Genomic DNA, 130042 nt, shown 5'->3' on the forward strand with positions numbered 1-130042 from the left:
TGACGTCACACCAGGGACGCTCGTACAGGAAGTGACGTCACACCAGGGACGCTCGTACAGGAAGTGACGTCACACCAGGGACGCTCGTACAGGAAGTGACGTCACACCTGGGACACTCATTCCAGTCAAAGTTTATGCAGAATTTACACAAAAAAACAACTTTGACAAAATAAAGTAGCTCTCATATTTTAACTTATCTAATGTCACTATTATTTTATTTGACAAGTTTTGGCCCAGTGTTTGCTGGGTAATTTCCTTTATAATGTTTTTGCAAAATTCTAAATATATTTATATTCACTGCGTTTTGGTTCAGTGAGTGGTGCGACCTGTAGGGGGCGCTTTAGAGGTCATAAGTGTACCTTGATCTCGATGCAGAGCGGCGGTGTGAGCGTGGGCGGGGCGTAAACGGGTGTGGTCAGGTTGGGCAGACACAGAGCGCAGCCGCTGTAGATGTCCATGACTTTGTTGCACCTCCAGGCTGCAAACGGTGAGAGAAGATGATGAAGAGCAGAACAGTGACCCTCACACGCCTCAGAGTCATGCTCTGCATCCTCCTGGTGTAAACTTCTAACTCACTTCAATAAAGTTAGAACCCAGAACCGCCCTGAACCTCCAGAACGCCCTGAACCTCCAGAACGCCCTGAACTTCATGAACGCCCTGAACTTCATGAACCCCCTGAACTTCATGAACCCCCTGAACTTCATGAACCCCCTGAACTTCATGAACCCCCTGAACCTCGTGAACTTCCTGAACTTCCTGAACGTGGGCCGTACCTGGTCTCTGCTGCTGCACTTTGATTGACAGCTGCCGCACAAACTCCAGAGGTAACTTCACCACCTCCTGAAGAGAGAGAGAGACAGATTAAAGAGTCAACTCAAGGACCAGACCAAACTGACCATCTCAAACGTTTGGACACAGTTTCACCCTGACCCATGGTAACTCCAGACTGACCCTCGCTGACCCGCAACAGCGCCCTCTACAGCCTGTGTGGGGACCAAGGCTGTTCAGACGGGTAAACTCCAGATGGCGCTGCAGCGACGGTCGGCTGCGAGCTAAACTTAGACCATGTGACACTGACGCATGCTGCAGCTGTTCCATTTGGAAAGTGACATCTTCAGATGTTTCTCTTCTTTATTCAATACTTAAGAGAAATGTGTCTTCAGTGTTTATGGAACAGGTTTCACATCAGCTCATGAAAAGTGTCGGGGTCAGTGTTTGGACGCGTCGGGGTCAGTGTCGGGGTCAGTGTCGGGGTCAGTGTCGGGGTCAGTGTCGGGGTCAGTGTCGGGGTCAGTGTCGGGGTCAGTGTCGGGGTCAGTGTCGGGGTCAGTGTCGGGGTCAGTGTCGGGGTCAGTGTCGGGGTCAGTGTCGGGGTCAGTGTCGGGGTAGAAGTGACTCACTCCGCTGTGGATGTACTGCTCTCCAATGAAGCTGCTCATGACGTTTGAGGTGAAGTCCACGATGTTCTGGATCTGTCTGTACGCCTGTTCCGCCGTCTGAGCAGAGATTTACCACAACACAATTCAGACCCTCCGGACCCTCCGGACCCTCCAGACCCACGGGGCTTTACCTGTTGAGGGTTTTCCGAGTCGGCCGCTGGATACTTGAGCAGACGCAGCACTCTGGGAATCTGCAGCAGAAAAGACAGCGTTAAAACCAAAAACAGCTCCGTCTGTGAAGAAGAACCAGAGGAACGAAAGGAACCAGAAGAACGAAAAGGAACCAGAAGAACCAGAATGACACCGTAATGAGTTGTGAAAAGAGTCGGTAATGTTAATTGTTCAGACTGCGGCGCTCCTCGTGAAGCGGCAGGAGATAAATCCGTGCGACTCTGATAAACCCGAGTCACACGTCATGTTCCACCTCCTGCTCGCCTGGACTCGTCTGTCACACCGTCTGACGCACTGAGCATGTGTCACTCATTCACAAGAACACACGGACCCGCCCATCGCTCCTCCTCCTCCGTCTGACAGGCTCCTCCTCCTCCGTCTGACAGGCTCCTCCTCCTCCGTCTGACAGGCTCCTCCTCCTCCGTCTGACAGGCTCCTCCTCCACAGAAACCATCATGTCAAACAGTAAATTCCACAGTGATAATTATAATCGTGGAGGTCGTGCAGTCGTCCTGGACATTTAGAGATCTGCAGAAGACTTTTGACCCAACGAGGTGTTTGATGGTTCTGAAGGTCTTTGATGGTTCTGAAGGTTCTGAAGGTCTTTGATGGTTCTGAAGGTGTTTGATGGTTCTGAAGGTCTTTGATGGTTCTGAAGGTTCTGAAGGTCTTTGATGGTTCTGAAGGTTCTGAAGGTCTTTGATGGTTCTGAAGGTTCTGAAGGTTCTGAAGGTCTTTGATGGTTCTGAAGGTTCTGAAGGTCTTTGATGGTTCTGAAGGTTCTGAAGGTCTTTGATGGTTCTGAAGGTTCTGAAGGTTCTGAAGGTCTTTGATGGTTCTGAAGGTCTTTGATGGTTCTGAAGGTCTTTGATGGTTCTGAAGGTCTTTGATGGTTCTGAAGGTCTTTGATGGTTCTGAAGGTTCTGAAGGTCTTTGATGGTTCTGAAGGTGTTTGATGGTTCTGAAGGTCTTTGATGGTTCTGAAGGTTCTGAAGGTCTTTGATGGTTCTGAAGGTCTTTGATGGTTCTGAAGGTTCTGAAGGTCTTTGATGGTTCTGAAGGTTCTGAAGGTCTTTGATGGTTCTGAAGGTTCTGAAGGTCTTTGATGGCTCTGAAGGTTCTGAAGGTCTTTGATGGTTCTGAAGGTTCTGAAGGTCTTTGATGGTTCTGAAGGTTCTGAAGGTCTTTGATGGCTCTGATGGTGTTTGATGGTTCTGAAGGTTCTGATGGTGTTTGATGGTTCTGAAGGTTCTGAAGGTGTTTGATGGTTCTGAAGGTGTTTGATGGTTCTGAAGGTGTTTGATGGTTCTGAAGGTGTTTGATGGTTCTGAAGGTTCTGGACTGAACCAGAGCTAGTGCGAGTGTCAGGAGAGAGAACATGGGACTAAACAATGAGCTCAGAAGACAAAGGTTTAAGTCTCTGGAGAAGACTCAAACGTAAAGGTTTGGTTAAAAAAGGTTCATCAGATCCACACGCTTCATGGTTCCTGTGTTTGGAGTTTAGATCAAACGTGCTCATCTTATTCATCAAGTCAAATGTGAGACTGAACAAACACTTTAGACGAGTTCTTCTGCTCAAAGTCAATAAACTAGAGTCAATAACAGACGTTTAAACACTGACGCCTCCAGAGGAAAGAGAGGAGGAGGAGGAGAGGAGGAGAGGGAGGAGGAGAGGGAGAAGGAGAGGGAGAAGGAGAGGGAGAAGGAGAGGGAGGAGGAGGAGAGGGAGGAGGAGGAGGAGAGGAGGAGAGGGAGGAGGAGGAGAGGGAGAAGGAGAGGGAGAAGGAGAGGGAGAAGGAGAGGGAGAAGGAGAGGGAGAAGGAGAGGGAGAAGGAGAGGGAGGAGAAGAGGGAGGAGAAGAGGGAGGAGGAGGAGAGGGAGGAGGAGAGGGAGGAGGAGAGGGAGAAGGAGAGGGAGGAGGAGAGGGAGAAGGAGAGGGAGAAGGAGAGGGAGGAGAAGAGGGAGGAGGAGGAGAGGGAGGAGGAGAGGGAGGAGGAGAGGGAGAAGGAGAGGGAGAAGGAGAGGGAGAAGGAGAGGGAGAAGGAGAGGGAGGAGAAGAGGGAGGAGAAGAGGGAGGAGGAGGAGAGGGAGGAGGAGGAGAGGGAGGAGGAGAGGGAGGAGGAAGAGGAGAGGGAGGAGGAAGAGGAGAGGAGAGGAGAGGAGAGGAGGAGGAGGAGGAGAGGAGAGGAGAGGAGAGGAGGAGGAGGAGGAGGAGGAGGAGGAGGAGGAGGAGGAGGAGAGGGAGGAGGAGAGGGAGGAGGAGCGGGAGGAGGAGCGGGAGGAGGAGCGGGAGGAGGAGGAGCGGGAGGAGGAGGAGCGGGAGGAGGAGGAGCGGGAGGAGGAGGAGCGGGAGGAGGAGGAGAGGGAGGAGGAGAGGGAGGAGGAGAGGGAGGAGAAGGAGCGGGAGGAGGAGCGGGAGGAGGAGCGGGAGGAGGAGCGGGAGGAGGAGCGGGAGGAGGAGGAGAGGGAGGAGGAGGAGAGGGAGGAGGAGGAGAGGGAGAAGGAGGAGAGGGAGAAGGAGAAGGAGAGGGAGGAGAAGAGGGAGGAGGAGGAGAGGGAGGAGGAGGAGAGGGAGGAGGAGAGGGAGAAGGAGAAGGAGAGGGAGGAGAAGAGGGAGGAGGAGAGGGAGGAGGAGAGGGAGAAGGAGAGGGAGGAGAAGAGGGAGGAGGAGGAGAGGGAGGAGGAGAAGGAGAGGGAGGAGAAGAGGGAGGAGGAGGAGAGGGAGGAGGAGGAGAGGGAGGAGGAGAGGGAGGAGGAGGAGAGGGAGGAGGAGGAGAGGGAGGAGGAGAGACTCAGGACAAGCCCTGAACTGCACCTAGAACCCTAGAACCTAGAACCCTGATCTTACCCTGAAATGAACCAAACAAAGTCATAATCGCAGTGAGCATGTGGAGACTGACTTCAGACGACATTATTCTCACAAAATACCTGTTATTATTCGTTTATGAAACACTTGAGAAACGTATGCTAAACTTTGTAAAGTATTTTCTTCGTGACAACGTCATCAAACAGTGAAATCGTCAGAGTTGTTGTAGTTTTTATCCCGTTTAAAGTTCAGAACGTGAGAAATGAGCTCTTTAACTTTAGCTTCAGAGGCGGCTAACGGTCTTAGCCCCGGAGCTAACGCCCACAGCCGCCTTCAGAGCGGCCAAACCCGGCTTAGAGGTGATGACAGGCCGGCAAACCCACGGGAAACTGCTCGATAAAGTGTTGTATTCATCCAGGAGGAGTTTCAGCGGGTTTTGGCCATGTTCAAGTCGAGAAAAGCGCGCAGACGCCGGGCTCACCTGAATGTGCGACACCACCAGGCTCTTGTTCCCTTCTCCGTGGTATCTCCAGTCGTTTTCGTCCAGTTTGTCCGGGTCCATCGCTCTGTAGCCCGGGCACGAGGCGAGGTCCCGGTGGAAGGCGGCGGAAGAGAGGCGGGTGTCTGCGCGGAGCTCAGCCGGGTACAGAGCGCGTGAAGGCGGCAGAAGGACACGGACACCGCCGCGGCTGCTGCTGCTGGAGCTCCGGAGACTCAACTTCTGCTTCTGCCCCGCTTCTTCTGCTCCGAGTGCGGGCACAGCGACACGACAGCGCTTCCTTCTCAGCCTGGCAGAAGCACGCAACTACACCCACTTCGTAGTATTAGTATTAGTGGTATTAATAGTAGTAGTAGTATTAGTATTAGTGGTAGTATTAGTAATAGTAGTAGTAGTATTAGTATTAGTATTAGTATTAGTATTAGTATTAGTAGTAGTAGTAGTAGTAGTAGTAGTAGTAGTAGTAATGATAGTAGTAGTAGTAGTAGTAGTAGTAGTAGTTTTAGTTGTAGTATTAGTATTAGTAATAGTAGTAGTAGTAGTAGTAGTATTAGTAGTAATAGTAGTAGTAGTAGTATTAGTGGTAGTATTAGTAATAGTAGTATTAGTAGTAGTAGTAGTATTAGTAGTAGTAGTAGTAGTAGTAGTAGTAGTAGTAGTAGTAGTAGTAGTAGTAGTAGTATTAGTAGTAATAGTAGCGCTAACGCTACCTTCACACACGACCGTGTTTTGTTGTTGTTGTTGTTGTTGTTTTATGGCGGTTGGCATCCAAGTGTTGCATTACCGCCAGACTTTATTCCTCAGACTTTGTCGTAGTTTTGATCGCGATTGCCCCGACACAGCGTTCTCTTCGACTTTATTCTTTAGACTTTATTCTTTGGACTTTATTTTTTAGACTTTATTCTTTAGACCCCCTCCTCCCTGTACCTCCGTCACCTAGCAACAGAGACCCGCCGCTAATGCTGATGCTAACGCTGATGCCAAGACCACGGCACGAGAAGAAATGTCCCATCAAAATAAAAGAGGAAGAGGAAGTGAAGGCATTCATTGCGCCCCTGCTGGCCAACTGTGAAAATACACAATATTTGTGATGCACTTTTTTCATGGCGTCTTGAGGAGAATATAAACCACGAGTTTCAAACAAATCAGACAATGTTGAGTTTTTCACACAATGTGTAGGGGGCGCTATAGAGTACATTTGTTACATGGAATTAATTATTTCCAATCAGACCAAAGGCGTGACTTGTCATTAAGCCTTTTTTGAGGCCGTGTTACGCGGAGACCGTAAAGAATATCAACATTTTTAAGAATATTTATCAAATTTCAATGTCCTTAGATGCAGAAAGTGTTGTTTTGAGCTCGATCGGACAAAAAACCCCAGGACAAGTACAAGTTTGGAAAAAGAAAGTCAAGCGTGGCGGTGCCACTTTGATTCAACATGGCTCCTGTTTATCATAGAGCGATGCTCCAGGTGTGTTTTACTCATCAAAGGTCAGAGGTCAAAGGTAGCTCTATCACTGTCCAAAGTTACATGTGCCTAGGCCAAAGATTAAGCGTTTCATGTTTTTTCTTTTTTGAACTAGTCGACACTGTTTTCTACGGGCGTTCTACAACCTCCATTTTATTTGAGTTCGGGTCGAGCCGATCACGTCTATGATCCCATGTGTGACCTATGACCCCATGTGTGACCTATGACCCCATATGTGACCTATGTCCCCATGTGTGACCTATGACCCCATGTGTGAACTATGTCCCCATGTGTGACCTATGACCCCATGTGTGAACTATGACCCCATGTGTGACCTATGACCCCATGTGTGAACTATGACCCCATATGTGACCTATGTCCCCATGTGTGACCTATGACCCCATGTGTGACCTATGACCCCATGTGTGACCTATGACCCCATATGTGACCTATGTCCCCATGTGTGACCTATGACCCCATGTGTGACTGACCTATGTCCCCATGTGTGACCTATGACCCCATGTGTGACCTATGACCCCATGTGTGACCTATGTCCCATGTGTGACCTATGATCCCATGTGTGACCTATGACCCCTTGTGTGACCTATGACCCCATGTGTGACCTATGTCCCCATGTGTGACCTATGTCCCATGTGTGACCTATGTCCCATGTGTGACTGACCTATGTCCCCATGTGTGACCTATGACCCCATGTGTGACCTATGACCCCATGTGTGACCTATGTCCCATGTGTGACCTATGTCCCATGTGTGACCTATGATCCCATGTGTGACCTATGACCCCATGTGTGACCTATGTCCCCATGTGTGACCTATGACCCCATGTGTGACCTATGACCCCTTGTGTGACCTATGATCCCATGTGTGACATTCATCAATGTTCAGGGTCAAAATTGCCCGTTGTAGTAGTAGTAGTAGCAGTAGTAATAGTAGTAGTAGTAGTAGTAGTAGTAGTAGTAGTAGTAGTAGTAGTATTAGTAGTAGTAGTAGTAGTAGTAGCAGTAGTAGTAGTAGTAGTAGTAGTAGTAGTAGTAGTAGCAGTAGCAGTAGCAGTGGCAGTAGTAATAGTAGTAGAAGTAGTAGTAGCAGTAGCAGTAGCAGTAGCAGTAGTAGTAGTAGTAGTAGTAGTAGTATCAGTAGTATCAGTAGTAGTAGTAGTATCAGTAGTAGTAGTAGTAGTAGTAGTAGTAGTAGTAGTAGTAGTAGTAGTAGTATCAGTAGTAGTAGTAGTAGTAGTAGTAGTAGTAGTAGCAGTAGTAATAGTAGTAGTAGTAGTAATAGTAATAGTAGTAGTAGTAGTAGTAGTAGTAGTAGTAGCAGTAGTAGTAGTAGTAGTAGCAGTAGCAGTAGCAGTAGCAGTAGTAATAGTAATAGTAATAGTAATAGTAATAGTAGTAGTAGTAGTAGTAGTAGTAGTAGTATCAGTTGTAGCAGTAGTAGTAGTAGTAGTAGTAGTAGTAGTAGTAGCAGTAGCAGTAGCAGTAGCAGTAGCAGTAGCAGTAGTAATAGTAATAGTAATAGTAATAGTAATAGTAGTAGTAGTAGTAGTAGTAGTAGTAGTAGTATCAGTTGTAGTAGTAGTAGTAGTAGTAGTAGTAGTAGTAGTAGTAGTAGTAGTAGCAGTAGTAGTAGTAGTAGTAGTAGTAGTAGTAGTAGTAGTAGTAGTATCAGTAGTAGTAGTAGTAGTAGTAGTAGTAGTAGTAGTAGCAGTAGCAGTAGCAGTAGCAGTAGTAATAGTAATAGTAATAGTAGTAGTAGTAGTAGTAGTAGTAGTAGTATCAGTAGTAGTAGTAGTAGTAGTAGTAGTAGTAGTAGTAGTAGCAGTAGTAGTAGTAGTAGTAGTAGTAGTAGTAGTAGTAGTAGTAGTAGTAGTAGTAGTAGCAGTAGTAGTAGTAGTAGTAGTAGTAGTAGTAGTAGTAGTAGTAGTAGTAGTAGTAGTAGTAGTAGTAGTAGTAGTATCAGTAGTAGTAGTAGTAGTAGTAGTAGTAGTAGTAGTAGTAGCAATAGCAGCAGCAGCAGCAGCAGCAGCAGCAGCAGCAGCAGCAGTAGTAGTAGTAGTAGTAGTAGCAGTACTATCAGTATTATGTCTGGACTCAATAATAGATCATAAAGAAGAACTTTGCCGTCACTATTAGAACTTTTACACTTTTCAGCACATTTCACGTCGTATTTTTGCACCGATTTGACCGTTTTGCCTTTTTTTTTAGAATAATTTCTTACATGGTGTGACTCTTGACATTACTTTTGGTACTTGTAATATTTGAAGTATTTGTACTTCAAGTTGTACTTCCGTTAAATTGAATGAGACTTGTTGGCGTACTTTTTGCATTTTTTTGCATCTGTTTGGATCTTGTGCAACTGCGTCGTTTGTACTCTTGCTTCTTGTACTTGTATCTCTTGTGCTCTTTTCATAGCATTCTTGTACTTTTACTGCAGTAACGCCGCTGTGAGACCAAACATGGTGTTTTATGGCCGTTCTAGAATCTTGGCCTTTAAGACGATCAACTTGACGTCATGGTTACGGTTGTTATGCAAGAATAAATGAGATTACTACATGAGTTGAATATTTTGTACTCTTGCTTCTTTACTTGTATCTCTTGTACTTTTTGCAGTATTGCAGTACTTTTGTTCCCATTCACTTTAATAGAAAACTGCTTTTACAGGTTTATGTTTTAAATTACGTTATATGGTTGTACTTTTGTTATATTTGTTGTGGTACTGTGACTCCTCGCATTAGTGCCGGTACTTAAACCTCTTGTAGTATGTGCAGTATGTGCAGTATGTGCAGTATTTGTAAAATGTACTACCCATTAATTTCATTACCAAACCTTTTACAATGTCAGTCCTTTTCAACAGTTTGAAACGGTTCAATACTTTGGTCAGTTTTTAAATATCGCAGTAATTGAAATATTTTGTGTACCAATAGTACTACCTTCACAATAAAAGCATATTAAGCAAATGCTGCAATTTAATACAGACACAGTGCTACTACAGATTACTGCAGTAATGAAGTACACCGAGTACTACCTTCACAATAGAAGCACTGTAAAACAACTTTTTGGGTTTTTTCTTTTTACTTTGTTTCTTTTTACGAATATATTGAACATAAAAATAACACAAAGACATAAAACAGGACCAGAGGGAACAGAGGACAGAAGTCAAAGCGAGCAGACTTTCAAAGAGAAAAGAAAAAGAATATTAAGGCACAAATAAACGCAGACAAACATCCAATACATTAATGTCTTGTTTATAATAAGTCTTTATTTGTAAAAAACAATAAAAGTCCTGTTTCTCTTTCCACATCTTAGAGCTTTTCATGTGATTCTCTTTTACATCTGGTGAAAAACCTTTAGACCTTTTGTCCTCCAGACCTTGAGTCTCAGGTCAGTTCTATTTGGTACAAAACCTTTGGTCATAAAACTTTACCAGTTTAAGATTGTAACATGTGTGTTTAGTTTGTATGTTCTGATCAGCTCCTTCCATGTTGTAAGAACAGATTTGATCCAGGGATTCTTAACTTCCTCCATCAGACTCAAGCGTCTGTCATCTGCAGTAAGACCTGTACAGGAACCCCCGGCACCACATGACTCTCAGTATAAGACCTGTACAGGAACCTCAGGCACCACATGACTCTCAGTATAAGACCTGTACAGGAACCCCCGGCACCACATGACTCTCAGTATAAGACCTGTACAGGAACCTCAGGCACCACATGACTCTCAGTATGAGACCTGTACAGGAACCTCAGGCACCACATGACTCTCAGTATGAGACCTGTGCAGGAACCCCCGGCACCACATGACTCTCAGTATAAGACTATTGAGCACACATTCTAGATCACACCAGCAACGCTCTCATTTCACTTGAAATAAAGTCATTTTACACACAAGCTAAACCCCACCTACTTTTTCTTTTGATAATTGTTGAGTTTTAAATCAGATTTGAGGTTTATTTCCATATAAATCTAGAGATAGTTTTATTCCATCATCAAACAAAGTCTGGAACAGAGAGATAAATCTGGATAAAACATTAATTTGTATAGTTTCATCCTTTGACTTAGACTTCATTCTGCATCAGAGTCACTTTTTAAGATAAAATGAGGGGTATAATTGTTCTCCAAAGGAAAAAAATAAAAGTGCAAAGAGTAAAAAAAAAGGGGTCATGTTTGCAGGAGCAGCAAGAAAGGTTCCGGTAGCGCAGAAGAGCCCAGCAGCCATCCTAAATGTCAAATTCAGAAGATACATTGATAATGAAGAAAGAGAACTTCCTGCTGCTCAGGATGTTTTTTGTTAGAACATTTGAAGGGATTAAGTCCACCTTCAGTTTGTTCCCGATATCTGAGCCTGCTGCTGTTCCTGAGTGTCATGGAGCCTTGGCTAGAGCCCTCAGTGAAGTGTCCCACAGACTGCCCACATTCTAAACTACTTGAAGAAGTCTTTAAGAAGCCTCACTTTCCTCTTTTAAACCTGCTGTTGTCCAGCCCCTTTTTAGGATCCTAATGTTCTGACAAACTAAAGGCCAATATCTAAACTACTCTTTCATTCTCAAGTTTTGGAAAAGGTTGTCTATCGCCAACTGCAGTCACACCTGCCTGTAATGGCACTTATTTACTGTTAAACACTGAAGTAGTTTAAAACTACTGTGTTTAACTCCAATCCCACAGATCCAGCAGATCCAGCAGATCCCGCAGATCCAACAGATCCCACAGATCCCACAGATCCAGCAGATCCAACAGATCCAGCAGATCCAGCAGATCCAACAGATCCAACAGATCCCACAGATCCCACAGATCCCACAGATCCCACAGATCCCACAGATCCAACAGATCCAGCAGATCCCACAGATCCCACAGATCCCACAGATCCAGCAGATCCCACAGATCCCACAGATCCAGCAGATCCCACAGATCCCACAGATCCAACAGATCCCACAGATCCAACAGATCCAGCAGATCCCACAGATCCCACAGATCCCACAGATCCCACAGATCCAGCAGATCCCACAGATCCCACAGATCCCACAGATCCAGCAGATCCCACAGATCCCACAGATCCAACAGATCCCACAGATCCCGCAGATGCCGACATGTTTGTTTGTCTTTGTAAATCTGCTTCAGTGTTTGTTCAGGATGCCAGCCCGGAGGGAGAGAGCGATGCCAGCCCGGAGGGAGAGAGCGATGCCAGCCCGGAGGGAGAGAGCGATGCCAGCCCGAGGGAGAGAGCGATGCCAGCCCGAGGGAGAGAGCGATGCCAGCCCGAGGGAGAGAGCGATGCCAGCCCGAGGGAGAGAGCGATGCCAGCCCGAGGGAGAGAGCGATGCCAGCCCGAGGGAGGTACTAAAGGTGCAGTTAGTAGTATTAATATGATACTGCACGCTACAAGAATATTTTTGGATATGGATATTACTGGACATGGATATTACTGGATCTGGATATTACTGCATAAGGATATTTTAAGATAAGATAAGATATTCCTTTATTACTGGATCTGAATATTACTGCATATGGATATTACTGGATCTGAATATTACTGCATATGGATATTACTGGAGCTGGATATTACTGCATATGGATATTACTGGATCTGGATATTACTGCATAAGGATATTTTAAGATAAGATAAGATATTCCTTTATTACTGGATCTAGATATGACTACATATGGTTATTATGGAGGATTTAGATTGTATTCTGCAGGAGGGACTGGCTCTGGGACGTGGCTGAAGGGGAACTAACTTTTCACTTGACTGTAAATAAAGCTCAAAGGTAATGCGCATGTGCACATCTGCCACCCGCCAAAAAGAAGAAGAAGAAGAGATTTCCGTTCAGGCGGTTCCGGGGCCGCTGAGTTTGGGTCCTGACAGAAGCAGCGGCGCGACTCTGCTAACAGCTAGCCCTCTGCTAACACGGAGTTTCTATGTGATTCGTGCGGTTTCTGGACACATTTTGACCCGCGCCGGCTTCACCATGAACCTGGAGCTGCTCGGTCAGTTCACAATCTGAGTCTTTTATTCACAAACACGGGGAAAAAGAGATGCAGATGCTGTGGTTTGAATCGCTCGTTAGCTTCAGATGCTAAAAGCTAACAACACTAAACACAAACATTAACCTCGAAAGGAGCGTTGGTATTATGAGTTAAAATTAAACAAAGAGCTTCTTTCTGAGCAGTTTGAGATGTAAAAGGTTTTATTTAGAGATTAACTTCAATGTGAAGCTGTCGGTTTAGTTTATACTGTGTTTGTTATGATTGAATAACGTTCCGTACATATAATACTAACGTTACAGTTCATTATTAACGGGTGTTCTTCATTTTAAAAGTGTAACGTTTGTTAACTCGCTAATTTAGTTTATTACATGACTTTAAATGATCCTGAACAAGGTTGATTTGTTTGTGTAGATTTTAAATGTTGGTCTTGTGTTTGTTGCAGAGTCGTTTGGGCAGAACTATCCAGAGGTCAGGAAACTAACACTCTTAAAAGACACAAATGTCCTTTTTACAAACACAAAGTTGGTTGTGAAAGTGTGTTTTTGTGATGCTGTGTCAGTCAGAGCAGATGTTTTTACTCAGCTTTACACTTATAACTTCATCAGAGTCAAAAGACGAGTACGCGACTGTAAAGACGAGTACGCGACTGTAAAGACGAGTACGCGACTGTAAAGACGAGTACGCGACTGTAAAGACGATTACGCGACTGTAAAGACGAGTACGCGACTGTTAAGACGAGTACGCGACTGTAAAGACGAGTACGCGACTGTAAAGACGAGTACGCGACTGATAAGACGAGTACGCGACTGATAAGACGAGTACGCGACTGATAAGACGAGTACGCGACTGATAAGACGAGTACGCGACTGATAAGACGAGTACGCGACTGTAAAGACGAGTACGCGACTGTAAAGACGAGTACGCGACTGATAAGACGAGTACGCGACTGATAAGACGAGTACGCGACTGATAAGACGATTACGCGACTGTAAAGACGAGTACGCGACTGATAAGACGAGTACGCGACTGATAAGACGAGTACGCGACTGTAAAGACGAGTACGCGACTGTAAAGACGAGTACGCGACTGTAAAGACGAGTACGCGACTGTAAAGACGAGTACGCGACTGTAAAGACGAGTACGCGACAGTAAAGACGAGTACGCGACTGTAAAGACGAGTACGCGACTGATAAGACGAGTACGCGACTGATAAGACGAGTACGCGACTGATAAGACGAGTACGCGACTGTAAAGACGAGTACGCGACTGTAAAGACGAGTACGCGACTGTAAAGACGAGTACGCGACTGTAAAGACGATTACGCGACTGTAAAGACGAGTACGCGACTGATAAGACGAGTACGCGACTGATAAGACGAGTACGCGACTGATAAGACGAGTACGCGACTGTAAAGACGAGTACGCGACTGTAAAGACGAGTACGCGACTGATAAGACGAGTACGCGACTGTGAAGACGAGTACGCGACTGTGAAGACGAGTACGCGACTGTGAAGACGAGTACGCGACTGATAAGACGAGTACGCGACTGTGAAGACGAGTACGCGACTGTAAAGACGAGTACGCGACTGTAAAGACGAGTACGCGACTGTAAAGACGAGTACGCGACTGTAAAGACGAGTACGCGACTGTAAAGACGAGTACGCGACTGTAAAGACGAGTACGCGACTGTAAAGACGAGTACGCGACTGATAAGACGAGTACGCGACTGTGAAGACGAGTACGCGACTGTGAAGACGAGTACGCGACTGTGAAGACGAGTACGCGACTGTGAAGACGAGTACGCGACTGTGAAGACGAGTACGCGACTGATAAGACGAGTACGCGACTGTGAAGACGAGTACGCGACTGTGAAGACGAGTACGCGACTGTAAAGACGAGTACGCGACTGTAAAGACGAGTACGCGACTGATAAGACGAGTACGCGACTGTAAAGACGACTACGCGACTGTAAAGACGACTACGCGACTGTAAAGACGAGTACGCGACTGTAAAGACGAGTACGCGACTGTAAAGACGAGTACGCGACTGTAAAGACGAGTACGCGACTGTAAAGACGAGTACGCGACTGTAAAGACGAGTACGCGACTGTAAAGACGAGTACGCAAGACGAATGCATTTCTGTGCAACTAGTGCTGACAAGTGTGAGTTTGTACAAGACACTTTTACTCCTGAGCGTGTGTGAACGGTCGGAGCCTGAGCGCTCAGGAAGCTCTGAGCATGCAGTAAACACAAAGTGAGGATGTGACTGTCCCAGCTGTCCTTCCTTTAATGCCACACTGTGGGACATCAGACATTATTTCCATGCTGTTCTGGTCGTGCAGGAGGCCGATGGCACCCTGGACTGCATCAGCATGGCCCTCACCTGCACCTTTAACCGCTGGGGGACCCTGCTGGCCGTGGGCTGCAACGACGGGCGAATCGTCATCTGGGACTTTCTCACTCGAGGCATCGCCAAAATCATCAGCGCTCACATCCACCCCGTCTGCTCCCTGTGGTACGCCCGCTGTCCTCCTGTCCTCCTGTCCTCCTGCCCTGCCCTCCTGCCCTCCTGTCTTCCTGTCCTCCTGTCCTCCTGTCCTCCTGTCTTCTTGTCCTGTCCTCCTGTCCTTCTGCCCTCCTGTCCTCCTGTCCTCCTGTCTTCCTGTCTTCCTGTCCTCCTGTCCTCCTGTCCTCCTGTCTTCTTGTCCTGTCCTCCTGTCCTCCTGTCTTCTTGTCCTGTCCTCCTGTCCTTCTGTCCTCCTGTCCTCCTGTCCTCCTGTCTTCCTGTCCTCCTGTCTTCCTGTCCTCCTGTCCTCCTGCCCTCCTGCCCTCCTGTCCTCCTGTCCTCCTGCCCTCCTGCCCTCCTGTCCTCCTGTCCTCCTGCCCTCCTGTCCTCCTGTCCTCCTGTCCTCCTGCCCTCCTGTCCTCCTGTCTTCCTGTCCTCCTGCCCTCCTGTCCTCCTGTCCTCTTGCCCTGGGTAGCTCTGCGGGGCCCTGGGTAGCTCTGCGGGGCTATGCGGGGCCCTGGGTAGCTCTGCGGGGCTCTGCGGGGCCCTGGGTAGCTCTGCGGGGCTATGCGGGGCTCTGCGGGGCTCTGCGGGGCCCTGGGTAGCTCTGCGGGGCTCTGCGGGGCTATGCGGGGCCCTGGGTAGCTCTGCGGGGCCCTGGGTAGCTCTGCGGGGCCCTGGGTAGCTCTGCGGGGCCCTGGGTAGCTCTGCGGGGCCCTGGGTAGCTCTGCGGGGCCCTGGGTAGCTCTGCGGGGCCCTGGGTAGCCAAGCGGGGCTCTGCGGGGCCCTGGGTAGCTCTGCGGGGCTATGCGGGGCTATGCGGGGCTATGCGGGGCTCTGCGGGGCTATGCGGGGCTCTGCGGGGCCCTGGGTAGCTCTGCGGGGCCCTGCGGGGCCCTGCGGGGTCCTGCAGCGCTTCTAACACGTTTTCTGTGGCTGTGGTTCCAGTTGGAGCAGAGACGGACACAAACTGGTCAGCGCGTCCACAGACAACATCGTGTCTCAGTGGGACGTCCTGACCGGAGACTGTGACCAGAGGTTTCGTTTCCCGTCCCCCATCCTCAAACTGCAGTGTCACCCACGAGATATGTGAGTACTACTACTACTACTACTACTACAAACGTGTACTGCAGTAAAAGTGCAGTTACATGGCTAAAATGTACAAGGAAAAAGTACACAGCAGATAGTACTGTACAGACAGTACATGCTAAAATCATTTGCAGATACTAAACACTACAATAATTAGAGCATTTGTAGTGAGTCACTTTCCCCCCTGACTAGTCCCAACACTAGTCCCTATACTTGTCCCAACACTAGTCCCTATACTAGTCCCAACACTAGTCCCTATACTAGTCCCAACACTAGTCCCTATACTAGTCCCAACACTAGTCCCTATACTAGTCCCAACACTAGTCCCTATACTAGTCCCAACACTAGTCCCAACACTAGTCCCAACACTAGTCCCTATACTAGTCCCAACACTAGTCCCTATACTAGTCCCAACACTAGTCCCAACACTAGTCCCTATACTAGTCCCAACACTAGTCCCTATACTAGTCCCAACACTAGTCCCAACACTAGTCCCAACACTAGTCCCAACACTAGTCCCTATACTTGTCCCAACACTAGTCCCTATACTAGTCCCAACACTAGTCCCAACACTAGTCCCAACACTAGTCCCAACACTAGTCCCTATACTTGTCCCAACACTAGTCCCAACACTAGTCCCTATACTAGTCCCTATACTAGTCCCAACACTAGTCCCTATACTAGTCCCTATACTAGTCCCTACACTAGTCCCAACACTAGTCCCAACACTAGTCCCAACACTAGTCCCAATACTAGTAACACTAGTCCCAATACTAGTAACACTAGTCCCTATACTAGTAACACTAGTCCCTATACTAGTAACACTAGTCCCAACACTAGTCCCTATACTAGTCCCAACACTAGTCCCAATACTAGTTCCAACACTAGTCCCTATACTAGTCCCTATACTAGTCCCAACACTAGTCCCTATACTAGTCCCAATACTAGTCCCTATACTAGTCCCAATACTAGTCCCTATACTAGTCCCTATACTAGTCCCAATACTAGTCCGAATACTAGTCCCTATACTAGTCCCAATACTAGTCCCTATACTAGTCCCAATACTAGTCCCTATACTAGTCCCAATACTAGTCCCTATACTAGTCCCTATACTAGTCCCAATACTAGTCCGAATACTAGTCCCTATACTAGTCCCAATACTAGTCCCTATACTAGTCCCAATACTAGTCCCTATACTAGTCCCAATACTAGTCTGAATACTAGTCTCAATACTAGTCCGAATACTAGTCCCAATACTAGTCTGAATACTAGTCCCAATACTAGTCCCAACACTAGTCCCTATACTAGTCCGAATATTAGTCCTTATGCTAGCCCAAATACTAGTCCCTATGCTAGCCCAAATACTAGTCCCTATACTAGTCCCAACACTAGTCCCAACACTAGTCCCAACGCTAGTCCCAACACTAGTCCCAACGCTAGTCCCAATGCTAGTCCCTATACTAGTCTGAATACTAGTCCCTATACAAGTCTGAATACTAGTCCCTATACTAGTCCCAATACTAGTCCCAATACTAGTCTGAATACTAGTCCCTATACTAGTCTGAATACTAGTCCCTATACTAGTCCCAATACTAGTCTGAATACTAGGCTCAATGCTAGTCTGAATACTAGTCCCTATACTAGTCCCAATGATAGTCCGAATACTAGTCCCAATGCTAGTCCCTATACTAGTCTGAATACTAGTCCCTATGCTAGCCCAAATACTAGTCTGAATACTAGTCCCTATACTAGTCCAACACTAGTCCCTATAAGTCCCAACACTAGTCCCTACGCTAGTCCCTATACTAGTCTGAATACTAGTCCCTATGCTAGCCCAAATACTAGCCCAAATACTAGTCCAAATACTAGTCCCTATACTAGTCCCTATACTAGTCCATATACTAGTCCCTATACTAGTCCGAATACTAGTCCCTGTTCTAGTCTTGTGTGTCACAGTTTGACTCCTTCATGTGTTTAAAGTGTCTTGCACATTGTGTCTCAGGGACAAAGTCCTGGTGTGTCCCATGAAGTCCGCTCCCGTCCTCCTCACGCTGTCCGACTCCAAACACGTGGTTCTGCCTGTGGACGACGACTCGGACCTCAACGTGGTGGCAGCGTTTGACCGCCGAGGGGAATATATATACACCGGGAACGCCAAAGGAAAGGTACAGGAGGAGGAGGAGGAGTGTAGGAGGAGGAGTGTAGGAGGAGGAGTGTAGGAGGAGGAGCGTAGGAGGAGCGGAGGGAGGAGGAGGGAGGAACGGAGGGGAATATATATACACCGGGAACGCCAAAGGAAAGGTACAGGAGGAGGAGCAGAGGAGGGAGGAGCAGAGGAGGGAGGAGCAGAGGAGGGAGGAGCAGAGGAGGGAGGAGCAGAGGCAAATATATATACACCGGGAACGCCAAAAGGAAAGGTACAGGAGGAGGAGCAGAGGTGGGAGGAGCAGAGGTGGGAGGAGCAGAGGTGGGAGGAGCAGAGGAGGGAGGAGCAGAGGCGAATATATATATACACCGGGAACGCCAAAAGGAAAGGTACAGGAGGAGGAGCAGAGGAGGGAGGAGCAGAGGAGGGAGGAGCAGAGGCAAATATATATACACCGGGAACGCCAAAAGGAAAGGTACAGGAGGAGGAGCAGAGGATGGAGGAGCAGAGGATGGAGGAGCAGAGGATGGAGGAGCAGAGGTGGGAGGAGCAGAGGTGGGAGGAGCAGAGGTGGGAGGAGCAGAGGTGGGAGGAGCAGAGGAGGGAGGAGCAGAGGCGAATATATATACAACGGGAACGCCAAAAGGAAAGGTACAGGAGGAGGAGCAGAGGTGGGAGGAGCAGAGGTGGGAGGAGCAGAGGTGGGAGGAGCAGCGGTGGGAGGAGCAGAGGTGGGAGGAGCAGCGGTGGGAGGAGCAGAGGTGGGAGGAGCAGAGGTGGGAGGAGCAGCGGTGGGAGGAGCAGTGGTGGGAGGAGCAGCGGTGGGAGGAGCAGAGGTGGGAGGAGCAGCGGTGGGAGGAGCAGCGGTGGGAGGAGCAGCGGTGGGAGGAGCAGCGGTGGGAGGAGCAGAGGTGGGAGGAGCAGAGGTGGGAGGAGCAGCGGTGGGAGGAGCAGAGGTGGGAGGAGCAGAGATTGTTGTTTGGGAAAAATAGTTTCCCAAACAACTCGATCAGGACGAACCTTGTCCAACATCTTCATCACGTCTCAGAGACGTTCAGCTCTTCATGCGACCATGTGACCATGAGACCATGAACATGTGACCATGAACATGAGACCATGAGACCATGAACATGAGACCATGAGCATGCGACCATGTGACCATGAGACCATGAACATGAGACCATGAACATGAGACCATGTGACCATGAGACCATGTGACCATGAACATGAGACCATGAACATGCGACCATGTGACCATGTGACCATGAACATGAGACCATGAACATGCGACCATGTGACCATGAGACCATGTGACCATGAACATGAGACCATGAACATGAGACCATGATCATGCGACCATGTGACCATGAGACCATGAACATGCGACCATGAACATGAGACCATGAACATGCGACATGAGACCATGAACATGCGACATGAGACCATGAACATGAGACCATGAACATGCGACCATGAGACCATGAACATGCGTCCATGTAACCATGAGACCATGAGACCATGAACATGCGACCATGAACATGAGACCATGTGACCATGAGACCATGTGACCATGAACATGAGACCATGAACATGAGACCATGAGCATGCGACCATGTGACCATGAGACCATGAACATGAGACCATGTGACCATGAGACCATGTGACCATGAACATGAGACCATGAACATGTGACCATGAGACCATGTGACCATGAACATGAGACCATGAACATGTGACCATGAACATGAGACCATGAGACCATGAACATGTGACCATGAACATGAGACCATGAGACCATGAACATGCGACCATGTGACCATGAGACCATGTGACCATGTGACCATGAGACCATGAACATGTGACCATGAACATGAGACCATGAGACCATGAACATGAGACCATGAGCATGCGACCATGTGACCATGAGACCATGAACATGAGACCATGTGACCATGTGACCATGAACATGAGACCATGAACATGCGACCATGTGACCATGAGACCATGTGACCATGAACATGAGACCATGAACATGCGACCATGAGACCATGTGACCATGAACATGAGACCATGAACATGAGACCACGATCATGCGACCATGTGACCATGAGACCATGAACATGCGACCATGAACATGAGACCATGAACATGCGACATGAGACCATGAACATGCGACATGAGACCATGAACATGAGACCATGAACATGAGACCATGAACATGCGACCATGAGACCATGAACATGCGACCATGTAACCATGAGACCATGAGACCATGAACATGCGACCATGAACGTGAGACCATGAACATGCGACATGAGACCATGAACATGAGACCATGAACATGAGACCATGAACATGCGACCATGAGACCATGAACATGCGACCATGTAACCATGAGACCATGAGACCATGAACATGAGACCATGAGCATGCGACCATGTGACCATGAGACCATGAACATGAGACCATGTGACCATGAACATGAGACCATGAACATGCGACCATGAGACCATGTGACCATGAACATGAGACCATGAACATGAGACCATGATCATGCGACCATGTGACCATGAGACCATGAACATGCGACCATGAACATGAGACCATGAACATGCGACATGAGACCATGAACATGCGACATGAGACCATGAACATGAGACCATGAACATGAGACCATGAACATGCGACCATGAGACCATGAACATGCGACCATGTAACCATGAGACCATGAACATGCGACCATGAACATGCGACCACGTGACCATGAGACCATGAACATGTGACCATGAGACCATGAACATGCGACCACGTGACCATGAACATGCGACCACTTGACCATGAGACCATGAACATGCGACCATGAACATGAGACCACGTGACCATGAGACCATGAACATGCGACCATGAGACTATGAACATGTGACCATGAGACCATGAACATGCGACCATGAGACATGAACATGTGACCATGAACATGAGACCATGAGACATGAACATGTGACCATGAACATGAGACCATGAACATGCGACATGAGACCATGAACATGCGACATGAGACCATGAACATGATACCATGAACATGAGACCATGAACATGCGACATGAGACCATGAACATGCGACATGAGACCATGAACATGAGACCATGAACATAAGACCATGAGACCATGAACATGCGACCATGTAACCATGAGACCATGAACATGCGACCATGAACATGCGACCACGTGACCATGAGACCATGAACATGTGACCATGAGACCATGAACATGCGACCACGTGACCATGAACATGCGACCACGTGACCATGAGACCATGAACATGCGACCATGAACATGAGACCACGTGACCATGAGACCATGAACATGCGACCATGAGACTATGAACATGCGACCATGTGACCATGAGACCATGAACATGCGACCATGAGACATGAACATGTGACCATGAATATGCAACCATGTGACCATGAGACCATAAACATGTGACCATGAGACCATGAACATGTGACCATGAGACCATGAACATGTGACCATGTGAGCATGAGACCATGAACATGCGACCATGTGACCATGAACTTGTGACCATGAACTTGTGACCATGAGACCATGAACATGCGACCATGAACATGTGACCATGAGAATGTGACCATGAGACCATGAACATGTGACCATGATACAATGAACATGCGACAATGTGACCATGTTCACACATGGAGCTTGCACAGTCTTAGATGTTCCTGTTTCCTTTAGATCCTGGTTCTGAAGACAAACTCTCAGGAGCTGGTGGCGTCCTTCAGAGTTACCACGGGAACCAGCAACACCACGGCCATCAAGTCCATCGAGTTCGCACGCAAAGGAAGGTGTGTACGGGCCCTGACCCTCCGCACGCGCGGCCCCTGACCCTCCGCACGCGCGGCCCCTGACCCTCCGCACGCGCGGCCCCTGACCCTCCGCACACGCGGCCCCTGACCCTCCGCACACGCGGCCCCTGACCCTCTGAGTGACCACTTGCTTTTTTCAGTTGTTTCCTGATAAACACGGCCGACAGAATCATCCGCGTTTACGACGGCAGAGAGATCCTGACCTGTGGGCGGGACGGGGAGCCGGAGCCCATGCAGAAGCTCCAGGACCTGGTCAACAGGTGAGGCCCTCGTCCAGTCTCTGTCCAGTCTCTGTCCAGTCTCTGTCCAGTCTCTGTCCGTGCGGTCAGAGGTAAACGTGTCTCTGGCGTTTCAGAACTCCCTGGAAGCGCTGCTGCTTCTCCGGTGACGGCGAGTACATCGTGGCAGGTTCGGCCCGGCAGCACGCGCTCTACATCTGGGAGAAGAGCATCGGGAACCTGGTCAAGATCCTCCACGGGACCCGAGGGGAGCTGCTTCTGGACGTGGCGGTGAGGGGCCCCTTCATTTAACACCACGGACCCTTTCACTGCCGCTTAAACAATCCCCAGATTCTACTCTTGAAACATAAGAAGAAGACCAATAACTTATTGTCTTATTGTCCCCGTTTGTCTCGTCTCAGTGGCACCCGGTGCGTCCGATCATCGCCTCCATCTCCAGCGGCGTCGTGTCCATCTGGGCCCAGAACCAAGTGGTCAGTCAAACACTCTTTGACTCAGTTTCACCTGAAACACTCGACTCTTTAACTCAGTTTCACCTGAAACACTCGACTCTTTGACTCAGTTTCACCTGAAACACTCGACTCTTTAACTCAGTTTCACCTGAAACACTCGACTCTTTAACTCAGTTTCACCTGAAACACTCGACTCTTTGACTCAGTTTCTCCTGAAACACTCGACTCTTTGACTCAGTTTCACCTGAAACACTCGACTCTTTGACTCAGTTTCACCTGAAACACTCGACTCTTTGACTCAGTTTCACCTGAAACACTCGACTCTTTGACTCAGTTTCACCTGAAACACTCGACTCTTTGACTCAGTTTCACCTGAAACACTCGACTCTTTGACTCAGTTTCACCTGAAACACTCGACTCTTGCAGGAGAACTGGAGTGCGTTTGCTCCGGACTTCAAAGAGCTGGATGAGAACGTGGAGTACGAGGAGCGAGAGAGCGAGTTCGACATCGAGGACGAGGACAAGAGCGAGCCGGAGCAAACGGGTACGGGACGGGGGACAGACAAAAACAAACGACATAATTTTGTTTTAAAGAAAGTCTCAAATGTTTGGACATGTTTGACCAGAGTGTGATGTTATGTGTTTCAGGAGGAGACGCTGCAGAGGACGAGGAGGTGGACGTGACCTCTGTGGACCCCATCGTGGCCTTCTGCAGCAGGTCACAACCTACACCTGCAAAGACAGACATTATTTCATTTCATTTTATTTTATGGGATCATGTACGGGATCGTTTACGGGATCATGTACGGGATCGTGTACGGGATCGTTTACGGGATCATGTACGGGATCGTTTACGGGATCATGTACTGGATCGTTTACGGGATCGTTTACGGGATCGTTTACGGGATCATTTACGGGATCGTTTACGGGATCATGTACGGGATCGTTTACGGGATCATGTATTGGATCGTTTACGGGATCATGTACTGGATCGTTTACGGGATCGTTTACGGGATCATGTATGGGATTGTCTACGGGATCGTTTACGGGATCGTGTACGGGATCGTTTACGGGATCGTGTACGGGATCATGTACGGGATCATGTACTGGATCGTTTACGGAATCATGTATGGGATCGTTTACGGGATCGTTTACGGGATCATGTACGGGATCGTTTACGGGATCATGTATTGGATCGTTTACGGGATCGTTTACGGGATCATGTACGGGATCGTTTACGGGATCATGTATGGGATCATTTACGGAATCATGTATGGGATCGTTTATGATATCGTTTACGGGATCATGTACGGGATCATGTATGGGATCATTTACGGAATCATGTATGGGATCGTTTACGGGATCATGTACGGGATCGTTTATGGGATCGTGTATGGGATCGTTTACGGGATCGTTTACGGGATCATGTATGGGATCGTTTACGGGATCGTTTACGGGATCATGTATGGGATCATTTATGGGATTGTTTACGGGATCATGTATGGGATCGTTTATGGTATCGTTTACGGGATCATGTACGGGATCGTGTATGGGATCGTTTACTGGATCGTTTACGGGATCGTTTACGGGATCATGTATGGGATCGTTTACGGGATCATGTATGGGATCGTTTATGGGATCGTTTACGGGATCATGTATGGGATCGTTTACGGGATCATGTATGGGATCATTTACGGAATCATGTATGGGATCCTTTACGGGATCATGTACGGGATCATTTATGGGATCGTGTATGGGATCGTTTACGGGATCATGTATGGGATCATTTATGGGATTGTTTACGGGATCATGTATGGGATCATGTACTGGATCGTTTACGGGATCGTGTATGGGATCGTTTACTGGATCGTTTACGGGATCATGTATGGGATCGTTTACGGGATCATGTATGGGATCGTTTACGGGATCATGTATGGGATCGTTTATGGGATCATGTATGGGATCGTTTACGGGATCATGTATGGGATCGTTTACGGGATCATGTACGGGATCATTTACGGGATCATGTACAGGGTCGTTTACGGGATCATGTATGGGATCGTTTACTGGATCATTTACGGGATCGTTTACGGGATCATGTATGGGATCGTTTACGGGATCATGTATGGGATCATTTACGGGATCGTTTACGGTATCATGTATGGGATCGTTTATGATATCGTTAACGGGATCATGTACGGGATCGTTTACGGGATCATGTACGGGATCGTTTACGGGATCATGTATGGGATCATTTACGGAATCATGTATGGGATCGTTTATGATATCGTTTACGGGATCATTTACGGGATCATGTACGGGATCGTTTACGGGATCATGTATGGGATCATTTACGGAATCATGTATGGGATCGTTTACGGGATCATGTACGGGATCATTTATGGGATCGTGTATGGGATCATTTATGGGATCGTGTATGGGATCGTGTATGGGATCGTTTATGGGATCATTTATGGGATCGTTTACGGGATCATGTACGGGATCGTTTACGGGGTCATGTACGGGGTCTTTTACGGGATCGTTTACGGGATCATGTATGGGATCGTTTACGGGATCATGTATGGGATCGTTTATGGGATCGTTTACGGGATCATGTATGGGATCATGTACGGGATCGTTTACGGGATCATGTACGGGGTCGTTTATGGGATCGTTTACGGGATCATGTATGGGATCATGTACGGGATCGTTTACGGGATCATGTACGGGGTCGTTTATGGGATCGTTTACGGGATCATGTATGGGATCATGTACGGGATCGTTTACGGGATCATGTACGGGGTCGTTTACGGGATCATGTATGGGATCGTTTACGGGATCGTTTACGGGATCATGTATGGGATCGTTTACGGGTTCATGTATGGGATCGTTTACGGGATCATGTATGGGATCGTTTACGGGATCATGTACTGGATCGTTTATGGGATCATGCGATATCGATACAGCCGCCCGCGATATATCGATACTGTCTCGCCAAATTTCACTTGATGTCCAAAGCAAAGCTAACCCTGCGTGTGGTGCTCTTGCAGCGACGAGGAGCTGGAGGACTCGCGGGCGCTCCTGTACCTGCCCATCGCTCCCGAGGTGGAGGATCCCGAGGAGAACCCGTACGGCCCGCCCCCCGACGCTCAGACCGGAGCCGCCGACGAGACCGCCGCCCCCGGAGACAAGAAGCAGAAACAGAGCGGCGCCGAGCCTCCGGCCAAAAAGAAGGCGCGCACTACCACCATCGAGCTGCAGGGGGTGCCCAGCGACGGTAAGACACTACCTTCTGTTTATGACCACGCACATTGGCCGTGGCAGAGGTCAAACGGTTCAAAGGTCGATCGTAGGAGCTTTAGCCACGTTTAATTTGGCCCCGGCCCACCAGACTGGTTTGTCATAGAAAACTTTGGAACGGTTCTTTTGAAGGCGGAGTCTCCATGTTCGAGACCTTGTGACATCACAAACTGAACTCATGTCTTCTTCATAAATCTGAGCTCGATCTGAGCGTTTAGTCATTCCAGTGTGTGTGTGAGGGGCGTGGCTAAAGCTAGTGTGTGTGAGGGGCGTGGCTAAAGCTAGTGTGTGTGAGGGGCGTGGCTAAAGCTAGTGTGTGTGAGGGGCGTGGCTAAAGCTAGTGTGTGTGAGGGGCGTGGCTAAAGCTAGTGTGTGTGAGGGGCGTGGCTAAAGCTAGTGTGTGTGAGGGGCGTGGCTAAAGCTAGTGTGTGTGAGGGGCGTGGCTAAAGCTAGTGTGTGTGAGGGGCGTGGCTAAGGGGCCACGTGAGGGGCCTGTGCGTGTGTAACGCCCTGACCTGTGCGTGTGTAACGTCCTGACCTGTGCGTGTGTAACGTCCTGACCTGTGCGTGTGTAACGCCCTGACCTGTGCGTGTGTAACGTCCTGACCTGTGCGTGTGTAACGCCCTGACCTGTGCGTGTGTAACGTCCTGACCTGTGCGTGTGTAACGCCCTGACCTGTGCGTGTGTAACGTCCTGACCTGTGCGTGTGTAACGCCCTGACCTGTGCGTGTGTAACGTCCTGACCTGTGCGTGTGTAACGTCCTGACCTGTGCGTGTGTAACGCCCTGACCTGTGCGTGTGTCGCGTCCTGACCTGTGCGTGTGTCGCGTCCTGACCTGTGCGTGTGTAACGCCCTGACCTGTGCGTGTGTAACGTCCTGACCTGTGCGTGTGTAACGCCCTGACCTGTGCGTGTGTAACGCCCTGACCTGTGCGTGTGTAACGCCCTGACCTGTGCGTGTGTAACGCCCTGACCTGTGCGTGTGTAACGCCCTGACCTGTGCGTGTGTAACGCCCTGACCTGTGCGTGTGTAACGCCCTGACCTGTGCGTGTGTAACGCCCTGACCTGTGCGTGTGTCGCGTCCTGACCTGTGCGTGTGTAACGCCCTGACCTGTGCGTGTGTAACGTCCTGACCTGTGCGTGTGTAACGTCCTGACCTGTGCGTGTGTAACGCCCTGACCTGTGCGTGTGTAACGCCCTGACCTGTGCGTGTGTAACGTCCTGACCTGTGCGTGTGTAACGCCCTGACCTGTGCGTGTGTAACGCCCTGACCTGTGCGTGTGTAACGCCCTGACCTGTGCGTGTGTAACGTCCTGACCTGTGCGTGTGTAACGTCCTGACCTGTGCGTGTGTAACGCCCTGACCTGTGCGTGTGTAACGCCCTGACCTGTGCGTGTGTAACGTCCTGACCTGTGCGTGTGTAACGTCCTGACCTGTGCGTGTGTAACGCCCTGACCTGTGCGTGTGTAACGCCCTGACCTGTGCGTGTGTAACGCCCTGACCTGTGCGTGTGTAACGCCCTGACCTGTGCGTGTGTAACGCCCTGACCTGTGCGTGTGTAACGCCCTGACCTGTGCGTTTGCGTCCTCAGAAGTGCACCCCCTGCTGGGCGTCAAAGGCGACAGTAAATCCAAGAAGAAGACGGCGGGGAGGCCCAAAGGCTCCAAAGGTAAAGACAGAGAGTTTGTGCGGTCGAAGGCGTTCAGGGACAGAGCCGCGTTCCCTCTGGAGCCTGTGGGGGGCGCCGCTGCGGGGCCCCACGTCAGCGCGGGGCTCAAGGGCAGGGCAGAGGCTCCAGGTAAGACCCCCACAGAGGGACGAGTGTGACCCCCGCTGCTGCTGCTGCTGCTGACGAGAGTGGGATAAACCGGGCCGCGGCTCATTTCTCTGAACCCCGCCTCTTCCTGCTGTAACGCCGGCCCACAGCGCTGAGGGGGCGGAGCCTGTGGAGCTGTTAGAGCGAGTCAAGGCCCAGTGAGAAAATGGCAGAACTTGTAAAAGGATAAACTATATTATTATTATTGACCTAATGAAATGAAAAAGGAGGTGGAGTCTGAGAAATGGGATGTGGCCGGTCCCCGGTCCCTGTCCTGCTGCTTGTGCTCTCCTCGGTCTGGACTCACTTTAAACCCTTTAGAACGATCATGATGGTTTATGACACTAATGTTTTGGGTCATTTACATGGGCGTGTCTCCAGATGGACTGAGAGCCGCTGCCTCTGCCCTGTGCCCGCCCTGTGCCCGCCCTGCTGCCGATCATGTGACCCGTCTTTACCCTACATGGTGGTGTGGCTCCTCCCCCTGTGCTGCGGTGTCGTTTGTCTGAAAACTCAGGCTCTACTTTTACTGTTGAGTGTTGAGTGTTCAGTGTTCAGTGTTCAGTGTTCGGGGCTCAGTGTTCGGGGCTCAGTGTTCGGGGCTCAGTGTTCGGGGCTCAGTGTTCGGGGCTCAGTGTTCGGGGCTCAGTGTTCGGGGTTCAGGGTTCAGCTGTATAAATGTAATGAAAATACAAGTGTCTAAATAAATAAAGTAAGAATAATGTGAAGAGTTTAATTCAGATTTAAAGTGTTTTATTGTTGCAGCTCGAGTTTATTTCATTCTGATTCTTCTCTTGTGTCTCAGGTCTGTCCCAGTCCTACAAACAGCACGAGCTCGGAGGCCTGGACTGAACCCGGTCTGGACCCGGCCTGGACCCGGCCTGGACCCGGCCTGGACCCGGCCTGGACCCGGCCTGGACCCGGTCTGGACCCGGCCTGGACCCGGTCTGGACCCGGTCTGGACCCGGCCTGGACCCGGTCTGGACCCGGCCTGGACCCGGCCTGGACCCGGCCTGGACCCGGCCTGGACCCGGTCTGGACCCGGCCTGGACCCGGTCTGGACCCGGCCTGGACCCGGCCTGGACCCGGCCTGGACCCGGCCTGGACCCGGCCTGGACCCGGCCTGGACAGAGGATTATCTGTGATGGACTGATCTGTGATTCGGAGGAAAAGTGTAAAATACTTGTGTTTGTCCCTGTGATGTGTTTTTTCTAATTAAACTCTTGTGTTTCTAAATAAAAGCTTCATTTTCCTGAAGTCCTCCAGGGGGCGTGTCCTCAGGGGGCGTGTCCTCGGGGGGCGTGTCAAAACCCTTTTATTTGCAGAAATATTACACTAACAATAATTCTACTTGAACAGTCATTTCCACCATTAAGTCACTTGTGCGCTGGACGTCGTGTACAGTTCAGACACTGACCTTTGACCCTGGCACAGTCGTGCAGAAGAAAGTTGATAAGGACCTGATCCTGCTCTGCCCTTTCACAATAAAATATACTGTAGGTTTCAACATCACATTTTAATGACCAATAAGACTAAGTTTAAGCTCTAAGTTATTTTAATAGGAGCATTAGCTTCAGAGTTTTTGTGTATATATATATACTGTATATGTACATATATATATTTTAATTCTATACAAATTAATATACATCAATTAGCATCATAAAAGATACAGACAAGGAAACAAACAAAAAAACGAGGTTAAATTAGAGGTAAAAAAACTTATATTCTTAAAAAGTTTGGGGAAAATAATAGTAACAAAAGTAACTCTTATTTACAGTAGATATATGGACGGAAAATATTGCACCAATGTGACTGACATGTCAGAGTATTGCACATGGGTATATCAGTATTGCACATGGGTTTGTCTGTATTGCACATGGGTATATCAGTATTGCACATGGGTTTGTCAGTATTGCACATGGGTATGACAGTATTGCACATGGGTATGACAGTATTGCACATGGGTATGACAGTATTGCACATGGGTTTGTCAGTATTGCACATGGGTATGACAGTATTGCACATGGGTATGACATATTGCACATGGGTATATCAGTATTGCACATGGGTTTGTCAGTATTGCACATGGGTATGACAGTATTGCACATGGGTTTGTCAGTATTGCACATGGGTATGACAGTATTGCACATGGGTATGACATATTGCACATGGGTATAACAGTATTGCACATGGGTATAACAGTATTGCACATGGGTTTGTCAGTATTGCACATGGGTATATCAGTATTGCACATGGGTATATCAGTATTGCACATGGGTATAACAGTATTGCACATGGGTATGACAGTATTGCACATGGGTATGACAGTATTGCACATGGGTATGACAGTATTGCACATGGGTATGTCAGTATTGCACATGGGTATATCAGTATTGCACATGGGTATGTCAGTATTGCACATGGGTATATCAGTATTGCACATGGGTATGACAGTATTGCCCATGGGTATGACAGTATTGCACATGGGTATGACAGATTTGCACATGGGTATAACAGTATTGCACATGGGTATGACAGTATTGCACATGGGTATGACAGTATTGCACATGGGTATGACAGTATTGCACATGGGTATGTCAGTATTGCACATGGGTATATCAGTATTGCACATGGGTATGACAGTATTGCACATGGGTGTGTCAGTATTGCACATGGGTATGACAGTATTGCACATGGGTATGACAGTATTGCACATGGGTGTGTCAGTATTGCACATGGGTATATCAGTATTGCACATGGGTTTATCAGTATTGCACATGGGTATATCAGTATTGCACATGGGTATGTCAGTATTGCACATGGGTGTGTCAGTATTGCACATGGGTATAACAGTATTGCACATGGGTATGACAGTATTGCACATGGGTATGTCAGTATTGCACATGGGTATGACATTATTGCACATGGGTATATCAGTTTAGCCAGGACCCTTCTGTCCCCCACCTCCTCCACCTCCTCCACCTCTTGCACCTCCTCCATCTCCTGCACCTCCTCCAACTCTTGCACCTCCTGCACCTCCTCCTGCACCTCCTCCTGCACCTCCTGCACCTCTTGCACCTCCTCCACCTCCCTCACCTGCTGCACCTCCTGCACCTCCTCCACCTCCTCCACCTCCTCCACCTCCTGCACCTCCTCCACCTCCTGCACCTCCTGCACCTCCTCCACCTCCTGCACCTCCTCCACCTCCTGCACCTCTTGCACCTCCTCCACCTCCTGCACCTCCTCCACCTCCTCCACCTCCTGCACCTCTTGCACCTCCTCCACCTCCTGCACCTCTTGCACCTCCTCCACTTCCTGCACCTCCTCCACCTCCTGCACCTCTTGCACCTCCTCCACCTCCTCCACCTCCTGCACCTCTTGCACCTCCTCCACCTCCTGCACCTCTTGCACCTCCTCCACCCTCCTCCACCTCCTGCACCTCCTCCACCTCCTACACCTCCTGCACCTCTTGCACCTCCTCCACCTCTTGCACCTCCTCCACCTCCTGCACCTCCTCCACCTCCTGCTCCTCTTGCACCTCCTCCACCTCCTCCACCTCCTGCACCTCCTCCACCTCCTGCACCTCCTCCACCTCCTGTACCTCCTCCACCTCCTCCACCTCCTGCACCTCTTGCACCTCCTCCACCTCCTCCACCTCCTGCACCTCTTGCACCTCCTCCACCTCCTGCACCTCCTCCACCTCCTCCACCTCCTGCACCTCCTCCACCTCCTCCACCTCCTGCACCTCTTGCACCTCCTCCACCTCCTGCACCTCTTGCACCTCCTCCACCTCCTCCACCTCCTGCACCTCTTGCACCTCCTCCACCTCCTACACCTCCTACACCTCCTCCACCTCCTGCACCTCTTGCACCTCCTCCACCTCCTGCACCTCTTGTACCTCCTCCACCTCCTGCACCTCCGCACCTCTTGCACCTCCTCCACCTCATGCACCTCATGCACCTCCTCCACCTCCTGCACCTCTTGCACCTCCTCCACCTCATGCACCTCATGCACCTCCTCCACCTCCTGCACCTCTTGCACCTCCTCCACCTCATGCACCTCATGCACCTCCTCCACCTCCTGCACCTCCTCCACCTCTTGCACCTCCTGCACCTCCTCCACTCATGCACCTCCTCACCTCCTGCACCTCCTCCACCTCCTGCACCTCCTCCACCTCCTGCACCTCCTCCACCTCCTGCACCTCCTCCACCTCTTGCACCTCCTCCACCTCCTCCACCTCCTGCACCTCTTGCACCTCCTCCACCTCCTGCACCTCTTGCACCTCCTCCACCTCATGCACCTCATGCACCTCCTCCACCTCCTGCACCTCTTGCACCTCCTCCACCTCATGCACCTCATGCACCTCCTCCACCTCCTGCACCTCTTGCACCTCCTCCACCTCATGCACCTCATGCACCTCCTCCACCCCCTGCACCTCCTCCACCTCCTCCACCTCCTCCACCTCCTGCACCTCTTGCACCTCCTCCACCTCCTACACCTCCTCCACCTCCTGCACCTCTGCACCTCCTCCACCTCCTGCACCTCTTGCACCTCCTCCACTTCCTGCACCTCCTCCACCTCCTGCACCTCTTGCACCTCCTCCACCTCCTCCACCTCCTGCACCTCTTGCACCTCCTCCACCTCCTGCACCTCTTGCACCTCCTCCACCTCCTCCACCTCCTGCACCTCCTCCACCTCCTGCACCTCTTGCACCTCCTCCACCTCCTGCACCTCTTGCACCTCCTCCACCTCCTACACCTCCTGCACCTCTTGCACCTCCTCCACCTCCTACACCTCCTCCACCTCCTGCACCTCTTGCACCTCCTCCACCTCTTGCACCTCCTCCACCTCCTGCACCTCCTCCACCTCCTGCTCCTCTTGCACCTCCTCCACCTCCTCCACCTCCTGCACCTCCTCCACCTCCTGCACCTCCTCCACCTCCTGTACCTCCTCCACCTCCTCCACCTCCTGCACCTCTTGCACCTCCTCCACCTCCTCCACCTCTTGCACCTCCTCCACCTCCTGCACCTCCTCCACCTCCTCCACCTCCTGCACCTCCTCCACCTCCTCCACCTCCTGCACCTCTTGCACCTCCTCCACCTCCTGCACCTCTTGCACCTCCTCCACCTCCTACACCTCCTCCACCTCCTGCACCTCTTGCACCTCCTCCACCTCCTACACCTCCTCCACCTCCTGCACCTCTTGCACCTCCTCCACCTCCTGCACCTCTTGCACCCCCTCCACCTCCTGCACCTCCGCCACCTCCTGCACCTCTTGCACCTCCTCCACCTCATGCACCTCTTGCACCTCCTCCACCTCATGCACCTCATGCACCTCCTCCACCTCCTGCACCTCTTGCACCTCCTCCACCTCATGCACCTCATGCACCTCCTCCACCTCCTGCACCTCTTGCACCTCCTCCACCTCATGCACCTCATGCACCTCCTCCACCTCCTGCACCTCCTCCACCTCTTGCACCTCCTGCACCTCCTCCACCTCATGCACCTCCTCCACCTCATGCACCTCCTCCACCTCCTGCACCTCCTCCACCTCCTGCACCTCCTCCACCTCTTGCACCTCCTCCACCTCCTCCACCTCCTGCACCTCTTGCACCTCCTCCAACTCCTGCACCTCTTGCACCTCCTCCACCTCCTGCACCTCTTGCACCTCCTCCACCTCTTGCACCTCCTCCACCTCCTGCACCTCTTGCACCTCCTCCACCTCCTGCACCTCTTGCACCTCCTCCACCTCTTGCACCTCCTCCACCTCCTGCACCTCTTTTACCTCCTCCACCTCCTGCACCTCCTGCACCTCCTCCACCTCCTGCACCTCTTGCACCTCCTCCACCTCCTGCACCTCTTGCACCTCCTCCACCTCCTACACCTCCTCCACCTCCTGCACCTCTTGCACCTCCTCCACCTCCTACACCTCCTCCACCTCCTGCACCTCTTGCACCTCCTCCACCTCCTGCACCTCTTGCACCTCCTCCACCTCCTGCACCTCCGCCACCTCCTGCACCTCTTGCACCTCCTCCACCTCATGCACCTCTTGCACCTCCTCCACCTCCTGCACCTCCTCCACCTCCTCCACCTCCTGCACCTCTTGCACCTCCTCCAACTCCTGCACCTCTTGCACCTCCTCCACCTCCTCCACCTCCTGCACCTCCTCCACCTCCTGCACCTCTTGCACCTCCTCCACCTCCTGCACCTCCTCCACCTCCTGCACCTCCTCCACCTCCTGCACCTCTTGCACCTCCTCCACCTCCTGCACCTCTTTTACCTCCTGCACCTCCTCCACCTCCTGCACCTCCTCCACCTCCTCCACCTCCTGCACCTCTTGCACCTCCTCCACCTCCTCCACCTCCTGCACCTCTTGCACCTCCTCCAACTCCTGCACCTCTTGCACCTCCTCCACCTCCTCCACCTCCTGCACCTCCTCCACCTCCTGCACCTCTTGCACCTCCTCCACCTCCTGCACCTCCTCCACCTCCTGCACCTCCTCCACCTCCTGCACCTCTTGCACCTCCTCCACCTCCTGCACCTCCTCCACCTCCTGCACCTCCTCCACCTCCTGCACCTCTTGCACCTCCTCCACCTCCTGCATCTCTTTTACCTCCTCCACCTCCTGCACCTCCTCCACCTCCTGCACTGCATTTTCACTTTTCTCTCAAACGTTCAGTGGTTTTATTGTGAAATGTTTGCGCGGCGCGTTGGGCTCGTGCGCTGCGTGAACTTGACGCACCGGAGGCGCCACGTCGGCACAAAGTGACGCTGGACGTGGCCGCGCGTGGACCCCTGAGGCGCGTGCGTGAGCGCGTGAGTGTGTGCGCCACGGACACGTCTCCACAAGTGAGAGGCAAAGATCAGGAAAGACACGCAACGATGGTGAAGGTAAGAACACGCAAAGAACACGCAAAGAACACGCAAAGAACACGCAAAGAACACGCAAAGAACACGCGGTTCCACGTCTGCGCCAAATGTGAAGCCTCACTTTTCTCAGAGGGAAAAGTTCTGTTTGTGCCTCAACAAGGTCTAAACCAGGTCTAAACCAGGTCTAAACCAGGACTAAACCAGGACTAAACCAGGACTAAACCAGGTCTAAACCAGGACTTAACCAGGACTTAACCAGGTCTAAACCAGGTCTAAACCAGGTCTAAACCAGGACTAAACCAGGACTAAACCAGGACTAAACCAGGTCTTGTCTCTTGCAGGATGTGAACAGTTTTGTGTCGGAGCCTCAGCCGTCCACGAGTCTGAGTCCGGAGGACGAGAACCTGGTCCAGTCGAGTCCAGAGCCGAGTCTTGGTGAGTCTTCAGAACCTGAACACCAAAAACACAGATATTTAATTTTCTCTCTTTTAGATCAAATCAAACTTTCTGAATGACAAAAAACGCAAACATTTTCACAATTATTATCTTTTAGCCAGGGCCGCTGTTCACCATGTGGGGGCCCGAAGCAGATGTGCTCAGTGGAGCCCCCAGGCCCCCGACCCACTCTGAGCGAGTACAAAATTCTGAGGGTTTTGATGTATTACAACCTTCAGGTGAATATTTCTGATGTTATTTAGGCCCGAGCGCCACAAGCTGTGAGAGGCCTGTTCGTCCTGTACGGCCGTGCGAAGTCGCTCGATTGTGCACGAAATCTAGTGCAAAGCGCTCGCCCACTTCCAAACACTCACTCACACTCTCCTCCTCATGCCCCGTGCAGACTAATTAGTAGTAGCACTTTACCCATCTCCATATAAAGCACTCATTTGCCCTAAGTAGCTCACGAATACGTTCCCCATCTCTTGCATGTTCCGTGCATATAAACATTTAATGCAAAAATGTAACATTATTACTGTTTAGAGGGTCAAAAACACAAAGTGGGCGGAGCCCACTCAAAATTAACGAAAGTACCCGTCAGTGACCAGGGACCCACACCATGAGGTAAAATGTATAGTTTATGATATTTGAAAAATGGGAAACATTGTTTTCGCATCGGAATATTATTCTTTCTTTCTTCTCGGGACACGCCCCCTATTTCTCACCCAGTGAACATTGACGGAAAGTCACAAAAATGTTCACACATCTAAAAATCGTGCCTCTACATTCTGGCTATTTCCCTTTTCTATCATTTTAAAAATGTGCGCGTCAGCGCCCCCAAATGTACCAAAAATGCATTGAGAGATAAGAAATGGCGCAAAAAAAATCTGACCGTAGAATCATGAAATTTGGCGCAGAATGCAAAATGTCGGCCATATTGGTTCAAAAATGGCTAAACATGACTCGGGAGTTTTTCCAAACATCGTACTTTTACGAACTCCTCCCCCTCAGGGCGTTGGCCCTAAAAAGCTGAAATTCGGTGAAAATGGTGCTGAGAAGTGGGACAAAAGTTCTCCAAATGACTTTGACCCTGTCACGGTCTGTGCGGCGGAGCCACAAACTTTAGCTAGAATTTCAGAAATTTCCCAAATTTAAAATTTTCTGCCAATTGCGCAGACAAAGGCCGAATTGTGTCAAATTAGAATCAGTTGTTAAACTCTTTACCCTAAACCTACTTTAAGTGAAATATATTAATTTGGCGCAATAGCGCCTCCTACAGGATAAAAATAAATATTATATGGAGGGTAAAATATTTAGTTTTTCGAAATGTTACAAAATTTTGCATAAAATTCCATTTTGGCATCCCGATCAAAAAAGTCAAGGAGACCCATGTCATATTTGTTATGGCGTAGCCGTAGCGATGACATGTCTGAAATGTGAACATGACACAGGAGGTGTAATAAAAGTAACATTTACAGGTCTGGAGTGTTAGTCTGGTTATGATCCCGGTCTCTCTTCTCCTCACAGGTCTGTTAGTCTGGTTATGATCCCGGTCTCTCTTCTCCTCACAGGTCTGTTAGTCTGGTTATGATCCCGGTCTCTCTGCTCCTCACAGGTCTGTTAGTCTGGTTATGATCCCGGTCTCTCTTCTCCTCACAGGTCTGTTAGTCTGGTTATGATCCCGGTCTCTCTGCTCCTCACAGGTCTGTTAGTCTGGTTATGATCCTGGTCTCTGCTCCTCACAGGTCTGTTAGTCTGGTTATGATCCCGGTCTCTCTGCTCCTCACAGGTCTGTTAGTCTGGTTATGATCCCGGTCTCTCTTCTCCTCACAGGTCTGTTAGTCTGGTTATGATCCCGGTCTCTCTGCTCCTCACAGGTCTGTTAGTCTGGTTATGATCCCGGTCTCTCTTCTCCTCACAGGTCTGTTAGTCTGGTTATGATCCCGGTCTCTCTGCTCCTCACAGGTCTGTTAGTCTGGTTATGATCCCGGTCTCTCTGCTCCTCACAGGTCTGTTAGTCTGGTTATGATCCCGGTCTCTCTGCTCCTCACAGGTCTGTTAGTCTGGTTATGATCCCGGTCTCTGCTCCTCACAGGTCTGTTAGTCTGGTTATGATCCCGGTCTCTCTGCTCCTCACAGGTCTGTTAGTCTGGTTATGATCCCGGTCTCTCTGCTCCTCACAGGTCTGTTAGTCTGGTTATGATCCCGGTCTCTCTGCTCCTCACAGGTCTGTTAGTCTGGTTATGATCCCGGTCTCTCTGCTCCTCACAGGTCTGTTAGTCTGGTTATGATCCCGGTCTCTCTGCTCCTCACAGGTCTGTTAGTCTGGTTATGATCCCGGTCTCTCTGCTCCTCACAGGTCTGTTAGTCTGGTTATGATCCCGGTCTCTCTGCTCCTCACAGATCCGGGTAAAGACCACGTGGTCCAGAGTCCAGGTCTGGTCTGGAGAGTGACTGGAGGACTCTTCAGCGCCACCAAGACTGCGATGGGCGCCGCTGCAGGGGGCGTGGCCTGGGTCGGAGGGAAGAGCCTGGAGATCACCAAGGCGACTGTCTCCACGGTGCCGGCGGTGGGGGCGGGGCTGGTGAAAGGGGGCGTGTCTGCTGTGGCAGGAGGTGTGGCTTCAATCGGATCTTCAGTCACATCGAAAGTCACAGGAAAACGCAAAGACAAGGCCGAGTGAGACGGGCCCGGACCGGGTCTGGGTCTGGGTCGGGACCGGGTCTGGGTCGGGACCGGGTCGGGCCCGGGTCTGGAGCAGGTCTACATCGGGCCCACATGAACTCTGTTGGACCAAAGATCAGTCCAGACTGTACCAAGACTAAAATGACCAAACCAGGACTAAAACTGGGCATAATTCAGCCTGGTCAGTTTACAAGGACTCTGTGGGACTGGACCGGACTGGACTGGACTGGACTGGACCGGTGCGTTTCCATAAATGTAAAGATTTATTTGATCAGAAATACTCCACATGAACTGGACTCATCATTTTAGTCCAAAACCCGGACTGAACCCGGACTGAACCCGGACTGAACCCGGACTGAACCCGGACTGAACCCGGACTGAATGAACACTTAACTTTGAAGTGAACACATGTTTTATTTGAAGCTGGAGGACAAAATGCTGGATTAAAAAACGTTTTAAAAAACTACAAAGATGGCCGACCTTCCATAGAAACTACAACTGTGTGTTAGTTAAAGTGTGTGTGTGTGTTTAAGTGTGTGTGTGTGTGTTTAAGTGTGTGTGTGTGTGTTTAAGTGTGTGTGTGTGTTTAAGTGTGTGTGTGTGTTTAAGTGTGTGTGTGTGTTTAAGTGTGTGTGTGTGTTTAAGTGTGTGTGTGTGTTTAAGTGTGTGTTTGTGTTTAAGTGTGTGTTCTACGCAAACAGCGCGACTCAATGCAACGTCTGACGTGTCATATTTTCATCTGTGAATATTTTTGTCATTAAAAGTAATTAAAGTGTCACAAAATCTACAAACTGCCTTTTTTCAATTCAAACGTGAACATACCCTCTGTGAGTGACCTTTGACCTTTGTATATCGTCCCTGAGAAGACTAATTTACTTTATTGTCATCGAACTGACCAAGTAAACACATCTTTACATTAGATAATAAATAAACGTTTCAGTGTGAGGCGCCCTCTGGTGGTGAACTCTGATCTGCGTTTTTATTTCTTTCTTTCTTTCTTGGCCGTGGCTGCAGAGCCGTGGCGCGGTCAAATAGCGCAGCAGTTTCAGGAGCCGTGGCACAAAATAACATGGCAGTTTCGGCCGCGCCGCGGCTCTGCAGCCACTCCCTTCTGTCTTTACGCTTTTAGCTTCACTTTTCTCACATTTGAACCGGCATCTGTCAAAATAAAGTCCAAATGTCAAAACCGGCAATAGTTGTATTATTTTGAAGCCTTTTTCCGAGCCGGAAGTGACGCACCCGGAAAAACAGTGGCGTCCGCGCGCGTGGTTCCGGTTTGTCACATGTCGCGTGTTTTCGCCGCCGATTCTGGAGTTTTAACGGTTTTTTCAGCGTTCGAGCGGCAGAAGGTAAGAAACGTGAACATTTGTCTATTTGTGTGACTCTTTCCGGTCTGTTCCGGTCCGTTTCGTGACAGTTTGTGACGTTTAAGCTTCTCACGGAGACTTTTCGAGTTGTTTTAGTCTGAAGAATGTTCCGTGTTCAGGTGAAACATGAACGAAGCGGAGGCGCGCGAGCTTTTAACGTTCCTCAAACCGGAATCTAGAGCTGACGTGAAAGAGGGAGCGGCCGCGTGTGTGCTGGGCGTGTCCGGACACAGGTAACACAACACTACACTACACACACACAACACAACACACACACTACAGAGCTGCTGGGCGTGTCCGGACACAGGTAACACAACACTACACTACACACACACAACACAACACACACACTACAGAGCTGCTGGGCGTGTCCGGACACAGGTAACACAACACAACACTACACACACACAACACAACACACACACTACAGAGCTGCTGGGCGTGTCCGGACACAGGTAACACAACACAACACTACACACACACAACACAACACACACACTACAGAGCTGCTGGGCGTGTCCGGACACAGGTAACACAACACTACACTACACACACTACACAACACACACAACACACACACTACAGAGCTGCTGGGCGTGTCCGGACACAGGTAACACAACACAACACTACACACACACAACACAACACACACACTACAGAGCTGCTGGGCGTGTCCGGACACAGGTAACGCAACACTACACTACACACACACAACACAACACACACACTACAGAGCTGCTGGGCGTGTCCGGACACAGGTAACACAACACTACACTACACACACACAACACAACACACACACTACAGAGCTGCTGGGCGTGTCCGGACACAGGTAACACAACACAACACTACACACACACAACACAACACACACACTACAGAGCTGCTGGGCGTGTCCGGACACAGGTAACACAACACTACACTACACACACTACACAACACACACAACACACACACTACAGAGCTGCTGAGTGTGTCTGGACACAGGTAACACAACACTACACTATACAACACACACTACACAACACTACACAACACACACTACACAACACACACATTACAGAGCTGCTGAGTGTGTCTGGACACAGGTAACACTACACTACACAACACACACTACACACACACATACACACACACACACATCTTCAGACTCAGTTTGTGGGAGGGCATCTGTGGTAGATATTTACAGTTTTATTTCCGTGTAGTTGCAGTTTGTGAATAAATATTGAAAAGTAAGAGTTTAAAACAACAGGAAGTAGAGCTGTGACGTCATCAGTGTGACGTCATCAGTGTGATGTCATCAGTGTCATGTCATCAGTGTCACGTCATCATCAGTGTGATGTCATCAGTGTGACGTCATCAGTGTGATGTCATCAGTGTCACGTCATCAGTGTGACGTCATCAGTGTGACGTCATCAGTGTGACGTCATCAGTGTCACGTCATCAGTGTCACGTCATCATCAGTGTCATGTCATCAGACGTCATCAGTGTCGTGTCATCAGTGTGGTGTCATCAGTGTGACGTCATCAGTGTGGTGTCATCAGTGTGACGTCATCAGTGTGGTGTCATCAGTGTGATGTCATCAGTGTGGTGTCATCAGTGTCATGTCATCATCAGTGTCATGTCATCAGACGTCATCAGTGTGACGTCATCATCAGTGTGATGTCATCAGACGTCATCAGTGTGGTGTCATCAGTGTGGTGTCATCAGTGTGGTGTCATCAGTGTGGTGTCATCAGTGTGGTGTCATCAGTGTCACGTCATCATCAGTGTGATGTCATCAGACGTCATCAGTGTGGTGTCATCAGTGTGACGTCATCAGTGTGATGTCATCAGTGTGATGTCATCAGACGTCATCAGTGTGGTGTCATCAGTGTGATGTCATCAGTGTGATGTCATCAGTGTGCGACACATGGTTGGACTAAGTAAAGGTGTTTTATGGTCTTATTGTGTCAGATCAGAACTGTTGTGTCATTTATGTGGAGTTTGTCTTGTTTACAGTCTGGTTGCTATGGTAACAGCTGTGGAATCACCTCTACATGTGTCATATTGTCATGTGTGTGGTGTGACCTTTAACCTCAGTCAAAAACATCAGATTATTTCTTCTGTTTCTTGTTTCATGTCAGAGACGGAGCTTTGTTCCTGGGATCAAAACCAGACGTGCTGCGAGCTCTGCTCACGCTGACCTCTGACCCCTCCATCACGCTGACCTCTGACCCCTCCATCACGCTGACCTCTGACCCCTCCATCACGCTGACGTCTGACCCCTCCAAGGTCATCAAAGACGTTTATTACACCTTTATAAATCTGTCTGCAGAGGAGCCGCTGCACCAGGTATGAACCAGGTCTAATCCGGGTCCAAACCGGGTCCAAACCGGGACTAAACCAGGACTAAACCAGGACTAAACCAAAGACAGACTTGTGATTATTGCCGTTATTACAGACTCAGTTCTAGAGTAAATGCTGTGTTTGCTTCAGGTTCTTCTGTCGGAGCTGGAGCTTCTGCCGCTGCTCTGCAAAAACCTGCTCGACCCGACGTTCCCTTTTTCAGACCAAATTTGCAGCGTTCTGTGCAACCTGAGCCGCAGCGAGCGCAGCTGCCCCCTAGTGTTCAAGGTGAGCAACAACACGACAAACAGCAGCTGCCCCCTAGTGTTCAAGGTGAGCAACAACACGACAAACAGCAGCTGCCCCCTAGTGTTCAAGGTGAGCAACAACACGACAAACAGCAGCTGCCCCCTAGTGTTCAAGGTGAGCAACAACACTATACAAACAGCAGCTGCCCCCTAGTGTTCAAGGTGAGCAACAACACTATACAAACAGCAGCTGCCCCCTAGTGTTCAAGGTGAGCAACAACACGACAAACAGCAGCTGCCCCCTAGTGTTCAAGGTGAGCAACAACACTACAAACAGCAGCTGCCCCCTAGTGTTCAAGGTGAGCAACAACACTATACAAACAGCAGCTGCCCCCTAGTGTTCAAGGTGAGCAACAACACTACAAACAGCAGCTGCCCCCTAGTGTTCAAGGTGAGCAACAACACTACAAACAGCAGCTGCCCCCTAGTGTTCAAGGTGAGCAACAACACTATACAAACAGCAGCTGCCCCCTAGTGTTCAAGGTGAGCAACAACACTACAAACAGCAGCTGCCCCCTAGTGTTCAAGGTGAGCAACAACACTACAAACAGCAGCTGCCCCCTAGTGTTCAAGGTGAGCAACAACACTATACAAACAGCAGCTGCCCCCTAGTGTTCAAGGTGAGCAACAACACGACAAACAGCAGCTGCCCCCTAGTGTTCAAGGTGAGCAACAACACTACAAACAGCAGCTGCCCCCTAGTGTTCAAGGTGAGCAACAACACTACAAACAGCAGCCGCCCCCTAGTGTTCAAGGTGAGCAACAACACTACAAACAGCAGCCGCCCCCTAGTGTTCAAGGTGAGCAACAACACTACAAACAGCAGCTGCCCCCTAGTGTTCAAGGTGAGCAACAACACTACAAACAGCAGCTGCCCCCTAGTGTTCAAGGTGAGCAACAACACTACAAACAGCAGCCGCCCCCTAGTGTTCAAGGTGAGCAACAACACTACAAACAGCAGCTGCCCCCTAGTGTTCAAGGTGAGCAACAACACTACAAACAGCAGCTGCCCCCTAGTGTTCAAGGTGAGCAACAACACGACAAACAGCAGCTGCCCCCTAGTGTTCAAGGTGAGCAACAACACTACAAACAGCAGCTGCCCCCTAGTGTTCAAGGTGAGCAACAACACTACAAACAGCAGCTGCCCCCTAGTGTTCAAGGTGAGCAACAACATGACAAACAGCAGCTGCCCCCTAGTGTTCAAGGTGAGCAACAACACTATACAAACAGCAGCTGCCCCCTAGTGTTCAAGGTGAGCAACAACACGACAAACAGCAGCTGCCCCCTAGTGTTCAAGGTGAGCAACAACATGACAAACAGCAGCTGCCCCCTAGTGTTCAAGGTGAGCAACAACACTACAAACAGCAGCTGCCCCCTAGTGTTCAAGGTGAGCAACAACACGACAAACAGCAGCTGCCCCCTAGTGTTCAAGGTGAGCAACAACACTACAAACAGCAGCTGCCCCCTAGTGTTCAAGGTGAGCAACAACACGACAAACAGCAGCTGCCCCCTAGTGTTCAAGGTGAGCAACAACACTACAAACAGCAGCTGCCCCCTAGTGTTCAAGGTGAGCAACAACACTACAAACAGCAGCTGCCCCCTAGTGTTCAAGGTGAGCAACAACACGACAAACAGCAGCTGCCCCCTAGTGTTCAAGGTGAGCAACAACACTACAAACAGCAGCTGCCCCCTAGTGTTCAAGGTGAGCAACAACACTACAAACAGCAGCTGCCCCCTAGTGTTCAAGGTGAGCAACAACACTACAAACAGCAGCTGCCCCCTAGTGTTCAAGGTGAGCAACAACACTACAAACAGCAGCTGCCCCCTAGTGTTCAAGGTGAGCAACAACACGACAAACAGCAGCTGCCCCCTAGTGTTCAAGGTGAGCAACAACACTACAAACAGCAGCTGCCCCCTAGTGTTCAAGGTGAGCAACAACACTATACAAACAGCAGCTGCCCCCTAGTGTTCAAGGTGAGCAACAACACTACAAACAGCAGCTGCCCCCTAGTGTTCAAGGTGAGCAACAACACTACAAACAGCAGCTGCCCCCTAGTGTTCAAGGTGAGCAACAACACGACAAACAGCAGCTGCCCCCTAGTGTTCAAGGTGAGCAACAACACTACAAACAGCAGCTGCCCCCTAGTGTTCAAGGTGAGCAACAACACGACAAACAGCAGCTGCCCCCTAGTGTTCAAGGTGAGCAACAACACGACAAACAGCAGCTGCCCCCTAGTGTTCAAGGTGAGCAACAACACTATACAAACAGCAGCTGCCCCCTAGTGTTCAAGGTGAGCAACAACACTATACAAACAGCAGCTGCCCCCTAGTGTTCAAGGTGAGCAACAACACGACAAACAGCAGCTGCCCCCTAGTGTTCAAGGTGAGCAACAACACTACAAACAGCAGCTGCCCCCTAGTGTTCAAGGTGAGCAACAACACTATACAAACAGCAGCTGCCCCCTAGTGTTCAAGGTGAGCAACAACACTACAAACAGCAGCTGCCCCCTAGTGTTCAAGGTGAGCAACAACACTACAAACAGCAGCTGCCCCCTAGTGTTCAAGGTGAGCAACAACACGACAAACAGCAGCTGCCCCCTAGTGTTCAAGGTGAGCAACAACACTACAAACAGCAGCTGCCCCCTAGTGTTCAAGGTGAGCAACAACACTACAAACAGCAGCCGCCCCCTAGTGTTCAAGGTGAGCAACAACACTACAAACAGCAGCTGCCCCCTAGTGTTCAAGGTGAGCAACAACACTACAAACAGCAGCTGCCCCCTAGTGTTCAAGGTGAGCAACAACACTATACAAACAGCAGCTGCCCCCTAGTGTTCAAGGTGAGCAACAACACGACAAACAGCAGCTGCCCCCTAGTGTTCAAGGTGAGCAACAACACTACAAACAGCAGCTGCCCCCTAGTGTTCAAGGTGAGCAACAACACTACAAACAGCAGCTGCCCCCTAGTGTTCAAGGTGAGCAACAACACTACAAACAGCAGCTGCCCCCTAGTGTTCAAGGTGAGCAACAACACTACAAACAGCAGCTGCCCCCTAGTGTTCAAGGTGAGCAACAACATGACAAACAGCAGCTGCCCCCTAGTGTTCAAGGTGAGCAACAACATGACAAACAGCAGCTGCCCCCTAGTGTTCAAGGTGAGCAACAACACGACAAACAGCAGCTGCCCCCTAGTGTTCAAGGTGAGCAACAACACGACAAACAGCAGCCGCCCCCTAGTGTTCAAGGTGAGCAACAACACGACAAACAGCAGCTGCCCCCTAGTGTTCAAGGTGAGCAACAACATGACAAACAGCAGCTGCCCCCTAGTGTTCAAGGTGAGCAACAACACTATACAAACAGCAGCTGCCCCCTAGTGTTCAAGGTGAGCAACAACACTATACAAACAGCAGCTGCCCCCTAGTGTTCAAGGTGAGCAACAACACGACAAACAGCAGCTGCCCCCTAGTGTTCAAGGTGAGCAACAACACTACAAACAGCAGCTGCCCCCTAGTGTTCAAGGTGAGCAACAACACTATACAAACAGCAGCTGCCCCCTAGTGTTCAAGGTGAGCAACAACACTACAAACAGCAGCTGCCCCCTAGTGTTCAAGGTGAGCAACAACACTACAAACAGCAGCTGCCCCCTAGTGTTCAAGGTGAGCAACAACACGACAAACAGCAGCTGCCCCCTAGTGTTCAAGGTGAGCAACAACACTACAAACAGCAGCTGCCCCCTAGTGTTCAAGGTGAGCAACAACACTACAAACAGCAGCCGCCCCCTAGTGTTCAAGGTGAGCAACAACACTACAAACAGCAGCTGCCCCCTAGTGTTCAAGGTGAGCAACAACACTACAAACAGCAGCTGCCCCCTAGTGTTCAAGGTGAGCAACAACACTATACAAACAGCAGCTGCCCCCTAGTGTTCAAGGTGAGCAACAACACGACAAACAGCAGCTGCCCCCTAGTGTTCAAGGTGAGCAACAACACTACAAACAGCAGCTGCCCCCTAGTGTTCAAGGTGAGCAACAACACTACAAACAGCAGCTGCCCCCTAGTGTTCAAGGTGAGCAACAACACTACAAACAGCAGCTGCCCCCTAGTGTTCAAGGTGAGCAACAACACTACAAACAGCAGCTGCCCCCTAGTGTTCAAGGTGAGCAACAACATGACAAACAGCAGCTGCCCCCTAGTGTTCAAGGTGAGCAACAACATGACAAACAGCAGCTGCCCCCTAGTGTTCAAGGTGAGCAACAACACGACAAACAGCAGCTGCCCCCTAGTGTTCAAGGTGAGCAACAACACGACAAACAGCAGCCGCCCCCTAGTGTTCAAGGTGAGCAACAACACGACAAACAGCAGCTGCCCCCTAGTGTTCAAGGTGAGCAACAACACGACAAACAGCAGCTGCCCCCTAGTGTTCAAGGTGAGCAACAACATGACAAACAGCAGCTGCCCCCTGTGTTCAAGGTGAGCAACAACACTACAAACAGCAGCCGCCCCCTAGTGTTCAAGGTGAGCAACAACACTACAAACAGCAGCTGCCCCCTAGTGTTCAAGGTGAGCAACAACACTATACAAACAGCAGCTGCCCCCTAGTGTTCAAGGTGAGCAACAACACTATACAAACAGCAGCTGCCCCCTAGTGTTCAAGGTGAGCAACAACACTATACAAACAGCAGCTGCCCCCTAGTGTTCAAGGTGAGCAACAACACTACAAACAGCAGCTGCCCCCTAGTGTTCAAGGTGAGCAACAACACTACAAACAGCAGCTGCCCCCTAGTGTTCAAGGTGAGCAACAACACTATACAAACAGCAGCTGCCCCCTAGTGTTCAAGGTGAGCAACAACACTATACAAACAGCAGCTGCCCCCTAGTGTTCAAGGTGAGCAACAACACGACAAACAGCAGCTGCCCCCTAGTGTTCAAGGTGAGCAACAACACTACAAACAGCAGCTGCCCCCTAGTGTTCAAGGTGAGCAACAACACTATACAAACAGCAGCTGCCCCCTAGTGTTCAAGGTGAGCAACAACACGACAAACAGCAGCTGCCCCCTAGTGTTCAAGGTGAGCAACAACACTACAAACAGCAGCTGCCCCCTAGTGTTCAAGGTGAGCAACAACACTACAAACAGCAGCCGCCCCCTAGTGTTCAAGGTGAGCAACAACACTACAAACAGCAGCTGCCCCCTAGTGTTCAAGGTGAGCAACAACACTACAAACAGCAGCTGCCCCCTAGTGTTCAAGGTGAGCAACAACACTATACAAACAGCAGCTGCCCCCTAGTGTTCAAGGTGAGCAACAACACTACAAACAGCAGCTGCCCCCTAGTGTTCAAGGTGAGCAACAACACTACAAACAGCAGCTGCCCCCTAGTGTTCAAGGTGAGCAACAACACGACAAACAGCAGCTGCCCCCTAGTGTTCAAGGTGAGCAACAACACGACAAACAGCAGCTGCCCCCTAGTGTTCAAGGTGAGCAACAACACTACAAACAGCAGCTGCCCCCTAGTGTTCAAGGTGAGCAACAACACTACAAACAGCAGCTGCCCCCTAGTGTTCAAGGTGAGCAACAACACTACAAACAGCAGCTGCCCCCTAGTGTTCAAGGTGAGCAACAACACTACAAACAGCAGCTGCCCCCTAGTGTTCAAGGTGAGCAACAACACTACAAACAGCAGCTGCCCCCTAGTGTTCAAGGTGAGCAACAACACTACAAACAGCAGCCGCCCCCTAGTGTTCAAGGTGAGCAACAACACGACAAACAGCAGCTGCCCCCTAGTGTTCAAGGTGAGCAACAACACTACAAACAGCAGCTGCCCCCTAGTGTTCAAGGTGAGCAACAACACTACAAACAGCAGCTGCCCCCTAGTGTTCAAGGTGAGCAACAACACTACAAACAGCAGCTGCCCCCTAGTGTTCAAGGTGAGCAACAACACTACAAACAGCAGCTGCCCCCTAGTGTTCAAGGTGAGCAACAACATGACAAACAGCAGCTGCCCCCTAGTGTTCAAGGTGAGCAACAACATGACAAACAGCAGCTGCCCCCTAGTGTTCAAGGTGAGCAACAACACGACAAACAGCAGCTGCCCCCTAGTGTTCAAGGTGAGCAACAACACTATACAAACAGCAGCTGCCCCCTAGTGTTCAAGGTGAGCAACAACACTATACAAACAGCAGCTGCCCCCTGTGTTCAGTCTGTGTTCAGTCTGTGTTCAGTCTGTGTTCAGGTTGTTCTGAGCTTTGTTCAGTGTTCACTGGTTTCAGGTGCTGCAGGACAAAGTGGGCGTGTCCAAGCTGGTGGAGATCTTCTGTTGTGAGACGTTTAACTCTAAAGCGACGCTTCACTACATCGGGCCCCTGCTGTCCAACCTGAGCCAGCTGCAGGAGGCACGGGACCAGCTCCTGGACCCAGAGCGGTACTGGACCAGGACCAGGACCCAGACCAGGACCAGGACCAGGACCCAGACCAGGACCCGGACCAAGACCAGGACCGAGACCCGGACCGAGACCAGGACCCGGACCGGGACCAAGACCAGGACCCGGACCAGGACCGGGACCGAGACCAGGACCAGGACCACATGATCATTCTGTACATTTGAATTTGAAATGTGTTTATTATTTTTTCATTTAAATTTCAGTTATATTTTGTTATATTTATATTTTATATAAATGTAACATTTATATATAAAATATAAAATTTGTTATATTTTATATTTAACTATTTCATGTTTCAGGTGCGTTCTGCAGAGGCTCCTCCCCTTTACTCAGTATGAGGCGTCGACAGTGCGAAGGGGCGGAGTCATTGGGACTCTGAGGAACTGCTGCTTTAACCACAGTAAGTATCATTATAATGTTTAAATTACACTCTTAACGAGCCTCAAACACATTTAACACATTTATAACACATTTATTACACATTTATAACACGTTTATTACACATTTATAACATATTTATTACACATTTATAACACATTTATTACACTTATTACACATTTACAACACATTAATTACACATTTACAACACATTAATTACACATCTATAACACATTTATTACACATTTATAACACATTTACAACACATTTACACATTATAACACTTATTACACATTTATAACATATTTATTACACATTTATTACACATTCATAACACTTATTACACATTTATTACACATTTACAAAACATTTATTACACATTTATAACATGTAATGACGGTGTTTATAACGAGCATAATACAGCACAAAGTCAGATTAAATCTATATTAAAATAAGTAAATATTAAAATGTGTTTATGAACAAAAGTCTGACAAAGTTTAAGATTAAAACTGTTGTGTTCGTGCAGATCGTCACGAGTGGTTGCTAAGCAACCACGTGGACATCCTGCCCTTTCTCCTGCTGCCGTTAGCTGGACCTGAGGAACTGAGCGAGGAGGAGAACCAAGGTACGAACGAGAACTGAGAGAGGAGGAGAACCAAGGTACGAACGAGAACTAAGAGAGGAGGAGAACCAAGGTACGAACGAGAACTGAGAGAGGAGGAGAACCAAGGTACGAACGAGAACTAAGAGAGGAGGAGAACCAAGGTACGAACGAGAACTGAGAGAGGAGGAGAACCAAGGTACGAACGAGAACTGAGAGAGGAGGAGAACCAAGCTACGAACGAGAACTGAGAGAGGAGGAGAACCAAGGTACGAACGAGAACTGAGAGAGAAGGAGAACCAAGCTACGAACGAGAACTGAGAGAGGAGGAGAACCAAGGTACGAACGAGAACTGAGAGAGGAGGAGAACCAAGGTACGAACGAGAACTGAGAGAGGAGAACCAAGGTACGAACGAGAACTGAGAGAGGAGGAGAACCAAGGTACGAACGAGAACTGAGAGAGGAGAACCAAGGTACGAACGAGAACTGAGAGAGGAGGAGAACCAAGGTACGAACGAGAACTGAGAGAGGAGGAGAACCAAGGTACGAACGAGAACTGAGAGAGGAGAACCAAGGTACGAACGAGAACTGAGAGAGGAGGAGAACCAAGGTACGAACGAGAACTGAGAGAGGAGGAGAACCAAGGTACGAACGAGAACTGAGAGAGGAGGAGAACCAAGCTACGAACGAGAACTGAGCGAGGAGAACCAAGGTACGAACGAGAACTGAGCGAGGAGAACCAAGGTACGAACGAGAACTGAGAGAGGAGGAGAACCAAGGTACGAACGAGAACTGAGAGAGGAGGAGAACCAAGGTACGAACGAGAACTAAGAGAGGAGGAGAACCAAGGTACGAACGAGAACTGAGAGAGGAGGAGAACCAAGGTACGAACGAGAACTGAGAGAGGAGGAGAACCAAGCTACGAACGAGAACTGAGAGAGGAGGAGAACCAAGCTACGAACGAGAACTGAGAGAGGAGGAGAACCAAGCTACGAACGAGAACTGAGAGAGGAGGAGAACCAAGGTACGAACGAGAACTGAGAGAGGAGGAGAACCAAGGTACGAACGAGAACTGAGAGAGGAGAACCAAGGTACGAACGAGAACTGAGAGAGGAGGAGAACCAAGGTACGAACGAGAACTGAGAGAGGAGGAGAACCAAGGTACGAACGAGAACTGAGAGAGGAGAACCAAGGTACGAACGAGAACTGAGAGAGGAGAACCAAGGTACGAACGAGAACAGAGAGAGGAGGATAACCAAGGTACGAACAAGAACTGAGAGAGGAGGCGAACCAAGGTACGAACGAGAACCGAGAGAGGAGAACCAAGGTACGAACGAGAACTGAGAGAGGAGAACCAAGGTACGAACGAGAACTGAGAGAGGAGAACCAAGGTACGAAAAGAAACTGAGAGGAGAACCAAGGTACGAACGAGAACTGAGAGAGGAGGAGAACCAAGGTACGAACGAGAACTGAGAGAGGAGGAGAACCAAGGTACGAACGAGAACTCAGCGAGGAGGAGAACCAAGGTAAGAGCGAGAACTGAGAGAGGAGGAGAACCAAGGTACGAACGAGAACTGAGCGAGGAGGAGAACCAAGGTACGAATGAGAACTGAGAGAGGAGGAGAACCAAGGTACGAACGAGAACTGAGGGAACTGAGAGAGGAGGAGAACCAAGGTACGAACAAGAACTGAGCGAGGAGGAGAACCAAGGTACGAGCGAGAACTGAGCGAGGAGGAGAACCAAGGTACGAACGAGAACTGAGCGAGGAGGAGAACCAAGGTACGAACGAGAACTGAGAGAGGAGGAGAACCAAGGTACGAACGAGAACTGAGAGAGGAGGCGAACCAAGGTACGAACGAGAACCGAGAGAGGAGAACCAAGGTACGAACGAGAACTGAGAGAGGAGAACCAAGGTACGAACGAGAACTGAGAGAGGAGGAGAACCAAGGTACGAACGAGAACTGAGTGAGGAGGAGAACCAAGGTACGAACGAGAACTGAGCGAGGAGGAGAACCAAGGTACGAGCGAGAACTGAGAGAGGAGGAGAACCAAGGTACGAGCGAGAACTGAGCGAGGAGGAGAACCAAGGTACGAACGAGAACTGAGTGAGGAGGAGAACCAAGGTACGAACGAGAACTGAGCGAGGAGGAGAACCAAGGTACGAACGAGAACTGAGCGAGGAGGAGAACCAAGGTACGAACGAGAACTGAGCGAGGAGGAGAACCAAGGTACGAACGAGAACTGAGAGAGGAGGAGAACCAAGGTACGAGCAGGAACTGAGAGTGTGTGTGGCTCAGTGTGTGGTTCTGTGGTTCCAGGTCTCAGTGTATAGTTCTGTGGTTCTGTGGTTCCAGGCCTCAGTGTGTGGTTCTGTGGTTCCAGGTCTCCCGGTGGACCTTCAGTTCCTTCCTGAGGACAAACAAAGAGAACCAGACCCAGACCTGAGGAAGATGCTGCTGGAGACGCTGCTGCTGCTGTGTGCCACCTCCAGGGGGCGCTCTGTGCTCAAGGACCGCCATGTTTATCCTCTCATGAGAGAGTTCCACACCTGGGAGACCAATCCTGAGGTCCAGAGCGCCGTGGAGAAGCTCATCCAGGTGAGAAGCCCCTCCTCCTCCAGGTGAGAAGCTCCTCCTCCTCCAGGTGAGAATCCCCTCCCCCTCCAGGTGAGAAGCCCCTCCTCCTCCAGGTGAGAAGCCCCTCCTCCTCCAGGTGAGAAGCCCCTCCTCCTCCAGGTGAGAAGCCCCTCCTCCTCCAGGTGAGAAGCCCCTCCTCCTCCAGGTGAGAAGCTCCTCCTCCAGGTGAGAAGCCCCTCCTCCTCCAGGTGAGAAGCCCCTCCTCCTCCAGGTGAGAAGCCCCTCCCCCTCCAGGTGAGAAGCCCCTCCCCCTCCAGGTGAGAAGCCCCTCCCCCTCCAGGTGAGAAGCCCCTCCCCCTCCAGGTGAGAAGCGCCTCTTCCCGGTGAGAAGCTCCTCCCTCCTCCTCCAGGTGAGAAGCTCCTCCCTCCACCTCCAAGTGAGAAGCTCCTCCTCCAGGTGAGAAGCCCCTCCAGGAAGCTCCTCCTCCTCCAGGTGAGAAGCTCCTCCTCCAGGTGGAAGCTCCTCCTCCAGGTGAGAAGCCCCTCCTCCAGGTGGAAGCTCCTCCTCCAGGTAAGAAGCCCCTCCTCCAGGTGAGAAGCCCCTTCTCCAGGAAGCTCCTCCTCCTCCAGGTGAGAAGCTCCTCCTCCAGGTGGAAGCTCCTCCTCCAGGTGAGAAGCCCCTCCTCCAGGTGGAAGCTCCTCCTCCAGGTAAGAAGCCCCTCCTCCAGGTGAGAAGCCCCTTCTCCAGGTGGAAGCTCCTCCTCCAGGTGAGAAGCTCCTCCTCCAGTCAATGTACCATGAAACAGCGTTTTTATATTTAAGCTTTAAGGTTCCACAGAGAGCAGCTTTAAGGTTCCACAGAGAGCAGCTTTAAGGTTCCACAGAGAGCAGCTTTAAGGTTCCACAGAGAGCAGCTTTAAGGTTCCACAGAGAGCAGCTTAAGGTTCCACAGAGAGCAGCTTAAGGTTCCACAGAGAGCAGCTTAAGGTTCCACAGAGAGCAGCTTTAAGGTTCCACAGAGAGCAGCTTAAGGTTCCACAGAGAGCAGCTTAAGGTTCCACAGAGAGCAGCTTTAAGGTTCCACAGAGCAGCTTTAAGGTTCCACAGAGCAGCTTTAAGGTTCCACAGAGAGCAGCTTAAGGTTCCACAGAGAGCAGCTTTAAGGTTCCACAGAGAGCAGCTTTAAGGTTCCACAGAGAGCAGCTTTAAGGTTCCACAGAGAGCAGCTTAAGGTTCCACAGAGAGCAGCTTAAGGTTCCACAGAGAGCAGCTTAAGGTTCCACAGAGAGCAGCTTAAGGTTCCACAGAGAGCAGCTTTAAGGTTCCACAGAGAGCAGCTTTAAGGTTCCACAGAGAGCAGCTTAAGGTTCCACAGAGAGCAGCTTAAGGTTCCACAGAGAGCAGCTTAAGGTTCCACAGAGAGCAGCTTTAAGGTTCCACAGAGAGCAGCTTTACGGTTCCACAGAGAGCAGCTTTAAGGTTCCACAGAGAGCAGCTTTAAGGTTCCACAGAGAGCAGCTTTAAGGTTCCACAGAGAGCAGCTTTAAGGTTCCACAGAGAGCAGATTTAAGGTTCCACAGAGAGCAGCTTTAAGGTTCCACAGAGAGCAGCTTTAAGGTTCCACAGAGAGCAGCTTTAAGGTTCCCCAGAGAGAAGCTTTAAGGTTCCCCAGAGAGAAGCTTTAAGGTTCCCCAGAGAGCAGCTTTAAGGTTCCACAGAGAGCAGCTTTAAGGTTCCACAGAGAGCAGCTTTAAGGTTCCACAGAGAGCAGCTTTAAGGTTCCCCAGATCAGCTTTAAGGTTCCCCAGAGAGAAGCTTTAAGGTTCCCCAGAGAGAAGCTTTAAGGTTCCCCAGAGAGAAGCTTTAAGGTTCCCCAGAGAGAAGCTTTAAGGTTCCACAGAGAGCAGTTTTAAGGTTCCACTGAGCAGCTTTAAGGTTCCACAGGTTCCACAGAGCAGCTTTAAGGTTCCACAGAGAGCAGCTTTAAGGTTCCACAGAGCAGCTGTAAGGTTCCACAGAGCAGCTGTAAGGTTCCACAGAGCAGCTTTAAGGTTCCACAGAGAGCAGATTTAAGGTTCCACAGAGAGCAGCTTTAAGGTTCCACAGAGAGCAGCTTTAAGGTTCCACAGAGCAGCTTTAAGGTTCCACAGAGCAGCTTTAAGGTTCCACAGAGCAGCTTAAAGGTTCCACAGAGCAGCTTAAAGGTTCCACAGAGCAGCTTAAAGGTTCCACAGAGCAGCTTTAAGGTTCCACAGAGCAGCTTTAAGGTTCCACAGAGCAGCTTTAAGGTTCCACAGAGAGCAGCTTTAAGGTTCCACAGAGAGCAGCTTTAAGGTTCCACAGAGAGCAGCTTTAAGGTTCCACAGAGAGCAGCTTTAAGGTTCCACAGAGAGCAGCTTTAAGGTTCCACAGAGAGCAGCTTTAAGGTTCCACAGAGAGCAGCTTTAAGGTTCCACAGAGAGCAGCTTTAAGGTTCCACAGAGAGCAGCTTTAAGGTTCCACAGAGAGCAGCTTTAAGGTTCCACAGAGAGCAGCTTTAAGGTTCCACAGAGAGCAGCTTTAAGGTTCCACAGAGAGCAGCTTAAGGTTCCACAGAGAGCAGCTTAAGGTTCCACAGAGAGCAGCTTAAGGTTCCACAGAGAGCAGCTTAAGGTTCCACAGAGAGCAGCTTAAGGTCCCACAGAGAGCAGCTTTAAGGTTCCACAGAGAGCAGCTTTAAGGTTCCACAGAGAGCAGCTTTACGGTTCCACAGAGAGCAGCTTTACGGTTCCACAGAGAGCAGCTTTACGGTTCCACAGAGAGCAGCTTTACGGTTCCACAGAGAGCAGCTTTAAGGTTCCACAGAGAGCAGCTTTAAGGTTCCACAGAGAAGCTTTAAGGTTCCACAGAGAGCAGATTTAAGGTTCCACAGAGAGGAGCTTTAAGGTTCCACAGAGAGCAGCTTTAAGGTTCCACAGAGAGCAGCTTTAAGGTTCCCCAGATCAGCTTTAAGGTTCCCCAGAGAGAAGCTTTAAGGTTCCCCAGAGAGAAGCTTTAAGGTTCCCCAGAGAGCAGCTTTAAGGTTCCCCAGAGAGCAGCTTTAAGGTTCCACAGAGAGCAGCTTTAAGGTTCCACAGAGAGCAGCTTTAAGGTTCCACAGAGAGCAGCTTTAAGGTTCCCCAGATCAGCTTTAAGGTTCCCCAGAGAGAAGCTTTAAGGTTCCCCAGAGAGAAGCTTTAAGGTTCCCCAGAGAGAAGCTTTAAGGTTCCCCAGAGAGAAGCTTTAAGGTTCCACAGAGAGCAGCTTTAAGGTTCCACTGAGCAGCTTTAAGGTTCCACAGGTTCCACAGAGCAGCTTTAAGGTTCCACAGAGAGCAGCTTTAAGGTTCCACAGAGCAGCTGTAAGGTTCCACAGAGCAGCTGTAAGGTTCCACAGAGCAGCTTTAAGGTTCCACAGAGAGCAGATTTAAGGTTCCACAGAGAGCAGCTTTAAGGTTCCACAGAGAGCAGCTTTAAGGTTCCACAGAGCAGCTTTAAGGTTCCACAGAGCAGCTTTAAGGTTCCACAGAGCAGCTTAAAGGTTCCACAGAGCAGCTTTAAGGTTCCACAGAGCAGCTTTAAGGTTCCACAGAGAGCAGCTTTAAGGTTCCACAGAGAGCAGCTTTAAGGTTCCACAGAGCAGCTTTAAGGTTCCACAGAGAGCAGCTTTAAGGTTCCACAGAGCAGCTTTAAGGTTCCACAGAGAGCAGCTTTAAGGTTCCACAGAGAGCAGCTTTAAGGTTCCACAGAGAGCAGCTTTAAGGTTCCACAGAGAGCAGCTTTAAGGTTCCACAGAGAGCAGCTTTAAGGTTCCACAGAGAGCAGCTTTAAGGTTCCACAGAGAGCAGCTTAAGGTTCCACAGAGAGCAGCTTAAGGTTCCACAGAGAGCAGCTTAAGGTTCCACAGAGCAGCTTAAGGTTCCACAGAGCAGCTTTAAGGTTCCACAGAGAGCAGCTTTAAGGTTCCACAGAGAGCAGCTTAAGGTTCCACAGAGAGCAGCTTAAGGTTCCACAGAGCAGCTTTAAGGTTCCACAGAGCAGCTTTAAGGTTCCACAGAGCAGCTTAAAGGTTCCACAGAGAGCAGCTTAAAGGTTCCACAGAGAGCAGCTTTAAGGTTCCACAGAGAGCAGCTTTAAGGTTCCACAGAGAGCAGCTTTAAGGTTCCACAGAGAGCAGCTTTAAGGTTCCACAGAGAGCAGCTTTAAGGTTCCACAGAGAGCAGCTTTAAGGTTCCACAGAGAGCAGCTTTAAGGTTCCACAGAGAGCAGCTTTAAGGTTCCACAGAGAGCAGCTTTAAGGTTCCACAGAGCAATTTTAAGGTTCCACAGAGCAGCTTTAAGGTTCCACAGAGCAGCTTTAAGGTTCCACAGAGAGCAGCTTTAAGGTTCCACAGAGAGCAGCTTTAAGGTTCCACAGAGAGCAGCTTAAAGGTTCCACAGAGCAGCTTAAAGGTTCCACAGAGCAGCTTTAAGCTTCCACAGAGCAGCTTTAAGGTTCCACAGAGCAGCTTAAAGGTTCCACAGAGCAGCTTTAAGGTTCCACAGAGCAGCTTTAAGGTTCCACAGAGCAGCTTTAAGGTTCCACAGAGCAGCTTTAAGGTTCCACAGAGAGCAGCTTTAAGGTTCCACAGAGAGCAGCTTTAAGGTTCCACAGAGAGCAGCTTTAAGGTTCCACAGAGAGCAGCTTTAAGGTTCCACAGAGAGCAGCTTTAAGGTTCCACAGAGCAGCTTTAAGGTTCCACAGAGCAGCTTTAAGGTTCCACAGAGAGCAGCTTTAAGGTTCCACAGAGAGCAGCTTTAAGGTTCCACAGAGAGCAGCTTTAAGGTTCCACAGAGAGCAGCTTTAAGGTTCCACAGAGCAGCTTTAAGGTTCCACAGAGAGCAGCTTTAAGGTTCCACAAAGAGCAGCTTTAAGGTTCCACAGAGCAGCTTTAAGGTTCCACAGAGCAGCTTTAAGGTTCCACAGAGAGCAGCTTTAAGGTTCCACAGAGCAGCTTTAAGGTTCCACAGAGCAGCTTTAAGGTTCCACAGAGCAGCTTTAAGGTTCCACAGAGCAGCTTTAAGGTTCCACAGAGAGCAGCTTTAAGGTTCCACAGAGCAGCTTTAAGGTTCCACAGATCAGCTTTAAGGTTCCCCAGAGAGCAGCTTTAAGGTTCCACAGAGAGCAGCTTTAAGGTTCCACAGAGAGCAGCTTTAAGGTTCCACAGAGAGCAGCTTTACGGTTCCACAGAGAGCAGCTTTACGGTTCCACAGAGAGCAGCTTTAAGGTTCCACAGAGAGCAGCTTTAAGGTTCCACAGAGAGCAGCTTTAAGGTTCCACAGAGAAGCTTTAAGGTTCCACAGAGAGCAGATTTAAGGTTCCACAGAGAGCAGCTTTAAGGTTCCACAGAGAGCAGCTTTAAGGTTCCACAGAGAGCAGCTTTAAGGTTCCCCAGATCAGCTTTAAGGTTCCCCAGAGAGAAGCTTTAAGGTTCCCCAGAGAGCAGCTTTAAGGTTCCACAGAGAGCAGCTTTAAGGTTCCACAGAGAGCAGCTTTAAGGTTCCACAGAGAGCAGCTTTAAGGTTCCACAGAGAGCAGCTTTAAGGTTCCACAGAGAGCAGCTTTAAGGTTCCACAGAGAGCAGCTTTAAGGTTCCACAGAGAGCAGCTTTAAGGTTCCACAGAGAGCAGCTTTAAGGTTCCACAGAGAGCAGCTTTAAGGTTCCACAGAGAGCAGCTTTAAGGTTCCCCAGATCAGCTTTAAGGTTCCCCAGAGAGAAGCTTTAAGGTTCCCCAGAGAGAAGCTTTAAGGTTCCCCAGAGAGAAGCTTTAAGGTTCCCCAGAGAGAAGCTTTAAGGTTCCACAGAGAGCAGCTTTAAGGTTCCACTGAGCAGCTTTAAGGTTCCACAGGTTCCACAGAGCAGCTTTAAGGTTCCACAGAGAGCAGCTTTAAGGTTCCACAGAGCAGCTGTAAGGTTCCACAGAGCAGCTTTAAGGTTCCACAGAGCAGCTTTAAGGTTCCACAGAGAGCAGCTTTAAGGTTCCACAGAGAGCAGCTTTAAGGTTCCACAGAGAGCAGCTTTAAGGTTCCACAGAGAGCAGCTTTAAGGTTCCACAGAGAGCAGCTTTAAGGTTCCACAGAGAGCAGCTTTAAGGTTCCACAGAGAGCAGCTTTAAGGTTCCACAGAGAGCAGCTTTAAGGTTCCACAGAGAGCAGCTTTAAGGTTCCACAGAGAGCAGCTTTAAGGTTCCACAGAGAGCAGCTTTAAGGTTCCACAGAGAGCAGCTTAAGGTTCCACAGAGAGCAGCTTAAGGTTCCACAGAGAGCAGCTTAAGGTTCCACAGAGAGCAGCTTAAGGTTCCACAGAGAGCAGCTTAAGGTTCCACAGAGAGCAGCTTAAGGTTCCACAGAGAGCAGCTTAAGGTTCCACAGAGAGCAGCTTAAGGTTCCACAGAGAGCAGCTTTAAGGTTCCACAGAGCAGCTTTAAGGTTCCACAGAGAGCAGCTTTAAGGTTCCACAGAGAGCAGCTTAAGGTTCCACAGAGAGCAGCTTAAGGTTCCACAGAGAGCAGCTTAAGGTTCCACAGAGAGCAGCTTTAAGGTTCCACAGAGAGCAGCTTTAAGGTTCCACAGAGAGCAGCTTTAAGGTTCCACAGAGAGCAGCTTTAAGGTTCCACAGAGAGCAGCTTTAAGGTTCCACAGAGAGCAGCTTTAAGGTTCCACAGAGAGCAGCTTTAAGGTTCCACAGAGAGCAGCTTTAAGGTTCCACAGAGAGCAGCTTAAGGTTCCACAGAGAGCAGCTTAAGGTTCCACAGAGAGCAGCTTAAGGTTCCACAGAGAGCAGCTTAAGGTTCCACAGAGAGCAGCTTAAGGTTCCACAGAGAGCAGCTTAAGGTTCCACAGAGAGCAGCTTAAGGTTCCACAGAGAGCAGCTTTAAGGTTCCACAGAGCAGCTTTAAGGTTCCACAGAGAGCAGCTTTAAGGTTCCACAGAGAGCAGCTTAAGGTTCCACAGAGAGCAGCTTAAGGTTCCACAGAGAGCAGCTTAAGGTTCCACAGAGAGCAGCTTAAGGTTCCACAGAGAGCAGCTTAAGGTCCCACAGAGAGCAGCTTTAAGGTTCCACAGAGAGCAGCTTTAAGGTTCCACAGAGAGCAGCTTTACGGTTCCACAGAGAGCAGCTTTACGGTTCCACAGAGAGCAGCTTTACGGTTCCACAGAGAGCAGCTTTACGGTTCCACAGAGAGCAGCTTTAAGGTTCCACAGAGAGCAGCTTTAAGGTTCCACAGAGAAGCTTTAAGGTTCCACAGAGAGCAGATTTAAGGTTCCACAGAGAGGAGCTTTAAGGTTCCACAGAGAGCAGCTTTAAGGTTCCACAGAGAGCAGCTTTAAGGTTCCCCAGATCAGCTTTAAGGTTCCCCAGAGAGAAGCTTTAAGGTTCCCCAGAGAGAAGCTTTAAGGTTCCCCAGAGAGCAGCTTTAAGGTTCCCCAGAGAGCAGCTTTAAGGTTCCACAGAGAGCAGCTTTAAGGTTCCACAGAGAGCAGCTTTAAGGTTCCACAGAGAGCAGCTTTAAGGTTCCCCAGATCAGCTTTAAGGTTCCCCAGAGAGAAGCTTTAAGGTTCCCCAGAGAGAAGCTTTAAGGTTCCCCAGAGAGAAGCTTTAAGGTTCCCCAGAGAGAAGCTTTAAGGTTCCACAGAGAGCAGCTTTAAGGTTCCACTGAGCAGCTTTAAGGTTCCACAGGTTCCACAGAGCAGCTTTAAGGTTCCACAGAGAGCAGCTTTAAGGTTCCACAGAGCAGCTGTAAGGTTCCACAGAGCAGCTGTAAGGTTCCACAGAGCAGCTTTAAGGTTCCACAGAGAGCAGATTTAAGGTTCCACAGAGAGCAGCTTTAAGGTTCCACAGAGAGCAGCTTTAAGGTTCCACAGAGCAGCTTTAAGGTTCCACAGAGCAGCTTTAAGGTTCCACAGAGCAGCTTAAAGGTTCCACAGAGCAGCTTTAAGGTTCCACAGAGCAGCTTTAAGGTTCCACAGAGAGCAGCTTTAAGGTTCCACAGAGAGCAGCTTTAAGGTTCCACAGAGCAGCTTTAAGGTTCCACAGAGAGCAGCTTTAAGGTTCCACAGAGCAGCTTTAAGGTTCCACAGAGAGCAGCTTTAAGGTTCCACAGAGAGCAGCTTTAAGGTTCCACAGAGAGCAGCTTTAAGGTTCCACAGAGAGCAGCTTTAAGGTTCCACAGAGAGCAGCTTTAAGGTTCCACAGAGAGCAGCTTTAAGGTTCCACAGAGAGCAGCTTAAGGTTCCACAGAGAGCAGCTTAAGGTTCCACAGAGAGCAGCTTAAGGTTCCACAGAGCAGCTTAAGGTTCCACAGAGCAGCTTTAAGGTTCCACAGAGAGCAGCTTTAAGGTTCCACAGAGAGCAGCTTAAGGTTCCACAGAGAGCAGCTTAAGGTTCCACAGAGCAGCTTTAAGGTTCCACAGAGCAGCTTTAAGGTTCCACAGAGCAGCTTAAAGGTTCCACAGAGAGCAGCTTTAAGGTTCCACAGAGAGCAGCTTTAAGGTTCCACAGAGAGCAGCTTTAAGGTTCCACAGAGAGCAGCTTTAAGGTTCCACAGAGAGCAGCTTTAAGGTTCCACAGAGAGCAGCTTTAAGGTTCCACAGAGAGCAGCTTTAAGGTTCCACAGAGAGCAGCTTTAAGGTTCCACAGAGAGCAGCTTTAAGGTTCCACAGAGCAATTTTAAGGTTCCACAGAGCAGCTTTAAGGTTCCACAGAGCAGCTTTAAGGTTCCACAGAGAGCAGCTTTAAGGTTCCACAGAGAGCAGCTTTAAGGTTCCACAGAGAGCAGCTTAAAGGTTCCACAGAGCAGCTTAAAGGTTCCACAGAGCAGCTTTAAGCTTCCACAGAGCAGCTTTAAGGTTCCACAGAGCAGCTTAAAGGTTCCACAGAGCAGCTTTAAGGTTCCACAGAGCAGCTTTAAGGTTCCACAGAGCAGCTTTAAGGTTCCACAGAGCAGCTTTAAGGTTCCACAGAGAGCAGCTTTAAGGTTCCACAGAGAGCAGCTTTAAGGTTCCACAGAGAGCAGCTTTAAGGTTCCACAGAGAGCAGCTTTAAGGTTCCACAGAGAGCAGCTTTAAGGTTCCACAGAGCAGCTTTAAGGTTCCACAGAGCAGCTTTAAGGTTCCACAGAGAGCAGCTTTAAGGTTCCACAGAGAGCAGCTTTAAGGTTCCACAGAGAGCAGCTTTAAGGTTCCACAGAGAGCAGCTTTAAGGTTCCACAGAGCAGCTTTAAGGTTCCACAGAGAGCAGCTTTAAGGTTCCACAAAGAGCAGCTTTAAGGTTCCACAGAGCAGCTTTAAGGTTCCACAGAGCAGCTTTAAGGTTCCACAGAGAGCAGCTTTAAGGTTCCACAGAGCAGCTTTAAGGTTCCACAGAGCAGCTTTAAGGTTCCACAGAGCAGCTTTAAGGTTCCACAGAGCAGCTTTAAGGTTCCACAGAGAGCAGCTTTAAGGTTCCACAGAGCAGCTTTAAGGTTCCACAGATCAGCTTTAAGGTTCCACAGAGAGCAGCTTTAAGGTTCCACAGAGAGCAGCTTTAAGGTTCCACAGAGAGCAGCTTTAAGGTTCCACAGAGAGCAGCTTTACGGTTCCACAGAGAGCAGCTTTACGGTTCCACAGAGAGCAGCTTTAAGGTTCCACAGAGAGCAGCTTTAAGGTTCCACAGAGAGCAGCTTTAAGGTTCCACAGAGAAGCTTTAAGGTTCCACAGAGAGCAGATTTAAGGTTCCACAGAGAGCAGCTTTAAGGTTCCACAGAGAGCAGCTTTAAGGTTCCCCAGATCAGCTTTAAGGTTCCCCAGAGAGAAGCTTTAAGGTTCCCCAGAGAGCAGCTTTAAGGTTCCACAGAGAGCAGCTTTAAGGTTCCACAGAGAGCAGCTTTAAGGTTCCACAGAGAGCAGCTTTAAGGTTCCACAGAGAGCAGCTTTAAGGTTCCACAGAGAGCAGCTTTAAGGTTCCACAGAGAGCAGCTTTAAGGTTCCACAGAGAGCAGCTTTAAGGTTCCACAGAGAGCAGCTTTAAGGTTCCACAGAGAGCAGCTTTAAGGTTCCACAGAGAGCAGCTTTAAGGTTCCCCAGATCAGCTTTAAGGTTCCCCAGAGAGAAGCTTTAAGGTTCCCCAGAGAGAAGCTTTAAGGTTCCCCAGAGAGAAGCTTTAAGGTTCCCCAGAGAGAAGCTTTAAGGTTCCACAGAGAGCAGCTTTAAGGTTCCACTGAGCAGCTTTAAGGTTCCACAGGTTCCACAGAGCAGCTTTAAGGTTCCACAGAGAGCAGCTTTAAGGTTCCACAGAGCAGCTGTAAGGTTCCACAGAGCAGCTGTAAGGTTCCACAGAGCAGCTTTAAGGTTCCACAGAGAGCAGATTTAAGGTTCCACAGAGAGCAGCTTTAAGGTTCCACAGAGAGCAGCTTTAAGGTTCCACAGAGCAGCTTTAAGGTTCCACAGAGCAGCTTTAAGGTTCCACAGAGCAGCTTAAAGGTTCCACAGAGCAGCTTAAAGGTTCCACAGAGCAGCTTAAAGGTTCCACAGAGCAGCTTTAAGGTTCCACAGAGCAGCTTTAAGGTTCCACAGAGCAGCTTTAAGGTTCCACAGAGAGCAGCTTTAAGGTTCCACAGAGAGCAGCTTTAAGGTTCCACAGAGAGCAGCTTTAAGGTTCCACAGAGAGCAGCTTTAAGGTTCCACAGAGAGCAGCTTTAAGGTTCCACAGAGAGCAGCTTTAAGGTTCCACAGAGAGCAGCTTTAAGGTTCCACAGAGAGCAGCTTTAAGGTTCCACAGAGAGCAGCTTTAAGGTTCCACAGAGAGCAGCTTTAAGGTTCCACAGAGAGCAGCTTTAAGGTTCCACAGAGAGCAGCTTTAAGGTTCCACAGAGAGCAGCTTTAAGGTTCCACAGAGAGCAGCTTAAGGTTCCACAGAGAGCAGCTTAAGGTTCCACAGAGAGCAGCTTAAGGTTCCACAGAGAGCAGCTTAAGGTTCCACAGAGAGCAGCTTAAGGTTCCACAGAGCAGCTTTAAGGTTCCACAGAGAGCAGCTTTAAGGTTCCACAGAGAGCAGCTTAAGGTTCCACAGAGAGCAGCTTAAGGTTCCACAGAGAGCAGCTTAAGGTTCCACAGAGAGCAGCTTAAGGTTCCACAGAGAGCAGCTTAAGGTCCCACAGAGAGCAGCTTTAAGGTTCCACAGAGAGCAGCTTTAAGGTTCCACAGAGAGCAGCTTTAAGGTTCCACAGAGAGCAGCTTTAAGGTTCCACAGAGAGCAGCTTTACGGTTCCACAGAGAGCAGCTTTACGGTTCCACAGAGAGCAGCTTTACGGTTCCACAGAGAGCAGCTTTACGGTTCCACAGAGAGCAGCTTTAAGGTTCCACAGAGAGCAGCTTTAAGGTTCCACAGAGAAGCTTTAAGGTTCCACAGAGAGCAGATTTAAGGTTCCACAGAGAGGAGCTTTAAGGTTCCACAGAGAGCAGCTTTAAGGTTCCACAGAGAGCAGCTTTAAGGTTCCCCAGATCAGCTTTAAGGTTCCCCAGAGAGAAGCTTTAAGGTTCCCCAGAGAGAAGCTTTAAGGTTCCCCAGAGAGCAGCTTTAAGGTTCCCCAGAGAGCAGCTTTAAGGTTCCCCAGAGAGCAGCTTTAAGGTTCCACAGAGAGCAGCTTTAAGGTTCCACAGAGAGCAGCTTTAAGGTTCCACAGAGAGCAGCTTTAAGGTTCCCCAGATCAGCTTTAAGGTTCCCCAGAGAGAAGCTTTAAGGTTCCCCAGAGAGAAGCTTTAAGGTTCCCCAGAGAGAAGCTTTAAGGTTCCCCAGGTTCCACAGAGCAGCTTTAAGGTTCCACAGAGAGCAGCTTTAAGGTTCCACAGAGCAGCTGTAAGGTTCCACAGAGCAGCTGTAAGGTTCCACAGAGCAGCTTTAAGGTTCCACAGAGAGCAGATTTAAGGTTCCACAGAGAGCAGCTTTAAGGTTCCACAGAGAGCAGCTTTAAGGTTCCACAGAGCAGCTTTAAGGTTCCACAGAGCAGCTTTAAGGTTCCACAGAGCAGCTTTAAGGTTCCACAGAGCAGCTTAAAGGTTCCACAGAGCAGCTTTAAGGTTCCACAGAGCAGCTTTAAGGTTCCACAGAGAGCAGCTTTAAGGTTCCACAGAGAGCAGCTTTAAGGTTCCACAGAGCAGCTTTAAGGTTCCACAGAGAGCAGCTTTAAGGTTCCACAGAGCAGCTTTAAGGTTCCACAGAGAGCAGCTTTAAGGTTCCACAGAGAGCAGCTTTAAGGTTCCACAGAGAGCAGCTTTAAGGTTCCACAGAGAGCAGCTTTAAGGTTCCACAGAGAGCAGCTTTAAGGTTCCACAGAGAGCAGCTTTAAGGTTCCACAGAGAGCAGCTTAAGGTTCCACAGAGAGCAGCTTAAGGTTCCACAGAGAGCAGCTTAAGGTTCCACAGAGAGCAGCTTAAGGTTCCACAGAGCAGCTTAAGGTTCCACAGAGCAGCTTTAAGGTTCCACAGAGAGCAGCTTTAAGGTTCCACAGAGAGCAGCTTAAGGTTCCACAGAGAGCAGCTTAAGGTTCCACAGAGCAGCTTTAAGGTTCCACAGAGCAGCTTTAAGGTTCCACAGAGCAGCTTAAAGGTTCCACAGAGAGCAGCTTTAAGGTTCCACAGAGAGCAGCTTTAAGGTTCCACAGAGAGCAGCTTTAAGGTTCCACAGAGAGCAGCTTTAAGGTTCCACAGAGAGCAGCTTTAAGGTTCCACAGAGAGCAGCTTTAAGGTTCCACAGAGAGCAGCTTTAAGGTTCCACAGAGAGCAGCTTTAAGGTTCCACAGAGCAATTTTAAGGTTCCACAGAGCAGCTTTAAGGTTCCACAGAGAGCAGCTTTAAGGTTCCACAGAGAGCAGCTTTAAGGTTCCACAGAGAGCAGCTTAAAGGTTCCACAGAGCAGCTTAAAGGTTCCACAGAGCAGCTTTAAGCTTCCACAGAGCAGCTTTAAGGTTCCACAGAGCAGCTTAAAGGTTCCACAGAGCAGCTTTAAGGTTCCACAGAGCAGCTTTAAGGTTCCACAGAGCAGCTTTAAGGTTCCACAGAGAGCAGCTTTAAGGTTCCACAGAGAGCAGCTTTAAGGTTCCACAGAGAGCAGCTTTAAGGTTCCACAGAGAGCAGCTTTAAGGTTCCACAGAGAGCAGCTTTAAGGTTCCACAGAGAGCAGCTTTAAGGTTCCACAGAGCAGCTTTAAGGTTCCACAGAGAGCAGCTTTAAGGTTCCACAGAGAGCAGCTTTAAGGTTCCACAGAGAGCAGCTTTAAGGTTCCCCAGAGAGAAGCTTTAAGGTTCCCCAGAGAGAAGCTTTAAGGTTCCCCAGAGAGAAGCTTTAAGGTTCCCCAGAGAGAAGCTTTAAGGTTCCACAGAGAGCAGCTTTAAGGTTCCACTGAGCAGCTTTAAGGTTCCACAGGTTCCACAGAGCAGCTTTAAGGTTCCACAGAGAGCAGCTTTAAGGTTCCACAGAGCAGCTGTAAGGTTCCACAGAGCAGCTGTAAGGTTCCACAGAGAGCAGCTTTAAGGTTCCACAGAGAGCAGCTTTAAGGTTCCACAGAGAGCAGCTTTAAGGTTCCACAGAGCAGCTTTAAGGTTCCACAGAGAGCAGCTTTAAGGTTCCACAGAGAGCAGCTTAAGGTTCCACAGAGAGCAGCTTAAGGTTCCACAGAGAGCAGCTTAAGGTTCCACAGAGAGCAGCTTAAGGTTCCACAGAGAGCAGCTTAAGGTCCCACAGAGAGCAGCTTTAAGGTTCCACAGAGAGCAGCTTTAAGGTTCCACAGAGAGCAGCTTTACGGTTCCACAGAGAGCAGCTTTACGGTTCCACAGAGAGCAGCTTTACGGTTCCACAGAGAGCAGCTTTACGGTTCCACAGAGAGCAGCTTTAAGGTTCCACAGAGAGCAGCTTTAAGGTTCCACAGAGAAGCTTTAAGGTTCCACAGAGAGCAGATTTAAGGTTCCACAGAGAGGAGCTTTAAGGTTCCACAGAGAGCAGCTTTAAGGTTCCACAGAGAGCAGCTTTAAGGTTCCCCAGATCAGCTTTAAGGTTCCCCAGAGAGAAGCTTTAAGGTTCCCCAGAGAGAAGCTTTAAGGTTCCCCAGAGAGCAGCTTTAAGGTTCCCCAGAGAGCAGCTTTAAGGTTCCACAGAGAGCAGCTTTAAGGTTCCACAGAGAGCAGCTTTAAGGTTCCACAGAGAGCAGCTTTAAGGTTCCCCAGATCAGCTTTAAGGTTCCCCAGAGAGAAGCTTTAAGGTTCCCCAGAGAGAAGCTTTAAGGTTCCCCAGAGAGAAGCTTTAAGGTTCCCCAGAGAGAAGCTTTAAGGTTCCACAGAGAGCAGCTTTAAGGTTCCACTGAGCAGCTTTAAGGTTCCACAGGTTCCACAGAGCAGCTTTAAGGTTCCACAGAGAGCAGCTTTAAGGTTCCACAGAGCAGCTGTAAGGTTCCACAGAGCAGCTGTAAGGTTCCACAGAGCAGCTTTAAGGTTCCACAGAGAGCAGATTTAAGGTTCCACAGAGAGCAGCTTTAAGGTTCCACAGAGAGCAGCTTTAAGGTTCCACAGAGCAGCTTTAAGGTTCCACAGAGCAGCTTTAAGGTTCCACAGAGCAGCTTAAAGGTTCCACAGAGCAGCTTTAAGGTTCCACAGAGCAGCTTTAAGGTTCCACAGAGAGCAGCTTTAAGGTTCCACAGAGAGCAGCTTTAAGGTTCCACAGAGCAGCTTTAAGGTTCCACAGAGCAGCTTTAAGGTTCCACAGAGAGCAGCTTTAAGGTTCCACAGAGAGCAGCTTTAAGGTTCCACAGAGAGCAGCTTTAAGGTTCCACAGAGAGCAGCTTTAAGGTTCCACAGAGAGCAGCTTTAAGGTTCCACAGAGAGCAGCTTTAAGGTTCCACAGAGAGCAGCTTAAGGTTCCACAGAGAGCAGCTTAAGGTTCCACAGAGAGCAGCTTAAGGTTCCACAGAGCAGCTTAAGGTTCCACAGAGCAGCTTTAAGGTTCCACAGAGAGCAGCTTTAAGGTTCCACAGAGAGCAGCTTAAGGTTCCACAGAGAGCAGCTTAAGGTTCCACAGAGCAGCTTTAAGGTTCCACAGAGCAGCTTTAAGGTTCCACAGAGCAGCTTAAAGGTTCCACAGAGAGCAGCTTTAAGGTTCCACAGAGAGCAGCTTTAAGGTTCCACAGAGAGCAGCTTTAAGGTTCCACAGAGAGCAGCTTTAAGGTTCCACAGAGAGCAGCTTTAAGGTTCCACAGAGAGCAGCTTTAAGGTTCCACAGAGAGCAGCTTTAAGGTTCCACAGAGAGCAGCTTTAAGGTTCCACAGAGAGCAGCTTTAAGGTTCCACAGAGCAATTTTAAGGTTCCACAGAGCAGCTTTAAGGTTCCACAGAGCAGCTTTAAGGTTCCACAGAGAGCAGCTTTAAGGTTCCACAGAGAGCAGCTTTAAGGTTCCACAGAGAGCAGCTTAAAGGTTCCACAGAGCAGCTTAAAGGTTCCACAGAGCAGCTTTAAGCTTCCACAGAGCAGCTTTAAGGTTCCACAGAGCAGCTTAAAGGTTCCACAGAGCAGCTTTAAGGTTCCACAGAGCAGCTTTAAGGTTCCACAGAGCAGCTTTAAGGTTCCACAGAGAGCAGCTTTAAGGTTCCACAGAGAGCAGCTTTAAGGTTCCACAGAGAGCAGCTTTAAGGTTCCACAGAGAGCAGCTTTAAGGTTCCACAGAGAGCAGCTTTAAGGTTCCACAGAGCAGCTTTAAGGTTCCACAGAGCAGCTTTAAGGTTCCACAGAGAGCAGCTTTAAGGTTCCACAGAGAGCAGCTTTAAGGTTCCACAGAGAGCAGCTTTAAGGTTCCACAGAGAGCAGCTTTAAGGTTCCACAGAGCAGCTTTAAGGTTCCACAGAGAGCAGCTTTAAGGTTCCACAAAGAGCAGCTTTAAGGTTCCACAGAGCAGCTTTAAGGTTCCACAGAGCAGCTTTAAGGTTCCACAGAGAGCAGCTTTAAGGTTCCACAGAGCAGCTTTAAGGTTCCACAGAGCAGCTTTAAGGTTCCACAGAGCAGCTTTAAGGTTCCACAGAGCAGCTTTAAGGTTCCACAGAGAGCAGCTTTAAGGTTCCACAGAGCAGCTTTAAGGTTCCACAGATCAGCTTTAAGGTTCCCCAGAGAGCAGCTTTAAGGTTCCACAGAGAGCAGCTTTAAGGTTCCACAGAGAGCAGCTTTAAGGTTCCACAGAGAGCAGCTTTACGGTTCCACAGAGAGCAGCTTTACGGTTCCACAGAGAGCAGCTTTAAGGTTCCACAGAGAGCAGCTTTAAGGTTCCACAGAGAAGCTTTAAGGTTCCACAGAGAAGCTTTAAGGTTCCACAGAGAGCAGATTTAAGGTTCCACAGAGAGCAGCTTTAAGGTTCCACAGAGAGCAGCTTTAAGGTTCCACAGAGAGCAGCTTTAAGGTTCCCCAGATCAGCTTTAAGGTTCCCCAGAGAGAAGCTTTAAGGTTCCCCAGAGAGCAGCTTTAAGGTTCCACAGAGAGCAGCTTTAAGGTTCCACAGAGAGCAGCTTTAAGGTTCCACAGAGAGCAGCTTTAAGGTTCCACAGAGAGCAGCTTTAAGGTTCCACAGAGAGCAGCTTTAAGGTTCCACAGAGAGCAGCTTTAAGGTTCCACAGAGAGCAGCTTTAAGGTTCCACAGAGAGCAGCTTTAAGGTTCCACAGAGAGCAGCTTTAAGGTTCCACAGAGAGCAGCTTTAAGGTTCCCCAGAGAGAAGCTTTAAGGTTCCCCAGAGAGAAGCTTTAAGGTTCCCCAGAGAGAAGCTTTAAGGTTCCCCAGAGAGAAGCTTTAAGGTTCCACAGAGAGCAGCTTTAAGGTTCTACTGAGCAGCTTTAAGGTTCCACAGGTTCCACAGAGCAGCTTTAAGGTTCCACAGAGAGCAGCTTTAAGGTTCCACAGAGCAGCTGTAAGGTTCCACAGAGCAGCTGTAAGGTTCCACAGAGCAGCTTTAAGGTTCCACAGAGAGCAGATTTAAGGTTCCACAGAGAGCAGCTTTAAGGTTCCACAGAGAGCAGCTTTAAGGTTCCACAGAGCAGCTTTAAGGTTCCACAGAGCAGCTTTAAGGTTCCACAGAGCAGCTTAAAGGTTCCACAGAGCAGCTTAAAGGTTCCACAGAGCAGCTTAAAGGTTCCACAGAGCAGCTTTAAGGTTCCACAGAGCAGCTTTAAGGTTCCACAGAGCAGCTTTAAGGTTCCACAGAGAGCAGCTTTAAGGTTCCACAGAGAGCAGCTTTAAGGTTCCACAGAGAGCAGCTTTAAGGTTCCACAGAGAGCAGCTTTAAGGTTCCACAGAGAGCAGCTTTAAGGTTCCACAGAGAGCAGCTTTAAGGTTCCACAGAGAGCAGCTTTAAGGTTCCACAGAGAGCAGCTTTAAGGTTCCACAGAGAGCAGCTTTAAGGTTCCACAGAGAGCAGCTTTAAGGTTCCACAGAGAGCAGCTTTAAGGTTCCACAGAGAGCAGCTTTAAGGTTCCACAGAGAGCAGCTTAAGGTTCCACAGAGAGCAGCTTAAGGTTCCACAGAGAGCAGCTTAAGGTTCCACAGAGAGCAGCTTAAGGTTCCACAGAGAGCAGCTTAAGGTTCCACAGAGAGCAGCTTAAGGTTCCACAGAGAGCAGCTTTAAGGTTCCACAGAGCAGCTTTAAGGTTCCACAGAGAGCAGCTTTAAGGTTCCACAGAGAGCAGCTTTAAGGTTCCACAGAGAGCAGCTTAAGGTTCCACAGAGAGCAGCTTAAGGTTCCACAGAGAGCAGCTTAAGGTTCCACAGAGAGCAGCTTAAGGTTCCACAGAGAGCAGCTTTAAGGTTCCACAGAGAGCAGCTTTAAGGTTCCACAGAGAGCAGCTTTAAGGTTCCACAGAGAGCAGCTTTACGGTTCCACAGAGAGCAGCTTTACGGTTCCACAGAGAGCAGCTTTACGGTTCCACAGAGAGCAGCTTTACGGTTCCACAGAGAGCAGCTTTAAGGTTCCACAGAGAGCAGCTTTAAGGTTCCACAGAGAAGCTTTAAGGTTCCACAGAGAGCAGATTTAAGGTTCCACAGAGAGGAGCTTTAAGGTTCCACAGAGAGCAGCTTTAAGGTTCCACAGAGAGCAGCTTTAAGGTTCCCCAGATCAGCTTTAAGGTTCCCCAGAGAGAAGCTTTAAGGTTCCCCAGAGAGAAGCTTTAAGGTTCCCCAGAGAGCAGCTTTAAGGTTCCCCAGAGAGCAGCTTTAAGGTTCCCCAGAGAGCAGCTTTAAGGTTCCACAGAGAGCAGCTTTAAGGTTCCACAGAGAGCAGCTTTAAGGTTCCACAGAGAGCAGCTTTAAGGTTCCCCAGATCAGCTTTAAGGTTCCCCAGAGAGAAGCTTTAAGGTTCCCCAGAGAGAAGCTTTAAGGTTCCCCAGAGAGAAGCTTTAAGGTTCCCCAGAGAGAAGCTTTAAGGTTCCACAGAGAGCAGCTTTAAGGTTCCACTGAGCAGCTTTAAGGTTCCACAGGTTCCACAGAGCAGCTTTAAGGTTCCACAGAGAGCAGCTTTAAGGTTCCACAGAGCAGCTGTAAGGTTCCACAGAGCAGCTGTAAGGTTCCACAGAGCAGCTTTAAGGTTCCACAGAGAGCAGATTTAAGGTTCCACAGAGAGCAGCTTTAAGGTTCCACAGAGAGCAGCTTTAAGGTTCCACAGAGCAGCTTTAAGGTTCCACAGAGCAGCTTTAAGGTTCCACAGAGCAGCTTAAAGGTTCCACAGAGCAGCTTTAAGGTTCCACAGAGCAGCTTTAAGGTTCCACAGAGAGCAGCTTTAAGGTTCCACAGAGAGCAGCTTTAAGGTTCCACAGAGCAGCTTTAAGGTTCCACAGAGAGCAGCTTTAAGGTTCCACAGAGCAGCTTTAAGGTTCCACAGAGAGCAGCTTTAAGGTTCCACAGAGAGCAGCTTTAAGGTTCCACAGAGAGCAGCTTTAAGGTTCCACAGAGAGCAGCTTTAAGGTTCCACAGAGAGCAGCTTTAAGGTTCCACAGAGAGCAGCTTTAAGGTTCCACAGAGAGCAGCTTAAGGTTCCACAGAGAGCAGCTTAAGGTTCCACAGAGAGCAGCTTAAGGTTCCACAGAGCAGCTTAAGGTTCCACAGAGCAGCTTTAAGGTTCCACAGAGAGCAGCTTTAAGGTTCCACAGAGAGCAGCTTAAGGTTCCACAGAGAGCAGCTTAAGGTTCCACAGAGCAGCTTTAAGGTTCCACAGAGCAGCTTTAAGGTTCCACAGAGCAGCTTAAAGGTTCCACAGAGAGCAGCTTTAAGGTTCCACAGAGAGCAGCTTTAAGGTTCCACAGAGAGCAGCTTTAAGGTTCCACAGAGAGCAGCTTTAAGGTTCCACAGAGAGCAGCTTTAAGGTTCCACAGAGAGCAGCTTTAAGGTTCCACAGAGAGCAGCTTTAAGGTTCCACAGAGAGCAGCTTTAAGGTTCCACAGAGAGCAGCTTTAAGGTTCCACAGAGAGCAGCTTTAAGGTTCCACAGAGAGCAGCTTTAAGGTTCCACAGAGCAGCTTTAAGGTTCCACAGAGCAGCTTTAAGGTTCCACAGAGAGCAGCTTTAAGGTTCCACAGAGAGCAGCTTTAAGGTTCCACAGAGAGCAGCTTTAAGGTTCCACAGAGAGCAGCTTTAAGGTTCCACAGAGCAGCTTTAAGGTTCCACAGAGAGCAGCTTTAAGGTTCCACAAAGAGCAGCTTTAAGGTTCCACAGAGCAGCTTTAAGGTTCCACAGAGCAGCTTTAAGGTTCCACAGAGAGCAGCTTTAAGGTTCCACAGAGCAGCTTTAAGGTTCCACAGAGCAGCTTTAAGGTTCCACAGAGCAGCTTTAAGGTTCCACAGAGCAGCTTTAAGGTTCCACAGAGAGCAGCTTTAAGGTTCCACAGAGCAGCTTTAAGGTTCCACAGATCAGCTTTAAGGTTCCCCAGAGAGCAGCTTTAAGGTTCCACAGAGAGCAGCTTTAAGGTTCCACAGAGAGCAGCTTTAAGGTTCCACAGAGAGCAGCTTTACGGTTCCACAGAGAGCAGCTTTACGGTTCCACAGAGAGCAGCTTTAAGGTTCCACAGAGAGCAGCTTTAAGGTTCCACAGAGAAGCTTTAAGGTTCCACAGAGAAGCTTTAAGGTTCCACAGAGAGCAGATTTAAGGTTCCACAGAGAGCAGCTTTAAGGTTCCACAGAGAGCAGCTTTAAGGTTCCACAGAGAGCAGCTTTAAGGTTCCCCAGATCAGCTTTAAGGTTCCCCAGAGAGAAGCTTTAAGGTTCCCCAGAGAGCAGCTTTAAGGTTCCACAGAGAGCAGCTTTAAGGTTCCACAGAGAGCAGCTTTAAGGTTCCACAGAGAGCAGCTTTAAGGTTCCACAGAGAGCAGCTTTAAGGTTCCACAGAGAGCAGCTTTAAGGTTCCACAGAGAGCAGCTTTAAGGTTCCACAGAGAGCAGCTTTAAGGTTCCACAGAGAGCAGCTTTAAGGTTCCACAGAGAGCAGCTTTAAGGTTCCACAGAGAGCAGCTTTAAGGTTCCCCAGAGAGAAGCTTTAAGGTTCCCCAGAGAGAAGCTTTAAGGTTCCCCAGAGAGAAGCTTTAAGGTTCCCCAGAGAGAAGCTTTAAGGTTCCACAGAGAGCAGCTTTAAGGTTCTACTGAGCAGCTTTAAGGTTCCACAGGTTCCACAGAGCAGCTTTAAGGTTCCACAGAGAGCAGCTTTAAGGTTCCACAGAGCAGCTGTAAGGTTCCACAGAGCAGCTGTAAGGTTCCACAGAGCAGCTTTAAGGTTCCACAGAGAGCAGATTTAAGGTTCCACAGAGAGCAGCTTTAAGGTTCCACAGAGAGCAGCTTTAAGGTTCCACAGAGCAGCTTTAAGGTTCCACAGAGCAGCTTTAAGGTTCCACAGAGCAGCTTAAAGGTTCCACAGAGCAGCTTAAAGGTTCCACAGAGCAGCTTAAAGGTTCCACAGAGCAGCTTTAAGGTTCCACAGAGCAGCTTTAAGGTTCCACAGAGCAGCTTTAAGGTTCCACAGAGAGCAGCTTTAAGGTTCCACAGAGAGCAGCTTTAAGGTTCCACAGAGAGCAGCTTTAAGGTTCCACAGAGAGCAGCTTTAAGGTTCCACAGAGAGCAGCTTTAAGGTTCCACAGAGAGCAGCTTTAAGGTTCCACAGAGAGCAGCTTTAAGGTTCCACAGAGAGCAGCTTTAAGGTTCCACAGAGAGCAGCTTTAAGGTTCCACAGAGAGCAGCTTTAAGGTTCCACAGAGAGCAGCTTTAAGGTTCCACAGAGAGCAGCTTTAAGGTTCCACAGAGAGCAGCTTAAGGTTCCACAGAGAGCAGCTTAAGGTTCCACAGAGAGCAGCTTAAGGTTCCACAGAGAGCAGCTTAAGGTTCCACAGAGAGCAGCTTAAGGTTCCACAGAGAGCAGCTTAAGGTTCCACAGAGAGCAGCTTTAAGGTTCCACAGAGCAGCTTTAAGGTTCCACAGAGAGCAGCTTTAAGGTTCCACAGAGAGCAGCTTTAAGGTTCCACAGAGAGCAGCTTAAGGTTCCACAGAGAGCAGCTTAAGGTTCCACAGAGAGCAGCTTAAGGTTCCACAGAGAGCAGCTTAAGGTTCCACAGAGAGCAGCTTTAAGGTTCCACAGAGAGCAGCTTTAAGGTTCCACAGAGAGCAGCTTTAAGGTTCCACAGAGAGCAGCTTTACGGTTCCACAGAGAGCAGCTTTACGGTTCCACAGAGAGCAGCTTTACGGTTCCACAGAGAGCAGCTTTACGGTTCCACAGAGAGCAGCTTTAAGGTTCCACAGAGAGCAGCTTTAAGGTTCCACAGAGAAGCTTTAAGGTTCCACAGAGAGCAGATTTAAGGTTCCACAGAGAGGAGCTTTAAGGTTCCACAGAGAGCAGCTTTAAGGTTCCACAGAGAGCAGCTTTAAGGTTCCCCAGATCAGCTTTAAGGTTCCCCAGAGAGAAGCTTTAAGGTTCCCCAGAGAGAAGCTTTAAGGTTCCCCAGAGAGCAGCTTTAAGGTTCCCCAGAGAGCAGCTTTAAGGTTCCCCAGAGAGCAGCTTTAAGGTTCCACAGAGAGCAGCTTTAAGGTTCCACAGAGAGCAGCTTTAAGGTTCCACAGAGAGCAGCTTTAAGGTTCCCCAGATCAGCTTTAAGGTTCCCCAGAGAGAAGCTTTAAGGTTCCCCAGAGAGAAGCTTTAAGGTTCCCCAGAGAGAAGCTTTAAGGTTCCCCAGAGAGAAGCTTTAAGGTTCCACAGAGAGCAGCTTTAAGGTTCCACTGAGCAGCTTTAAGGTTCCACAGGTTCCACAGAGCAGCTTTAAGGTTCCACAGAGAGCAGCTTTAAGGTTCCACAGAGCAGCTGTAAGGTTCCACAGAGCAGCTGTAAGGTTCCACAGAGCAGCTTTAAGGTTCCACAGAGAGCAGATTTAAGGTTCCACAGAGAGCAGCTTTAAGGTTCCACAGAGAGCAGCTTTAAGGTTCCACAGAGCAGCTTTAAGGTTCCACAGAGCAGCTTTAAGGTTCCACAGAGCAGCTTAAAGGTTCCACAGAGCAGCTTTAAGGTTCCACAGAGCAGCTTTAAGGTTCCACAGAGAGCAGCTTTAAGGTTCCACAGAGAGCAGCTTTAAGGTTCCACAGAGCAGCTTTAAGGTTCCACAGAGAGCAGCTTTAAGGTTCCACAGAGCAGCTTTAAGGTTCCACAGAGAGCAGCTTTAAGGTTCCACAGAGAGCAGCTTTAAGGTTCCACAGAGAGCAGCTTTAAGGTTCCACAGAGAGCAGCTTTAAGGTTCCACAGAGAGCAGCTTTAAGGTTCCACAGAGAGCAGCTTTAAGGTTCCACAGAGAGCAGCTTAAGGTTCCACAGAGAGCAGCTTAAGGTTCCACAGAGAGCAGCTTAAGGTTCCACAGAGCAGCTTAAGGTTCCACAGAGCAGCTTTAAGGTTCCACAGAGAGCAGCTTTAAGGTTCCACAGAGAGCAGCTTAAGGTTCCACAGAGAGCAGCTTAAGGTTCCACAGAGCAGCTTTAAGGTTCCACAGAGCAGCTTTAAGGTTCCACAGAGCAGCTTAAAGGTTCCACAGAGAGCAGCTTTAAGGTTCCACAGAGAGCAGCTTTAAGGTTCCACAGAGAGCAGCTTTAAGGTTCCACAGAGAGCAGCTTTAAGGTTCCACAGAGAGCAGCTTTAAGGTTCCACAGAGAGCAGCTTTAAGGTTCCACAGAGAGCAGCTTTAAGGTTCCACAGAGAGCAGCTTTAAGGTTCCACAGAGAGCAGCTTTAAGGTTCCACAGAGAGCAGCTTTAAGGTTCCACAGAGCAATTTTAAGGTTCCACAGAGCAGCTTTAAGGTTCCACAGAGAGCAGCTTTAAGGTTCCACAGAGAGCAGCTTTAAGGTTCCACAGAGAGCAGCTTAAAGGTTCCACAGAGCAGCTTAAAGGTTCCACAGAGCAGCTTTAAGCTTCCACAGAGCAGCTTTAAGGTTCCACAGAGCAGCTTAAAGGTTCCACAGAGCAGCTTTAAGGTTCCACAGAGCAGCTTTAAGGTTCCACAGAGCAGCTTTAAGGTTCCACAGAGCAGCTTTAAGGTTCCACAGAGAGCAGCTTTAAGGTTCCACAGAGAGCAGCTTTAAGGTTCCACAGAGAGCAGCTTTAAGGTTCCACAGAGAGCAGCTTTAAGGTTCCACAGAGAGCAGCTTTAAGGTTCCACAGAGAGCAGCTTTAAGGTTCCACAGAGCAGCTTTAAGGTTCCACAGAGAGCAGCTTTAAGGTTCCACAGAGAGCAGCTTTAAGGTTCCCCAGATCAGCTTTAAGGTTCCCCAGAGAGAAGCTTTAAGGTTCCCCAGAGAGAAGCTTTAAGGTTCCCCAGAGAGAAGCTTTAAGGTTCCCCAGAGAGAAGCTTTAAGGTTCCACAGAGAGCAGCTTTAAGGTTCCACTGAGCAGCTTTAAGGTTCCACAGGTTCCACAGAGCAGCTTTAAGGTTCCACAGAGAGCAGCTTTAAGGTTCCACAGAGCAGCTGTAAGGTTCCACAGAGCAGCTGTAAGGTTCCACAGAGCAGCTTTAAGGTTCCACAGAGAGCAGATTTAAGGTTCCACAGAGAGCAGCTTTAAGGTTCCACAGAGAGCAGCTTTAAGGTTCCACAGAGCAGCTTTAAGGTTCCACAGAGCAGCTTTAAGGTTCCACAGAGCAGCTTAAAGGTTCCACAGAGCAGCTTAAAGGTTCCACAGAGCAGCTTTAAGGTTCCACAGAGCAGCTTTAAGGTTCCACAGAGCAGCTTTAAGGTTCCACAGAGAGCAGCTTTAAGGTTCCACAGAGAGCAGCTTTAAGGTTCCACAGAGAGCAGCTTTAAGGTTCCACAGAGAGCAGCTTTAAGGTTCCACAGAGAGCAGCTTTAAGGTTCCACAGAGAGCAGCTTTAAGGTTCCACAGAGAGCAGCTTTAAGGTTCCACAGAGAGCAGCTTTAAGGTTCCACAGAGAGCAGCTTTAAGGTTCCACAGAGAGCAGCTTTAAGGTTCCACAGAGAGCAGCTTTAAGGTTCCACAGAGAGCAGCTTTAAGGTTCCACAGAGAGCAGCTTTAAGGTTCCACAGAGAGCAGCTTTAAGGTTCCACAGAGAGCAGCTTTAAGGTTCCACAGAGAGCAGCTTAAGGTTCCACAGAGAGCAGCTTAAGGTTCCACAGAGAGCAGCTTAAGGTTCCACAGAGAGCAGCTTAAGGTTCCACAGAGAGCAGCTTAAGGTTCCACAGAGAGCAGCTTAAGGTTCCACAGAGAGCAGCTTAAGGTTCCACAGAGAGCAGCTTTAAGGTTCCACAGAGCAGCTTTAAGGTTCCACAGAGAGCAGCTTTAAGGTTCCACAGAGAGCAGCTTAAGGTTCCACAGAGAGCAGCTTAAGGTTCCACAGAGAGCAGCTTAAGGTTCCACAGAGAGCAGCTTTAAGGTTCCACAGAGCAGCTTTAAGGTTCCACAGAGCAGCTTTAAGGTTCCACAGAGCAGCTTAAAGGTTCCACAGAGCAGCTTTAAGGTTCCACAGAGCAGCTTTAAGGTTCCACAGAGAGCAGCTTTAAGGTTCCACAGAGAGCAGCTTTAAGGTTCCACAGAGCAGCTTTAAGGTTCCACAGAGAGCAGCTTTAAGGTTCCACAGAGCAGCTTTAAGGTTCCACAGAGAGCAGCTTTAAGGTTCCACAGAGAGCAGCTTTAAGGTTCCACAGAGAGCAGCTTTAAGGTTCCACAGAGAGCAGCTTTAAGGTTCCACAGAGAGCAGCTTTAAGGTTCCACAGAGAGCAGCTTTAAGGTTCCACAGAGAGCAGCTTAAGGTTCCACAGAGAGCAGCTTAAGGTTCCACAGAGAGCAGCTTAAGGTTCCACAGAGCAGCTTAAGGTTCCACAGAGCAGCTTTAAGGTTCCACAGAGAGCAGCTTAAGGTTCCACAGAGAGCAGCTTAAGGTTCCACAGAGAGCAGCTTAAGGTTCCACAGAGCAGCTTTAAGGTTCCACAGAGCAGCTTTAAGGTTCCACAGAGCAGCTTAAAGGTTCCACAGAGAGCAGCTTTAAGGTTCCACAGAGAGCAGCTTTAAGGTTCCACAGAGAGCAGCTTTAAGGTTCCACAGAGAGCAGCTTTAAGGTTCCACAGAGAGCAGCTTTAAGGTTCCACAGAGAGCAGCTTTAAGGTTCCACAGAGAGCAGCTTTAAGGTTCCACAGAGAGCAGCTTTAAGGTTCCACAGAGAGCAGCTTTAAGGTTCCACAGAGAGCAGCTTTAAGGTTCCACAGAGCAATTTTAAGGTTCCACAGAGCAGCTTTAAGGTTCCACAGAGAGCAGCTTTAAGGTTCCACAGAGAGCAGCTTTAAGGTTCCACAGAGAGCAGCTTAAAGGTTCCACAGAGCAGCTTAAAGGTTCCACAGAGCAGCTTTAAGCTTCCACAGAGCAGCTTTAAGGTTCCACAGAGCAGCTTAAAGGTTCCACAGAGCAGCTTTAAGGTTCCACAGAGCAGCTTTAAGGTTCCACAGAGCAGCTTTAAGGTTCCACAGAGCAGCTTTAAGGTTCCACAGAGAGCAGCTTTAAGGTTCCACAGAGAGCAGCTTTAAGGTTCCACAGAGAGCAGCTTTAAGGTTCCACAGAGAGCAGCTTTAAGGTTCCACAGAGAGCAGCTTTAAGGTTCCACAGAGAGCAGCTTTAAGGTTCCACAGAGCAGCTTTAAGGTTCCACAGAGAGCAGCTTTAAGGTTCCACAGAGAGCAGCTTTAAGGTTCCCCAGATCAGCTTTAAGGTTCCCCAGAGAGAAGCTTTAAGGTTCCCCAGAGAGAAGCTTTAAGGTTCCCCAGAGAGAAGCTTTAAGGTTCCCCAGAGAGAAGCTTTAAGGTTCCACAGAGAGCAGCTTTAAGGTTCCACTGAGCAGCTTTAAGGTTCCACAGGTTCCACAGAGCAGCTTTAAGGTTCCACAGAGAGCAGCTTTAAGGTTCCACAGAGCAGCTGTAAGGTTCCACAGAGCAGCTGTAAGGTTCCACAGAGCAGCTTTAAGGTTCCACAGAGAGCAGATTTAAGGTTCCACAGAGAGCAGCTTTAAGGTTCCACAGAGAGCAGCTTTAAGGTTCCACAGAGCAGCTTTAAGGTTCCACAGAGCAGCTTTAAGGTTCCACAGAGCAGCTTAAAGGTTCCACAGAGCAGCTTAAAGGTTCCACAGAGCAGCTTAAAGGTTCCACAGAGCAGCTTTAAGGTTCCACAGAGCAGCTTTAAGGTTCCACAGAGAGCAGCTTTAAGGTTCCACAGAGAGCAGCTTTAAGGTTCCACAGAGAGCAGCTTTAAGGTTCCACAGAGAGCAGCTTTAAGGTTCCACAGAGAGCAGCTTTAAGGTTCCACAGAGAGCAGCTTTAAGGTTCCACAGAGAGCAGCTTTAAGGTTCCACAGAGAGCAGCTTTAAGGTTCCACAGAGAGCAGCTTTAAGGTTCCACAGAGAGCAGCTTTAAGGTTCCACAGAGAGCAGCTTTAAGGTTCCACAGAGAGCAGCTTTAAGGTTCCACAGAGAGCAGCTTTAAGGTTCCACAGAGAGCAGCTTTAAGGTGAGCAGCTTAAGGTTCCACAGAGAGCAGCTTTAAGGTTCCACAGAGCAGCTTTAAGGTTCCACAGAGAGCAGCTTTAAGGTTCCACAGAGAGCAGCTTAAGGTTCCACAGAGAGCAGCTTAAGGTTCCACAGAGAGCAGCTTAAGGTTCCACAGAGAGCAGCTTAAGGTTCCACAGAGAGCAGCTTAAGGTTCCACAGAGAGCAGCTTAAGGTTCCACAGAGAGCAGCTTAAGGTCCCACAGAGAGCAGCTTTAAGGTTCCACAGAGAGCAGCTTTAAGGTTCCACAGAGAGCAGCTTTACGGTTCCACAGAGAGCAGCTTTACGGTTCCACAGAGAGCAGCTTTACGGTTCCACAGAGAGCAGCTTTACGGTTCCACAGAGAGCAGCTTTAAGGTTCCACAGAGAGCAGCTTTAAGGTTCCACAGAGAAGCTTTAAGGTTCCACAGAGAGCAGATTTAAGGTTCCACAGAGAGGAGCTTTAAGGTTCCACAGAGAGCAGCTTTAAGGTTCCACAGAGAGCAGCTTTAAGGTTCCCCAGATCAGCTTTAAGGTTCCCCAGAGAGAAGCTTTAAGGTTCCCCAGAGAGAAGCTTTAAGGTTCCCCAGAGAGCAGCTTTAAGGTTCCCCAGAGAGCAGCTTTAAGGTTCCACAGAGAGCAGCTTTAAGGTTCCACAGAGAGCAGCTTTAAGGTTCCACAGAGAGCAGCTTTAAGGTTCCCCAGATCAGCTTTAAGGTTCCCCAGAGAGAAGCTTTAAGGTTCCCCAGAGAGAAGCTTTAAGGTTCCCCAGAGAGAAGCTTTAAGGTTCCCCAGAGAGAAGCTTTAAGGTTCCACAGAGAGCAGCTTTAAGGTTCCACTGAGCAGCTTTAAGGTTCCACAGGTTCCACAGAGCAGCTTTAAGGTTCCACAGAGAGCAGCTTTAAGGTTCCACAGAGCAGCTTTAAGGTTCCACAGAGCAGCTGTAAGGTTCCACAGAGCAGCTTTAAGGTTCCACAGAGAGCAGATTTAAGGTTCCACAGAGAGCAGCTTTAAGGTTCCACAGAGAGCAGCTTTAAGGTTCCACAGAGCAGCTTTAAGGTTCCACAGAGAGCAGCTTAAGGTTCCACAGAGCAGCTTAAGGTTCCACAGAGCAGCTTTAAGGTTCCACAGAGAGCAGCTTTAAGGTTCCACAGAGCAGCTTTAAGGTTCCACAGAGCAGCTTTAAGGTTCCACAGAGCAGCTTTAAGGTTCCACAGAGCAGCTTTAAGGTTCCACAGAGAGCAGCTTTAAGGTTCCACAGAGAGCAGCTTTAAGGTTCCACAGAGAGCAGCTTTAAGGTTCCACAGAGAGCAGCTTTAAGGTTCCACAGAGAGCAGCTTTAAGGTTCCACAGAGAGCAGCTTTAAGGTTCCACAGAGCAGCTTTAAGGTTCCACAGAGCAGCTTTAAGGTTCCACAGAGCAGCTTTAAGGTTCCACAGAGAGCAGCTTTAAGGTTCCACAGAGAGCAGCTTTAAGGTTCCACAGAGAGCAGCTTTAAGGTTCCACAGAGAGCAGCTTTAAGGTTCCACAGAGCAGCTTTAAGGTTCCACAGAGAGCAGCTTTAAGGTTCCACAAAGAGCAGCTTTAAGGTTCCACAGAGCAGCTTTAAGGTTCCACAGAGCAGCTTTAAGGTTCCACAGAGAGCAGCTTTAAGGTTCCACAGAGCAGCTTTAAGGTTCCACAGAGCAGCTTTAAGGTTCCACAGAGCAGCTTTAAGGTTCCACAGAGCAGCTTTAAGGTTCCACAGAGAGCAGCTTTAAGGTTCCACAGAGCAGCTTTAAGGTTCCACAGATCAGCTTTAAGGTTCCCCAGAGAGCAGCTTTAAGGTTCCACAGAGAGCAGCTTTAAGGTTCCACAGAGAGCAGCTTTAAGGTTCCACAGAGAGCAGCTTTACGGTTCCACAGAGAGCAGCTTTACGGTTCCACAGAGAGCAGCTTTAAGGTTCCACAGAGAGCAGCTTTAAGGTTCCACAGAGAAGCTTTAAGGTTCCACAGAGAGCAGATTTAAGGTTCCACAGAGAGCAGCTTTAAGGTTCCACAGAGAGCAGCTTTAAGGTTCCACAGAGAGCAGCTTTAAGGTTCCCCAGATCAGCTTTAAGGTTCCCCAGAGAAAAGCTTTAAGGTTCCCCAGAGAGCAGCTTTAAGGTTCCACAGAGAGCAGCTTTAAGGTTCCACAGAGAGCAGCTTTAAGGTTCCACAGAGAGCAGCTTTAAGGTTCCACAGAGAGCAGCTTTAAGGTTCCCCAGATCAGCTTTAAGGTTCCCCAGAGAGAAGCTTTAAGGTTCCCCAGAGAGAAGCTTTAAGGTTCCACAGAGAGCAGCTTTAAGGTTCCACTGAGCAGCTTTAAGGTTCCACAGGTTCCACAGAGCAGCTTTAAGGTTCCACAGAGAGCAGCTTTAAGGTTCCACAGAGCAGCTGTAAGGTTCCACAGAGCAGCTGTAAGGTTCCACAGAGCAGCTTTAAGGTTCCACAGAGAGCAGATTTAAGGTTCCACAGAGAGCAGCTTTAAGGTTCCACAGAGAGCAGCTTTAAGGTTCCACAGAGCAGCTTTAAGGTTCCACAGAGCAGCTTTAAGGTTCCACAGAGCAGCTTAAAGGTTCCACAGAGCAGCTTTAAGGTTCCACAGAGCAGCTTTAAGGTTCCACAGAGCAGCTTTAAGGTTCCACAGAGAGCAGCTTTAAGGTTCCACAGAGCAGCTTTAAGGTTCCACAGAGAGCAGCTTTAAGGTTCCACAGAGAGCAGCTTTAAGGTTCCACAGAGCAGCTTTAAGGTTCCACAGAGAGCAGCTTTAAGGTTCCACAGAGAGCAGCTTTAAGGTTCCACAGAGAGCAGCTTTAAGGTTCCACAGAGAGCAGCTTTAAGGTTCCACAGAGAGCAGCTTTAAGGTTCCACAGAGAGCAGCTTTAAGGTTCCACAGAGAGCAGCTTTAAGGTTCCACAGAGAGCAGCTTTAAGGTTCCACAGAGAGCAGCTTAAGGTTCCACAGAGAGCAGCTTAAGGTTCCACAGAGAGCAGCTTAAGGTTCCACAGAGCAGCTTAAGGTTCCACAGAGCAGCTTTAAGGTTCCACAGAGAGCAGCTTAAGGTTCCACAGAGCAGCTTAAAGGTTCCACAGAGCAGCTTAAAGGTTCCACAGAGCAGCTTTAAGGTTCCACAGAGCAGCTTTAAGGTTCCACAGAGAGCAGCTTTAAGGTTCCACAGAGAGCAGCTTTAAGGTTCCACAGAGCAGCTTTAAGGTTCCACAGAGAGCAGCTTTAAGGTTCCACAGAGAGCAGCTTTAAGGTTCCACAGAGAGCAGCTTTAAGGTTCCACAGAGAGCAGCTTTAAGGTTCCACAGAGAGCAGCTTTAAGGTTCCACAGAGAGCAGCTTTAAGGTTCCACAGAGCAATTTTAAGGTTCCACAGAGCAGCTTTAAGGTTCCACAGAGAGCAGCTTTAAGGTTCCACAGAGAGCAGCTTTAAGGTTCCACAGAGCAGCTTTAAGGTTCCACAGAGCAGCTTTAAGGTTCCACAGAGCAGCTTTAAGGTTCCACAGAGCAGCTTAAAGGTTCCACAGAGCAGCTTTAAGGTTCCACAGAGCAGCTTTAAGGTTCCACAGAGCAGCTTTAAGGTTCCACAGAGAGCAGCTTTAAGGTTCCACAGAGAGCAGCTTTAAGGTTCCACAGAGAGCAGCTTTAAGGTTCCACAGAGAGCAGCTTTAAGGTTCCACAGAGAGCAGCTTTAAGGTTCCACAGAGCAGCTTTAAGGTTCCACAGAGCAGCTTTAAGGTTCCACAGAGAGCAGCTTTAAGGTTCCACAGAGAGCAGCTTTAAGGTTCCACAGAGAGCAGCTTTAAGGTTCCACAGAGAGCAGCTTTAAGGTTCCACAGAGCAGCTTTAAGGTTCCACAGAGAGCAGCTTTAAGGTTCCACAAAGAGCAGCTTTAAGGTTCCACAGAGCAGCTTTAAGGTTCCACAGAGCAGCTTTAAGGTTCCACAGAGAGCAGCTTTAAGGTTCCACAGAGCAGCTTTAAGGTTCCACAGAGCAGCTTTAAGGTTCCACAGAGCAGCTTTAAGGTTCCACAGAGAGCAGCTTTAAGGTTCCACAGAGCAGCTTTAAGGTTCCACAGAGCAGATTTAAGGTTCCACAGAGCAGCTTTAAGGTTCCACAGAGAGCAGCTTTAAGGTTCCACAGAGCAGCTTTAAGATTCCACAGAGCAGCTTTAAGGTTCCACAGAGCAATTTTAAGGTTCCACAGAGCAGCTTTAAGGTTCCACATAGCAGCTTTAAGGTTCAACAGAGAGCAGCTTTAAGGTTCCACAGAGCAGCTTTAAGGTTCCACAGAGCAGTTTTAAGGTTCCACAGAGCAGTTTTAAGGTTCCACAGAGAGCAGCTTTAAGGTTCTACAGAGCAGCTTTAAGGTTCCACAGAGAGCAGTTTTAAGGTTCCACAGAGAGCAGCTTTAAGGTTCTACAGAGCAGCTTTAAGGTTCCACAGAGAGCAGCTTTAAGGTTCCACAGAGAGCAGCTTTAAGGTTCCACAGAGAGCAGCTTTAAGGTTCCACAGAGCAGCTTTAAGGTTTCACAGAGCAGCTTTAAGGTTCCACAGAGAGCAGCTTTAAGGTTCCACAGAGAGCAGCTTTAAGGTTCCACAGAGCAGCTGTAAGGTTCCACAGAGCAGCTGTAAGGTTCCACAGAGAGCAGCTTTAAGGTTCCACAGAGAGCAGCTTTAAGGTTCTACAGAGAGCAGCTTTAAGGTTCCACAGAGAGCAGCTTTAAGGTTCTACAGAGCAGCTTTAAGGTTCCACAGAGAGCAGCTTTAAGGTTCCACAGAGAGCAGTTTTAAGGTTCCACAGAGCAGCTTTAAGGTTCCACAGAGATTAGCTTTAAGGTTCTACAGAGCAGCTTTAAGGTTCCACAGAGCAGCTTTAAGGTTTCACAGAGAGCAGCTTTAAGGTTCTACAGAGCAGCTTTAAGGTTTCACAGAGAGCAGCTTTAAGGTTCCACAGAGCAGTTTAAGGTTCCACAGAGCAGCTTAAGGTTCCACAGAGCAGCTTTAAGATTCCACAGAGCAGCTTTAAGGTTCCACAGAGCAGCTTTAAGGTTCCACAGAGCAGCTTTAAGGTTCCACAGAGAGCAGCTTTAAGGTTCCACAGAGAGCATTTTTAAGGTTCTACAGAGCAGCTTTAAGGTTCCACAGAGCAGCTTTAAGGTTCCACAGAGCAGCTTTAAGGTTCCACAGAGAGCAGCTTTAAGGTTCCACAGAGAGCAGCTTTAAGGTTCTACAGAGAGCAGCTTTAAGGTTCCACAGAGAGCAGCTTTAAGGTTCTACAGAGCAGCTTTAAGGTTCCACAGAGAGCAGCTTTAAGGTTCCACAGAGCAGTTTTAAGGTTCCACAGAGCAGCTTTAAGGTTCCACAGAGCAGCTTAAGGTTCCACAGAGCAGCTTTAAGGTTCCACAGAGAGCATTTTTAAGGTTCTACAGAGCAGCTTTAAGGTTCCACAGAGCAGCTTTAAGGTTCCACAGAGCAGCTTTAAGGTTCTACAGAGAGCAGCTGTAAGGTTCATTGTGTTTCCAGGTTCTGATCGGAGACGAGCCTCAGTCTGGAATGGAAAACCTGATGGAGGTTTCAATCCCAGAGGAAGTGGAGCAGAAACTGAAGGAAGCAGACGCCAAGGAACAAGAGGAACTAAACCAGGTCCAAACCGGGTCTGAACCAGGTCTAAACCAGGACTAAACCGGGTCTGAACCAGGACTAAACCAGGTCTGAACCAGGTCTAAACCAGGTCTGAACCAGGTCTGAACCAGGTCCAAACCAGGTCTAAACCAGGTCTAAACCAGGTCTAAACCAGGTCTAAACCAGGTCTAAACCAGGACTAAACCAGGTCTAAACCAGGACTAAACCAGGACTAAACCAGGACTAAACCAGGTCTAAACCAGGACTGAACCAGGTCTAAACCAGGTCACAAACAAGGACCAGGTCTAAGTTTTAGTTTTTGAACATTGAGACTTTTTACACACATTTGAATCAAATAAAAGTGTAAATCTGTGACTGAAGCTTCTGGAGAGAATATTTATGAATAAAGTGTTTTGTTGATGACATTTTGAGTTTTAATGATGTCACTGTGTTTGTTCTTAAAGGTCTTTGTGTTTTAGAGTCGGTTTAGTCCAAACTCATCATGATTCATATTAAATATCTAACTTCACTTGTTCAGGTCAAATGTAGAATTATTACAAACATTTCATCTGCAGAAAATGTCTTTATCATAATATTTTGGGTTATTTTGCAGAAAAGTCAAATGTTTGTTTTTTTTACTGCTCAAAATGTGAAAATCCTTCAAGAATAAAACATTTTTTAAACATTATTTTTATTGAATATATTTGCAGAACAAAACAATGAGCTTTAGAACTCTCAGGTCGCTCAACGTTAAAACTGGACTGAACAGGACCTGAACCAGGACTTCATTTGGTCCAGAACCCAGTGGAGAACCCAGTGGAGAACCCAGGAGAACCCAGGAGAACCCAGTGGAGAACCCAGGAGAACCCAGGAGAACCCAGTGGAGAACCCAGGAGAACCCAGTGGAGAACCCAGTGGAGAACCCAGTGGAGAACCCAGGAGAACCCAGGAGAACCCAGTGGAGAACCCAGTGGAGAACCCAGTGGAGAACCCAGGAGAACCCAGGAGAACCCAGTGGAGAACCCAGTGGAGAACCCAGTGGAGAACCCAGTGGAGAACCCAGTGGTTTGGGTTGTGCAGAGAGAACCTGAGGAGCTGAAATAACGTTATACCACATAATTAATTGTTGTTAATCGTTAATTGTATTTTAGAGACACAAACACAAACTGCACATATCATTTTCTTCATAAAAGTCAGTTATTTAACAAGCTCCTCCCACAGTCCAAAGATAAATGATGGTTCCAGTTCGAGCCGTGAGAAGGTTTAAATGGTTCTCTTGTTCTTATGTCAGTCCTGAGCATGGGTTCTGACGTCACACTGACGCTTCATCGCGCGTGGGAAACACGACGACCTCAAGTCTATTTTACACATTTACACACGTTTTATTCAACCGTTTATGGCTAAAGTTGTTATGACGCGGTTAAAGCCGGAATAACACTTCTGACAGCTTCAGTAAAGATCAAAAACCTTTTTCAAACCGCGATCATTCCTCAGACTTTGCGACGTCCGAGGCTCGTGAACGCGGCGCGGCACTTGACGCGTTTGACGCACAGACTTCAAAGAAAAAAACGCGTTGTGTAATTTTTGGGTTAAAGTTAAAGACGCAGAAGCAAGAGACTAAACCAGGACTAAACCAGGTCTGAAGCAGGACTAAACCAGCACTAAACCAGGTCTGAAGCAGGACTAAACCAGCACTAAACCAGGTCTGAAGCAGGACTAAACCAGGTCTAAACCAGGTCTGAAGCAGGACTAAACCAGGACTAAACCAGGACTAAACCAGGTCTGAAGCAGGACTAAACCAGGTCTAAACCAGGACTAAACCAGGTCTAAACCAGGTCTGAAGCAGGACTAAACCAGGTCTAAACCAGGACTAAACCAGGTCTAAACCAGGTCTAAACCAGGACTAAACCAGGACTAAACCAGCTCTGAAGCAGGACTAAACCAGCTCTAAACCAGCTCTAAACCAGCTCTAAACCAGGACTAAACCAGCTCTAAACCAGGACTAAACCAGCTCTAAACCAGGTCTAAACCAGGACTAAACCAGGACTAAACCAGCTCTAAACCAGGACTAAACCAGGACTAAACCAGGACTAAACCAGGTCTAAACCAGGACTAAACCAGCTCTAAACCAGGACTAAACCAGGACTAAACCAGGACTAAACCAGCTCTGAAGCAGGACTAAACCAGCTCTAAACCAGGTCTAAACCAGGACTAAACCAGGTCTAAACCAGGTCTAAACCTGGACTAAACCAGCTCTAAACCAGGACTAAACCAGGTCTAAACCAGGTCTGAACCAGGACTAAACCAGGTCTAAACCAGGACTAAACCAGGTCTAAACCAGGACTAAACCAGGACTAAACCAGCTCTAAACCAGGACTAAACTAGGTCTAAACCAGGACTAAACCAGGACTAAACCAGGTCTAAACCAGGACTAAACCAGGACTAAACCAGGACTAAACCAGGACTAAACCGGGACCTGCAGCAGGACGTGGACAGGTCGGTGTCTTTTTTATTCTTAAATGATTGACAAAAAAAAAACAGAACAAAGAAGAAGAAAACATTTCATTTAAACTGTAATAGATTCATTCAGATTGTAAAAACATTGAGTGAACAGCTGAAGTGTGACCGGGTCATGAATAAAACTAAATACAAAAACGTGACCGCAGGTGCAAAGGTAAACAGGAAGTGAAACTGCAAAACGCAGGCGCGACTTCCGGTTGTGATCAAAAGGACTAAAATTAAAGTGGGACTATTCGTTTGATTCAAGGCGCAATGTGTCACTTTTCTGCTGTCTCATTGTCTCCATGGAGATGACGCGCTTTTATCTGCGATGTTACACAATACGGCGTTTTATTACAGACGTTATCTATCACCATGGAGACGAGCGAGTGACACAACCGGGCCGAGTGCAGGTCAGAGGTCAAGTGTTAACACGTGTCTTTGAACGTGTTTTTGACGAACGTGACACGCGCAGAAATGTCACTGCAAAATTTACGTCAACTTTCATCCGACAAAACCCGACACACAAATATATTTAGAATGAATTAATTATATTGTCACAAACAAACACAAACTTCAAACACATTATTTATGACTTTAATGCCACACTGCGGAACATCTGCGTGTACATGGGGGCGTGTCCGGTCCATGGGGGCGTGTCCGGTCGGTGGGGCGGAGCCTGGGATTCACTGTTTTTGAATAATACATGCAATCGCACATCCGGGAACGTGTGCAGTGGCAACCGAGTCCGCCATTTTGAAAGGGGCACAACATCACGTCTACTACACATGAAATCCAGGAATTATGAGGCCAAAATGCCAAAAACCTGCGTTCTGTAAGGTCATTGTTCTGTAAGGTCATTGTTCTGTAAAGTCATTGTTCTGTAAAGTCATTGTTATGTAAGGTCATTGTTCTGTAAGGTCATTGTTCTGTAAAGTCATTGTTCTGTAAAGTCATTGTTATGTAAGGTCATTGTTCTGTAAGGTCATTGTTCTGTAAGGTCATTGTTCTGTAAAGTCATTGTTCTGTAAAGTCATTGTTATGTAAGGTCATTGTTCTGTAAGGTCATTGTTCTGTAAGGTCATTGTTATGTAAGGTCATTGTTATGTAAGGTCATTACTCTGTAAGGTCATTGTTCTGTAAGGTCATTGTTCTGTAAAGTCATTGTTCTGTAAAGTCATTGTTATGTAAGGTCATTGTTCTGTAAAGTCATTGTTCTGTAAAGTCATTGTTCTGTAAAGTCATTGCTCTGTAAGGTCATTGTTCTGTTAGGTCATTGTTCTGTAAGGTCATTGTTCTGTAAAGTCATTGTTCTGTAAGGTCATTGTTCTGTAAAGTCATTGTTCTGTAAAGTCATTGTTCTGTTAGGTCATTGTTCTGTAAAGTCATTGCTCTGTAAGGTCATTGCTCTGTAAGGTCATTGTTCTGTTAGGTCATTGTTCTGTAAAGTCATTGTTCTGTAAAGTCATTGTTCTGTAAAGTCATTGCTCTGTAAGGTCATTGCTCTGTAAGGTCATTGTTCTGTTGACTGACCAGAGCTTTGTCGTGTACCTTAGTTTGCCGTTATCGTCTAAAGAATCAAAGTATTCGTAGCTCATCATGAAAATGACGCAGTCGTGTTGGTTTTTATAAATCGCGTGCCCCTTTTAAAATGGCCGCTATGGGGAAGTCCCGGCTGTGACGTCACCGCGAACGCACGTATAGCTCCACTTTCTGAGGCCGTCGTGACTTAATAATGTGACTTAAGTGTATTTGTGTTGTTTGTATTTGTGTTGTTTGTATTTGTGTTGTTTGTATTTGTGTTGTTTGTATTTGTGTTGTTTGTATTTGTGTTGTTTGTATTTGTGTTGTGGACAGAACCAGCGATCACATGACCCATGACCTCTGACCTCTGACACGCAGCGTTCTACCGAGGATTCTGACTGAACTCAAAATACACACCCAGCGTCGTCTCGGTTCACGACGATGTGTTTTTATATTTGTTTGTTTGTTTGTTTAGAGATGGAGGTGGGCGGGGCTAAAGTTGCAATGCTAACAGGAAGTGTGCTTCTGCTACTTCCTGTCGTCTTCTTCGTCACATCCTTCATGTTCTGGCCCGGAATCCTCATCAAGATCTACAATTGGTAAGTCCTGGTTTAGGCCTGGTTTGGACCCGGTTTAGACCCGGTTTAGGCCCGGTTTAGACCCGGTTTAGTCCTGGTTTAGTCCTGGTTTAGTCCTGGTTTAGGCCCGGTTTAGACCCGGTTTAGTCCTGGTTTAGTCCTGGTTTAGTCCTGGTTTAGGCCTGGTTTGGACCCGGTTTAGACCCGGTTTAGACCCGGTTTAGACCCGGTTTAGACCCGGTTTAGTCCCGGTTTAGTCCTGGTCTAGTCCTGGTTTAGTCCTGGTTCAGACCTGGTTTAGTCCTGGTTCAGACCTGGTTTAGTCCTGGTTTAGTCCTGGTTCAGTCCTGGTCTAGTCCTGGTTTAGTCCTGGTTCAGACCTGGTTTAGTCCTGGTTCAGACCTGGTTTAGTCCTGGTTCAGACCTGGTTTAGTCCTGGTTTAGTCCTGGTTCAGTCCTGGTTTAGACCTGGTTCAGACCTGGTTTAGTCCTGGTTCAGACCTGGTTCAGACCTGGTTCAGACCTGGTTTAGACCTGGTTCAGACCTGGTTTAGTCCTGGTTTAGACCTGGTTAAGACCTGGTTTAGACCTGGTTTAGTCCTGGTTCAGACCTGGTTTAGTCCTGGTTTAGTCCTGGTTTAGTCCTGGTTCAGACCTGGTTTAGTCCTGGTTCAGACCTGGTTTAGTCCTGGTTTAGTCCTGGTTTAGTCCTGGTTCAGACCTGGTTTAGTCCTGGTTCAGACCTGGTTCAGACCTGGTTTAGTCCTGGTCTAGTCCTGGTTTAGACCTGGTTTAGTCCTGGTTTAGTCCTGGTTTAGTCCTGGTTCAGACCTGGTTTAGTCCTGGTTCAGACCTGGTTCAGACCTGGTTCAGACCTGGTTTAGTCCTGGTTCAGACCTGGTTCAGACCTGGTTTAGTCCTGGTCTAGTCCTGGTTTAGACCTGGTTTAGTCCTGGTTTAGTCCTGGTTTAGTCCTGGTTCAGACCTGGTTTAGTCCTGGTTTAGTCCTGGTTCAGACCTGGTTTAGTCCTGGTTCAGACCTGGTTCAGACCTGGTTTAGTCCTGGTCTAGTCCTGGTTTAGACCTGGTTTAGTCCTGGTTTAGTCCTGGTTTAGTCCTGGTTCAGACCTGGTTTAGTCCTGGTTCAGACCTGGTTCAGACCTGGTTCAGACCTGGTTTAGTCCTGGTTCAGACCTGGTTTAGTCCTGGTTTAGTCCTGGTTTAGTCCTGGTTCAGACCCGGTTTAGTCCTGGTTCAGACCTGGTTTAGACCTGGTTTAGTCCTGGTTCAGACCTGGTTTAGTCCTGGTTAAGACCTGGTTCAGACCTGGTTTAGTCCTGGTTCAGACCTGGTTCAGACCTGGTTTAGTCCTGGTTCAGTCCTGGTTAAGACCTGGTTTAGACCTGGTTTAGTCCTGGTTAAGACCTGGTTAAGACCTGGTTCAGACCTGGTTTAGTCCTGGTTTAGTCCTGGTTAAGACCTGGTTTAGACCTGGTTTAGTCCTGGTTCAGTCCTGGTTAAGACCTGGTTTAGACCTGGTTTAGACCTGGTTTAGTCCTGGTTAAGACCTGGTTCAGACCTGGTTTAGTCCTGGTTCAGACCTGGTTTAGTCCTGGTTCAGACCTGGTTTAGACCTGGTTCAGACCTGGTTTAGTCCTGGTTCAGACCTGGTTTAGTCCTGGTTTAGTCCTGGTTTAGTCCTGGTTCAGACCTGGTTTAGTCCTGGTTCAGACCTGGTTCAGACCTGGTTCAGACCTGGTTTAGTCCTGGTTTAGTCCTGGTTCAGACCTGGTTTAGTCCTGGTTTAGTCCTGGTTCAGACCTGGTTCAGACCTGGTTTAGTCCTGGTTTAGTCCTGGTTCAGACCTGGTTTAGTCCTGGTTCAGACCTGGTTTAGTCCTGGTTTAGTCCTGGTTTAGTCCTGGTTCAGACCTGGTTTAGTCCTGGTTTAGTCCTGGTTAAGACCTGGTTCAGACCTGGTTAAGACCTGGTTCAGACCTGGTTTAGTCCTGGTTCAGACCTGGTTTAGTCCTGGTTCAGACCTGGTTTAGTCCTGGTTCAGACCTGGTTTAGACCTGGTTTAGACCTGGTTTAGTCCTGGTTCAGAGCTGGTTTAGACCTGGTTTAGTCCTGGTTTAGTCCTGGTTTAGTCCTGGTTCAGACCTGGTTCAGACCTGGTTCAGACCTGGTTTAGTCCTGGTTTAGTCCTGGTTCAGACCTGGTTTAGTCCTGGTTTAGTCCTGGTTTAGTCCTGGTTCAGACCTGGTTTAGTCCTGGTTTAGTCCTGGTTCAGACCTGGTTCAGACCTGGTTTAGTCCTGGTTTAGTCCTGGTTCAGACCTGGTTTAGTCCTGGTTTAGTCCTGGTTTAGTCCTGGTTCAGACCTGGTTCAGACCTGGTTCAGACCTGGTTCAGACCTGGTTTAGTCCTGGTTTAGTCCTGGTTCAGACCTGGTTTAGTCCTGGTTTAGTCCTGGTTTAGTCCTGGTTCAGACCTGGTTTAGTCCTGGTTTAGTCCTGGTTTAGTCCTGGTTCAGACCTGGTTTAGTCCTGGTTCAGACCTGGTTCAGACCTGGTTCAGACCTGGTTTAGTCCTGGTTCAGACCTGGTTCAGACCTGGTTCAGACCTGGTTTAGTCCTGGTTTAGTCCTGGTTCAGACCTGGTTCAGACCTGGTTTAGTCCTGGTTTAGTCCTGGTTCAGACCTGGTTCAGACCTGGTTCAGACCTGGTTTAGTCCTGGTTTAGTCCTGGTTCAGACCTGGTTCAGACCTGGTTCAGACCTGGTCTGTGTCTCAGGTTCTGGAGGAGGAGGTTGGGTCTCTCCGTGAGCTTCTCGTCCGTCGGCTCCTTCAGATTCTGTTATTCTTCTCGTGGAACTCCAGGGGGCGCTCCGTCCCTGCTGCTGCTGCACGGCTTCTCTGCAAACAAAGACATGTGGCTCCCCGTCCTCAAGGTGAGACACAAGTCCTGGACTAGACCTGGTTTAGTCCCGGTTTAGACAGAGCGTGGGAGGGCATCTGACATGTTCTTGTCTCAGTTCTTGCCGCAGCAGTATCATGTGGTGTGTCTGGATTTACCGGGACACGACGGAACCAGCCGCTTCCAAAACGAGGACTACAGCATCAGTGGACAAGTGTCCAGGGTCCACCAGGTCAGTCTGAGGTCCCGGTCTGGTCCAGTCCAGTCCTAGTCCCGGTCCAGTCCCGGTCCAGTCCCGGTCTAGCCCCGGTCTAGTCCCGGTCCAGTCCCGGTCTAGTCCCGGTCTAGTCCCGGTCTAGTCCCGTCTCTCTGTAGTTCGTCCACAGCATCGGTCTGGCTCAGTTCCATCTCGTTGGGACGTCGATGGGAGGAAACTTGGCTGGAGTTTATGCTGCTCGATTCCCTGAAGATCTCTGCTCCGTCTCTCTGGTCTGCCCCGCCGGTGAGTCCTGGTTTAGACCTGGTTTAGACCAGGTTTAGTCCTGGTTTAGTCCTGGTTTAGTCCTGGTTTAGTCCTGGTTTAGTCCTGGTTTAGTCCTGGTTTAGACCTGGTTTAGACCTGGTTTAGTCCTGGTTTAGTCCTGGTTTAGACCTGGTTTAGACCTGGTTTAGTCCTGGTTTAGACCTGGTTTAGACCTGGTTTAGTCCTGGTTTAGTCCTGGTTTAGACCTGGTTTAGACCCGGTTTAGTCCCGGTTTAGACCCGGTTTAGTCCTGGTTTAGTCCTGGTTTAGTCCTGGTTTAGACCTGGTTTAGTCCTGGTTTAGACCTGGTTTAGTCCTGGTTTAGTCCCGGTTTAGACCTGGTTTAGTCCTGGTTTAGACCTGGTTTAGTCCTGGTTTAGACCTGGTTTAGTCCTGGTTTAGACCTGGTTTAGACCCGGTTTAGACCCGGTTTAGTCCTGGTTTAGTCCTGGTTTAGTCCTGGTTTAGACCTGGTTTAGTCCTGGTTTAGACCTGGTTTAGTCCTGGTTTAGTCCCGGTTTAGACCTGGTTTAGTCCTGGTTTAGACCTGGTTTAGTCCTGGTTTAGACCTGGTTTAGTCCTGGTTTAGACCTGGTTTAGACCCGGTTTAGACCCGGTTTAGTCCTGGTTTAGTCCTGGTTTAGACCTGGTTTAGTCCTGGTTTAGACCTGGTTTAGTCCTGGTTTAGACCTGGTTTAGACCCGGTTTAGACCCGGTTTAGTCCTGGTTTAGTCCTGGTTTAGTCCTGGTTTAGACCTGGTTTAGTCCTGGTTTAGACCTGGTTTTTCTCCTGTTTCCAGGTCTGGAACCGCCTGAGGACACAGCCTTTGTGAAGCGCCTCAGGGAGATGGAAGTCCTGAAGAGGCAGGAGCAGGACCTGAGCCAGGCGTCCATCGCTCTGATCCCGAGCTCTGTTCCTCAGCTGCAGGAGATGCTGGACCTGTGCTGCCACAAGCCCCTGAACCTGCCCAGACAGGTGAGTGTGGAGGACACGCCCCCCGGAGGACCCACCCCCTGGAGGACATGCCCCCCGGAGGACACGCCCCCCGGAGGACATGCCCCCCGGAGGACACGCCCCCCGGAGGACATGCCCCCCGGAGGACACACCCCCCGGAGGACACACCCCCTGGAGGACACACCCCCTGGAGGACACACCCCCTGGAGGACACACCCCCCGGAGGACACACCCCCCGGAGGACACACCCCCTGGAGGACACACCCCCTGGAGGACACACCCCCTGGAGGACACACCCCCTGGAGGACACACCCCCCGGAGGACACACCCCCTGGAGGACACACCCCCTGGAGGACACACCCCCTGGAGGACGCTCTCAGAATCAGACGTGTTTTCTCTGTTTCAGATGATGAAAGGACTTCTACAGAACAGAGTTCCACACAATCACTTCTACAGACACTGTGAGTCCGTAACCTTTAACCCCTATAACCTTTAACCCCTTTAACCTTTAACCCCTTTAACCTTTAACCCCTTTAACCTTTAACCCCTATAACCTTTAACCCCTTTTACCTTTAACCCCTTTAACCTTTAACCCCTTTAACCTTTAACCCCTTTAACCTTTAACCCCTTTAAAAACCCCTTAACCTTTAACCCCTTTAACCTTTAACCCCTTTAACCTTTAACCCCTATAACCTTTAACCCCTTTAACCTTTAACCCCTTTAACCCCTTAACCTTTAACCCCTTTAACCTTTAACCCCTTTAACCTTTAACCCCTTTATCCTTTAACCCCTTTAACCCCTATAACCTTTAATAACCCCTTTAACCCCTATAACCTTTAACCCCTTTAACCTTTAACCCCTTTAACCCCTTTAGCCTTTAACCCCTTTAACCTTTAACCCCTATAACCTTTAACCCCTTTAACCCCTATAACCTTTAACCCCTTTAACCTTTAACCCCTTTAACCTTGTACCCCTTTAATCTTGTACCCCTTTAACCTTTAACCCCTTTAACCTTTAACCCCTATAACCTTTAACCCCTTTAACCCCTATAACCTTTAACCCCTTTAACCTTGTACCCCTTTAACCTTTAACCCCTTTAACCTTTAACCCCTATAACCTTTAACCCCTTTATCCTTTAACCCGTTTAACCTTTAACCCCTATGACCTTTAACCCCTATGACCTTTAACCCCTATAACCTTTAACCCCTTTAACCCCTTTAACTTTTAACCCCTTTAACCTTTAACCCCTTTAACCCCTATAACCTTTAACCCCTTTAACCTTGTACCCCTTTAACCCCTATAACCTTTAACCCCTTTAACCCCTATAACCTTTAACCCCTTTAACCTTTAACCCCTTTAACCTTGTACCCCTTTAACCTTTAACCCATTTAACCTTTAACCCCTATAACCTTTAACCCCTATAACCTTTAACCCCTTTATCCTTTAACCCGTTTAACCTTTAACCCCTTTAACCTTTAACCCCTATAACCTTTAACCTTTAACCCCTATAACCTTTAACCCCTTTAACCTTTAACCCCTTTAACCTTGTACCCCTTTAACCTTTAACCCGTTTAACCTTTAACCCCTATAACCTTTAACCCCTTTAACCTTTAACCCCTATAACCTTTAACCCCTTTATCCTTTAACCCCTTTAACCTTTAACCCCTTTAACCTTTAACCCCTTTAACCTTTAACCCCTATAACCTTTAACCCCTTTAACCCCTATAACCTTTAACCCCTTTTACCCTTAACCCCTTTAACCTTTAACCCCTTTAACCTTTAACCCCTATAACCTTTAACCCCTTTTACCTTTAACCCCTTTAACCTTTAACCCCTTTAACCCCTTTAACCTTTAACCCCTTTAACCTTTAACCCCTATAACCTTTAACCCCTATAACCTTTAACCCCTTTAACCTTTAACCCCTATAACCTTTAACCCCTTTAACCTTTAACCCCTTTAACCCCTATAACCTTTAACCCCTTTAACCTTTAACCCCTATAACCTTTAACCCCTTTAACCTTTAACCCCTATAACCTTTAACCCCTATAACCTTTAAACGTTATAGGGGTTAAAGGTTATAGGGGTTAAAGATTAAAGGGGTTAAACCTTTTAAAGATGAGCAGCAACATGTGTTAATAAGTGGAAAACAGCTTTAATTTTTCACCATGAAATCTGGACGGTTCGTTTAACCAATGACAAAAAAAAATCACAAGTTCATTCGGCCGAACCTGAGAAGGCGCCATAGCAACCGCCATAGCAACCGCCATAGCAACCGCCATAGCAACCGCCTCGGTAACCGATGCTTTAAGAGCAGTCGCAAAATCAGTGTCGTCACACGGGAACACACTGTAGCCGAGTGTCATTGTTCTCGTCTGAAATGTGCTAAACAAGAGCAGAATTTTACCTTTTACACAACGAATCTTGCACCGTATGTGTCTGTCTGACTGACGTCGTGTGACGCTGTCTGACTGACGCCGTGTGACGCTGTCTGACTGACGTCGTGTGATGCTGTCTGACTGACGTCGTGTGATGTTGTCTGACTGACGTCGTGTGATGTTGTCTGACTGACGCCGTGTGATGCTGTCTGACTGACGTCGTGTGATGTTGTCTGACTGACGCCGTGTGATGCTGTCTGACTGACGTCGTGTGATGTTGTCTGACTGACGCTATGTGATGCTGTCTGACTGACGCTGTGTGATGCTGTCTGACTGACGCCGTGTGATGCTGTCTGACTGACGCCGTGTGATGCTGTCTGACTGACGCTATGTGATGCTGTCTGACTGACGCTGTGTGATGCTGTCTGACTGACGCCGTGTGATGCTGTCTGACTGACGCCGTGTGATGCTGTCTGACTGACGCCGTGTGATGCTGTCTGACTGACGCCGTGTGATGTTGTCTGACTGACGCCGTGTGATGCTGTCTGACTGACGCCGTGTGATGCTGTCTGACTGACGCCGTGTGATGCTGTCTGACTGACGCTGTGTGATGCTGTCTGACTGACGCTGTGATGCTGTCTGACTGACGCCGTGTGATGCTGTCTGACTGACGCCGTGTGATGCTGTCTGACTGACGCTGTGATGCTGTCTGACTGACGCTGTGTGATGCTGTCTGACTGACGCTGTGATGCTGTCTGACTGACGTTGTGTGATGCTGTCTGACTGACGCTGTGATGCTGTCTGACTGACGCCGTGTGATGCTGTCTGACTGACGCTGTGATGCTGTCTGACTGACGCTGTGTGATGCTGTCTGACTGACGCTGTGATGCTGTCTGACTGACGCCGTGTGATGCTGTCTGACTGACGCTGTGATGCTGTCTGACTGACGCCGTGTGATGCTGTCTGACTGACGCCGTGTGATGCTGTCTGACTGACGCTGTGATGCTGTCTGACTGACGCCGTGTGATGCTGTCTGACTGACGCCGTGTGATGCTGTCTGACTGACGCCGTGTGATGCTGTCTGACTGACGCCGTGTGATGCTGTCTGACTGACGCCGTGTGATGCTGTCTGACTGACGCCGTGTGATGTTGTCTGACTGACGCCGTGTGATGCTGTCTGACTGACGCCGTGTGATGCTGTCTGACTGACGCTGTGATGCTGTCTGACTGACGCTGTGTGATGCTGTCTGACTGGCGCTGTGATGCTGTCTGACTGACGCCGTGTGATGCTGTCTGACTGACGCTGTGATGCTGTCTGACTGACGCCGTGTGATGCTGTCTGACTGACGCTGTGATGCTGTCTGACTGACGCCGTGTGATGCTGTCTGACTGACGCTGTGATGCTGTCTGACTGACGCCGTGTGATGCTGTCTGACTGACGCCGTGTGATGCTGTCTGACTGACGCCGTGTGATGCTGTCTGACTGACGCCGTGTGATGCTGTCTGACTGACGCCGTGTGATGCTGTCTGACTGACGCTGTGTGATGCTGTCTGACTGACGCTGTGTGATGCTGTCTGACTGACGCTGTGATGCTGTCTGACTGACGCCGTGTGATGCTGTCTGACTGACGCCGTGTGATGCTGTCTGACTGACGCCGTGTGATGCTGTCTGACTGACGCCGTGTGATGCTGTCTGACTGACGCTGTGATGCTGTCTGACTGACGCCGTATGTGTCTGTCTGACTGACGCTGTGATGCTGTCTGACTGACGCCGTATGTGTCTGTCTGACTGACGCTGTGTGATGCTGTCTGACTGACGCTGTGATGCTGTCTGACTGACGCTGTGTGATGCTGTCTGACTGACGCTGTGATGCTGTCTGACTGACGCCGTGTGATGCTGTCTGACTGACGCCGTGTGATGCTGTCTGACTGACGCTGTGTGATGCTGTCTGACTGACGCTGTGATGCTGTCTGACTGACGCCATGTGATGCTGTCTGACTGACGCTGTGTGATGCTGTCTGACTGACGCTGTGTGATGCTGTCTGACTGACGCTGTGATGCTGTCTGACTGACGCCGTGTGATGCTGTCTGACTGACGCTGTGATGCTGTCTGACTGACGCTGTGTGATGCTGTCTGACTGACGCCGTGTGATGCTGTCTGACTGACGCCGTGTGATGCTGTCTGACTGACGCGTGTGATGCTGTCTGACTGAGGCGTGTGATGTTGTCTGACTGACGCTGTGTGATGCTGTCTGACTGACGCTGTGATGCTGTCTGACTGACGCCGTGTGATGCTGTCTGACTGACGCCGTGTGATGCTGTCTGACTGACGCGTGTGATGCTGTCTGACTGACGCCGTGTGATGCTGTCTGACTGAGGCGTGTGATGTTGTCTGACTGACGCCGTGTGATGCTGTCTGACTGACGCTGTGATGCTGTCTGACTGACGCCGTGTGATGCTGTCTGACTGAGGCGTGTGATGCTGTCTGTCTGACGCTGTGATGTTGTCTGACTGAGGCGTGTGATGCTGTCTGACTGACGCTGTGATGCTGCCTGACTGACGCTGTGATGTTTTCTGACTGAGGCGTGTGATGCTGTCTGACTGACGCTGTGATGCTGCCTGACTGACGCCGTGTGATGTTGTCTGACTGAGGCGTGTGATGCTGCCTGACTGACGCCGTGTGATGTTGTCTGACTGAGGCGTGTGATGCTGTCTGACTGACGCTGTGATGCTGCCTGACTGACGCCGTGTGATGTTGTCTGACTGAGGCGCGTGATGTTGTCTGACTGACGCTGTGATGTTGTCTGACTGAGGCGTGTGATGCTGTCTGACTGACGCTGTGATGCTGCCTGACTGACGCTGTGATGCTGTCTGACTGACGCCGTGTGATGTTGTCTGACTGACGCTGTGATGCTGTCTGACTGACGCCGTGTGATGCTGTCTGACTGAGGCTGTGATGTTGTCTGACTGAGGCGCGTGATGCTGTCTGACTGACGCTGTGATGCTGTCTGAGCTGCAGCTTCAGAGCTTTAGTCCTTTAGTGCTTTAATCGCTCGACCACAATTTCATTCATCAATGAACTATTTTGATGAGATTTAAATGTTTGACATCAGCAGAAAAGAGTAAGTTCTCTTCAGATTTGGGGGTGAAATGTGAGATCACGTGATCTCACCACGTGATCTCACCACGTGATCTCACCACGTGATCTCACCACGTGATCTCACCACGTGATCTCACCACGTGATCTCACCACGTGATCTCACCACGTGATCTCACCACGTGATCTCACCACGTGATCTCACGCTCTTGTCTGTGTCAGATCCAGATACTCAATAGAATCATTTGTGCTCGAGTAAAAGTCAAGGATTTTAGTTCAGTTTATTACAAAATAAAGTTAAGTTAAACCGGCCTAAGCCCCAGTTATTTTATAACTTGGTTTACGGGTTACTTTATTATTATTTTTTTATAATAATTTACTTTATTTATATTGTATAAATCAATAATCTAGGTGCGGCGGATCCGTAAACCAAGTCATAAAATAACTGTGGCCTAATTTAAACAGGTGAGAATAATAATTTAAAAAATAATAATAATAATGTAAAAAGGAGCAGTTTGTCCACTAGGTGGCAGACGACTACTATTACACTAATACTACTACTATTACACTAATACTACTACTATTACACTAATACTACTACTATTACACTAGTACTACTACTATTACACTAATACTACTATTACACTAATACTACTACTATTACACTAATACTACTACTATTACACTAATACTACTACTATTACACTAGTACTACTACTATTACACTAATACTGTCTCTAGTTCCACTTGAGTCCTGACCTTCTTCTTCATGTGTTGGTCTCAGTGTTCGAGAGCATCAGTCATGAAGAATCTAGACACTCGCTTCAGAAGAACCTGCTCCACATCACAGTCCCAGTCCATGTGGTCTGGGGCCAGCAAGACCAGGTCTGGACCGGACTATAACAGGGACCGAACCAGGACTAAACCTGGTCTAAACCTGGTCTAAACCAGGACTAAACCTGGTCTAAACCTGGTCTAAACCAGGACTAAACCTGGTCTAAACCTGGTCTAAACCTGGTCTAAACCAGGACTAAACCAGGTCTAAACCAGGACTAAACCAGGACTAAACCAGGACTAAACCAGGTCTAAACCAGGTCTAAACCAGGACTAAACCAGGACTAAACCAGGACTAAACCAGGACTAAACCAGGTCTAAACCAGGACTAAACCAGGTCTAAACCAGGACTAAACCAGGACTAAACCAGGACTAAACCAGGTCTAAACCCGGTCTTCTTCCCTCAGGTGCTTCATGTCTCTGGGGCCTCTGTGATTGCTGCTGCTCTTCCTCACAGCCAGGTGGCGCTGCTGGAGGACTGCGGTCACTCTGTGGCTCTGGAGCGTCCTCGTAAACTCGCCACGCTCATCTGCAACTTCCTGTCTGCACAGGAAGTGACCAACGGCGACGCCCACAAGAAGAACTCCTGAGGAACGTCTTTCACAAACGCAGAAGGATCATTTTAGTGTTTTATTTTCATCTGATTTAACTGATGTAGTTCCTCATTTCTCCAGCAGGGGTCCACAGGGTTTAAAAGGTTTGACCCTTGACCTCTTGTGTCCTAGGCTCATTCTCTTTAGCGCCCTCTAGTGTAAAGAATAGTCCTGTTCTAGACCTGGAATGGTCCTGTTCCAGACCCGGAATGGTCCTGTTCTAGACCCGGAATGGTCCTGTTCTAGACCAGGAATGGTCCTGTTCTAGACCCGGAATGGTCCTGTTCTAGACCAGGAATAGTCCTGTTCTAGACCCGGAATGGTCCTGTTCTAGACCAGGAATGGTCCTGTTCCAGACCTGGAATAGTCCTGTTCTAGACCCGGAATAGTCCTGTTCTAGACCAGGAATGGTCCTGTTCCAGACCCGGAATGGTCCTGTTCTAGACCAGGAATGGTCCTGTTCTAGACCCGGAATGGTCCTGTTCTAGACCCGGAATAGTCCTGTTCCAGACCAGGAATGGTCCTGTTCCAGACCTGGAATGGTGCTGTTCTAGACCAGGAATGGTCCTGTTCTAGACCCGGAATGGTCCTGTTCTAGACCCGGAATAGTCCTGTTCTAGACCCGGAATAGTCTTGTTGTAGAACCGGTTTAGGTCCGGTTCCAGACCCGGTTTGGATCCGGTTCCAGACCCGGTTTAGGTCCATTTCTAGACCCGGTCTAGATCCGGTTCTAGACCCGGTGCAGGTCCTGTTCTAGACCCGGTTCAGGTCCTGTTCTAGTCCCGGTTCAGGTCCTGTTCTAGACCCGGTCCTGTTCTAGACCCGGTCTAGAGCCGGTTCTAGACCCGGTTTAGGTCCTGTTCTAGACCCGGTTCAGGTCCTGTTCTAGACCCGGTCTAGATCCGGTTCTAGACCCGGTCTAGATCCGGTTTCTTGACCTGGTTTAGGTCCTGTTCTAGACCCGGTTCAGGTCCTGTTCTAGACCCGGTCTAGATCCGGTTCTAGACCTGGTCTTTATCCGGTTCCAGACCCGGTCTAGATCCGGTTCTACTGGGAGGAAACACTGAGTTAAAGACGACATTAAATTGACTGTGAGAGTCACATTCATGACTGAACATTCTTCATGGAGAGTTCAGTTTAATGTCGCACTGAATGTCTCTGCTGCTCGTGACCCCTGAACATTCCTGAACATTTGAAGCTGAATAAAACACTGAACTGTGAGATATATTTATAACTTTAATATAAATCGTTACAATAAAACAAATGATAAACTACTAAACGAAGCTCCTCTAGAATTCATCTCTTTAAAGTCGTTAAGTCGTTAATACTGGAGATCGACACGATCCGCTCCATCGTACTCCGTGACCCCGCCTCCTCTGGAAATACTCCCACATAAAACTTTAAACACACGGCCCAGAGCGTCGCCCTCATGAGGCCAGAGCAGCGTTCTCTCTGGACAGGAACCACACTTTAGGAAACTGTGAAAGCCGGAATCTCAGATCAGATCGTTCCAAACTCATCACACAAGAAAAAACACAATTCCAAATTCAACTGGAAAAAAATGTTTTCAATTCAGCAAAAAAGAACATCATGAATATTTGGTAAATCTGCTCCAGCACAAAAAGAAACATTCTTCATTCATCAACGTATAAAGCAGAGCTGCTCACGCCCCCCAGGAAGAACCCCCCCCCACTCTGTATATCATATACATGATTATAATATCATATGATTATAATATCATATATATGATTATAATATCATATATATGATTATAATATCATATGATTATAATATCATATACATGATTATAATATATACATGATTATAATATCATATATATGATTATAATATCATATGATTATAATATCATATACATGATTATAATATATACATGATTATAATATCATATATATGATTATAATATCATATGATTATAATATCATATACATGATTATAATATTATATACATGATTATAATATCATATTTATGATTATAATATTATTATTAGTAGAGGGGGAGGATATTTAAATGGATTCTGGTTGCACAGGTGAGGGTGATTTTGATGGAAGCAAATAAAGAAGAGACACAAACGTACTTTTGGTCTGATTATTTGAACTTCTACATTGGTGACCCTGACGTGGGAATGATGTCAGTTGGGAGCTCTTCCGCGGCCGCTGTCCCGTCTGCGACAGCTATTTTTGCGGCTACTATTAAGCTCCCGGAGTTTTGGCAACACGACCCAGAGCCCTGGTTCCATCATGTTGAGGCGCAGTTCCAGTTACGAGGCATCACTGCCGACGAGACAAAGTATTTTCACGTTGTTTCGGTGTTGGATTCTGCCACTACTCGCAGGCTGATGGGACTGCTCCGTGCCCCGCCGCATGGTAACAAGTATGAGGCGCTGAAGACGCAGTTACTACGTTTGTACAGCTGTCTGACCTGGAGCGAGCCGATCGCCTGCTGTCGAGGTCTGGTTTAGGTGACAGTAAACCTTCAGAACTCATGGAGAACATGTTGGCCTTGCTGGGACCCGGTGATGCATCTTTTCTATTCACCCACCTGTTCCTGCGCCCCGCCCTGGCCTCCCGTGCGCCCCGCCCTGGCCTCCCGTGCGCCCCGCCCTGGCCTCCCGTGCGCCCCGCCCTGGCCTCCCGTGCGCCCCGCCCTGGCCTCCCGTGCGCCCCGCCCTGGCCTCCCGTGCGCCCCGCCCTGGCCTCCTCGGAGCTCGTGAACAGTGAGGATTACCGGGGTTTGGCGGAAGAAGCAGATAAACTCTGGCTGGCGTCCCGTCACTACTCCGCCGTGCACGCGCTGCTGCCAGGTGAGCCGATGGACCCGGGGGCTGTGGACGTCGCGGCGGTCACGGAGCGTCAGCGGAGGGAGCGCCCGCTGTGCTTCTATCATGGGCGTTTTGGAGTGAAAGCTCGGCGCTGCATTCCGCCGTGCTCCTTTCAGCTGCAGGGAAACGAGAGAGCCGGTGCACACTCGCAGCTTCGTGCATCGGCTCATCAGACAAGCTGCTTTTCGTTGAGGACGGCATGTCAGGGAGACGTTTCCTGGTGGATTCAGGGGCGCAGCGCAGCATCGTTCCCGCCTCCTCTGCTGACACTTTGGGACCTGGACAGGGGCCTTCGTTGGATGCGGCCAACGGGACCTCCATCCGCACCTTCGGCACCAGGTTCATTTCTGTTTGTTTTAATGGACATGTGTTCAGCTGGGACTTCGTAGTTGCTTCTGTTACAGTTCCCATTATTGGTGCAGATTTTTTGTGTGCTTATAGACTTTTAGTGGATGTTGCTAATAGGTGTCTGATTGACGCTGTATCATTTAGTTCTTATCCATGTACGCTTGGGGGGACTGGACCGCTCCTCGCTAACATGCTAGCAGCAGGGGATACATACCAGCGACTTTTAGCAGAGTTTCCTGCTCTAACTGTCCCTACATTTTCTGCTGCTGTAGCTAAACATGGGGTGGAGCATTATATTACCACAGAGGGCCCGCCGGTTTTTGCTCGGGCACGCCGTTTGGATGCGGCTAAGCTCGTAATAGCCAAAAAGGAGTTTGCGAATATGGAGCGGCTCGGCATTGTGCGCCGCTCTAACAGCCCCTGGGCCTCCCCTTTGCACATGGTTCCTAAGTCCGACGGTGGGTGGCGACCATGTGGGGATTTTCGACGCCTCAACAACGCCACCACTAACGACAGATACCCAGTCCCGCACATTCAGGATTTTTCTGTGCATTTGGCGGGTGCTGTTGTTTTTTCAAAAGCAGATCTGGTGAGAGGTTATCACCAGGTCCCAGTTCATCCTCAAGATGTGCCCAAGACAGCGGTGATTATTTGAGTTTCTGAGGATGCCGTTCGGGCTGAACGGTGCTGCACAGACGTTTCAGCGGCTTATGGACTCTGTGTTACGTGAAATGCCTTTTCTGTTTGTCTATCTTGAGGACATTCTAGTAGCCAGTCCCACAGCGGAGGTGCACAGGTCACACCTCCGCCTGCTGTTTGAGCGCCTTACTAAACATGGATTGATTGTGAACCCGGCGAAATGTCAGTTTGGATTATCGGAGATTGAATTTATGGGCCACCGTGTGACGCCTCATGGGGCTGTTCCACTGCCTACTAAAACGGAAACTATCTCAGCCTTTCCGTGTCCCCGTTCAGTGAAACCCCTGCAGGAGTTTTTGGGTATGGTAAACTTTTATAACCGCTTTATTCCGCGGGCTCCACATAATGCACCCTTTGTACGAAGCACTCAGGGGCAAGAAGGGTAATCAGGAGATCGAGTGGACCCCAGAGAGGCTGCAGGCTTTTGACAGAGCTAAGACTGCACTGGCTGACGCCGCCTTGTTGGCCCATCCCGACCCAGCAGCACCCCTCGCCCTGACTACAGATGCATCGGATTATGCTGTAGGAGCGGTTTGTGAACAGTGGGTTAATGGAGCCTGGCAGCCCCTGGCCTTCTTCAGTAAGAAGCCGCGTGACTCTGAGAGGAAGTACAGTACGTTTGACAGAGAGCTCCTGGCACTTTTTCTAGCCACCCGACATTTTAGGTTCCTTTTGGAAGGTCGGGGCTTTACTGTGTTTGTGGATCACAAGCCCCTAACATTTGCCATGGCCAAGGTTTCTGAACCGTGGTCAGCGCGGCAACAGCGGCAGCTTTCCGCTATTTCGGAATTTACCACGGACATCCAACACTTGCCCGGGAAAGATCATTTTGTGGCCGACTGTCTCTCTCGAGCTCGGATTGGGGCTGTACATTTGGGGGTGGACTATGCCGCTATGGCAGCAGATCAGCTTACGGACGCAGAAATTAAAACATTGCGTACAGCTACGGAGTGTAGTTTGACTTTGGATGATGTTACTTTTCACGACAGTGGTGCAACCCTTCTCTGCGATGTGTCGACAGGCAAACCGCGGCCTTTGGTTCCTGTCAGCTGGCGTCAACGGATTTCTGATGCTGTTCATTCCTTGTCTCACCCCGGGGTTAAGGCCTCAGTGAAACTGGTGGGGGCAAAGTTTGTGTGGCCTGGCCTCCGTAAGGATGTTAAGACTTGGGCCACTACATGTGTTGCCTGCCAGCGCGCTAAGGTGCAACGCCACACCAAAGCTCCACTGGGCCCTTTCCTGATTCCTGACAGGCGGTTTGAGCATGTCCATGTGGATTTGGTTGGTCCTTTTCCTCCTTCCAGGGGATTTACACACGTATTGACTATGGTAGACCGGACTACGCGTTGGCCTGAAGCAGTTCCTCTGTCGTCTACTACTTCAGCTGAGGTGGCACGGGCATTCATTTTTTCCTGGGTCGCGCGTTTTGGGGTTCCCTTGGACATGACTTCAGATAGGGGCCCGCAGTTTACTTCCGAGCTGTGGAATACTGTGGCTGGTACTTTGGGGGTTAAACTCCACCGGACAACTGCATATCATCCACAGGCTAATGGGCTGTGTGAACGTTTTCACCGCACTTTGAAAGCTGCTCTTCGCGCCTCGCTTGTGGACAGTAGTTGGGTGGACCGGCTGCCCTGGGTCCTGTTGGGCCTGCGTTCGGCCCCCAAAGACGACCTCAATTCCTCTTCTGCGGAGTTGGTTCTCAGACAGACTTTAAGGGTCCCGGGGGAATTTCTTCCGGGCTCTTCGGGGGTAGGCCCTAGCGTGGCTAGCCGGGCAGGTTATCACAGGGAAGCTGAGGTTTTTGCTCCTGTTCCTGCTCATCATTGTCTCCCTCTGTAATATGTGCCGCAGGACCTGATGTCGACAAGGTATGTTTTCATCCGCCATGATGCACATCGTTTGCCACTACAGCCACCATACGACGGCCCCTTTCGCGTTCTGGACGCTGGGCCTAAGGCCTTCCTTGTAGAGCGGGGAACTTGTCACGAGCGGGTTTTGGTGGATCGTTTAAAACCGGCCCATGTACTTAAGGACGATGATGTGCAGTTGGCACTCCCTGCTCGCCGTGGCCGCCCCCTGCTCGCCCTGGCCGCCCCCCTGCTTGCCCTGGCCGCCCCCCTGCTCGCCCTGGCCGCCCCCCTGCTCGCCCTGGCCGCCCCCCTGCTCGCCCTGGCCGCCCCCCTGCCACAGTCATTACCAGGGATAGTGGGCATAGGCCAGTCTCACCCTCAGTTGTGGTCAGGTGCAGTGGGAGGGGTGGGATTATTACTGTTGACTTTTGTTTATATTTTGTTATTTTGTGTGTTCGGGGGGGGACCTGTATGGCGAACCTGCATTATGTATGTATGTATTACTATGTCTCACACACAAAAGGTGTCTTATTGTGAAAGGGTGAAGGAAGTAGTAGAGGGGTGAGGGTATTTAAATGGATTCTTGTTGCACAGGTGTGGTTGATTTTGATGGAAGCAAATAAAGAAGAGACACAAACGTACTTTTGGTCTGATTATTTGAACTTCTACAGCAGCAGTTTCAGGAGCCGCGGTACAAAATAACATGGCTCTGTGGACACGCCCTAAATAATACATGTTTAAATAATAGTCTCGTATTTGCTCTTGAATGCGTTTTCAGCACGTGACCACACGAGGGCGCTCTGGAGCCGCACTGTAAAAAACGGATGATCTAAAAGTGTGAAACAGTCTGAGGAAAAACATGACACTGGAGATGAAACTATGAGAATATTTAATATAAGTCGAGTTTTAATTGTAAGAATCACATTTAAAGGACGTTTTTCTCCTTTAAAGAAGCTTCTACTCCAGACTCAGTGGAACATGAGATTCAGGAGGGACATTCAGACTAACACATTATATTTTACATTGTTTTTAAATGAATGTCTTATTCTTAGTTTTTCAACAGGAACATAATTTCTACATTTATTTCAGCATGAACTCTTTTCTTTTTTATATTTCCATCTGTGGATGGAACTGGTCGTTTCTTCTATCGCGCTGCAGTCGTGTTTTCTGGCTGGAAATACAAACTTTGATCAATTCCATATTTCAATCATCATCATTTTCATAAACTAGGAACAACGTAATATTTGCTATGTTAATTGAATATAAAAAAGATTAACTCTGTATACATTTAATGTTATGTCTTGCAAAATTCTTTACTCACAAATCTAAAATCCTAAAGTGTGGCCCGAGCTGAAACGAGCTGTAAAGTGCTGGATGTGTCTGAATGGAGCTGAAGCCCTTGGAGCCTCTTTGTTCTTCTTTATGTTCTTTTGTGTCTGATATGATGTGTTTCTGTTGCTGTGCTTCTTGTGTTTAAATGTCCTGTTCAACCACAGCAACATTAATGCTGTCGACTTCACGGCATCACAAGTGTTACAATCCAATCCTTTAACGTTAACGGGTTATTGAACCCAATCAAACCAACAAACATTTTAACGATCGTGAAAAGAGAAAGAATAGACTTTATATATTTACAAGAGACACATTTAAACGACATAGAAAATAAAAAAAAACTAACCCCATTTTCTTTATAAAAAGTACAGACTTTATTGACGTCTGAAGGGAGACGAACACTAGGGGGCGCCAGTGTGCACATTTCTCTGACCCACATACACTTATTCCAGAATAAACTACTTTTTTATTCTCAATAAAGACAGATGTAAATCTCTGAATCAGATTTAGACACAATAGAGCTGAGATCCTGCTCTACATTTGTGAAGATCTGAAGGAAAGATGTCAAACATAGTTCTTGACACACCCCGTCCCATGACACGCCCCGTCCCATGACACGCCCCGTCCCATGACACGCCCCGTCCCATGACACGCCCCGTCCCATGACACGCCCCGTCCCATGACACGCCGTCCCATGACACGCCCCGTCCCATGACACGCCCCGTCCCATGACACGCCCCGTCCCATGACACGCCGTCCCATGACACGCCCCGTCCCATGACACGCCCCGTCCCATGACACGCCCCGTCCCATGACACGCCGTCCCATGACACGCCCCGTCCCATGACACGCCCCGTCCCATGACACGCCCCGTCCCATGACACGCCCCGTCCCATGACACGCCGTCCCATGACACGCCCCGTCCCATGACACGCCCCGTCCCATGACACGCCCCGTCCCATGACACGCCCCGTCCCATGACACGCCGTCCCATGACACGCCCCGTCCCATGACACGCCGTCCCATGACACGCCCCGTCCCATGACACGCCCCGTCCCATGACACGCCGTCCCATGACACGCCGTCCCATGACATGCCCCGTCCCATGACACGCCCCGTCCCATGACACGCCCCGTCCCATGACACGCCGTCCCATGACACGCCCCGTCCCATGACACGCCGTCCCATGACACGCCCCGTCCCATGACACGCCGTCCCATGACACGCCCCGTCCCATGACACGCCGTCCCATGACACGCCCCGTCCCATGACACGCCCCGTCCCATGACACGCCCCGTCCCATGACACGCCGTCCCATGACACGCCCCGTCCCATGACACGCCCCGTCCCATGACACGCCCCGTCCCATGACACGCCGTCCCATGACACGCCGTCCCATGACACGCCCCGTCCCATGACACGCCCCGTCCCATGACACGCGTCCCATGACACGCCGTCCCATGACACGCCCCGTCCCATGACACGCCGTCCCATGACACGCCCCGTCCCATGACACGCCCGTCCCATGACACGCCGTCCCATGACACGCCGTCCCATGACACGCCGTCCCATGACACGCCCCGTCCCATGACACGCCCCGTCCCATGACACGCCGTCCCATGACACGCCGTCCCATGACACGCCCCGTCCCATGACACGCCGTCCCATGACACGCCCCGTCCCATGACACGCCCCGTCCCATGACACGCGCCGTCCCATGACACGCCCCGTCCCATGACACGCCCCGTTCCATGACACGCCCCGTCCCATGACACGCCGTCCCATGACACGCCGTCCCATGACACGCCCCGTCCCATGACACGCCCCGTCCCATGACACGCCCCGTCCCATGACACGCCGTCCCATGACACGCCCCGTCCCATGACACGCCCCGTCCCATGACACGCGTCCCATGACACGCCGTCCCATGACACGCCCCGTCCCATGACACGCCGTCCCATGACACGCCCCGTCCCATGACACGCCCCGTCCCATGACACGCCCCGTCCCATGACACGCCGTCCCATGAAACGCCGTCCCATGACACGCCGTCCCATGACACGCCCCGTCCCATGACACGCCGTCCCATGACACGCCGTCCCATGACACGCCGTCCCATGACACGTCCCATGACACGCCGTCCCATGACACGCCGTCCCATGACACGCCGTCCCATGACACGCCCCGTCCCATGACACGCCGTCCCATGACACGCCGTCCCATGACACGCCCCGTCCCATGACACGCCGTCCCATGACACGCCCCGTCCCATGACACGCCCCGTCCCATGACACGCGCCGTCCCATGACACGCCCCGTCCCATGACACGCCGTCCCATGACACGCCCGTCCCATGACACGCCCCGTCCCATGACACGCCGTCCCATGACACGCCGTCCCATGACACGCCCCGTCCCATGACACGCCCCGTCCCATGACACGCCGTCCCATGACACGCCCCGTCCCATGACACGCCGTCCCATGACACGCCCCGTCCCATGACACGCCCCGTCCCATGACACGCCCCGTCCCATGACACGCCGTCCCATGACACGCCCCGTCCCATGACACGCCCCGTCCCATGACACGCCGTCCCATGACACGCCCCGTCCCATGACACGCCGTCCCATGACACGCCCCGTCCCATGACACGCCGTCCCATGACACGCCGTCCCATGACACGCCCCGTCCCATGACACGCCCCGTCCCATGACACGCCCCGTCCCATGACACGCCCCGTCCCATGACACGCCCCGTCCCATGACACGCCGTCCCATGACACGCCCCGTCCCATGACACGCCCCGTCCCATGACACGCCCCGTCCCATGACACGCCCCGTCCCATGACACGCCGTCCCATGACACGCCCCGTCCCATGACACGCCGTCCCATGACACGCCCCGTCCCATGACACGCCCCGTCCCATGACACGCCGTCCCATGACACGCCGTCCCATGACATGCCCCGTCCCATGACACGCCCCGTCCCATGACACGCCCCGTCCCATGACACGCCGTCCCATGACACGCCCCGTCCCATGACACGCCGTCCCATGACACGCCCCGTCCCATGACACGCCGTCCCATGACACGCCCCGTCCCATGACACGCCGTCCCATGACACGCCCCGTCCCATGACACGCCCCGTCCCATGACACGCCCCGTCCCATGACACGCCGTCCCATGACACGCCCCGTCCCATGACACGCCCCGTCCCATGACACGCCCCGTCCCATGACACGCCGTCCCATGACACGCCGTCCCATGACACGCCCCGTCCCATGACACGCCCCGTCCCATGACACGCGTCCCATGACACGCCGTCCCATGACACGCCCCGTCCCATGACACGCCGTCCCATGACACGCCCCGTCCCATGACACGCCCGTCCCATGACACGCCGTCCCATGACACGCCGTCCCATGACACGCCCCGTCCCATTACACGCCCCGTCCCATGACACGCCGTCCCATGACACGCCGTCCCATGACACGCCCCGTCCCATGACACGCCGTCCCATGACACGCCCCGTCCCATGACACGCCCCGTCCCATGACACGCGCCGTCCCATGACACGCCCCGTCCCATGACACGCCCCGTCCCATGACACGCCCCGTCCCATGACACGCCGTCCCATGACACGCCGTCCCATGACACGCCCCGTCCCATGACACGCCCCGTCCCATGACACGCCCCGTCCCATGACACGCCCCGTCCCATGACACGCCGTCCCATGACACGCCCCGTCCCATGACACGCCCCGTCCCATGACACGCGTCCCATGACACGCCGTCCCATGACACGCCCCGTCCCATGACACGCCGTCCCATGACACGCCCCGTCCCATGACACGCCCCGTCCCATGACACGCCCCGTCCCATGACACGCCGTCCCATGAAACGCCGTCCCATGACACGCCGTCCCATGACACGCCCCGTCCCATGACACGCCGTCCCATGACACGCCGTCCCATGACACGCCGTCCCATGACACGTCCCATGACACGCCGTCCCATGACACGCCGTCCCATGACACGCCGTCCCATGACACGCCCCGTCCCATGACACGCCGTCCCATGACACGCCGTCCCATGACACGCCCCGTCCCATGACACGCCGTCCCATGACACGCCCCGTCCCATGACACGCCCCGTCCCATGACACGCGCCGTCCCATGACACGCCCCGTCCCATGACACGCCGTCCCATGACACGCCCGTCCCATGACACGCCCCGTCCCATGACACGCCGTCCCATGACACGCCGTCCCATGACACGCCCCGTCCCATGACACGCCCCGTCCCATGACACGCCGTCCCATGACACGCCCCGTCCCATGACACGCCGTCCCATGACACGCCCCGTCCCATGACACGCCGTCCCATGACACGCCCCGTCCCATGACACGCCCCGTCCCATGACACGCCCCGTCCCATGACACGCCGTCCCATGACACGCCCCGTCCCATGACACGCCCCGTCCCATGACACGCCGTCCCATGACACGCCCCGTCCCATGACACGCCGTCCCATGACACGCCCCGTCCCATGACGCGCCGTCCCATGACACGCCCCGTCCCATGACACGCCCCGTCCCATGACACGCCCCGTCCCATGACACGCCGTCCCATGACACGCCCCGTCCCATGACACGCCCCGTCCCATGACACGCCCCGTCCCATGACACGCCGTCCCATGACACGCCGTCCCATGACACGCCCCGTCCCATGACACGCCCCGTCCCATGACACGCCGTCCCATGACACGCCCCGTCCCATGACACGCCCCGTCCCATGACACGCGCCGTCCCATGACACGCCCCGTCCCATGACACGCCGTCCCATGACACGCCCCGTCCCATGACACGCCCCGTCCCATGACACGCCGTCCCATGACACGCCGTCCCATGACACGCCCCGTCCCATGACACGCCCCGTCCCATGACACGCCGTCCCATGACACGCCCCGTCCCATGACACGCCGTCCCATGACACGCCCCGTCCCATGACACGCCGTCCCATGACACGCCCCGTCCAATGACACGCCCCGTCCCATGACACGCCCCGTCCCATGACACGCCGTCCCATGACACGCCCCGTCCCATGACACGCCCCGTCCCATGACACGCCCCGTCCCATGACACGCGTCCCATGACACGCCGTCCCATGACACGCCCCGTCCCATGACACGCCGTCCCATGACACGCCCCGTCCCATGACACGCGTCCCATGACACGCCGTCCCATGACACGCCCCGTCCCATGACACGCCGTCCCATGACACGCCCCGTCCCATGACACGCCCCGTCCCATGACACGCCGTCCCATGACACGCCGTCCCATGACACGCCGTCCCATGAAACGCCCCGTCCCATGACACGCCGTCCCATGACACGCCGTCCCATGACACGCCGTCCCATGACACGTACCATGACACGCCGTCCCATGACACGCCGTCCCATGACACGCCGTCCCATGACACGCCCCGTCCCATGACACGCCGTCCCATGACACGCCGTCCCATGACACGCCCCGTCCCATGACACGCCGTCCCATGACACGCCGTCCCATGACACGCCCCGTCCCATGACACGCGCCGTCCCATGACACGCCGTCCCATGACACGCCCCGTCCCATGACACGCCGTCCCATGACACGCCGTCCCATGACACGCCGTCCCATGACACGCCCCGTCCCATGACACGCCGTCCCATGAAACGCCGTCCCATGACACGCCGTCCCATGACACGTCCCATGACACGCCGTCCCATGACACGCCGTCCCATGACATGCCGTCCCATGACACGCCGTCCCATGACACGTCCCATGACACGCCGTCCCATGACACGCCGTCCCATGACACGCCGTCCCATGACACGCCCCGTCCCATGACACGCCGTCCCATGACACGCCGTCCCATGACACGCCCCGTCCCATGACACGCCGTCCCATGACACGCCCCGTCCCATGACACGCCCCGTCCCATGACACGCGCCGTCCCATGACACGCCCCGTCCCATGACACGCCCCGTCCCATGACACGCCCCGTCCCATGACACGCCGTCCCATGACACGCCGTCCCATGACACGCCCCGTCCCATGACACGCCCCGTCCCATGACACGCATCCCATGACACGCCGTCCCATGACACGCCCCGTCCCATGACACGCCGTCCCATGACACGCCCCGTCCCATGACACGCCCCGTCCCATGACACGCCCCGTCCCATGACACGCCGTCCCATGACACGCCGTCCCATGACACGCCGTCCCATGACACGCCCCGTCCCATGACACGCCGTCCCATGACACGCCGTCCCATGACACGCCGTCCCATGACACGTCCCATGACACGCCGTCCCATGACACGCCGTCCCATGACACGCCGTCCCATGACACGCCCCGTCCCATGACACGCCGTCCCATGACACGCCGTCCCATGACACGCCCCGTCCCATGACACGCCGTCCCATGACACGCTCCGTCCCATGACACGCCCCGTCCCATGACACGCGCCGTCCCATGACACGCCCCGTCCCATGACACGCCGTCCCATGACACGCCCCGTCCCATGACACGCCCCGTCCCATGACACGCCGTCCCATGACACGCCGTCCCATGACACGCCCCGTCCCATGACACGCCCCGTCCCATGACACGCCGTCCCATGACACGCCGTCCCATGACACGCCCCGTCCCATGACACGCCCCGTCCCATGACACGCGTCCCATGACACGCCGTCCCATGACACGCCCCGTCCCATGACACGCCGTCCCATGACACGCCGTCCCATGACACGCCCCGTCCCATGACACGCCCCGTCCCATGACACGCCCCGTCCCATGACACGCCCCGTCCCATGACACGCCCCGTCCCATGACACGCCGTCCCATGACACGCCCCGTCCCATGACACGCCCCGTCCCATGACACGCCCCGTCCCATGACACGCCCCGTCCCATGACACGCCGTCCCATGACACGCCCCGTCCCATGACACGCCGTCCCATGACACGCCCCGTCCCATGACACGCCCCGTCCCATGACACGCCGTCCCATGACACGCCGTCCCATGACATGCCCCGTCCCATGACACGCCCCGTCCCATGACACGCCCCGTCCCATGACACGCCGTCCCATGACACGCCCCGTCCCATGACACGCCGTCCCATGACACGCCCCGTCCCATGACACGCCGTCCCATGACACGCCCCGTCCCATGACACGCCGTCCCATGACACGCCCCGTCCCATGACACGCCCCGTCCCATGACACGCCCCGTCCCATGACACGCCGTCCCATGACACGCCCCGTCCCATGACACGCCCCGTCCCATGACACGCCCCGTCCCATGACACGCCGTCCCATGACACGCCGTCCCATGACACGCCCCGTCCCATGACACGCCCCGTCCCATGACACGCGTCCCATGACACGCCGTCCCATGACACGCCCCGTCCCATGACACGCCGTCCCATGACACGCCCCGTCCCATGACACGCCCGTCCCATGACACGCCGTCCCATGACACGCCGTCCCATGACACGCCGTCCCATGACACGCCCCGTCCCATGACACGCCCCGTCCCATGACACGCCGTCCCATGACACGCCGTCCCATGACACGCCCCGTCCCATGACACGCCGTCCCATGACACGCCCCGTCCCATGACACGCCCCGTCCCATGACACGCGCCGTCCCATGACACGCCCCGTCCCATGACACGCCCCGTCCCATGACACGCCCCGTCCCATGACACGCCGTCCCATGACACGCCGTCCCATGACACGCCCCGTCCCATGACACGCCCCGTCCCATGACACGCCCCGTCCCATGACACGCCCCGTCCCATGACACGCCGTCCCATGACACGCCCCGTCCCATGACACGCCCCGTCCCATGACACGCGTCCCATGACACGCCGTCCCATGACACGCCCCGTCCCATGACACGCCGTCCCATGACACGCCCCGTCCCATGACACGCCCCGTCCCATGACACGCCCCGTCCCATGACACGCCGTCCCATGAAACGCCGTCCCATGACACGCCGTCCCATGACACGCCCCGTCCCATGACACGCCGTCCCATGACACGCCGTCCCATGACACGCCGTCCCATGACACGTCCCATGACACGCCGTCCCATGACACGCCGTCCCATGACACGCCGTCCCATGACACGCCCCGTCCCATGACACGCCGTCCCATGACACGCCGTCCCATGACACGCCCCGTCCCATGACACGCCGTCCCATGACACGCCCCGTCCCATGACACGCCCCGTCCCATGACACGCGCCGTCCCATGACACGCCCCGTCCCATGACACGCCGTCCCATGACACGCCCGTCCCATGACACGCCCCGTCCCATGACACGCCGTCCCATGACACGCCGTCCCATGACACGCCCCGTCCCATGACACGCCCCGTCCCATGACACGCCGTCCCATGACACGCCCCGTCCCATGACACGCCGTCCCATGACACGCCCCGTCCCATGACACGCCCCGTCCCATGACACGCCCCGTCCCATGACACGCCGTCCCATGACACGCCCCGTCCCATGACACGCCCCGTCCCATGACACGCCGTCCCATGACACGCCCCGTCCCATGACACGCCGTCCCATGACACGCCCCGTCCCATGACACGCCGTCCCATGACACGCCGTCCCATGACACGCCCCGTCCCATGACACGCCCCGTCCCATGACACGCCCCGTCCCATGACACGCCCCGTCCCATGACACGCCCCGTCCCATGACACGCCGTCCCATGACACGCCCCGTCCCATGACACGCCCCGTCCCATGACACGCCCCGTCCCATGACACGCCCCGTCCCATGACACGCCGTCCCATGACACGCCCCGTCCCATGACACGCCGTCCCATGACACGCCCCGTCCCATGACACGCCCCGTCCCATGACACGCCGTCCCATGACACGCCGTCCCATGACATGCCCCGTCCCATGACACGCCCCGTCCCATGACACGCCCCGTCCCATGACACGCCGTCCCATGACACGCCCCGTCCCATGACACGCCGTCCCATGACACGCCCCGTCCCATGACACGCCGTCCCATGACACGCCCCGTCCCATGACACGCCGTCCCATGACACGCCCCGTCCCATGACACGCCCCGTCCCATGACACGCCCCGTCCCATGACACGCCGTCCCATGACACGCCCCGTCCCATGACACGCCCCGTCCCATGACACGCCCCGTCCCATGACACGCCGTCCCATGACACGCCGTCCCATGACACGCCCCGTCCCATGACACGCCCCGTCCCATGACACGCGTCCCATGACACGCCGTCCCATGACACGCCCCGTCCCATGACACGCCGTCCCATGACACGCCCCGTCCCATGACACGCCCGTCCCATGACACGCCGTCCCATGACACGCCGTCCCATGACACGCCGTCCCATGACACGCCCCGTCCCATGACACGCCCCGTCCCATGACACGCCGTCCCATGACACGCCGTCCCATGACACGCCCCGTCCCATGACACGCCGTCCCATGACACGCCCCGTCCCATGACACGCCCCGTCCCATGACACGCGCCGTCCCATGACACGCCCCGTCCCATGACACGCCCCGTCCCATGACACGCCCCGTCCCATGACACGCCGTCCCATGACACGCCGTCCCATGACACGCCCCGTCCCATGACACGCCCCGTCCCATGACACGCCCCGTCCCATGACACGCCCCGTCCCATGACACGCCGTCCCATGACACGCCCCGTCCCATGACACGCCCCGTCCCATGACACGCGTCCCATGACACGCCGTCCCATGACACGCCCCGTCCCATGACACGCCGTCCCATGACACGCCCCGTCCCATGACACGCCCCGTCCCATGACACGCCCCGTCCCATGACACGCCGTCCCATGAAACGCCGTCCCATGACACGCCGTCCCATGACACGCCCCGTCCCATGACACGCCGTCCCATGACACGCCGTCCCATGACACGCCGTCCCATGACACGTCCCATGACACGCCGTCCCATGACACGCCGTCCCATGACACGCCGTCCCATGACACGCCCCGTCCCATGACACGCCGTCCCATGACACGCCGTCCCATGACACGCCCCGTCCCATGACACGCCGTCCCATGACACGCCCCGTCCCATGACACGCCCCGTCCCATGACACGCGCCGTCCCATGACACGCCCCGTCCCATGACACGCCGTCCCATGACACGCCCGTCCCATGACACGCCCCGTCCCATGACACGCCGTCCCATGACACGCCGTCCCATGACACGCCCCGTCCCATGACACGCCCCGTCCCATGACACGCCGTCCCATGACACGCCCCGTCCCATGACACGCCGTCCCATGACACGCCCCGTCCCATGACACGCCGTCCCATGACACGCCCCGTCCCATGACACGCCCCGTCCCATGACACGCCCCGTCCCATGACACGCCGTCCCATGACACGCCCCGTCCCATGACACGCCCCGTCCCATGACACGCCGTCCCATGACACGCCCCGTCCCATGACACGCCGTCCCATGACACGCCCCGTCCCATGACACGCCGTCCCATGACACGCCCCGTCCCATGACACGCCCCGTCCCATGACACGCCCCGTCCCATGACACGCCGTCCCATGACACGCCCCGTCCCATGACACGCCCCGTCCCATGACACGCCCCGTCCCATGACACGCCGTCCCATGACACGCCGTCCCATGACACGCCCCGTCCCATGACACGCCCCGTCCCATGACACGCCGTCCCATGACACGCCCCGTCCCATGACACGCCCCGTCCCATGACACGCGCCGTCCCATGACACGCCCCGTCCCATGACACGCCGTCCCATGACACGCCCCGTCCCATGACACGCCCCGTCCCATGACACGCCGTCCCATGACACGCCGTCCCATGACACGCCCCGTCCCATGACACGCCCCGTCCCATGACACGCCGTCCCATGACACGCCCCGTCCCATGACACGCCGTCCCATGACACGCCCCGTCCCATGACACGCCGTCCCATGACACGCCCCGTCCAATGACACGCCCCGTCCCATGACACGCCCCGTCCCATGACACGCCGTCCCATGACACGCCCCGTCCCATGACACGCCCCGTCCCATGACACGCCCCGTCCCATGACACGCGTCCCATGACACGCCGTCCCATGACACGCCCCGTCCCATGACACGCCGTCCCATGACACGCCCCGTCCCATGACACGCGTCCCATGACACGCCGTCCCATGACACGCCCCGTCCCATGACACGCCGTCCCATGACACGCCCCGTCCCATGACACGCCCCGTCCCATGACACGCCGTCCCATGACACGCCGTCCCATGACACGCCGTCCCATGAAACGCCCCGTCCCATGACACGCCGTCCCATGACACGCCGTCCCATGACACGCCGTCCCATGACACGTACCATGACACGCCGTCCCATGACACGCCGTCCCATGACACGCCGTCCCATGACACGCCCCGTCCCATGACACGCCGTCCCATGACACGCCGTCCCATGACACGCCCCGTCCCATGACACGCCGTCCCATGACACGCCGTCCCATGACACGCCCCGTCCCATGACACGCGCCGTCCCATGACACGCCGTCCCATGACACGCCCCGTCCCATGACACGCCGTCCCATGACACGCCGTCCCATGACACGCCGTCCCATGACACGCCCCGTCCCATGACACGCCGTCCCATGAAACGCCGTCCCATGACACGCCGTCCCATGACACGTCCCATGACACGCCGTCCCATGACACGCCGTCCCATGACATGCCGTCCCATGACACGCCGTCCCTTGACACGTCCCATGACACGCCGTCCCATGACACGCCGTCCCATGACACGCCGTCCCATGACACGCCCCGTCCCATGACACGCCGTCCCATGACACGCCGTCCCATGACACGCCCCGTCCCATGACACGCCGTCCCATGACACGCCCCGTCCCATGACACGCCCCGTCCCATGACACGCGCCGTCCCATGACACGCCCCGTCCCATGACACGCCCCGTCCCATGACACGCCCCGTCCCATGACACGCCGTCCCATGACACGCCGTCCCATGACACGCCCCGTCCCATGACACGCCCCGTCCCATGACACGCATCCCATGACACGCCGTCCCATGACACGCCCCGTCCCATGACACGCCGTCCCATGACACGCCCCGTCCCATGACACGCCCCGTCCCATGACACGCCCCGTCCCATGACACGCCGTCCCATGACACGCCGTCCCATGACACGCCGTCCCATGACACGCCCCGTCCCATGACACGCCGTCCCATGACACGCCGTCCCATGACACGCCGTCCCATGACACGTCCCATGACACGCCGTCCCATGACACGCCGTCCCATGACACGCCGTCCCATGACACGCCGTCCCATGACACGCCCCGTCCCATGACACGCCGTCCCATGACACGCCGTCCCATGACACGCCCCGTCCCATGACACGCCGTCCCATGACACGCTCCGTCCCATGACACGCCCCGTCCCATGACACGCGCCGTCCCATGACACGCCCCGTCCCATGACACGCCGTCCCATGACACGCCCCGTCCCATGACACGCCCCGTCCCATGACACGCCGTCCCATGACACGCCGTCCCATGACACGCCCCGTCCCATGACACGCCCCGTCCCATGACACGCCGTCCCATGACACGCCGTCCCATGACACGCCCCGTCCCATGACACGCCCCGTCCCATGACACGCGTCCCATGACACGCCGTCCCATGACACGCCCCGTCCCATGACACGCCGTCCCATGACACGCCGTCCCATGACACGCCGTCCCATGACACGCCCCGTCCCATGACACGCCGTCCCATGACACGCCGTCCCATGACACGCCGTCCCATGACACGTCCCATGACACGCCGTCCCATGACACGCCGTCCCATGACACGCCGTCCCATGACACGCCCCGTCCCATGACACGCCGTCCCATGACACGCCGTCCCATGACACGCCCCGTCCCATGACACGCCGTCCCATGACACGCCCCGTCCCATGACACGCCCCGTCCCATGACACGCGCCGTCCCATGACACGCCCCGTCCCATGACACGCCGTCCCATGACACGCCCCGTCCCATGACACGCGCCGTCCCATGACACGCCCCGTCCCATGACACGCCGTCCCATGACACGCCGTCCCATGACACGCCCCGTCCCATGACACGCCCCGTCCCATGACACGCCCCGTCCCATGACACGCCGTCCCATGACACGCCGTCCCATGACACGCCCCGTCCCATGACAAGCGCCGTCCCATGACACGCCGTCCCATGACACGCCCCGTCCCATGACACGCCGTCCCATGACACGCCGTCCCATGACACGCCGTCCCATGACACGCCCCGTCCCATGACACGCCGTCCCATGAAACGCCGTCCCATGACACGCCGTCCCATGACACGTCCCATGACACGCCGTCCCATGACACGCCGTCCCATGACACGCCGTCCCATGACACGCCCCGTCCCATGACACGCCGTCCCATGACACGCCGTCCCATGACACGCCCCGTCCCATGACACGCCGTCCCATGACACGCCCCGTCCCATGACACGCCCCGTCCCATGACACGCGCCGTCCCATGACACGCCCCGTCCCATGACACGCCCCGTCCCATGACACGCCCCGTCCCATGACACGCGTCCCATGACACGCCGTCCCATGACACGCCCCGTCCCATGACACGCCGTCCCATGACACGCCGTCCCATGACACGCCGTCCCATGACACGCCCCGTCCCATGACACGCCGTCCCATGACACGCCGTCCCATGACACGCCGTCCCATGACACGTCCCATGACACGCCGTCCCATGACACGCCGTCCCATGACACGCCGTCCCATGACACGCCCCGTCCCATGACACGCCGTCCCATGACACGCCGTCCCATGACACGCCCCGTCCCATGACACGCCGTCCCATGACACGCCCCGTCCCATGACACGCCCCGTCCCATGACACGCGCCGTCCCATGACACGCCCCGTCCCATGACACGCCGTCCCATGACACGCCCCGTCCCATGACACGCCCCGTCCCATGACACGCGCCGTCCCATGACACGCCCCGTCCCATTACACGCCGTCCCATGACACGCCGTCCCATGACACGCCCCGTCCCATGACACGCCCCGTCCCATGACACGCCCCGTCCCATGACACGCCGTCCCATGACACGCCGTCCCATGACACGCCCCGTCCCATGACACGCGCCGTCCCATGACACGCCGTCCCATGACACGCCCCGTCCCATGACACGCCGTCCCATGACACGCCGTCCCATGAGACGCCGTCCCATGACACGCCCCGTCCCATGACACGCCGTCCCATGAAACGCCGTCCCATGACACGCCGTCCCATGACACGTCCCATGACACGCCGTCCCATGACACGCCGTCCCATGATACGCCGTCCCATGACACGCCCCGTCCCATGACACGCCGTCCCATGACACGCCGTCCCATGACACGCCCCGTCCCATGACACGCCGTCCCATGACACGCCCCGTCCCATGACACGCCCCGTCCCATGACACGCGCCGTCCCATGACACGCCCCGTCCCATGACACGCCGTCCCATGACACGCCCCGTCCCATGACACGCGCCGTCCCATGACACGCCCCGTCCCATGACACGCCGTCCCATGACACGCCGTCCCATGACACGCCCCGTCCCATGACACGCCCCGTCCCATGACACGCCGTCCCATGACACGCCGTCCCATGACACGCCGTCCCATGACACGCCGTCCCATGACACGCCCCGTCCCATGACACGCCGTCCCATGACACGCCGTCCAATGACACGCCGTCCCATGACACGCCGTCCCATGACACGCCGTCCCATGACACGCCCCGTCCCATGACACGCCGTCCCATGACACGCCGTCCCATGACACGCCCCGTCCCATGACACGCCGTCCCATGACACGCCCCGTCCCATGACACGCCCCGTCCCATGACACGCGCCGTCCCATGACACGCCCCGTCCCATGACACGCCGTCCCATGACACGCCCCGTCCCATGATACACGCGCCGTCCCATGACACGCCCCGTCCCATGACACGCCGTCCCATGACACGCCGTCCCATGACATGCCGTCCCATGACACGCCCCGTCCCATGACACGCCGTCCCATGACACGCCGTCCCATGACACGCCGTCCCATGACACGCCCCGTCCCATGACACGCCGTCCCATGACACGCCCTGTCCCATGACACGCCCCGTCCCATGACACGCCGTCCCATGACACGCCGTCCCATGACACGCCCCGTCCCATGACACGCCCCGTCCCATGACACGCGTCCCATGACACGCCGTCCCATGACACGCCCCGTCCCATGACACGCCCCGTCCCATGACACGCCGTCCCATGACACGCCGTCCCATGACACGCACCGTCCCATGACACGCCCCGTCCCATGACACGCCCCGTCCCATGACACGCCGTCCCATGACACGCCGTCCCATGACACGCCCCGTCCCATGACACGCCGTCCCATGACACGCCGTCCCATGACACGCCGTCCCATGACACGCCGTCCCATGACACGTCCCATGACACGCCGTCCCATGAGACGCCGCGTCCCATGACACGCCCCGTCCCATGACACGCCGTCCCATGACACGCCCCGTCCCATGATACACGCGCCGTCCCATGACACGCCCCGTCCCATGACACGCCGTCCCATGACACGCCGTCCCATGACACGCCCCGTCCCATGACACGCCGTCCCATGACACGCCCCGTCCCATGATACACGCGCCGTCCCATGACACGCCCCGTCCCATGACACGCCCCGTCCCATGACACGCCCCGTCCCATGACACGCCGTCCCATGACACGCCCTGTCCCATGACACGCCCCGTCCCATGACACGCCGTCCCATGACACGCCGTCCCATGACACGCCCCGTCCCATGACACGCCCCGTCCCATGACACGCGTCCCATGACACGCCGTCCCATGACACGCCCCGTCCCATGACACGCCCCGTCCCATGACACGCCGTCCCATGACACGCCGTCCCATGACACGCACCGTCCCATGACACGCCCCGTCCCATGACACGCCCCGTCCCATGACACGCCGTCCCATGACACGCCGTCCCATGACACGCCCCGTCCCATGACACGCCGTCCCATGACACGCCGTCCCATGACACGCCGTCCCATGACACGCCGTCCCATGACACGTCCCATGACACGCCGTCCCATGAGACGCCCCGTCCCATGACACGCCCCGTCCCATGACACGCCCCGTCCCATGACACGCGTCCCATGACACGCCGTCCCATGACACGCCCCGTCCCATGACACGCCCCGTCCCATGACACGCCGTCCCATGACACGCCGTCCCATGACACGCCCCGTCCCATGACACGCCCCGTCCCATGACACGCCCCGTCCCATGACACGCCGTCCCATGACACGCCGTCCCATGACACGCCCCGTCCCCATGACACGCCGTCCCATGACACGCCGTCCCATGACACGTCCCATGACACGTCCCATGACACGTCCCATGACACGCCGTCCCATGACACGCCGTCCCATGACACGCCGTCCCATGACACGCCCCGTCCCATGACACGCCGTCCCATGACACGCCGTCCCATGACACGCCCTGTCCCATGACACGCCCCGTCCCATGACACGCCGTCCCATGACACGCCGTCCCATGACACGCCGTCCCATGACACGCCCCGTCCCATGACACGCCCCGTCCCATGACACGCCCCGTCCCATGACACGCCGTCCCATGACACGCCCCGTCCCATGACACGCCCCGTCCCATGACACGCCGTCCCATGACACGCCGTCCCATGACACGCCGTCCCATGACACGCCCCGTCCCCATGACACGCCGTCCCATGACACGTCCCATGACACGTCCCATGACACGTCCCATGACACGCCGTCCCATGACACGCCGTCCCATGACACGCCGTCCCATGACACGCCCCGTCCCATGACACGCCGTCCCATGACACGCCGTCCCATGACACGCCCTGTCCCATGACACGCCCCGTCCCATGACACGCCGTCCCATGACACGCCGTCCCATGACACGCCCCGTCCCATGACACGCCCCGTCCCATGACACGCCCCGTCCCATGACACGCCGTCCCATGACACGCCCCGTCCCATGACACGCCCCGTCCCATGACACGCGTCCCATGACACGCCGTCCCATGACACGCCCCGTCCCATGACACGCCCCGTCCCATGACACGCCGTCCCATGACACGCCGTCCCATGACACGCCCCGTCCCATGACACGCCCCGTCCCATGACACGCCCCGTCCCATGACACGCCGTCCCATGACACGCCGTCCCATGACACGCCCCGTCCCCATGACACGCCGTCCCATGACACGCCGTCCCATGACACGTCCCATGACACGTCCCATGACACGTCCCATGACACGCGTCCAATGACACGCCGTCCCATGACACGCCCCGTCCCATGACACGCCGTCCCATGACACGCCGTCCCATGACACGCCCCGTCCCATGACACGCCCCGTCCCATGACACGCCGTCCCATGACACGCCGTCCCATGACACGCCCCGTCCCATGACACGCCGTCCCATGACACGCCCTCCCATGACACGCCTTCCCATGACACGCCGTCCCATGACACGTCCCATGACACGCCGTCCCATGACACGCCGTCCCATGACACGCCGTCCCATGACACGCCGTCCCATGACACGCCCCGTCCCATGACACGCCGTCCTATGACACGCCGTCCCATGACACGCCGTCCCATTACACGCCCTGTCCCATGACACGCCCCGTCCCATGACACGCCGTCCCATGACACGCCGTCCCATGACACGCCGTCCCATGACACGCCCCGTCCCATGACACGCCCCGTCCCATGACACGCCGTCCCATGACACGCCGTCCCATGACACGCCCCGTCCCCATGACACGCCGTCCCATGACACGCCGTCCCATGACACGTCCCATGACACGTCCCATGACACGCGTCCCATGACACGCGTCCCATGACACGCCCCGTCCCATGACACGCCCCGTCCCATGACACGCCCCGTCCCATGACACGCGTCCCATGACACGCCGTCCCATGACACGCCCCGTCCCATGACACGCCCCGTCCCATGACACGCCGTCCCATGACACGCCGTCCCATGACACGCCCCGTCCCATGACACGCCCCGTCCCATGACACGCCCCGTCCCATGACACGCCGTCCCATGACACGCCGTCCCATGACACGCCCCGTCCCCATGACACGCCGTCCCATGACACGCCGTCCCATGACACGTCCCATGACACGTCCCATGACACGTCCCATGACACGCCGTCCCATGACACGCCGTCCCATGACACGCCGTCCCATGACACGCCCCGTCCCATGACACGCCGTCCCATGACACGCCGTCCCATGACACGCCCTGTCCCATGACACGCCCCGTCCCATGACACGCCGTCCCATGACACGCCGTCCCATGACACGCCCCGTCCCATGACACGCCCCGTCCCATGACACGCCCCGTCCCATGACACGCCGTCCCATGACACGCCCCGTCCCATGACACGCCCCGTCCCATGACACGCCGTCCCATGACACGCCGTCCCATGACACGCCCCGTCCCCATGACACGCCGTCCCATGACACGCCGTCCCATGACACGCCCCGTCCCATGACACGCCGTCCCATGACACGCCGTCCCATGACACGCCGTCCCATGACACGCCGTCCCATGACACGCCCTGTCCCATGACACGCCCCGTCCCATGACACGCCGTCCCATGACACGCCGTCCCATGACACGCCCTGTCCCATGACACGCCCCGTCCCATGACACGCCGTCCCATGACACGCCCCGTCCCATGACACGCCCCGTCCCATGACACGCCCCGTCCCATGACACGCCGTCCCATGACACGCCCCGTCCCATGACACGCCCCGTCCCATGACACGCCGTCCCATGACACGCCGTCCCATGACACGCCCCGTCCCCATGACACGCCGTCCCATGACACGCCGTCCCATGACACGTCCCATGACACGTCCCATGACACGTCCCATGACACGCCGTCCCATGACACGCCGTCCCATGACACGCCGTCCCATGACACGCCCCGTCCCATGACACGCCGTCCCATGACACGCCCTGTCCCATGACACGCCCCGTCCCATGACACGCGTCCCATGACACGCCGTCCCATGACACGCCCCGTCCCATGACACGCCCCGTCCCATGACACGCCCCGTCCCATGACACGCCGTCCCATGACACGCCCCGTCCCATGACACGCCCCGTCCCATGACACGCGTCCCATGACACGCCGTCCCATGACACGCCCCGTCCCATGACACGCCCCGTCCCATGACACGCCGTCCCATGACACGCCGTCCCATGACACGCCCCGTCCCATGACACGCCCCGTCCCATGACACGCCCCGTCCCATGACACGCCGTCCCATGACACGCCGTCCCATGACACGCCCCGTCCCCATGACACGCCGTCCCATGACACGCCGTCCCATGACACGTCCCATGACACGTCCCATGACACGTCCCATGACACGCGTCCCATGACACGCCGTCCCATGACACGCCCCGTCCCATGACACGCCCCGTCCCATGACACGCCGTCCCATGACACGCCCCGTCCCATGACACGCCCCGTCCCATGACACGCCCCGTCCCATGACACGCCGTCCCATGACACGCCGTCCCATGACACGCCCCGTCCCATGACACGCCGTCCCATGACACGCCGTCCCATGACACGCCGTCCCATGACACGCCGTCCCATGACACGCCCCGTCCCATGACACGCCGTCCCATGACACGCCGTCCCATGACACGCCCCGTCCCATGACACGCCGTCCCATGACACGCCCCGTCCCATGACACGCCCCGTCCCATGACACGCGCCGTCCCATGACACGCCCCGTCCCATGACACGCCGTCCCATGACACGCCGTCCCATGACACGCCCCGTCCCATGACACGCCGTCCCATGACACGCCGTCCCATGACACGCCGTCCCATGACACGCCCCGTCCCATGACACGCCGTCCCATGACACGCCGTCCCATGACACGCCGTCCCATTACACGCCCTGTCCCATGACACGCCCCGTCCCATGACACGCCGTCCCATGACACGCCGTCCCATGACACGCCGTCCCATGACACGCCGTCCCATGACACGCCCCGTCCCATGACACGCCGTCCCATGACACGCCGTCCCATGACACGCCGTCCCATGACACGCCCCGTCCCATGACACGCCCCGTCCCATGACACGCCGTCCCATGACACGCCGTCCCATGACACGCCCCGTCCCATGACACGCCCTGTCCCATGACACGCCGTCCCATGACACGCCCCGTCCCATGACACGCCGTCCCATGACACGCCGTCCCATGACACGCCGTCCCATGACACGCCGTCCCATGACACGCCCCGTCCCATGACACGCCGTCCCATGACACGCCGTCCCATGACACGCCGTCCCATGACACGCCCCGTCCCATGACACGCCCCGTCCCATGACACGCCGTCCCATGACACGCCGTCCCATGACACGCCCCGTCCCATGACACGCCGTCCCATGACACGCCGTCCCATGACACGCCGTCCCATGACACGCCGTCCCATGACACGCCCCGTCCCATGACACGCCGTCCCATGACACGCCCCGTCCCATGACACGCCCCGTCCCATGACACGCGTCCCATGACACGCCGTCCCATGACACGCCCCGTCCCATGACACGCCCCGTCCCATGACACGCCGTCCCATGACACGCCGTCCCATGACACGCCCCGTCCCATGACACGCCCCGTCCCATGACACGCCCCGTCCCATGACACGCCCCGTCCCATGACACGCCGTCCCATGACACGCCCCGTCCCCATGACACGCCGTCCCATGACACGCCGTCCCATGACACGTCCCATGACACGTCCCATGACACGTCCCATGACACGTCCCATGACACGCGTCCCATGACACGCCGTCCCATGACACGCCCCGTCCCATGACACGCCCCGTCCCATGACACGCCCCGTCCCATGACACGCCGTCCCATGACACGCCCCGTCCCATGACACGCCCCGTCCCATGACACGCCGTCCCATGACACGCCGTCCCATGACACGCCCCGTCCCCATGACACGCCGTCCCATGACACGCCGTCCCATGACACGTCCCATGACACGTCCCATGACACGTCCCATGACACGCCGTCCCATGACACGCCGTCCCATGACACGCCGTCCCATGACACGCCCCGTCCCATGACACGCCGTCCCATGACACGCCGTCCCATGACACGCCCTGTCCCATGACACGCCCCGTCCCATGACACGCCGTCCCATGACACGCCGTCCCATGACACGCCCCGTCCCATGACACGCCGTCCCATGACACGCCGTCCCATGACACGCCGTCCCATGACACGCCCCGTCCCATGACACGCCGTCCCATGACACGCCGTCCCATGACACGCCGTCCCATTACACGCCCTGTCCCATGACACGCCCCGTCCCATGACACGCCGTCCCATGACACGCCGTCCCATGACACGCCGTCCCATGACACGCCGTCCCATGACACGCCCCGTCCCATGACACGCCGTCCCATGACACGCCCCGTCCCATGACACGCCCCGTCCCATGACACGCCGTCCCATGACACGCCGTCCCATGACACGCCCCGTCCCATGACACGCCGTCCCATGACACGCCGTCCCATGACACGCCGTCCAATGACACGCCGTCCCATGACACGCCCCGTCCCATGACACGCCGTCCCATGACACGCCCCGTCCCATGACACGCCCCGTCCCATGACACGCGTCCCATGACACGCCGTCCCATGACACGCCCCGTCCCATGACACGCCCCGTCCCATGACACGCCCCGTCCCATGACACGCCGTCCCATGACACGCCGTCCCATGACACGCCCCGTCCCATGACACGCCGTCCCATGACACGCCGTCCCATGACACGCCCCGTCCCATGACACGCCGTCCCATGACACGCCGTCCCATGACACGCCCCGTCCCATGACACGCCGTCCCATGACACGCCCCGTCCCATGACACGCCGTCCCATGACACGCCGTCCCATGACACGCCGTCCCATGACACGCCGTCCCATGACACGCCCCGTCCCATGACACGCCCCGTCCCATGACACGCCGTCCCATGACACGCCGTCCCATGACACGCCCCGTCCCATGACACGCCGTCCCATGACACGCCGTCCCATGACACGCCCCGTCCCATGACACGCCCCGTCCCATGACACGCCCCGTCCCATGACACGCCGTCCCATGACACGCCGTCCCATGACACGCCGTCCCATGACACGCCCCGTCCCATGACACGCCGTCCCATGACACGCCCCGTCCCATGACACGCCGTCCCATGACACGCCGTCCCATGACACGCCCCGTCCCATGACACGCCGTCCCATGACACGCCGTCCCATGACACGCCCCGTCCC

The 130042-nt window shown here is 52.2% G+C and overlaps 5 protein-coding genes across 7 annotated transcripts in view; 4 read left to right on the plus strand and 1 right to left on the minus strand.

Annotated features, from left to right (window-relative positions):
- Positions 1–5160, minus strand: part of ippk (inositol 1,3,4,5,6-pentakisphosphate 2-kinase) — an 11541-nt gene extending 6381 nt beyond the window's left edge. For all 3 annotated transcript variants that reach the window (XM_072440103.1, XM_072440104.1, XM_072440102.1), the window contains exons 1-5: positions 4899–5160; positions 1572–1631; positions 1402–1497; positions 775–841; positions 360–478 (exon numbers count right to left, since the gene is read on the minus strand). In XM_072440103.1, the coding sequence (XP_072296204.1) occupies positions 360–478; positions 775–841; positions 1402–1497; positions 1572–1631; positions 4899–4979 (423 nt within the window). In that variant the 5' untranslated portion in view covers positions 4980–5160. The remainder of the gene's footprint in view (positions 1–359; positions 479–774; positions 842–1401; positions 1498–1571; positions 1632–4898) is intronic.
- Positions 5161–12286: 7126 nt separating this feature from the next.
- Positions 12287–28725, plus strand: rbbp5 (retinoblastoma binding protein 5). The gene is made up of 14 exons (XM_072440105.1): positions 12287–12387; positions 12830–12855; positions 14730–14902; positions 15842–15982; positions 17985–18147; positions 21879–21988; positions 22150–22269; positions 22365–22518; positions 22650–22721; positions 23127–23244; positions 23349–23418; positions 25751–25977; positions 27594–27800; positions 28624–28725. The coding sequence occupies exons 1-14, from the start codon at positions 12369–12371 to the stop codon at positions 28668–28670; spliced, it is 1647 nt and encodes a 548-aa protein (XP_072296206.1). The 5' UTR covers positions 12287–12368; the 3' UTR covers positions 28671–28725.
- A 5897-nt stretch (positions 28726–34622) lies between these two features.
- On the plus strand, positions 34623–38488 carry LOC140347595 (transmembrane protein 263-A). The gene is made up of 3 exons (XM_072434118.1): positions 34623–34708; positions 35029–35122; positions 37526–38488. Exons 1-3 carry the CDS (start codon positions 34700–34702, stop codon positions 37804–37806), a joined length of 384 nt encoding a protein of 127 aa, XP_072290219.1. The 5' UTR covers positions 34623–34699; the 3' UTR covers positions 37807–38488.
- Positions 38489–39074: 586 nt separating this feature from the next.
- On the plus strand, positions 39075–89141 carry hgh1 (HGH1 homolog (S. cerevisiae)). The gene is made up of 10 exons (XM_072440106.1): positions 39075–39157; positions 39295–39408; positions 41301–41508; positions 41653–41790; positions 48071–48222; positions 48541–48641; positions 49146–49244; positions 51604–51818; positions 84426–84622; positions 89023–89141. The coding sequence occupies exons 2-9, from the start codon at positions 39302–39304 to the stop codon at positions 84582–84584; spliced, it is 1179 nt and encodes a 392-aa protein (XP_072296207.1). The 5' UTR covers positions 39075–39157; positions 39295–39301; the 3' UTR covers positions 84585–84622; positions 89023–89141.
- LOC140354851 (monoacylglycerol lipase abhd6-A-like) lies at positions 89025–102121 on the plus strand. Its single transcript, XM_072440107.1, has 8 exons — positions 89025–89146; positions 91920–92076; positions 92161–92274; positions 92418–92544; positions 93366–93541; positions 93927–93981; positions 99779–99879; positions 100236–102121. The coding sequence occupies exons 1-8, from the start codon at positions 89025–89027 to the stop codon at positions 100416–100418; spliced, it is 1035 nt and encodes a 344-aa protein (XP_072296208.1). The 3' UTR covers positions 100419–102121.
- Positions 102122–130042: the final 27921 nt, after the last annotated feature.

The sequence above is a fragment of the Eucyclogobius newberryi genome, unplaced genomic scaffold (genome assembly GCF_026437365.1).
Source record: "Eucyclogobius newberryi isolate DKJ021-1_F unplaced genomic scaffold, fEucNew1.0.hap1 SCAF_11, whole genome shotgun sequence".
NCBI lineage: Eukaryota > Metazoa > Chordata > Actinopteri > Gobiiformes > Gobiidae > Eucyclogobius > Eucyclogobius newberryi.

Coding starts and splice junctions, on each gene's coding strand:
- rbbp5 (XM_072440105.1), top strand. Junction 22,270..22,364: donor CTCCAGGACCTGGTCAACAG/GTGAGGCCCTCG, acceptor CTGGCGTTTCAG/AACTCCCTGGAAGCGCTGCT. Junction 22,722..23,126: donor TCTGGGCCCAGAACCAAGTG/GTCAGTCAAACA, acceptor CGACTCTTGCAG/GAGAACTGGAGTGCGTTTGC.
- LOC140347595 (XM_072434118.1), top strand. Junction 35,123..37,525: donor GAGTCCAGAGCCGAGTCTTG/GTGAGTCTTCAG, acceptor TGCTCCTCACAG/ATCCGGGTAAAGACCACGTG.
- hgh1 (XM_072440106.1), top strand. CDS start 39,302: ATGAACGAAGCGGAGGCGCGCGAGCTTTTAACGTTCCTCAAACCGGAA. Junction 41,509..41,652: donor CAGAGGAGCCGCTGCACCAG/GTATGAACCAGG, acceptor TGTTTGCTTCAG/GTTCTTCTGTCGGAGCTGGA. Junction 48,223..48,540: donor CAGCTCCTGGACCCAGAGCG/GTACTGGACCAG, acceptor TTCATGTTTCAG/GTGCGTTCTGCAGAGGCTCC.
- LOC140354851 (XM_072440107.1), top strand. CDS start 89,025: ATGGAGGTGGGCGGGGCTAAAGTTGCAATGCTAACAGGAAGTGTGCTT. Junction 89,147..91,919: donor CTCATCAAGATCTACAATTG/GTAAGTCCTGGT, acceptor TCTGTGTCTCAG/GTTCTGGAGGAGGAGGTTGG. Junction 92,077..92,160: donor TGTGGCTCCCCGTCCTCAAG/GTGAGACACAAG, acceptor TTCTTGTCTCAG/TTCTTGCCGCAGCAGTATCA.